Source organism: Stigmatopora argus, chromosome 6 (genome assembly GCF_051989625.1).
Source record: "Stigmatopora argus isolate UIUO_Sarg chromosome 6, RoL_Sarg_1.0, whole genome shotgun sequence".
Lineage (NCBI taxonomy): Eukaryota > Metazoa > Chordata > Actinopteri > Syngnathiformes > Syngnathidae > Stigmatopora > Stigmatopora argus.
The window spans coordinates 17,229,789-17,373,967 of record NC_135392.1 but is presented as its reverse complement, the minus strand read 5'-3'; the positions used below and the strand labels follow the sequence as shown (position 1 = coordinate 17,373,967).

The following is a 144,179-nucleotide window of genomic DNA, read 5'->3' as shown; positions in this document are numbered from 1 at the left end:
CCAGACTCTTAAGGTATGCATTTGTATGTTCTTTGATTTTTAGGCAAATTGGGACCTAATGAGTGTAAAAACAAAGAACTATCTTTTCACATGATGTCATTTCTGAGAAAAGTGATGTCCACATCGTAAGTGGACGCAGGCCCTTATATTCCAAAATTTAATATTGTAATATTTGACAACCAAAAATGTGATGTCCACTCATGTGGATGTCAGGTCATAGGAGGTTAAAGTCATTTAAAAGATTCAAGGGGTAAATTGAATGTCTTGAAGCAAGTGAGGCACAATGGCTAGTGCAATACTTTGTTGCATAAAAAAAGTGCTGTTGATTTACTTTCCAGAAGTTTGCAATCTTACATACAAAGACAATGTGACATGGGGGATCCTACATCCTTTCTGAGTTATGTGAATAAAACTTAAAAAATCAAAACCTTCAAACTTTTCTCCAAAATTGTTTTTGCGATAAATTGCTCATTTGAAAATATGAGGAAATGTCAAAAGTCTGTGTACTCCAAATTCAGAAGTGGGGAGGAGGAGGAACACAAGTCTGGTAACAATTACAGCACCTGGTAGGTGGGAGTGGTGGATCGGTGATTCTTGGGTGTGTCACTGCGCTCATCAAAGTTGGTCTTCCACACCATCACCTATAGGTAATTGTAAAAAGTTGTTTTCTGGATATTGCTTCACTATTAATTAATAAAACAGGCATTTTCACAGACTAAATCAGATTTTCACCTGCTCATCAGAACCTCCCGATGCAAAGTAATCTCCTGTTCTGCAAAAGGCCACAGAATTTACTGCACCCTGTGGAAAAAAAGATTAGATCAATTCGTCTGAGCCGTCAACACCACAACTAACCAGTGTGCCCGTGAGGGGGGACGCAGCAGCAATAAAAAAAGGCATACACACATGTGGGCAGGCAACAAACTCTGGTCAGAGCAAAAAAATATCACCTGAAAGTCACAACAAAAGAATTCAAGAGAGACAAACAAGGCGTGTGGAAATCTGCTCTACGCACAACTGGCACTCAGACAGGCCATAATTTTTTGGGGTGGGATTGCTTTCCCAGGAGCACCTGAGTGAAGCAGACAGTGTTACTATGGTAACGTGACAACCTGGAAGACGTATGTTGCTTCTGCTCACTAATTCCTACTGCCAGAATGGCACTTAGCATGACTTGACAAACACACATTACTGTACATTTTCTAGGGCAGGGGTAGGGAACCTATGGCTCGGGAGCCACATGTGGCTCTTTTGATGGGTGCATACGGCTCTAAGCCAGGGGTAGGGAACCTATGGCTCGGGAGCCATATGTGGCTCTTTTGATAGGTGCATACGGCTCTCCGCTAAAATGTGAAGTAAAATATGGTAACTGCTGTTGAGAGCTCAGTCGTGAAATCATCAGTAGGAGCGTTATGTGATCATTGTGGAAAAAGTGGTGACATTACTACAAATAGCACACATTTTAGTGTATGTTTCCTCTTAAATTTTGAGTATGGCTCTCAAGGAATAACATTTGAAAATATTAATTGTTTATGTCTCTCTCCGTCAAAAAGGTTCCCGACCCCTGTTCTACGGGGATGCCCGAGAGTAGGGCGGAGGAACAGCACCAACGGCACCACATCCCACACCTACCAACACCAGCCAACCCCCATAACCATCGAGGCAAAACATGTCTCCCTACCTTCACCAGCAGATGGAGCAAAAAAGCCACCAAAACACCACAAGTACAAGTACAGTGGTACCTCGAGATACGAGCTTAATCCGTTCCGGGACTGAGCTCGTATGACAAGTTACTCGTAACTCGAGGTAAAGTTTCCCATTGAAATGAATGGGAAACAATTTAATTCGTTCCAACTCTCTGAAAAAAACACCAGAAACAGGATATTGGATTGAAAAAAAATGTTTTATTTCTTATAATTCGCCATATATTGACAAAGTAATAAATAACGAGTGGTTTAATAGAAATAAAGTGTTTAATCTAACTAAAATTGGCCGGATTTCGCCGAGGGGAGAGGGGCTTCGTTTTTTTTTTTCCTCCACACAATGCACTCGTAAACAGAACAAACACTCCACCCTCACGTTCGCTATCGATGGGCTGTTTGCTGTCGTACTATTCCCTTCAAAATATTCCGAAAATGATGCACACAAATGTCCTCACAATCGGAGAACGCACGACCACTTGCCAACGAGCAGCAAGCAGTCTTATCAGCGATCGCCCCGCTGCTCATCTTCTTCTTCTTCTTCTTCTTCTTCTTTTTCACCTCAGGCGCCTGAGGATTACCCTCAGCAGCGCTAGGGCTGCCACTGGAACACGGATAAGTTCATCCAGGGAGTTGCCCAAGCCGCGATGGTAGCGTTCGGTCATTAAGGCCGGACAGCGGAGCCATAAGTGTTCAGACGACTCTGTTTCCTCGTCGCACAGGCGGCAGCGATCCGAGTCGGATTTCTCATGGGAGCTACAGGGGCGCTGGCTAGCGGCTCCTTTTAGCTTGTAGCATCTGTGTTCGCGTCCCATCGAACGGCGCCTATGATAGAGTTGCTACCGGGGATACTTTTGCGAGCACGAGTATACTTCATTACCCAGAAAGCCCTCTTTTCACCGCGCATGCGCGTTGTGAGTTTCCTGGTCTGAATAGCTCATCCGGTGCTCGTAAATATTGTTATACACGAAAGATATGCCAAAAAAATGCCATGGCAACCTGGCTTGGTCGCATCACGAAACTTTGACCGCATCACGGGCGAATTATTCGATCGAAATTTCCCCCGTAAGACGAGCATTCCGTATGACGAACGGTCGTATGACGAGGTACCACTGTACGTACCTAAGCTTGAAAATCAGTGGAGCAATTGCAGACCATTGTTTACCCATTTACAGTGGTACCTCGTCATACAACCGCTCTTCATACGACATTCTCGTCTTACGACGGAAATTTCGATCAAATAATTCGCCCGAGATACAATCAAAATTTCGTGATGCAACCAAGCCAGGTCTTTTTTGCATCTCTTTCATGTATAACAATATCTACGAGCACTGAACGATTAATTCAGACGAGTTTCTCCGACGCATCGACCAGAAAACGCACAACGCGCAGGCTTTCTGGGTAATGAAGTATACTCGTGCACACAACGCCAATTAGGCAATGGCACTCTTTCTCAGAATGAAACTTTATTACCCACAATCAATACGTGGGTAAGCTCAGCTGTTGCATTTCCTGTTATTATTATTATCTAATACAAGGAGTATTATATTACTTCTCGTTCGCTGCTCCTAAGAACATCAGCGGCACTGGCTCGCAATTCCCTCTTTGTAATATTTCTGGTCGCAACTCCCTCTCATAGGCGCCGTTCAAAGCGGTTGCGACCAGAGCCATTACAACGAGGGAGTTGCGAGCCGGTCTTTATGAGCAGCGGAGCGATCGCTAAAATGTACTACAAGACTATTTCTCGTTGGCAAGTGGTCGTGGGTTATCCTATTGTGAGGACATTTGTGTGAATCATTTTCGGAATATTTTGAAGGGAATACGTAGTACAACAGCAAACAACCCATCGATAGCGAACGTGAGGGTGGAGGCGTGGCAACCCGCCAACCCGGAAAACGAAGGTAACAAAGGATTACAACAAAATTAGAAATCAGTTTTGTGTAAAGTTACATTGAACATATGTTTGAGGGTCTGTATATATTAATCCAAGTTAATTAAAATTTGTTTGTTCCGTTTACGATTGCGTTGTGAAAAAAAAGGAACCCCCCCGCCCCCTCTGTGCGTCTGTCTCCCGTCGGCGAAATCCGCCCAATTTTTGTTAGATTAAACACATTTTATTACTATTAAACCACTAGTTCTGTGTTACTTTGTTAATAGATGGCGAATTAGAAGAAATAAAACATTTTTTCCATTCCAATATCCTGTTTTTGGTGTTTTTTCAGAGGGTTGGAACGAATTAATTTGTTTTCCATTCATTTCAATGGGAAACGTCCGCTCAAGTTACGAGAAGCTCGTCATACGATCTCAGTCTCGGAACGGATTACGATCGTATGTCGAGGTACCACTGTACCCTTAATTTAAACATGAATTAAAAAAAACTTAATCAACTCTGTTTGTTCATTCAAAATGAATTTATATTTTATCATCGGGTCTGCAGCCCTAAATATAGTTGGAACCTTTGCAGAGATTGCATAAATTAATGTTTTTCAAAATCATACACAAAGGTAATTCCAGCAAATGTGGTATTTCGGAGGCACTGATTTGCAGCATTATTAGCTTTTCCCCCCTCAATTCACACCTTTAACATTAGTTTAACCTAGAATTTAAAGCTTTTGGGGGTGTTTATGTGAGTGACTGCTGTACCTGGTGTCCATGCAATGTGAATAACAGTTTTCCCTCCACAAGATCAAGTATCTTGGTTGTTGAATCGTTGGACGCAGTCAGAAGAAAATGACCAGACGGATGGTAAGACAAACTGTTCACGGCGCCACTGTGAACTAAAGAGAAAACACTTAGTCAAACTTGCATATATGGTCTATGTTCATTTAAAAACACACTAAAACTTGTGATAGCCTTGAATGCCATTAAAGTGTCAACAAAAGAACAGCAGTTGTAATTAACCTTCATGCATACCTGAGAGCAAAACTGTGTGTAATTGATTTTTCAAGAATAGCTTGTTTTATACTCATCCATCATTTTGTAACAAGGTCCTTGCACTTTGACTTAGAGCTCACAACGACGTCATGTTTATATTAAAACAAACGATGACGTCAAACTCTGATCATCACATTTGCGTCACGATGGCGTGTACTGTGGTAATGGGATTCTTGACTGGGACTGAGCACAGTAAGTTTCCTCGAAGTTGACACGCCCTCTGCTGGCTAGACGGCGATAGGGGACATCTAAAGGCTGTCCTCAACTGAACTCACAGGGTACAACCATCATCGCAACCATATTGTAATGACCAAAACACGAACACTACCTAAAGTTCTTTACTACTGATTGTTAAAGTCTAAGATCTGAAATGTGAAGCATGCAAATATCAAAATATGTATAAAAAAAAACAGGTAAATGTGACTGAAACCTCAAAACATACTTTACTGGGGCACTGGATAATTTTCACAAATGATCATGGAAAGTAAATGTATTTGTACCAGGTCATCATGTATATACAATGTTTAAAATACCATTTCAGACGCCTGCCTGTCAAAAAAGCAGTGTATGTGGGTGCCGTCAGAACCTTCTGTGTGAGTATAAATATGATAGCAGTAGCATCTTTACAACTGATTACATTATATTTATTTGTAACATGAGTTAAAGGAATGTTTTGGATCAAGTGAATGCCAGCAGAAAATTTTGAATGAACAATTTGAAGAATAAAATAAACATAGCAATAGTGAAGGAAAAACATTAAAAGCCAATAATAAACAAAATATATATGAACATACATTATTTAATACCAGATTTGGAGGCCGTGGCTGGCCGGCCATTAAATGCCTAATTTTTGTCACTGCAATCATCACCAGCAAAAAAGGGAGAAAGAAAGGTGACAAGGGAGAAGGATGCCTCATTATTATATTTTTCCCCAAATGTGAAAGAGTATTGTTCAACATCCGGAATTTGGGGGATTTTTTATTACTGCAGTGTTATCGGTGTTTAGGTACGGTGTGATAACAGTGCTTATTTAAGTTGTAGCAGTACACAAACATCAGAATATTTGTCATTTATATTTCACTGTAATATAAATGCTAAATGGTTTATGTATTGAGTTTTTCCTTGCCCAGTTTGGTTGAATACTTAGTGCTATTGACGTTTTATCAAGGAAGCCTCAGTCTGCTGGGAGTTAAGAAATCGAGGTAACATTTAGGTATTTTATTTTTCCTTTTCGTCATCATTGGTGCAATCTGGTTATGAATCCATTTTTGACTGCATAAGGGCAGCTACAAATGAATGAAGAATATTTATTTTAGAGGTGCAGTTAATCAGCTGTGTTTGATAAACTAATATATTGTGACATCCCAAATTACATTCTACAGTAAATGCTTTGGATGCTGACTGAGCTAAAATTATGAATAATCATCATTTGATCTTTTCAAGATTTGACTGGAGATTGCGCTATGTGATTTCCACTAAAAAAACAACCTTAACAGTTAACAAAATCAGTAATCGTATTTTCCATTTAATGTTTTGAATAAATATTTCTGACTATAAGGTGTACGTGAAATCCTCCAGTGTGTGTTGTGTATGAATTGTGGGTGTTATTAATGACCTAATCTTTTTTTATTGGAGCATAGCTGTCTTACAATGCTCTGGGAAAGATACAAATTCATCAAACACAAAACAAACAAATGAGTTAAAAAAATGACATTGTTAACAGATTAAGAACAAATGATATAGTGTACATGAATTCACTAATATGCTTTATAATTAGATATGCTTTATGTTTGAAAGTAAACCTGTCATTGGTGGTGTACTTTATAATCTGGTGAACAACTTTGCTTTCCAAAAAATATGCTTTAATCACTTAAACCAAGTGTATCATATTTTATCAACTAACTATTATATTAGGCTAGAAACTTGATCAACTTTGGTAATTAGGCTTAGGTGGAGACTTGTGGTATATTTAAGAGACAATTGTCATTATTCTATATTTAGTCTCACAGCAGAAGGAAATTAAGATGAGCTAATTAAAAAAACTGGTTGACTCACAAAATAATCCCCCTCTACAATATGTGTAAAGAGAGTAAATGACATCATTAATTGTAGACTGATGCACACAGAGTTGCTCATTACGTTAAAGACTATGGTCATATGTAAAACTATCACTGTATTGACTCTACCTTGGTAATGTTGCAGCATCTTGCAGGATCGAATGTCCCACACTTTGACTGAATTGTCAGTACTGGCTGCAGCAATGCATGTTCCACTTGGATGAAAATCCACTTGGTTTGCATAACTAGAGGATAGTTGAAAGAAAAAAAATAACTTAAAGAATGAGATTTCTTTACTTCAGTTAGGTACTGGGTTAAAAAAAAACATCACCCTGCATGCTCGTAGAATGAGTGAATACATTCCCCGCTCTTTATGTCCCACAGCTTGATAGTTTTGTCATCACTCGAGGAAATGATCAAGTGGCTGTCTGGAGAGAACCTGTGAGAAATTTAATATTAGGTTGCAAATCCGTTGGGGTTAGCAAACATCACATACCTGGCACAACGGACCCAGTTGATGTGCTGGTTAAGAGAGAAGAGGAACTTTGGTCGGTGGGCGGTCCACACTTTGACTGTCTTGTCGTCAGACGCTGTGACCAGAGTCTGACCGTCCTCAGAAAAGTTCACGCTACGCACGGTGGCTGTGTGAGCCTTGAATACAGTTGACTGAGCCTTCCTGTAACAAAGATCTGGCTGTCTCACGCTAGTACCATAATAGCAATGCAGTTAAGAGTCAATTGTGACCAGTTCTGGATAAAAGGTCCTCTAATTGTCAGAATATATTATGCACCTTGATTACTAATTTATTGAGCCAATTTTCTACAAATTTCAGCAACAACTTCAAATTCTTTGATGTGCTGGAAACCACAAAGAGCTTAAGGTATTGTTTGGGAGAAATCAATCCAAAAGTTTCACTATCTGCTTAATTTTGTTATGCATAGTTAGCCCCTGTAACATGCCAGAAAAACTAGATATGTATACAATGAACATTTTCCTCCACACCACGTACAGCAGCTTTCTGCAAAGTTCATTTTCATTTTATTATTCATCAATGTTTTTTACACTTAAATGGAAGTAAAATGTTTTCTTTGCTAGACAAATCCAAAACACTGAAATGTTTGGAATAGATAAAACAACAAATTTTGACTGAAACATCTGTCCCGGCATAAAAAATATATGAACCTACATGTTGGGCACCCAAAGGCGTACAGTCTTGTCCTTTGAGGAAGAAGCCAACAGGTCTCCTGAGGGAGAAAACTGCACGGAGGTGATGGAGTCTTCATGTCCATCAAAACGATATGCACGCCTCTGTGGTTTCATGTTCCAGATCATCACAACTCCATCTTTGGAACTGCTACCTGAAGGATGATGCAAAGCATGATTACACATCCATGTGTTAGAAAACCAGAAAAGTCCAACTAAGACATCGATTCAAAAATGTCTGGATAAAAGAGCAGTTACCGAGCTGTTTCATGTTGCTGCTGAAGTCAACACTTGTTACAGCATCCTTGTGACCCTTGAAATTATGCTCAAGTGTCGGATCAGGCTGTAAACAGAAAGACTCATTAACATTGTCATCCATTAGATTGCATTTTTAAGCATTGTCTAAACTTGGGACTAATGGCTTTATGAACAATTGGAAAGAGGAAAAACTTCATTATCTCTTACCCAACGTTTCAGTTCATATATAAACACTGTATTTTATGGACTAGAAGTCCCACCCGAGTATAAGTCGCACCAGCCATAAAATGCATAATTAAGAAGGAAAAAACATAAGTCGCACTGGAGTATAAATTGCATTTTTGGGGGAAATTTATTTGATAAAATCAGACACCAAAAAGATACATGTCATGTTGAAAGGCAATTTAAAATTAAAATAAAATAACAGGCTTAATAAGTGTACGGTATACTAACGTTACATTACTGACATGCCTGGTAATGTCAGTAACGACTTAACATATTAAGAGTTATTCAGATAACTCTAGCATAAAGAACATGCTAACAAGTTTACCAAACTATCAGTTTCACTCCAAAAACACTAAATCCACTGAAATCCTTGGTGTCACGTTTAAATAACTCCCCCAATTTGGGAGGTAGATAATTTCACACATAAATCGCACCAAAGTATAAATTGCACCCAAACTATGAAAAAAATGCAATTTATAATCCGAAATATACGTTAGTATAGAATATATGCTAGTAATTACATATTTAATACAGTATTAGATGGAGCTCATCCAATAAGGATGTGGGCTTTGGAACCAATGGTTGACAGTAAAAAATAGCAAATTGTTGGAGATATCCTAGTTTGCTTCCTTACAACGTGTTTGGTGCAACTCGCCGATTCCTGCCACAAAAAAAAACTTTACACAAATATGTATACTCACTTTAAAATGGTGGCCACCCAATGAGCCAACATGAGACGGATTTATGGAATTAATACTATAACACTGCACATTAGAGCTCCTTTACATGAGGTGATTTTTGTTATTCTACTACCTAACTTTTAATGCGTTTTCATTCATTACATTTTGTGCACATAACATACCTACGTTATGGCCAAAGATTTCATAACAAATCATAGTGACTGTAAGCATTCTCATACCCACAAGGTGGCGTTTTTCCTCTTTGATTTGATTCCAAACGAAGAAGTAGCAGAGCCACACTTGTTTATCCCTGGCGTGGGTCTTTTGGACCCAGTTTTATGCAATCCTCGCAACATTGTGCATGCAAGCCGCTACGTTTTTAGTTTCCTACGGCTTCTTCAGACAATCTTTAACAACCAGGTCACCCGATCAAGTGCAAGGGAAGCTTCATAGACCCCCTACACGTAAAGGCAAAGGCCAGTGTTGTCAAGGAGACGCGAGCCCGTGACGCGTCCAAGCTAAGTAGCTCGCGTGAAAGGGGATAGTAAAAAAGAAAAAAAGAATACAGTCACGCCTGGGAAAATTTTCGAGGGCTTGCTTCTTTCCAGCTCTGATAAAGGTCTCAACGGGCAACACGGCATTCTTGTGTCACCCCATTTACGATGTGTTCAGGCCAGCGTCCATTCGGAAAGAGTCAAACGAGCCTCCCCGCATTTGGACCATTGTTTGAATTATCTGCATTACGGTAATGCAGCGTGCTGACTTCAGAGTGAAACGTCTCTTTGGTATTTAAAAAAATAAGATTTAACAAACGGTTCGAATTCAGAGAGACGCTGGAAGATCAAAGGGGTATTATTTTTTATTTGTATTCTTGGGGGGAAGAGTTGGAGTGGAGCATTTTTTTAGTTGTAACTTTTTAGGAGGATATCCACTTAAGTGTGCAGGTGACTATTACTATGTATAATTATTAGGCAACTTAACAAAACAAATATATACCCATTTCCATACCTGTCAACCTCTGCCGATAACTGCCCTTATAAATGATTATGATTCCCCTTACAAACCCCCCAAAAACCTTACAAACACCGTACGAGTCGTTCATCCCCAAACCAGGCAAGGCAAATTTTCTTTCTTCAGCCAGCTCATGTGATGATAAGATCGGGATTATTAACAAGAATAAGTCATGGTATTAAATGATTTTATTTTAGATGAGTCACTGGGTTTTAAGCGAGACAGTTAGTTGGATATTGTGCTTTTTTTTTTTTTTTTTTTTACGAGTCGTACGGTGTTTGTAAGGTTTTTGGGGGGTTTGTAAGGGGAATCATAATCATTTATAAGGGCAGTTATCGGCAGAGGTTGACAGGTATGGAAATGGGTATATATTTGTTTTGTTAAGTTTCCTAATAATTATACATAGTAATAGTCACCTGCACACTTAAGTGGATATCCTCCTAAAAAGCTAAAACTAAAAAAATGCTCCACTCCAACTCTTCCCCCCAAGAATACAAATAAAAAATAATACCCTTTTGATCCTCCAGCGTCTCTTTGAATTCGAACCGTTTGTTAAATCTTATTTTAGCATATTGCGCGTCAGTCACTACTTCCACCCTAGCTCGGCTAACAGACAGTTACGAAATAAACTTCCTTACCAGTGGAGCCATCTTGAGTTGTCCGGTTACGCTCGAGAGGTAACGACGAGTTTCGAATTGTTTGTCAGGAATGAGATGGGATTCCTAAATAGTATATATGGTTAACTCTAAAGGGAGTACGTACACAATTTATCTTTTGAAATTATAGCTGTGGAACGCTTGACACAAGTTTCAATTTACGCGCCGCAATTGGGCGGCCGCTGTCGGGCAAACTCTTAAAGGGGACGCTGAACTAATATCAGCTTCCCCCCCAAAATAAAATACGCACTATATCGGTATGTAAATCATTTACCAAAACAATGAAAATCGTTCATATGTTCCTGGTCAAATAATAGTTAGCAAATTATTTTAGCGTTGTTTTACATGCTATTTCAAAATACAGTACTGCATATATCCGCCAGATGTAAGTAGTGTCCAACAAGTATACAAACACTCGCTGTACCAAGGAAGTGGAATGACTTTATAATAGTAAACGTTTGTCATACATTGTTAAATAGCGTCATATACAGTACAATACACAATTCATTGTCCGTAAAAGTTTTTCTTTTTGTGTGCTGCAAATTCTATAGTGATTTGCAGTCAGTTATACGAATTTGAATACTATCACACACAAGCCCCTCTTTCCTTTTGTGGTTTCCAAATGATACGAAAAATGTTCAGAGTGTGCAAGATATGTTTACATTTATTTTCACTTTGAGATTTAAAAAAAATGTCCAATCAAGTGGAAGAGCTCTTTGTTTTGCCTGTTAAGCATCAATGACATTCCATATTTTCTCGCATATAATCCACCCCCTTGTGTAAGACACACCCTTAAAATTGCCTTAAAATCATTGAATTTTACAATTTCTCACGTATAAGCCGCCCCCTGAGTAACAATTTTCACCTCCATATTCATGGTTTTAATAGGAGTACAAATTTGAAGGGAAAATCTTAAGAAAAATCATCACAAGTGGTATTTCTCAGATACTCTATGAATCAAAAGCACATTATTAGGGTCAATATCAACATGCTGCGGTCAAATTTCAAACCATAATCCTTATAATCACATGGCAGACACATTGATAAACAATAGTGTGCCGTGCTGTCCCCTGCCTGGAGCCCATTGTTGGCTGGAATAGGCCCCAGCACCCCCCACGACGTTAGTGAAGATAAGTGGTTTGGAAAAAGAATGGATGTATTTTTTGAAATAGGGTTACAGAAAAAAAAAACTGAGTGTTTTCAGTTTTTGCTTTGGCCAATTTGTCTTTTGAAGAGTGAAATTGCTTTCTTTTGTCATTTTGGTGCATCACATATAGCTCCTACCTTGAGTATTGTTTTATTTCAAACCATCTGGATCTTTTCTGCTTAAAAAAAGACTCACTTATTGTATTCAAACGGCATGGCGGAGAGAGAACGCTTAACAATTTGGAGGCTTGCTTTAGGGAAGTTATATTTGGTAATTCATTTTTTTCTTTCTTTCTTTGTTGGCACACTTACACTCTGTCAAGTTGTATAAGCCAAGAGGAAGAACTTTTTGTTCCACAACTATAAGAACGAGTTTTAAGGCTTGCTTTGCAACATAGTGATATTTATATTTAGCAACACGACAAACCAAATATGGTATGTAGGTGATGAGGAAATGGTAGGAGTAAAGGTGTGGTGACTGATTTATTTTTAAAAGAATAATGTTATATATATATATATATATATATATATATATATATATATATATATATATATATATATATATATACACATACACACACACATATACATATACATACACATACATACATATATAAATGTTCCCGAGAGGAATTTGTACGTGTACAAAGTCTGACAGCCTTGATACTGAAGTGAACGTTGCGTGTGACAACACAAAGTAAATAACAAAGGTCACATAACAACAAGTTTGGAATATATTTATCATTGTTTTGAAATGCTCAATCTTTTGTATAACATCAAAATTGGCCCAAATAAATTAAATGATAAGGACAAATCTCTGTATGTGGTGCAAAGACAAAGACATAGAAGGCCAAAGAAGTGTGGAATGTCCAGCTGGGGAAAATGGAAACTGGCCAGTTTATGTCAATGACAGAAAATCAAGGACGTTGTGTTTCAAGCCAGGGAGTCAGAAATGTGCGGGTGGGGTGAAGGTTGATGGGTGGACAGTTTGGGCCAATTCCACTAACTTTGCTTAAACAAAAAAAAAATTTAAGCAGCTACTTTAACTACTCTTTTTTTCTCTGGGCTCTGATACCATTGTAATATCAGTAACATCTCTGTTTGCATCCTTGCTGCCTTTAAATGTGTCTTCACTAAGTGAAATGCACACTCTATTTGGTTAAGCTCTACAGTAATGCCTTGAGGTACGAGCTTAATGCGTTCCTTGACCGAGCTCGTATGTCAATTTAATCGTATCTCAAATCTATTTTTCCCATAGAAAATAACTGAATACAAATTAATCAATTCCTACCCTCCTACACACCAAAACTAGAATATTACAATGGAAAAACATTTTTTATTTGTTGTAATTCATCACCTACTCACAAAGTAACAAATACCTATCTAGTGGTTATGATCTTCAATACTAAAATGCTTAATTACACAGTACAAAGAGATGGTAGTGACTTACCGCAGCAGTGTGCGAAAGCAAGAGAGAGGGAAAGGACAGGAGAGAGACTTGATGGACAAAAAAACACCCGTAACATTACATAAACTTTAAATTTAGATTACTATATACACAATTAAAAATGCACATGTACACACTAGGGGCAATTTATAGTGTTTAACCAGCCTACCCTGCATGTTTTGGGGATGTGGGAGGAAACCGGAGTACCCAGAGAAAACCCACTCAAGCCCAGGGAGAACATGCCTATCCCAGCTGACTTCAGGCCAGAGGCAGGGGACACCCTGAATCGGTGGCCAGCCAATCGCAGGGAGCTAGGACAGTGTTTCGCAAACGTTTTTGAGCTGTGACACACTTTTGCATTGAAAAAATCTCAAGGGACACCACCATCTGAAAATATTTTCATTTAAAACTATGTCGCCTATATTGACAATAGTCATTCTCATCAAACTTATCAGCAGAAATCACATAAACCACCAAAATGATTCCAAAATCAAATTTTACACACTGACCTAATCCCACCAAAAGCTGGTATCTGCGGACCCTGAACAACTTCCGGTTCGACTGATGCAAAAATAAGTATAACGTAATGTTTTTAATTGCATAAATTTATGACTTCTTTCCAAATATTACTTAAATCTCCTAATATTAATATTACGCAAAAAAAAATGTTGTCCTCACATAGACTTTACGTCACCAAAAGTTGATGCCCTAGAAACCAAACAATTTCCGGTCCATGTTAGAGAAAAATAAGCAAGAAAGTGACTCTTTCACAATTTCTCATCTCATCTCATTTTCTGAACCGCTTTATCGTCACTAGGGTTGTGGGGGGGTGCTGGAGCCTATCCCAGCTAACTTCTGGTCGGAGGCGGGGGACACCCTGATTTTTTTGGCCAGCCAATCGCAGGGCACAAGGAGACAAACAACCATTCACGCTCACACTCACACCTAGGGGCAAATTAGAGTGTCCAATCAGCCCACCATGCATGTCTTTGGAATGTGGGAGGAAACCGGAGTACCCGGAGAAAACCCACGCAGGCCCAGCGAGAACATGCAAACGCCACACAGGTTGACTGACCTGGATTTGAACCCAGGTCTCCCACTGTGAGGCCGAAGCGCTAACCACTCGCTCCACCGGGCCGCCCTCTTTCACAATTTGAATCTTGTTATAGTATAAGCTATAATTTAACGTTCATCATATTTTGATTTTAACCTGTCATCGTTCAGTTTTAATCTCGTTATATTCATATGCATTTTCTCTCTGAATATTACATTGTATAACTTCTTGCAATTCCCCGCGGCACACCTGGTCACAGTGGCACAGTGGTTGCGAAACACTGCTCGAGGAGACAGACAACCATTCACGCTCACGCTCATAACTAGAGGCAATTTAGAGTGTATAATCAGCCTACCATGCATGTTTTTTGGAATGTGGGAGGAAACCGGAGTACCCCGAGAAAACCCATGCGGGTCCGGGGAGACCACTTGAGCCGCCGGGCTGCCCCAGAAAAGAAATGTAAAAATTATTTAACTATATAATTTTGTTTTAAGCAGATTCGCTGGGTAATGTTGGATGGATATGGAATAGTACACAATTTCCACAACTGGAAGAGACAAATTAGAGCCAATGAGAGAAATGCATGGCCGACCTGTTAGACAATGGAATTCCCCTTAAGCTGCAATCGGAAAAAAAAAATACTGCTTTCTGGTGGGAACTTTACTGCTCAGTGTTTTGTAGTTCAGTAGAACTTAAGTTAGTTTTATTGCCTTTATGTGTTTACAGATACCCGTGTCTTGAAGGCTTTTTTCCATTTCCCATAAGAAATGAAGCAGTTGCACAACCTTTGCCTCAGTTATTACAAGCAGGAATTACAGCGTAATTTCCTTCTGAGTAAACTGTGAGTGCATACAAAAGTAAGATTCCTATTTAACATGAGGGATAAGAATTGTATATTGTAAATGTCATCATGAAAACTGAGGTCATTAACACAAGCGTTATCAGGCTTAGAAGGAAAGCAAAAGATTACTGCATGGTGTCCCATTCATGCACACTTCAAAATAACATGGTTGCATTCCTGGAGGCCACAGAACTGCTGCCAGAAAGGAAGGTTGCACGCGATGTGCGATAATGAGGATGACTAATGGGATAGAAAAAGATTAAAGGATATAATAAAAAATAAATACTAAATATAATCAAAATGATATATATATGTATATATGTGTGTATATAGGGTTATATATAATATATATAATTTTGATTATATTTAGTATTTATTTTTTAGGGCGGCCCGGTGTAGCGAGTGGTTAGCGTGTCGGCCTCACAGCTCTGGGGTCTTGGGTTCAAATCCAGGTCACGTCCACCTGTGTGGAGTTTGCATGTTCTCCCCGGGCCTGCGTGGGTTTCCTCCGGGTAGACATGCATGGTTGACTGATTGGACTCTCTCAATTGCCCCTAATTATGGGTGTGAGTGTGCATGGTTGTCCGTCTCCTTGTGTCCTGCGATCAGCTGGCCACCGATTCAGGGTGTCCCCCGCCTCTGGCCCGGAGTCAGCTGGGATAGGCTCCAGCACCCCCCGCCACCCTAGTGGCGGTCCGTGCATTTTCTCGTAGCGCCTCCAACGGGTAAAATCCACTTCCTAGCAGCATTTAATGATTAAATACAAATACTGGAGCTTTTCAGACATTACAACCGGGTCAGGGGGGTAATTTCCCCGGGAAAAGACAGTGATGGACGTCAATGGCGAAACGGCAAAAATTGCACTAAAATGGGGTAAAAATCCACTTCTTAGCAGCATTTAGTGATTAAATACAAACACTGGAGCTTTTCAGATATCATAACCGGGCCCACAATTGAAATATTATTTAGGAATATAGCCATAATTTACTCACCAAAAATCCTTTTTAACTGTACACACTATCCATCCTCCTTTCTTTCTTCCTTCTTTTCTATCGCCATCGAAGCTAATGCTGAAAGTCGAGCCTGTCCTGTCCTATTTCTGGCATAGTCCGTCTTGAAAATGGCTTTAAATCAACACAACAATATATTTGCTTGTGCAGCTCGCTCCAAATACAGTTTGGTCGCTCTGGCTAATCACTAGCCAATCATAGTTGGTGAAAGCGATGACGTATCCCTAGGTCTGCGACAATACATTGTGGTGTTGCCAACTCGAAATCTGATTGGTTAAAGCAACAGTCTTATTGACGCTGTTTTAATGCAGCAGAGCCTGCAGAACTGATTGTGAAGGCCTTGAGGCAGATTTCTGACCCTGGCAACAAATAATGGCTGAAATGTGATTGGTTAAATGCTTCAATATGAAAACACACATCTGGAAGCATTGCAACCAGGGGGAAAAGCAATGAAAGGAAGCTAACAGACCATTTGGAATTATTTCATTAGTATTGATGGACAAAATAGAATATATGATTCAGATATTTCTAGGCCAGCAGAGAAGGCCTTGAAGGCCCTGACGGCCCGCCACTGATTATATATATACAGACGCTCCCCTACTTACGAACATTCAACTTACGAACAACGGTACATACGAACATTTCTGCAAATTGCGTTTAAGTCCAAAAATGTTCGCAAGTCCAATTTTGTATTTCGCCCCTTTTTCGGAGTAGTACTTCTTTCCGCCGCTAATACCGACGCCTGGCGCTGTGAGAGCTCAGCTCACCCAGCATCTACCTTCTTCTTCGTTGCAATGCGGAAGTGCGTGAATGTATCTCCAGTGTGCAAAGAACCTTTTTCATTTGTATCATTAAATATCTCATGCATCCAATATTGAATATGGTTGGTAAAAAGCTAAAGGCTTCTATTGAGGGAGTTGCAAGGAAGAAGCAAGCCATTTCATTTGAAACGAGTGGCAATAATAACGAAGCTTGATGCGCGTGAGAGTGGTGAGCGTTGCACATTCAGTACCATTTATAAACAGAAAGATCGAGCAGCAGGACCCAAATATTGAACGTTGCACAAAGTTTGCAAATCAATTGAATGATGCCATACAGTGCTACCGGATCATTTATGATGAAAAAAAGAAGAAAACTGCAATCGTCATTAGGTCGCTTCTTTTGGCCAGTTTCTAATACATAAATCTCTCTCTCTACAATACTGTACATATTCTCTCCATTTTATTAAATGTTTTTTTTCAGTACAAACCAATGCGTGTTACTTATACAAGCCTTAAACATAAAAATGCACTTGTATAAACCTTCAATATACTTATATCGGCCTTAAACATAAATTATAATACAAAATATAGCACTGAATCAACTTACAAACAAATTCAACTTATGAACAATCGCTCGGAACCAATTGCGTTCGTAAGTAGGGGAGCGTCTGTATACACATATATATATATATATATATATATATATATATATATATATATATATATATATATATATTTGAATAGCTCATGAAAATACATTCAAGAACAGTAGAAAAAGATATTGACTATGTGAAGGCAAAACACACACACACATATATATATATATATATATATATATATATATATATATATATATATATATATATATGTATGTATGTGTGTGTGTGTGTTTTGCCTTCACATAGTCAATATCTTTTTCTACTGTTCTTGAATGTATTTTCATGAGCTATTCAAAATCCAAAGGTTTAAGAGCCAGGAGGTGACTGTGTTGTTTACCAGTGGCATCTAAATGGGCTCAGCGGTCAACTTTATGAATGATCCAAAAAATCATATCATAGTGACTATCATTTATTTTCCTTCTGGGAAATGGAGGGTGTCTGATTATTTACAAGAATTCATATCTAGATAATAAAGTTCTGCATCCTGGACTACTATTTTTATGGTCACTCACAGTCACTATACAGTTCCCTACTGGCCATATATATATATATATATATATATATATATATATATATATATATATATATATATATATATATATATATATATATATATATATATATTATATATATAAACATTTTGATTTGGAATAGCACATGAAAATACATTCAGGGGGAGTAGCAAAAGATGTTGAATATACGAAGGAAACAAATATTTACCTACTTACTTTCAAGTAGACTTTGACTGTGTGGTTATTGCACGATGTAGTATAAATAAACCTTCATTATTTTCTGTCATTTATTTGGGTTCAAACAAGTCTCACATACAAAAACATAGAAACGTTTGAGCGTGTACAGGGTGCTAATGGGTGACCAATGGCAACTACTGATGTTCACACAAAAAACATGGGCACCAGGGCTATTCTCAAACTTTTTCATGTTGTTGTATTTTGTGAATAAATTGTTTCCCCATTATTATTGTTCCAATAATGCCTTACCCACCGGCAGAGGATAACATAAATGGTCATGACCATGTTGCTTCAAGCTAAATCGAACTCCTGAAAGTAAAAACATTAATATTAATCAAAAGATTGAAATTTGAATACTCAACATAAGAAAATGGCTTTTTGCTCGTGTATCGTGGTTTTGCTAATACCATGAAATTTCAACTGAGTGGCCTACCGTCTTTTCCTGAGAGCTACTGTCTGTAAATCATGACTGGCCTCACACCGCTCTGTAGACCTTTCCCTTCATTGTCTCTGACACTCTCCTATCACATAACACACCTGATACTTTTCGCCATCTGTTCCAGCCTGCATGCATATGGTTCTTTTACTTCCTTCTCACACTTTCCATCGCCCTGCTCTGTTGACCTAAGGTAGTACTTGAATTCCTCTGCCTTCTTTAAATCTACTCCTTACCCGGACACACAGAGGAAATTTCACAGTGTAATCTCCTGGCGGGATTAAAAAAATATAAACACTACTTTTGCAATTAAGGAAAAGAAAAAAAATCTGGAAACATTCTGGCAATAGAGGCAAATTGTCTTTCACTTTTTTTGGTCACAATTGCAAAAGTAGTGGTAAGCGATGCATGGGCAGCAATGAACCTTCACAGTGGTGTGAAATTCTACGGTGTGTCTTAAAAATAATGGTCAAATTTTGATGTCATACCTTGACCACAAAGTGGAGTAGGAAAAAAGGTTTGGGGTCGCCAGGCCAAACTGTAAAGTCGCTCGTTAAATTTGGCACAAGTTATACGGCAGATGCCCTTCCTAGCACAACTCACACACGTGGGAATCAAACTATACTATACCATACTATTCTATGCATGCGTCTTCGAAGGCTCTGCTTTTTTATTTTTGCGCATTCTGTTATGATTATCATGCATGTAATAATATAATCTTATAAGTATGTCTTGAATTGTTTGCAATAGAGCTGTTCTGATTATCCTTAAAGGCACTTTATCGCTCAAAGAAGGAGGATTCAGTTTATACTGCTATTTTAGGAAGGACAGCGCTAGCCTGAATTTGGTAGGGAAACACAATACTTAATGCTTCAAATTGAATGCACACCAAACGATGAATGGTATTCTTCTTCTTCAATGAAAAAAAAAGTGGTTGTTGTCATGACCAAAACCATCTCAGGTTTAACTGGATATGCAGCCTCATATAACCATTTATAGGATATAAAATTCCAGCTACTTGCACTTATATTTCTGTAACTTGTTTCTATTTTCAACTTCATTTCTTAGGACTAGCTGGTCTAACCTGGGGCTCAGGTACAACAACAACAACAAACAAAGGGAAAACAAAAAATAGAAAAAATATATCATAATAAAATACAACACCCCAAGATAAAACAAAAAAATGAAACCAAAACTAACCAAAAAACAACACAAATGAACAAACAAATAAATCCAAATCAACCCCCCCCAAAATGAAACAAAATAAAGCAAAGCAAAGCAAAACACATTTAAAAAAACCTAACAAAACTGTACAGAAGATTGAGATAATTGAATAATCAGTGTAATCTAAGAAAAAAGAAACTATTCTCCCAATTTACTCCACCCATCGCGTGTGAGAGGCAGTCATTGTTCTATTAGCTTAGTTTCCTTATGCTAGTCCTGGACATTTTTTGGAACCATTCAGGCCAGAAAGGCTACTGGTCCTGATGATCATCTCCAGACTACTGAGGGACTGTGCGGATCAGCTTGGAAGAGCGATTTTGCATATTTTCAACCTCAGCCTCAGTCTGCAGAAGCTCCCAACCTTGTGTGGGTTTCCTGTGTGTGGTTCCAGTTTTATCTAGGTCTACATTGTCTTTTCCTGTGTCTGTGCTTGCTACTGCTACAAACTGAATTTCCCGAATACGTGATGAATGAAGGTAACACCACCCAATCTAATCTAAATCACCATTCAAACTCTTCTGATCAAAGATGTCTATAAAAAAGTCAAAATGATATAACCTTCTGATGAGAATCATGTAAATATGTGAATATACAATCTAACACAACCAGAACCACCCATTGCAATCAATTTGATTAGAATGTTCTTGTGTTACATTAAAATGATGGCTGTCACCGCATCGGAAATTCTATTTATACAAAAAAAAATCAGATAACCTGACACATTGTTACTTGCCTACATGACATACATACGTGAAAACCTCTAAATAAGTAGGCTACCTTGCAAGGAGTTTGGAAGTGAGTTCGATAATTTGATACCTTGTGTATTATTTCATTAAAATGTAAATACAATCTCAAATAAAATATTTGGGGTTTTTGACTAAAGATTATTGATTAGTCAGTGAGCACGTTTTTCCACATCGTGTTTCAAAAACGTATTTAAAAAAACCAAAACAAAAAACAGCAAACTGAACCCCCTAATTAGTCTCTCCTCTAGTGGTAGAATAACCACATTCATGCAAAGATCTAGGTGGGTCCTACTGAAAGCATAATAGACGACATACGACTACATCCATTTTATGGCAATGTAACATTCCTGACTCCTACTCAAACTTGAAAAAAAACTTCTTGACTGCTATTGATATCGCAAGACGTCCAATCTATTTTGACGGGAGAGGCTGGGAACAAATGAACGCTGGCTCCTCCTAGTTTAAATGAATTGGATATTTATCGTTTTCAATGGAAGGCCCAATATTAAGACAAGTTGTTATAAAATAGACTTATAATGTAACCGCTGCATATTTATGAAGAATTTTGCTAAGTTAATGTCACTATAATTATCCAGTACACGTACAATACAATTTTTTTTTTACTGTCAGCAGAATGTACTTTTCCCCAAACTGCGAGTGTACAGTATAGAACCAGCCATGTCCTTGTCCATGTCCTAAATAACCTTGTAAATGTCATTTCATGCAAATGCCATCCCATCAGTTGATTATTGCTATGCTCCCGCACCCTTTCCTGTTTGACTTTGGAGGTTATTTGTATAATTGTTTTGGTAGGTAAAAGTTCACCCTTTGTTGTTATGAAACAGCAGACAAGTGGAAGTATTCATAGAGGTGTGTTTTAACCCGTCATAGCAATGCACAATAGGACTATAATGGAAATATGAAGCATGTCATTTAGCTTTTCAAAATTGAAATATGTCCCACATTGCATGCTCAGCTCCTGACTTCTACAGTTGCAGGTTCATCACATTAAAACTGTAGATTGCTTCTTCCTAACACTAGTTGTGGAATCTGTTGAGTTATATTTAATTTATTAAACAAAAATATACAATTTATTTGACATTTTCTGTCATCAAATTTACCTTTGCTTTGAGAAATGTAAGAAATTCACAGGACATATACACTTTTCAACTCATTTTATTTTTAAGAGCATATGTTTGACCATAGAGTATTTTAAATAGTGTTTAAGAGGACATATCAAAGATATATAATTACTATATGATAGAGAAAAGGTGGTTGAAGTAGGAGTCGCCTGTGCCATCTCTGGGGGTGATTGGTTACGCGCAGGCTGAGATTAGGTGGCTGAGGCCGTTAAAGTAAGACTTCTCTCTCTCGCTCATCAGCTCAAAGTGCAGCGGCTGCTGACAGAAGGTGCACTCAGCTGACGAGTGGTGCTTCAGCTCCAGGCCGACCTCCTTCCACGTTTGCACCAGCCTCTCTGTGTAGAAAAAAAGGTAGGATGTTACCAATCTTTGTTTCAACACACATGGCTGAAATTTACATCAGGACTATGTCTTACCAACAAAGTATTTCATCATCTCAGGGGTGTGGTGGGGTGTTGGAGCTATACGCAGAAGCTCATCCCCCTTGGCCACGGTGGGATAATTTATGGCCTGCACGTAGATATTGTGGCGGCTCATCATGATGTCACACACCTCTGTGTTTTTCTCGGCGTTTGACACCTAAGAAATGGGGAAAATGATTTAAGTCACAGTTTGAATTTTGCAATTCGGCCACTATGAAGTATATCCCTCGGATTTACCCGGACTGGGATGATGTGGCTGGGACAGTGAACCACAGGCAGCCCGGTGTCCATTAGCATTTGCCGGAGCAACTTGACGTTGCGCTGGTGCTTACGTCTCAGCACACGACCCTCTTCTCCTTTAAGCACCTGAATAGACTGCCGGGCACCAGAGAGCAGCATCGGTGGCAGCGAGGTAGTGAAGATGAAGCCGGCGGCGTACGAGCGGACTGTGTCCACCAGGGCGGCGGTGCTGGCGATGTAGCCACCGACACATCCGAAAGCTTTGCCTAGGAGAGGATGAGCCATACAGTGAACGCTGCCAGGGGACATGTTCCAGACGTCACCAGAAATGGGCAAAAATAACATACTTCAAACAATAAAAGTCACAATTAAATGTGCTTTTTTAAAGCATAAAATATAGTAAATGTTTGTAAAAAATTCTATAGGTATTCACTTTGGATGTTAATTTATTCTTACAATTTTAAAATAGTCGATTTCTTTTAAAAAGTGAATTACATAGTTACAAAGCGTATAGTCCAGGGGTGGGCAAACTGGTTCTCAGGTTTTTGTTCTAACCGATTCAGCACGAAAAATACAATAGTCCTCAATTTTCAATTGATTTCTTAAGTTATTTTTCCCAAATATTTAAAAAAATAACACCCAGCCTGAATCTGCTACAATGGAGCTGACCAGAGAAAGCTATAACAAAATGGCAGCCGATGACATTCCGTCAAGTCTGCCGTAAGAAATCTAGTCTTTCTTATAATACCTGTGAGCTTTATAATCTTCTGTACTTGCTGCGACATGTAGTGCATTTAGATGGTAGCGGAAAATTTTAGTGCTTCAGTGGTATGAAAAAAGTTGCACAATACCACACATTTATTACGTTCTATCAGGCATTTTGGGGGGGAGAATAAACTTCCATGTCTCTATGTTCAAAGATTTTACTAACTGCGAATAAAAATTTATTATTTTTAAACTAGTTTTTCTTTAATAAATAGTTAATCATAATTAAACACTTGAAAGCCTAGCACTTAATTAATCAAAACACGAGTTTGTCAGTGCAATCTGCCCCCAAGTCAGGCAATAACTGATTTAACTTGTGATAAAGGGAAAAAAGAATCTAAATCACTTTCATCTTAAACCTTTAATATTTAAATAAATCAGATTCCACGTATCTAAGTACTTTTTGTCCTTTTCTACAGTGATCACTATTTAGAATTATGGTAATTTGAGATTTCTCCTTTTTTTTGTTATCAGTCCCTGGATTGCCTGTAAGAGCACACAGATGGAATTGACAATGACAAGTAAACAATTTGAGCCGAAGGTCTCCTAGCAACAGCAGAGCATCGAGAGGCTCTTTTAAGCCCTCCAGTGTAAGGGTGACACAGAGATTACTTTCATGTGGAACAACAGAATATTGCAACCCATTTTTGATCCTTGTTTAGCCCTGCATTTTGAGAAAGAACATTAAAGGGAGAAGAATTGTTATGCTAACCTAGCGTCCCAGAGATGATGTCCATCTTGTGCATGATGCCGTCACGGTCTCCTATCCCTCCTCCTCTGGCACCATACAGACCCACTGCGTGAACCTCATCTATGAACGTGATGGCGCCAAATTCGTGGGCGACATCACACATCTCCTCCAGAGGACACACAGCACCTGTCAGGAATAGAAGAACGAACGGGCACATTTAAAAATGTTTTTTTTCTTTTTAAAAACTCAATACAATAAGGGATGATCAACAACTGACCATCCATGGAATGGACAGTCTCAAAGGCAACAATCTTAGGCTTGGTGGGGTCTCCCTTAAGAAGCATTTCCCGGAGGTGAGTGACATCGTTGTGTCGGAAGATGAACTTCTTGGCGCCACTGTTCCGGATACCCTGAATCATTGATGCATGGTTGCCCGCGTCAGAGTAGATCTCACAACCTGTGATAGTCCAAGGTATCAAGATAAAGTCACTACAAACTTTTTACAGTATGAAATAACTGTACGATTACAATTACCTGGCAGCAATTTGGCCAGGGAAAAAAGGGTGGAATCATTGGCCACAAAGCAGGAGGTAAAGAGCAGTGCTGCATCCTTGTTATGGAGGTCGGCCAGCTCTTGTTCTAGTTCCACATGGAACTTGCTGGTCCCGGAGATGTTCCGAGTGCCTCCTGCCCCAGAGCCATGCTTTCGCAGTGTTTCCCTGGAGAAAATATATCAATTGGTAAGTGTCTTAGAGGCAGTATTGCGTACGTGCTTTGTGAACATAGGACTTTTGACTGTGATAGGAATCTTTTGTTAAAAGGTATCGTGCTCTGAAATCAATCTTTTTTTTGCCGTCCAACAAGATAGACGAGGGGCTCACATTCATGTTGTTGTGAGGATCCCTCCAACTCTTGCTTAAGTTTCTTAAAACACTTATTTATGTTTGACAATTACTTTGTTAATGATTTAATGAACATTTTGATTAAAAATACATGTTAATCAATTGACAACTAAACCATCTTACATTACATCTGAAGGGCACAGTAGGAAAAGAGAATTGTGTAACCACCTGTTGCCATTAATACAACAGAATAAGTTGTTGCTTCCTGTATGTCAGGTTTGTGTCAAATTTAAACATACCCAGATATCACACTTAAAGGACTCAATTAATTAGATCATCTTTTCAGTATTATTTCTTTACATTTTTGTTGCGTCAAGATATTTTCTAAAGCTTTTCTAAACGTGTCAACATTTTCATTATATTTCTTGTTACTTGGGTGACGTTCATTAAACAGCAAAGTTGATATTAATCAACTGACGATTACAACATATTTGTTACCAACCTAAAATCTATATTTGCCCTCTGATTTTTTCCCCCTAACAAGATAAATGGTTAATAGTGAATGCTTAATTTATATTTTTATACTTTGAAAATTATCTTCAAAAGTAAATGTTTTATAAAGGTAAGGGTTTATTGACCAGTATCACTTTACAGGTGTAAAATAAAACCAGGTACCGCTTTGATTAGACAAAGAACAGATGGGGTTGCCATTAGGTGTCAAGTAGCTTTTAAACGTTAGCCTTTCCTTTCTGTTTAAAATAGGAAAAATGAGACTACATAATCCCACTCACATGATTGATTGGACGACCCGTGGATGTCGACTCATGCCCAGGTAGTCATTGCTGCACCACACTGACACATCCCTCTTCTCTTCCAGAGAGCCCGTGAAGTCGTCAGCCATGGGAAACTCATTAGCCAGGCGGTTCACCGTCTTGAACACGCGGTATGTGTGGTCACTCTTTTTCTCTTCAATTTTCTTCTCGAAAAACCCGTCGTAGTGGAAGTGGGACACTGTCGGCAAGAGGAAGACTCGAATGTAGCAATTGACCATGTGTGCTAATGGGTTATGATGAAAGTGGGAGGTAGGTTACTTCACACAATTGCCACACACTTACAGTTGGTTGGCAAATTGTCCTGCAGCAGGTGAGAAACCATCTTAGGGCGCTGTTTTAGGAGGGTCTTCATTAGACTTTCACTCCTATTAGCCGATGAAGGCTTCTGCAGCTGCTCAGAAGACACTTCTGAAAACAGTGAAGGAGCAAAATACATCACAACTGTGTTCACATTTTCCTCTTTCTATGTCATTTCAGAAGTTACTCACCTTTCTGGACTGTGCGGACTTCCTGAACATCCTCTTGGAACTCCAAGCCCACCTGGCGAACAACACTGCTGTTTTTCTGGCCCATTTCCGCAGCCAGGAAGGGGCATTTGGAGGCCACGGCCTGACCAGAGGCCAGAATTGATGAGTGGCTAGTGGGCATCTTGGGCTCAACCTCTGGTTTGGTGCCTAAATGTTGAATGACACGCTGGGCTTAATTTTGCTATTGCACCCTAAAATGATCATGTAGAATTATTGTATTGGAATTATCCAAATATTATCATACTTTCAGTTGAACTATTCATGGTATTCTGGTGATGGGAAGATGACGAACCAAGGGCCCGTGCCAGAGACGGGGCCAAAGGTTTGGAGGCCAGCTCCATCATAATAGGGCATCGTTGGGCATACATCACCAGTGAATTTCTGGGCTGCTGCATAAAAGCCTGGGGCACACGGGCCAGGAATGGACAGCGACGAATAATAACATCCATGGTGATCTGAAGAAAGAGATGGAAGATAATAATTAAATACAGTAATATCTTGACCTACGAGTGCCCCAACATACAAGCATTTTGAGATACGAGTAAAATTCCGGGCAAATATTTGTCTTGAGATATGAGACAAATTTTGAGATACGAGCATACGAGACAGCCAGGTGGCCAAGACGCGAGAGGGTGCTTATGCTGTGTTTCTCGCCGCATCTCCCTCGTGCAAAGATATCTACGAGCACTGGGTGGAGCGTTGCATTTTTCCGTGTTTTTTGTTGTTGTGTTAGTCAGTGCAGAATTAAGGGAAAAACGATGGGTCCAAAGCTAGCCGGTGCAATGAAGGGTAGTGCGAAGAAAAGGCATATGATGATAATCGATATTAAGCACGAAATAATCGAAAAACATGAGTAGTGTACGCGTGAATAAGCTGGGTCCCCAATACGTATGGAGAAGCGGGAAGTTCACCTCGAAAGCTGCGGTGGAATACATTAACCTCTTTGCCGTGGTTATTGCACAAGGTTTAAATTTAGTGTAACGCAAAATTAAAACTTTTTTTTTAAAGTTTATATTGTTACGCGCACATCCGTCAAGTCTCTCTCTCTCTCTCTCCCTCTCTCTCCCTCTCTGTGTCTCTCTCCCCTTCGTGCACTCCACGTTGTACAGAATAATGTCTCATTTTAGTATTAAACATCATAACCACTAGTTATTTGTTACTCTGTTAGTAGATGGTGAATTACAACCAATAAAAAGTTTTCCATTGTAATGTCCTGTTTTTTGGTGTGTTTTTTTTTAAGGGGGTGGGAACGAATTAATTTGCATTCACTTTTTCATTTCTATGGGAAACATTGATTTGAGATATGAGTAAATCGACACACGAGCTCGGTCCCGGAACGCATTAAGCTCAGGGCATCTCAAGGCATGACTGTAGTTTGAATGTCATGGGGTTAAACTTGAATTCTAAAATGTAATTTGGGGGAAAAATAAAATTGACAGCTGTCTCAGTCAAAATAAATAAAGTATTTCTGAAAATGACCTTACTCTAACTCGTCTTTATTCCTCGACGGTCAAGAGAGAGGCTGCAAAAAAAAAAACCAAAAGATATAGCGTTCTGTCGCCTTTTACTTCCTGGAATTACGGGGTTATAACACGGAAACTTTTACCATTTTTTTCTAACCCAGCCTATTGTTCAATACATCAGCAAATACTGATCATGTAGACACAGAGTTCAGTTTTTAAAAAATGGGCGGAAGAGCGCATTCAGTCTTGTAGTTTGACTTGCCTTAATCTTAAGTAACCATTAGCCACGACGCTATAAGAGGCGGCTCGGAATGATGGCGGCCTTAAAGAGAAGAAAAACACATTTATATCAAACCCACCGTTAAAAATCTCTCAGAAAATGTGGAAATCTTCCGGGTTTCGATGGATCAAAAGTATCAAAAGCGTAAAGTTCTCGTCAAATAAGACACCTGGAAGGTAACAGCTTCGTTATCCTACACTGAGGACGAACGAGAAGGACGCGGTTGGGAAGCTGGTTATAAACGTTATGAGACGAACAAGGTCTCGCGAGATCTTATTGTCTGCGTCATCGTCGTGAATTGTTTCCTCATTGCTAACATTTCCAGGAAGTTCATTCCAAGCTAAAACTCGTTTTTGTTGTTGTTTTTTTGGAGCCAAGTCACGCTTTAATTTTAGATCTTAGTGGCAGAAAAGACAGAAAATATGTGTCAAATATTTCCAATATTCAAAAGTAAACGTATTAACCAATATGACGATACAACATTATTAAAAATAACGAGATTTCACTTTGGAGTTTTTTGTTTTTAATTTGGATGAGGGTTTTTATTTTGTATGAATGCACATTATTTCCATTTTTTTGGGGGGGGGGAGGAGGTGAAATGGCAGTATTTGTGAAAAGTTGGTTGATTAATCCGTTCACACAATATTAATGTTAATTAATAAAAACAAGGCCACTTGTTGTTTTTATTTATGTTTTTATTATGTCCATATAACACGTGGGTCACACACGTGCGAGCCGGGGCCATTTGCAAATCATTAAAAAATACTTTAGAGAGTTTTGTGAAATGGAAAAGGTCTTGTTTTCCATTCCTTTTTAAAATATAAAAATATGTCTTTTTTTAATCATAGAAAGACTATATACCAAATCATGCTGTATTACTTTTTTGTAAATATCATAGATATCTAGCGGAAGATTTAGAACCACTAGCAGTTGAGATTTTTTTTATGTTTGTCAATCTTTTAGTATTTCTATATTCTGATACTAAAAGTAAAGGCAGTGGCTCCGTAGCCGGTAACCAGTCAAATAGTCCCAGGGGCTATTTAGCCGGTAACCGGTCAAATAGCCTATATGGCCCCATATGGCTATTTAGCCGGTAAGAATTCTGTGTGGGGTAAATAGTAAGAAACTACATTTTATAAGATTTATTTCCTTAATGTGATAATTAATAAGGACATTTATATAAAGATAACTAGGCCTACTCAACTTTTATGGCATACATTTATTAACAAAAACTCATAAACATGAATTGTAACAGTATTATGTTATCTCACAGATGTCTACATAGTCCATTGACACCAATTTTCTTTAGAATTGAAACAGTTCTAAGACAAGTGTTACATACAATTCCAATGATACTGATAGTAATAAAACACATGTTATAGGCAAAGTCAATCCATTTTGGGAATTGAAATTTGGCAATAATTTCAATAATTCTTAACACACACAATATTTGGCAGTTATTATTTATTTTATAAGTGATAAACTTCCCACCAAATTTGATAAAGACAGTTAAAAAAATTCCTGTTCACCTGTTCACCCAATTAGCATGCAATTGATAGATTTTAACATTAGGTGAATAGAGATTTAATGACTACTATTTAACATTGAGTGAATAGGGCATTTTCTAAACCATTCAACCAATCTTATTGAAATTTGATGTGTTATTGCCACTTATAAAATAAACAATAACTGCCAATTATTGTGAGTATTGCTTTAGAAATGGGAGAAATATTGCCATATTTCAATTCTCATAATCGATTGACTTTGCCTATTAGTCTACATTAAAGTAGTATCCCTGTGTTTTGATGACTCAAAGACAAATCAGAGCAATATTAATATAATGCTGAGATAGTGTACTGTTATTTGATAAAAGTTGTGAAAATATGAAAGGAGGGTAAGGGTTTACTATATAAATAAATAAGATATACTGTCACACTGGCTAAAATAGCCATATGGGGCCATATAGGCTATTTGTCCGGTTACCGGCTAAATAGCCCCTGGGACTATTTGACCGGTTACCGGCTACGGAGCCACTGCTAAAAATAAAATATCATATATTTATAGCGTTGAGAAACAAAATACAGTTTTTTTGGAGAAGGTATAATAAGTCAACAATCACCGTACCTTTTTAGATTATTAACCATAAAGTCATTATTGTCAACAATGTGTTAAAACACAAAATTTTTGGCCACCATCGCTGTTTTCATCCATCCTGAATAGAGAAGTTTTTTTTAACTTTCATGCAGTTTTGTTCCGGATTATTTTCTAGACTAGACTTTTGCTGCTCTCTGTAGATAACTTTAGGTATGACACTGGCTGATGTGTCAGATGGTGGGCAAGTAGTTAGCTATGTTTGAGGATTCTCTATGAAATCAAATTTAATCCTTACGATGAAATTGCAATATATAATGAAGATTTATTTCCCGGTATAAAGTAAGATTTCTTGGATGAACAAAGACTGGAAAACACAGAAAGTTGAAATCTCTACTCGGTATTCCGAAAATAGGGTGAATTAGAACGAAGTGCGTGACATGTCGAATCATGCATAGACGATCTTTGCTCTGTCGTCTGAGGAGTTCACTTCCTGTTGTGTCCGTGTGACCGTGTGTCTGTGTGTGTGTGAACCCATCCTGGCATTTTAGAGCAGCCATGGCGTCGGTTCAGCCCGCTGTTCTCCTTTTGGTTTTAATATGTGGCGCCCTGGTTCCCTTTGTGTCAGGTAAGTTTAAAAAAATAATATGTGTATGAAGTAACCAACAATCAGTGGTGTTTGTCGCTGTTAAGATCGAGCGCCAATTGCATGTATATGTCTCTCATGTGTAGATACGTCCAGTAAAATAGTAGTCAGACTTTAGTCCATTACGTTAGCTACCTAAATGAGACGTTGATTGTGGGTTAATAACATTGTGTCATTTTGTGAAGTTTATACGTCGTTTTAACGAGAGAGATTTTGAAACCGTTGAGTTTCCGGCAGAGTTTCGTTTCCTTCCTAAAATGAAACTGATAACTCGGAATGCACTGATTTTCATACATTAGGTTAACAACCCCGGCTCACAATACACATAAAAAGACCTTCTCCATATTTTCCGATTGATTTTCTTTAATAAAACTGAAACAATTAAAACTGAAACGATTAAATCTAATTGTGGATACAGTAATAAACCAACTGACTTCCCAATAAGAAGCCCTTGTACTTCATTCGTATCTAGTGTTCTCATCTCATTTTCTGAACCGCTTTATCGTCATTAGGGTCGCAGGGGGTGCTGGAGCCTATCGCAGCTGACTATGGGCCAGAGGCGGGCGACACCCCGAATCGGTGTTCTTTTCCATAATTGTAGCCAGGTTATTAAAGTAGCTATTTACGAGCTGTGTTGGAGTTTGTCGCTCAATAAACCAATACAGTGGTACCTCGACCTACGACCTCAGCTCTACCTACGACATGCTCGTGGTACGATGAAAATTTCGATCGAATAATTCGCCCGCGATACGATCAAAATTTCGAGATGCGACCAAGCCAGGTGGCCATGACATGAGAGGCTGTTTATCCTTGTAGCGCACTGTCTTTTTTGCCGCATCTCTTTCGTGTATAACAGATATCTACGAACACTGAACGATTTATTCAGACGAGTTTCCTCCTACGCATCGACCAGGAAACGCACAACGCGCGTGCGCGGGCAAAAAGAGGGCTTTCTGGGTAATGGAGTATACTCGTGCACACAACACCGATAGGCAATGGCACCCTTTCTCAGAATAAAACTTCATTACCCACAATCAATACGTGGGTAGGCTGTTGTATTTCCTGTTTTCCCCCTAGCCTGTTACCTCCCGTTGGCGGAGTGATCGCTAATTCAAGACTACTTGTCGTTGGCAAGTGGTCGTGTGTTATCCTATTCTGAGGAGATTTGTGTGCATCATTTTCGGAATATTTTGAGGGGAATACAACAGTAAACAGCCATCGATAGCGAACGTGAGGGTGGAGGCGTGGCAAACCTCTAACCCTGAAAACGAAGGTAACAAAAGACAAAACTAGAATTCAGTTTTGTGTAAAGTTACATTAAACGTTAATTATTAATACAATTTAATCATTATTAATAATATTTAATCAAACAGGAAGACATCTTTGACATACACTGGTTACAACTTGCAAGGAGAATCACTTCATAACTCGCCTTCGTTCAAAAGGATTCTGACCAACAGCATACTCTTCTCTCCATTTAGTCGCGCCATACTGAAAACATTTAATGTAATCTGATTCAAAACAATTGCATAGTGCACCTTTTGCACTTACAAAAGGTATCCTCTTGTTGAGTTGGAATGAAAACCTGCACCCACTGCGACCCTTTGAGGACCGGTTTGAGACCACTGATATAGAAACATCCCAGAATATATCCAACAGTATGTTTGAGTGTGTCTGTATATATTAATCCAACTTAATTTAAATTTGTTTGTTCGTTAAGAGTGCGTTGTCGTGGAAAGTCCCCCGGAAACCCCGCCCGCTCTGTGCGTCTCTCTCTCCCGTCGGCGAAATCCGCCCAATTTCAGTTATATTAAACACATTTTATTACTATTAAACCACTAGTTATGTGTTACTTTGTTAATAGATGGCGAATTAGAAAAAAATAAAACATTTTTTCCAACCCAATAGCCTGTTTTGGGTGTTTTTTCAGAGGGTTGGAACAAATTAATTTGTTTTTAATTCATTTCAATGGGAAACGTTCGCTCGAGTTACGAAAAGCTCAACATACAATCTCAGTCCCGGAATGGATTAAGATAGTATGTCGAGGTACCACTGTACATACATGGCACATTCCTTATTACTCCCAGAAATGGTGTTGTTAACAAAATTGCAAACAATTCCGTAACTCTAGACCAGCTGTTCTCCTCACTCTAAAATAGGATTACCGTATTTTCTCGAATATAACACGCAGATTTTTGCTATATAATTAATTCCAATAGATGGGGTGCGTGTTATAATCAATAACTAAAATAAATTACAAATTTTCGATCGAAAAAAGCATTGTCAAACTCACTTTGACGCACGGATTTTACGTCATCTCGTAAAGCCAATCGAAAATCGGAAAGCCGAGACCACCACTGCCCCCCTCTAGCCTTGTACTCGTCTCAGTTCACCCTCTCTCAGTTCAGTGTTATAATTAATAACTAAAATAAATTACAAATTTTCGATCGAAAAAAGCATTGTCAAACTCACTTTGACGCACGGATTTTACGTCATCTCGTAAAGCCAATCGGATGATGTGTTGTGGGAGGAAGAGGAAGTGGATGAAGGAAGCGTGGACGTTGATAGGATTCTCAACGAAGAGATGTATGAGGAGACGGATCAGAGGACAGACAAAGAGAGAGAGGAATATCTGCAGAGACTATTTAAAGATTCTGATGCGGACTCTTCATTTGAAGGATTCTAATGAATAAATTTGTACTCTTGATGAACACTTGTAGTTTAAACACATGTGATAGTCTTTTCCATTGTGCATATCTTCAAATCATTTATTTATTCAATTTGTATGTTCCTTTTCTTGTTTGAGAATGACAATAGATATTTGAATTAAAACATGGTATTGTCAATTGAAATGTAGTCAATGTTCAAGGAAGTCTAAAAGGTATTGCAACATAACATGTCTACATGATATGTTTGTCCACTCTGTGTATCATCTATTGTCCTAAAATTCAAACGCATAACTCCACCAACTGCACGACACTCGACACGCTCGTACCTGAAGATTTCTCTATCCGGTTTTGAATAAAACAATCGTGAAACGAAGAAAAAAAGGTAAGATTTCTGATTTTCGTCAGCGGGAAATTTTAGGTGCGCACTATATTCGATTACTGCGTTTTTCCAGATGTTTTTGGCCCAAAATTACCTGCGTGTTATTTTCGAGTGCGCGTTTAATTCGAGTAAATACGGTATGTATGTTAAATGGAAATGATTTATAAATCATTTTTTTAGTTTGACCTCCAGTCTTTTCAGTCCTCAAAGAATAAAAAGTGGCAACATTATTTTGAATGCCATTGTGACTTGGTCTATACTTCAGTGGTGAAAAAACTTGTTTATTTTCCCATAACATTCTGTTCGCTGTCCTTCACCTTCCTTAAATTAGCACAAGAGCGGCAAACATGTGGCTCTCGAGCCACATGCGTCTCCTGGCCAAAATAATGCAGCTCTTTGCTACTTGTCATATTTTGTATATATTGTGGCTCTTTGCCTTGTTTCATGTTTCTCTCATTTATATTTTCTCTTAACCTTCTAGGACCTGGCGTCCACATGTGTGGACATCACATTTTTGGTTGTCACAAGACTACAATGTTAAATTTTGGACTAAAAGGTTCTGGCGTTCAGTTATGATGTGGACATCATTTTTCTCAGAAACCACATCATGTAAAAAGATAATTCTTTGTTTTTACACTCATCAGGTCCCGATTAGCCTAAATATGAAAGAGAAAATAAAAATGCATGTCTTGCAAGAGTCTGGGTCTGATGTTAATGGTAATGTTAAAACACACTTCATCAAAGCTAAAGGTAAGATTGGGCCGAAAAAAATCCGGCCCGACTCGGCTAGGGGGTATTAGAGGCCGGCCCGACCCCGACCAATTAACTTGATTTGCATGACCGAGCCCGAAGCAAACCCAAAATTTCATATTTTATTTGTGAGGACTTGGGGCTCCCGACCCGAGTTGGGAGGAGGAGGGGTTATTTATGATAACAAATTAAAGCCTGTCTTTTGTAACAAAATCTAAGTTAAGCAAGACTGTATAACATCTTTTATATGATAATATAAATGTTTGACGATCATCACTTTTGCCAGTACAGCTGTTTAAATGCCTGCTCAGCGTCGAGCTGCCAGTCTTTTTGCTCCCGTATGAAAGCAAAGCGCCATATTGACTACATTCTGCGAAGCCAACGCAAGTTTCTCTACCATATTCAACACTGTCTGGAGCAAATAAGATTCCTTGTCTTGTACATTAATTTATCAATCTGAAGCGTTTCCACACCTCACTCTTGCGTGTTTTTCTTTTCAGTTCTCCTGTCTTTAGTTTATCCTTAACTTCTTGCTCCTCTATATTGGGGATGCCAGGTCTTGTGGAGGGGAAGATTATTAAGAGGGCGGCGTTCACGTGATATGCGCAGAGCATGCTGGCTCTGCGGCTCCAATTGCAATTACATTACAGCGCCTTCTCTGTTTGATCCAAATTATTTATTTTATAACAAGTATTCCTTAGTTCAGTATCCACACATCGTTTTAGTATTAAAAAAAATTCAGCGAGATAGAGGGGCCCGACCCGAACCCGAAGTAATGATTGACATTTTAGATCTGAAATTCGGGTCGGGTTCGGGCTTGGCCTTACGATCTCACCTCTAATCAGGGCCCATTAAAAACAAATAATAAGTAAGGGGAACAAAGTGTTATGGTGAATAATATGGTTTTAATTGTGTGTGTCTGTCTGTTTTGGCACATCACTACGTGGTGTGGCTCTTTGACTCTCATAGTTTAAAATTTTTGCTCTTTGTGTCTAACTTGTTTGCCACCCCTGCTTTAGCATAATGTATTTTATTATTCAGTCAGCTAATGGCCTAAAAGGATACAGGCGATGAATCACTTGCTATGCCAGAGTGTATGGAATTATTTCCACGTTCGGTGAACATAATTTCAAGTTTTATTTCATGTTTTGCAAATACCTAATGTGGCCACCATTAAATCAGTTTCTCCCAAATGCACCACAGCAAATCACGGTCCACTGTGGCAATTGCAGCTGATAAATATCCTGTCATCGATATTTGCTGAAATTGGTAGAATATCAATTTTCTTTCCCGTGCAGTCACTAGCAAATATGCATGTGACGTTAAGGATCCAACAACAGCTGCAATCATCACAGTGAACTTTGACAAGAGGAATTACCATACTGGCTGGATTTTGCCCATACTCCCTGTTGTAGCCATATTGCACACTTATAAAACATAAAATAAAACTTTACATTCTGTTGAACACTTCCAGTCGTATCTTCCTGTGTGTAGTTTGGATGTTCCACTGGGCTCGTGTGTCTTTTTTCTGGTTTCTTCTCAGATTCCAATGGTATCCTTGGTAGGCTGGTAAAACACTCTAAATTGCCCCGTGACCAGACGTTTGGTCGCCGGACGTTTGGTCGCCCGAACGTTTGGTCGCCCGGACGTTTGGTCGCCCAGACGTTTGGTCGCCCGGGTGAATATAATTTTGAGAGCTGGTTTCAACAGTAGATATTTAGATATTAAACTCTCTCTCTCTCTCATGAATATAATTTTGAGAGCTGGTTTCAACAGTAGACATTTAGATATTAAACTCTCTCTCTCTCATGAATATAATTTTGAGAGCTGGTTTCAACAGTAAACTCTCTCATGTTGTCAAACGTCCGTCGACCAAACGTCTGGGCGACAAAACGTCCGGGCGACCAAACGTCTGGGGGACCAAATGTCCGGGCGACCAAACGTCCGGGCGACCAAACGTCCGGGCGACCAAACGTCCGGCGACCAAACGTCCGACGACCAAACGTCCGAGTACCAAATTGCCCCCAGGTATGAGTGTGAGCGTGAATGGTGATTTGCCCTGTGATTGGCTGTCCACTAATTCAGGGTGTTCCCCGCATGGGGCTTGTTGTTCGGTGGGTTAGGCTCCAGCACGACCCTTGTGACCATAAGTGTGAGCGTGAATGGTGATTTGCCCTGTGATTGGCTGTCCACCAATTCAGGGTGTCCCCCGCATGGGGCTTGTTGTTCGGTGGGTTAGGCTCCAGCACGACCCTTGTGACCATAAGCGGTACGGAAAATGAATGAATGATGTTGAACAGTTGTCCAAGCAAGAGTTATATAATTTTAAAAAAAATCATGTACTCTTATGAATTTGGCATATTTTATTTTTAATCACTCTATATAACCCACTACCTGGGCAATGTGGGAAAAAAAATTCTACCACATAGTATAGCCATAGGGCTGATCAATGATGAGCCCTCCACAGTGTACTTTTATTTGTCATATTCAGTATAACTTTAGTTTTTCTGTAATATGGTTTGCTGAAATTGTGTACCCTAAAATATGATTTATAACATCCTAATCTACAAAATCTTGTGTTCTGTTACAGCTGATGATGAAGAGTGTCATCAATACACCGACTCAACTGGCCAATTTCATCCATATGAGCGATGTTACGTAGGTTTTTGCTGTGGTAACTGCTTCTCCAAACGATGCTGCAGTAATAGTTTTCTTCGTTTTACAGAGGATAGACAAGAAAAATGGTAATTAGATACACTTCCTATTTTTTAAGGGATATTAAACAAAAGTTCATAAAAATGTCTTAATCTACGTTAAAACTCGCATCCGGAAAACATGAAAAAATGGTGAAAAATGGTGGTGGTCAGGGCAGCGCTTTATCTCTCAGCGCCGAAGGTATCTCCAATGGAGGGAGAATGGGCATGCCAAATATCATATATACAGTGCCTAGATGCATTGCGTCCTGCCATTTCCGCTTTTGTTGTGAGTGAATTTTGCCTATTTTTTTAGTCGCCGTTGAAAATGCCTCCTAAATATTGACGTTCCTTGATATGCTAAATGAGTAGTACGCAATTGCGGCATAAATGAATCTACACTGCTGCGTTTTTTGTTCATAATTCAGCTGGTATGAACCATTTTAATGGTGATGTGCTCCGCAGTGTAGTTAAAATGGAGACACCTCATCTGGAGATGCAAGCTTATTATGGCAATCTGTATGCTGTAAATAAATACAGTGGTACCTCGACATACGATCGTAATCCGTTCCGAGACTGAGATCATATGACGAGATTCTCGTAACTCGAGCGGACGTTTCCCATTGAAATGAATGGAAAACAAATTAATTCGTTCCAACCCTCTGAAAAACACCAAAAACAGGATATTGGATTGGAAAAAATGTTTTATTTCTTCTAATTCGCCATCTATTAACAAAGTAACACATAACTAGTGGTTTAATAGTAATAAAATGTGTTTAATCTAACTAAAATTGGGCAGATTTCGCCGACGGGAGACAGAGACGTTTGGGGGGGGGGGGTTCGTTTTTTTTTCCCACGACAACGCACTCGTAAACGGAACAAACAAATTTAGATTAACTTGGATTAATATATACAGACACTCTATGCAAAAAAGACAGTGCCATGGCCACCTGGCTTGGTCGCATCACAAAATTTTGATCGCATGACAGGCGAATTATTCGATCGAAATTTCCGTCGTAAGACGAGAATATTGTATGACGAGCGGTCGTATGACGAGGTACCACTGTATATATACACAGTCCATTGGCAAATACAGTGGTACCTCGTGATACAACATGCTCGTGGTACGACGAAAATTTCGATCGAATAATTCGCTTGCAATACGATTAAAATTTCGAGATGCGACCAAGCCAGGCGGCCATGACATGAGAGGCTGTTTATCATCTTTTTTTGCCGCATCTCTTTCGTGTATAACTACTATATCTACGAGGGCTGAACGATTTATTTAGAGTTTCGACCAGGAAACGCACAACGCGCATGCGCGGGCAAAAAGAGGGCTTTCTGTGTAATGAAGTATACTCGTGCACACAACACCCATAGGCAATGGCACACTTTCTCAGAATAAATTTTCATTACCCACAATCAATACGTGGGTAAGCTCCGCGATCGTTCTTTAAAGACGATTTCTCGTTGGCAAGTGGTCGTGCGTTATCCTATTGTGAGGACATTTGTGTGCATCATTTTCGGAATATTTTGAAGGCAATACAACAGCAAACAGTCCATTGATAGCGAACGTGAGGGTGGAGGCGTGGCAAACCGCTAACCCGGAAAACGAAGGTAACAAAAGATTAAGACAAACCTAGAATTCAGTTTTGTCTAAAGTTACATTAAACGTATGTTTGAGTGTCTGTATATATTTATCCAAGTTAATTTAAATTTGTTTGTTCGTTTACAAGTGCCGTGGATAAAGTCCCCCCGAACAGCCCCCCCCCCCCCTCCACCGTGTGTGTCGTTGTCTCTCCCCTCCGCGAAATGCGTCTAATTTTACATCTATTAAACACATTTTATTACTATTAAACCACTCGTTATTTATTACTTTGTCAATATATGGCGAATTAGAAGAAATAAAACATCTTTTCCAATCCAATATCCTGTTTTTGGTGTTTTTTCAGAGGGTTGGAACGAATTAATTTGTTTTCAATTCATTTCAATGGGAAACGTTCCCTCGAGTTACGAAAAGCTCGACATACGATCTCAGTCTCGGAACGGATTACGATCGTATATCGAGGTACCACTGTAGTAGCTAGCGTAACTGAGTGGAAATATTTGCCTATTGGTTTGATTAAAGCCGCCAAAAAGCAAAGAAAACACAAGGGAGAATTCATTTGTATCTTTTAGTGGGTTGGCTCGGTGTTGTCCCGCATCTCATAATCACTTATTTTGGCCGTGTTTTTGTCCTTTTGCATTAATGCTCCGTGTTGGCCTCTATTGTTGACATGCTAAAAACATGTTTCCTCATCATACTCTTCTCCTGAGCGTTGATTTGGGACTAGCCTTCATCTCGCAACAGCGTCCCCATTCTCTGCGGTGGTCGGGTGGTGTAATTGCAGTTTAAAATTATTGAATTTTTATCGAATGTTTTTAATATTATTGTTGACAAAAATTATTTCACGACAATTATCATTATCCTTTTATTGCCCAGCTTTTGCTATAGGTATCACATTTGAGCTATATTTCCCTGAAAAATGCCCAAGTTATGTGGCATTATCTAACTTATTGTTTTTAATTGTGTGCTCATGTTCCTTTTTCTTTAGTGAATACAATACACTCCTAGATAGCTCCCCGGTGTTGGGGTCCGTGATTGGCGGCGTCATCTTCGTGGTGGTGGTGATCATCAGCTGCTGTGTGTGCCCCTGTTGTTGCCTGTACAAGATTTGCCGCAAGCCACGGCGTAAGTTTAGCTTTGCCAAACATCTTATGTTTTTTCTTGGTTAGCCTTATTATTAATGGGGTGTCAAGGCTTTACACAAACCTTCCTGCTGTTAACACTGCTGCAACCAACTTTTTTAGTTCTTTACATCAGCACATATTATTTGATCGCACCCTGTTTTGGGAAAGGTACAGCATGTAATTGTCTTTAAGGCAGAGACATTGACAGCGCCTATAAACAATCACCATTTGAGTCAGTAAAACCAGCTTCCTTTTTGAACAATTATTCATTATTATGATTGTTTTCATGGTTCTTTTGAACACTTAACATCGTACTCAGAGTAACCATTGTTGCTCATTTCAATATTTCCTTGATCTAATCAAAAAGTAAATGTTCTACATGGCAGGAAATGAAGGTGCAGCATTTTGTCGTCATTTCTGTCAGTTGGATTCTACAGTTTTGAACAAGTGAAAACCTGCAACAGATAGTCATAGTTTCTAGGTTTTCAAAGTGAAGCATTTTTATTTTCCCCCAATGACGCAGAGTCAAACTTGGTCTGTCCGCGTTTTGAAGAAGTGCAACTAGAGGAATTGGCCCACTCGCCGCATGACTCATTACTTGTTTCCAAAATGGGAATTTTTACTTTTCCCCTAGTCTACTCCTGTCAACATTTTTCAAGATTTAGAGTTTGGCCTACATCGACTTGGTTCAGAAAAAATATGATTACTTTTTTTGCTCAAGGATGGGGAAGTGCATTTGTATATTTAATATCCTTTAGTGTAGTATCCTCATACAAAAAGTCAAACTTGGTTTGTCCGTGTTTTGAATAAGTGCAACTAGAGGAATTGGCCCACTCGCCGCATGACTCATTATTTGTTTCCAAAATGGGAATTTTTACTTTTCTCGTAGTCTACTCCTGTCAACATTTTTCAAGAATTAGAGTTTGGCCTACATCAACTTGGTTCAGAAAAAATATGATTACTTTTTTTGCTCAAGGATGGGGAAGTGCATTTGTATATTTAATATCCTTTAGTGTAGTATCCTCATACAAATAAGCAATACATTTAAGTTTATAGTATAGTAATTGTACACAATTTTAGTGTGGGTACGTTTTTTGTATGTTGCTTAAGTGCAGCAGGAATGTCAGAGCTCCACCGAGTGTCTGAGTGTATGACTCATAGTCTCCACAGCAACCACATTAGAGGAACTCACGACCATCCCACGTCGTTACAGGAAGTGGTCTTGATGGCTTTGTGGTAAAAAAGAATTTGGGAGTGGGTGTGTGTTTTAATCTGGCTCGCCCACTTTGTCTTGTGTTTACGCAGAGTTATATTTTTAATATTATCTTGTATAGATTTATTTGAATGAAATGGTAAAAAAAATGGGTGATTTTCCTGTATATTTTTTTAAAAATTGAAATATATATTCATATTTTCATTTTTTTTCCTCACAGCGGTAATTGCAACCACCACTCACACCACCGTTGTGAACAACATTCCTCAGCATTACCCCCAGCAACCAGTGATGACACCGGGGCAACCACAGCCCTATCAAGGGGGTTCATATCCAGCCTACCAGCCTGTAGCAGTCCAAACTGGATATGGAGGCCAGCCTAGCCTTCCTCAGGGTTATCCACCTCAGCCTATGCCTGCTATGCCTCATCCAGTACAGCCTTTCACAGCTGGACCACCGCCAACATATCTGGAAGCTAGTGAGTGGGGATTTGTACACATAGTAGAAACTGGATAACTGATAATTTTATTAATTCTCCATGATGAAATTTGCCTTGAAGCTTGGCAGTGATTATTTTTTCTCCCAAGAACTAACATTTTCTGAAAAATCATCCACCAACCCATACAGATACGTATATTGTAAGTTATTGTAAAGGCGGCGAGCCAAGAGAAAAAAAAAAGAATGTCCAAAGTTTACAAAGCCTGACATGCACAAAAGTAATACAGGGCAGTGGGATAAAAAGTTGAATAAATGATATAGAATAGAAAGTCTAAAACTAAACAAACAAAGAAAACATCCGAACACTGACTTGAAATTCAAATCTCCAAATTTTAGTAATATTTGCAGTTTAACAGCAATGCTAATGAATTTTTGAACAACAAAAAACATCTATATACCGTATTTTCACACCTATAGGGCGAAGTTAAAAGCCTAAAATTTTCTCTAAAAAATGGCAGAGCGCCCAATCAGTTGGTGAGCCAAAATTTTGTATGACCCTGACCGCTTGACTGACTGGTTTCATTTCTTGCCGACACGCTACTTATTGGGATCAACGCAGTGGACGTTCATCCTAAAAATAGCCTCCCCGCGTATTCCAAGCATTACGGTAAATCCAAAACCCAATTTGTCCACATGTTAACTCCACTTGGCTGCGAGGCGCAGGCTTCCACATTATATTTAGGGTTGTGTATTGACTCGCACTTGGCGATAAAATTCGTATCATGATTTACAGGTCTCACTTTAGTATTGAACAGCATAACCACTAGATAGTTATTTGTTACTCTGTTAGTAGATGGTGAATTAGAACAATGAAAATATGTTTTTAAATTGTAATATCCTGTTTTTTGGTGTTTTTTAAGAGGGTGGGAAAAAAATATTTGTATTCAGTTCATTTCTATGGGGAAAAATTGATTTGAAATACGATTAAATCGACATACGAGTTCGGTTCTAGAACGTGTTAAGCTCGTATCTCAAGGTATTACTGTATTTACCCTGTGCCTATAACTAGCGATTGTCCATGAGATAATTTGAGGCAATTACATTTCCATTCCTCTACCCAATATGTACCGCATTTTCACAACTATTCGGCGCATCGTATTTTAAGCCGCAGTGTCAGTAACGAGTGCTATTTCTATATTTTAGACACAAAGCACGCACCGTTTCATTAGACGCATATATGTTATATATGGATGAACATCGAAACGCAATAGCGCTGGCTACCGGAAGCAGTCTATTTCCGGGTTCCAGTGCGCAGTGACTGCTGGGAAATATAGTTCTTGCACGCTACACCCACACGCTAAAAACACGTTTTAAAAAGGCAACGGAAGCAAAACTGAGTTCGGTTGTACTTTATTTAGACATTTTACAACTCACTCACGTCATCATCACCCACAAATCCCTCAAAGTCCTCATTTTCTGTGTCCGAATTAAACAATTGCCCAAATGAGCCTTCCAAAAAGCCGGGTCCCCTCTCTTTGTTCTCAGAGTCACCGTCATTTCCATGTGGCTCCTTAGAAATGATGCCGGCTTTGGCAAAAGCTCGAACAACCGTGCAAGCAGACACGTTCTCCCAGGTGGCCACAATCCATTCACAAATCGTAGCGCAAGAAGCCCGGCGCTGCCTGCCACTTTTCGTGAAGCCAGGCATGGCATATATATATTATTTATGGGTGATTATCGAACCGTAATAGCGCTGTCTACGAAAGCAGCCACAGACGCTATTTCCGGTGCGCAGTGACTGCTGGGATAAATAGTCCTTTTGTCAATACACCTAGGTTGACGGCTGTGATAACTTTGCACTGATAGTATCAATATACTACAATGGGGAACACACTAATTTGGTGCTACATGTACCAAATGCACGCTACACCCGCACGCTAAAAACACGTTTTTAAAAAGGCAACGGAAGCAAGACTGAGTTCGGTTGTACTTTATTTAGCCATTTTACAATGTACTCACGTCATCATCACCCACAAAACCATCAAAGTCCTCATTTTCTGTGTCCGAATTGAACAATTCTCCATCGAAAACGCTGAGTTTAATACGTTCGTCCAGGCGGCCACAATTCATTCGCAAATGGTAGCTAGCTAGTAGCTAGCGTAACTATTCCAAGGCTGTCTTCCATGGTTCGCAACTGTGTTGATGCCGATCGCCAGACCACAAGCCGTTCACAAATAGTAGCTAGCGTAACTAGTATTCCAAGGCTGTCTTCCATGCTTCGCAACTGTGTTGATGCCGATCGCCAGACCACAATCCATTCGCAAATAGTAGCTAGCTAGTGTTGATGCCGATCGGCAGGCCACAATCCATTGGGTGTATTGACAAAAAAAAACTACATATCCCAGCAGTCACTGCGCAGTACTTTATCTACGGGAAAATAGTAGAGTCGGGGGCTGCTTGCCATAGTTGTCCTATCGACGGATTTATTTTATTTTATCGTGATAACAATTTTAGTATTGGTCCATCTATAAAGCGCACTGGATTATAAGGCGCCGTGTCTATTTTGGAGAAAATTTCAGACTTTTATGTGCGCCTTATAGTCGTGAAAATACGGTATGTTGCAGGTGGTGGTGGGGATTTATCCCTTCAAACAAACATGCTCACTCACTCACTCACTCACTCACATAGCTACTCTGAACAAACCATTTGCTAGGTTGAGTTATGTCCTATTGGAAGATTGTGTGTCATATGTTTATGTATATTTGCGTGTGCTTAGATTGACTATGCTAATAATTTGAAAGGCTCTTTAGGTCAAAATGAGATCCCTATTGGTTTCACCTTAAGTATGGGTGTCCAAACCGGTCCTCAAGGGCCACAGTGGGTGCAGTTTTTCTTTTTAATCGATGAAGAGGATACATTTTGACCAATCTCGTGGCTTAAAATTATAATCAGTTCATTGCAGTCAGGTGCCACCTGTTTGAAAAGAAATCTAATTGGTTATAAACTGTCCGTGGAGGATAAGTTGGAACAAAAACATGCACCCACTGCAGCCCTTTGTGGAATAGTTTGGACAACCCTGACCTAAAATGTAAGGCTTGGTGCAATCTGATATTAATGTGTTTTTTTACTCTCCCTGTGCCCAGCCGTCCCCGCTTACCCTCCCAACCCTATGCCTTACAGCCAGGCTGCATTCACCCCCGGACAGCCATCCTATCCCATGCAGCCTCCTGTCCAGCCACAGGCCAACGCACCAGCAGCACAAATAAACTACTTGGCTCAGCCGGCGTATAACCCTGATTTTGTCTCCCAGCCACCCAAGATGGGATAACCTTTCCTTCAAATTGTGTTACAGCATCTTGAAAAGGCTTTACATGTTTCCAATTTTGTCGTGCTTCATTCATATGGGTCATTTCTATAAACACACATGCACAATTACTGTGCATCCAATTTTGGTGAGTGGTGATTGCCTTGCAGATCTCAGGAAGCAAGTCCCATTTTCTTGTTCTTTTTTTTTTATCTCCCACCACAAATCCTTACCAACTGGGTTATTGCATTTCAAAATATCTTTACCAACTTTATCCACGTTTGAATATTATCAGTGTTAAAATTGGTTATATGTTCTTAAAGTGCCATCCTGTTCTGTCCTTGTTACCACCATTTAGCCTTGTTTCTGCCACCTGCTCCTGCTTGCCAGTACTATTACATTGTGTAACCGGTGATAAAAATGTCCCTTTCTATCTGTTATTATTCTATATTATGTTTCTGTGGCAGTCATCATTTGGATTTGGTACTCTGGGATTTTCAAACTGTTTGGAGCGTGAGACTCCCTTGATAAGAAATAAATCGGCTGAGGCCCCCCCTTTATTTTATTTTTTAAATTTTTATTTCACCCTCTTAAAATAATTACCTATGTCATTTTTGACAAAAATGATTTAAATTGTAACTGCCAAAAATTCACCAAATATCTCAGTTATTTTTTCCTGTAAAATCTGGGTAAAAATGACTTGATTGATAATTATTTTAATGAGTTATTAATAGGGGTGGAAATCACCATTTCATTCATGAGAATACAATCTAGCTTCTTTGGAAAATAACGAAAATTTTCAACATTTCACCTCAATCTGAAATTTCAAGCATTTTTTACATTTCTGACAACTTAGTTGGGGTGGTTGGTTTCATTTTCTACAGTGATGATGGGAAATATTTGTTGAGGAGTGAAGAGCTCCATGGGAAAAAAAGGGAATGGTCATTATGTTAATGTCTTCATCGTTTGAGATCTGTGAACATTTTTGTTCTCAATACTGAATGCAAAATTATCTGCAATGCAATTTTGGTAGCAAAATAACCAAACTTACCTTTTCTTCTTTTACTGATGCTTGCAACTGCTGTGCCTTCTTTATAACCACATACGCGTAAAAACAACATTGAGACAATATGGTATTTGGACTATTTAGTTATATTGACATGGCCAAAATTAAATGCCCAACCATCTGTTACTAAAAGTCCATATTAACTGCATCTTTCCTGTACACTGCACCGAATTGCCTCATTAATTTACTTGAAATGTCTTTTGCTCAAGTGACCTTCTCTCGCAAACCTAGCAGAGCCTTTGTTAGATTCCGGCATAATGCAAACACTGCACAACTTACAACAGATTTGTATTCATGGTTCCTCTTCAATCATTGTATGATTTGTATCATGTATACAGATAGCTGGAGTTTTTTCCTGTCAAATGTGACCACATGTCATTAAGTTGGAAATCTGCTTTGTATGCATGCATGTATGTAATACGTCAAGCTGTTTTATGTGAGTAACCAGCAATTTGCCTTTATTAATACAGTATCTCTCCGACCTCTCATGTTAGTGTGGTTTGTACTGATTCAGATTTGCAGTGTTTAGGGGTCTTTTTCCACCCATTTATTCAAGAATCAACACTTAAGACCTTTACCCCTTTATAGAGCAAGTGGCCTTTTTTAATTTTAAAAATTCAAATTTTTGTGACAATTCAAACTTGCAATATAGGGTAACCAGTGGTTAGTGCATGTGTATATGTCTTGTCTGTATATTTATATATATATATATATATATATATATATGTATATATATATGTATATGTATATGTATATGTATATGTATATATATATGTATATGTATATATATGTATATGTATATGTATATATATATGTATATATATGTATATATATATGTATATATATGTGTATATATATGTATGTATGTGTATATATGTATCTGTATATGTGTATATATGTGTGTGTATATATGTATGTGTGTATATTTATGTATGTATGTATATTTATCTATGTATATGTGTATATATATATATGTATGTATGTGTATATATGCATGTGTGTATGTATGTATGTGTGTGTATATATGTATGTGTGTGTATATATGTATGTATGTGTATGTGTGTATATATATGTATGTGTATATGTATATATATGTGTATATATGTATGTATGTGTGTATATATGAATGTATGTGTGTATGTATGTGTGTTTGTGTATATATGTATGTATGTGTGTATATAGGTATGTATGTGTGTATATAGGTAGGTATGTATGTGTGTATATAGGTAGGTATGTATGTGTGTATCAGTGGCGGGCCTTCAAGGCCTTCTCTGCTGGCCTAAGAAATATCTGAATCATATTATATTTTGTCCATCAATACTTATTATTCCAAATGGTCTGTTAGCTTCCTTTCATTGCCTTTCCCCTGGTTGCACTGTTTCCAGATGTGTTTTCATATTGAAGCATTTAACCAATCACATTTCAGCCATTATTTGTTGCCAGATCAGATCTGCCTCAAAGCCTTCACAATCAGTTCTTGCGGGCCCTGCTGCATTAAACTAGACTGTTGCTTTTAACCAATCAGATTTCGAGTTGGCAACCCCACAATGATTTTTCATAGGCGTTAGCATTTTGCTGGCTGGGACATGTCATTGCTTTCACAAACTATGAGTGGCTAGTAGGCGGGCCAAAGCAGTACCGAGGCAGCCGAGATCGCAAACTCCACCCACTATGGCCAACAGAAGCAAAAACAAATAGATTCTGTTTGCTCACAAAGCTATTTTCCAGACGGAAACCAGGAAAAAAATGGACATAATTAAGAAAGGGCGGTCAACTCCGAAGCTAGCAAGCCTGTTACAGCCGGGAAAATGGTGTGTGGGGCACTTTCAGCGCGCTAACTTAGCTCCACAAGCAAATAGTATATTGTTGTTTTGATTTAAAGCCATTTTCAAAACGGACTATGCCATAAATATGACAGGAAAGGCTCGACTTTCATCCTTAGCTTCGATGGCGATAGGAAAGAAGGAAGAAAGAAAGGAGGATGGATATTGTGTAAAAAGGATTTTGGGTGAGTAAAATATGGCTATATTCCTAAATAATATTTCAATTGTAGGCCAAGTTCTGATATCTGAAAAGCTCCAGTGTTTGTATTTAAGCTCCAGTGTTTGTATTTAATCACAAAATGCTGCTAGGAAGTGGCAGAAGTTTAATTTTTGGCGTTTCACCATTGACGTCCATCGCTGTCTCTTCCCGGGAAAAATCACCCCCCTGGCCTGGTTTAATGTCTCAAAAGCTCCAGTATTTGTATTCAATCAATAAATGATGCTAGGAAGTGGATTTTACCTAATTTTAGTGCATTTTTTGTCATTTCACGTATGGACGTATCGACGTTCATCGCTGTCTTTTTACCGGGGAAATGATACTCCGGGCCCGGTTCTGATGTCTAAAAAGCTCCAGTATTTGTATTTAATCAATAAATGCTGTTTTTGGCTGGATTTTACCCCATTTTCGGGCAATGTTTGCTCGTACGACATTGACGTTCATCGCTGTCTTTTCCCGGGAAAATCACCCCCTGGCCTGGTTTTAATGTCTGAAAAGCTCCAGTATTTGTATTTAATCATGAAATGCTGCTAGGAAGTGGATTTTACCCCATTTTTGTGCATTAATTTATTGATATTTTTTTATGTGTCGCAGCTATAGCTGCAGTAGAGGTTTTTTAGCCATAAAATAGTTTTTGAGGGTTGGATTGATACGTTGAAGGCGCTACCAGAAAATGCACCGCCCGCCACTGGTATATATATATATATATATATACATACATACATACACTATATGTATATAAACCAGTGGCGGGCCGTGCATTTCACACCTAGCCCTTCAGTAGTGCTGTGTGAATCAATCCAACCCTCAATAAGTATTTTATGGCTATAAAACCTTTAATTAGCTACAGCTGCGACACATATAAAAATGAATCAATAATAGCCTAAAAAATGGAAATATTATTTAGGAAAATAGACATTTTCCTCACCAAAAATTCTTTTTATTTATACACAAAATCCATCCTCCCTTCCTCAAGAAGATTTCAATTACTCTGTCGTACAGGTAACACGTGCGTTTCAGGTCCATCAAGAAGTTATTTTCTATTGTCATCAAAGCTAATGCTGACAGTCGAGTCTGTCCTGTTGTATTTCTGGCATAAGTTTTGATTCTTTTTCGGGCCTAAAATGTCCGTTTGACAGAAGCAGTGGACACAGGGATGGTCACTGTCAAACCCACTAATGTGTACAGCCGCCCCATGCTCTCACTCAGATTTTTCTGCTGAAGGAAGTCAAGGTGATCAGTGGGAGATTTTCCTGTAAAATCATCCGTGACATACATTAGAATCAGTTCTGTTCTTAGCCGAGGCAGATCGAAAAGTGTACCGTGGCTATGCGTTAAGATGGAGAAGGCTGCACGTAGGAAAGTTTTCTGGTATTCCCGAAACTTCTGCGGGTCGAGGAGGGAGAGAACATCAGTCTTTCGTGTTTTTGAAATCTGGTCCGCGTCTGGCAAATACTATTGTCCAGAATCCTGTTGTGGAGTTGGTGGTAGTGCGCGTGAGAATCTTGCGCTTGACCTCTTCGTGCACTTGGAGCACCCGCACTGCGTTCAGTGGCCTCGTAGATTTCCTCATATCGTATATAGGTATGTATGTGTATATAGGTATGTGTATATAGGTATGTGTATATAGGTATGTGTATATAGGTATGTGTATATAGGTATGTATGTGTATATATGTATATGTAACATCCAGTTTGTTGTTCTGTAGTATTGAAAAAAGCACGTCTGAATGCTCAAAAATGCCATTAAATGTGTAAAGCAAAAAAACAAAATTCAAAATCATCCAGATGTGCTTTAAATCCATCAGCACACCGCACAGACTCATTCACCATTATAGAGACAAACAGTACTTTTATTTCCCTTCTGATCTCTTCCTCCATCACTTCAGCAATAGCAGTGATCAGGTTGTTTTGTATTTTGCCCGACGTGCCACTAAACACTTTATTAGTGGACAGGTGGTAATGTAAATCCGTGTTTCTGTCACCATTGAGAGAAAGAAGTTCCACATAATTTCCTTTGTTTGGGGATTCAGCGCTTTCATCGTGTCCCCGAAATGAAAGTTTACACAGTCTATCAAACCTTTTAAGATTTCCCTATTTTTCGTTACCTTTTCGTTGTGGCGCTCCGTTTCCCTGCGCACTTGCTCGCTGAACTGTAACCACTCCCGTGTGCGGTCGATTGGTCGCCGGTCTTTTGGTCGCGGTCTTTAGGTCGCCCGGAAGTTTGGGCGTCGGTCTTTTGGGTCGCCGGTCTTTTTTGTCGCCGGTCTTTTGGTCGCCTGATCGGCTGCTGCCATCTACTGTCAATTTATTAAAAAGCAAATTCACAGATGGTGTTTTTATTGAAGCACTCCAATGAACTTGCAATGTTGAAATACTTTGGAGAGGACCGTTGCTTGCAAGTGTCCAGCAGTGGTTTGGTGTCTCGTTGCTGCTTTAGTTAAACAAGTCAAATTTGCAAATCCAGTGTTGCTCCAAACACCATGTCAATCGGTGGCAAATAACAAGAACTCCCAGCAATACAATTTGCAGTGTTCCTCGGAGCCCGTGAGCCAGGGGTAGCGCTCGTAGTTAGCGAACTGAAAGTGGCGGACAAACCCTTTCCCGGTTGTAACAGGCTTGCTAGCTTCGGAGTTGACCACCCTTTCTTAATGATGTCCATTTTTTGCTGGAAAAGTCCGTCTGGAAAATGGCTTTGTCAGCAAATCTATTTGTTTTCCTCTGTCGGCCATTGTGGGTGGAGTCTGCGATCTCTGGCTGGCTCACTCAGGCTTTGGCCCGCCTACTCTATCACTAGCCAATCATAGTTGGTGAAAGCGAGAGGTATCCCTACGCCTGCGGGAAGGCCTCGGTGTCGCCAAATCGAATTCTGATTGGTTAAAGCAACAGTTTTATCAACGCTTATTTTATGCAGCAGAGCCTGCAGAACTGATTGTGAATGCCTTGAGGCAGATTTCTGACCCTGGCAACAAATAATGGCTGAAATGTGATTGGTTAAAAGCTACAATATGAAAACACACATCTGGAAGCAGTGCAACCGGGTGGAAAGCAATGAAAGGAAGCTGACAGACAATTTTGAATTATTTATTAAGTATTCATGGGCAAAATATAATTAACATCAGTCTGTGATTCAGGTATTTCTTAGGCCAGCAGAGAAGGCCTTGAAGGCCCTGATGGCACACCACTGATATAAACATACATACATGATTTCCTTTGTCTGATTCCAGCAATTTTTCACAAGTGGTAAACTTGACACGTTTTTGTATTTGTGATGCAGATGCAAAGGAGCTGCTTCTGATGTATCAGGGTCAGATTGCTGTTTGGTCCAAACCAGTGTTCCCTGGTTTGTAATTATACCAGCCTACCCTACCAATGTCTGGGCCAGACTATAATGTAACCAGTAAATGATTAATCAAATTGTTCATCTTCCATACCGGCCATCCTCAAAAGAACTGCAGGGGTTGCTGGAGCCTAACCCAACTGTCTTCGGGCGAACGGCAGACTACACCTTGGAGCGGTCGCCAGTCAGTTGTTGGGCACTCAGAGACAGACAACCACTCACACTTCCACCGAGTCGGAATCGAACCCAGACTACCCACATCAGAATCAGGCGGAAGAACCACTGCATCATTGGGTGGCTGAATTAAGTTGTGTGTATCAAAATAAAGAAATGGTCTGTTTACAAATATTACATGGTGCTCAGTTATGATCATTAGTTTCAAAAGAGAAGTGGACATGTATATATAGTATTTGTCTCTTGATTTGCAGCAGCCAAAAAGAAAAATGGTACTAAAAACACGCAACTACTTGATTGGATCTGATCTTTTTACCGAATCTGATACTTTTTTTTTTTACTAGTATTGGGCACTGATGCTGGGTACTCGGACGATTCGCCGAACATCCCTAATTAAGGATGAAACAAATGTGATTGATTTTCACTTCATATAAAGCCATATTACCGGTTTTTCTCACATACGCCGTATTTGTCGCTCAAAAAAAGGATGACGGAATCGAGCGTATGGCTTATATGCGCACAAATTAGACTTGACATGCATGAAACGCCATAAAGCAAGACAATGTGGCCGATACGGTGATTTATTTCAAAATAGAGAAAAGATAAACAGATAAAACGCTTAACATTTGTTTTGATGTCCATGAATGAAATTCAAGAACAAAATAAACCATATCTTGCATAAAATGTGAAAAAACTCACTTATTTGTGCCTGCCATTGCTCGCTCAGGGCGCTGCCATCTTACCTAGGGATGACAAACTAGACCGCTACAGACGCTGGTTCCCGGTTGTACTGCCCACGTGACTTCCTTTTTAAATTTGTATACCTGCAGGCAACACCCTTTAGGAATGTGCAATCCAGCAGACGATCCTTTTGATTCTTAAAGTATCTCAGAATTACCACGTGCGATGATTTTTTTAAAAGATTTTCCCTTCAAAGTAACACAACTGCACTCCCTATTAAAACCATGAATATGGAGGTGAAAATTATGAATCAGGGAGCGTCTTATACGAGAGAAATTGTAAAATTCAACGATTTTAAGGCAATTTTAAGCTTGGGGTTACACGCAAAGGTGACTTATATGCGGGAAAATACGGTAAAGATTTTACTCAAGCAAATATATTACACTGATTAGTTAATGCTGGATTTCTCGTCTTTTGTATACATTCGAACAGCTGTTTTGCAGAGGGTGATTATTTATCCAAGCGGGAGAGAGATGGCGGGACCTAACAGACTCCAAACATTATTTTCCATTTATACAGTGTGAAAGGAGCATGGTGCTAACTTTTAAAGTTTTTTGGCATCCAGTGCATTTTGGCTATTTCAGGCCTGTCATGAGACTTATAATTTTCACAGAAATGTGATTTAGGCAGCCAAAGGGTAAATGATGTATCCAGTTTCTTTCATTAAAGGTCAGCTGGATAGAAAAATAAGGGCAATAAAATGCAGGAAACTATCATTAATCACCTTATTTTTTTATATAAATGAAGTGTAGCAACCTTTTCTTAACCACACCAAGCTGGTTTTAAGCAGGAATGCTGTTGGGTGACTTGGCTGTTGGGTGAAACACATGCGCACAGTACACACATACATAGAAACGGAAAGTTCTTGTGTTAGTTTTAGTGTGCGCATCTTCGCAGTAATGAGATCGACATTTGTGCCGATTCTCATATTCCTTACCTGTGGTGTGCTTATAACGACTACGTGGGGTGAGTTACTGCTTCTATATGTTTTTATGGGCCCTTTACCCTTGGTGTCATTTAGGGAAATTAAAGCTAAACTATACATGTATACCTTTATATTTTTCCGTTCAAAATATGTTGGCTTGCCTTCCAGCTGACGATTGTTCCAGTTACTGGGACGACAGCAGCATCCATCACGATGGTCGCCAGTGTGGTAGCATGCACTGCTGTGGAACTTGCAGCAATAGATACTGCTGCCTTCAAAAGACCAGGCAGCTCACTGAAGAGCAGCAGGAGCTCTGCGATGATATGTAGTGAAAATTGTATCATAATGTCCTCTGTGCAGTTGAACCTCTGACGTTTCCACAAACCGGTAACATGCAAGGTTTCGGGAAAACTTAAAAGGCATGTGTGTCAAGTAAAATAAAGGTCCTGTAAAGTCAAATTAAAATGAATACATTGTTTGACTGGGTTAGTGTTAAGACTTGTTAACAACCCAGGCAAATTTGTAAGAATAACAAAATAAGGCTTGTCCTTTCAGTGTTAGGTTTCTATAGGCGTGTCTTAGCCAACTGTAAACTGTCAACTGTCAGTCACACTCTAGGCACATGACAGCATTAATGCTAATGTCTTTAGCATGTTTGAACCAACTGAGCCAGTATACATACATTTCTGAAGAAAACAGTCTCTGTCTGAGTGTTACTCTTAGTTTGCAACAGAACAGTACAGTAGTAGTATTATTTTTTTAATGATCAAACATGGCGGCCCAGCCACTAAGCAATTAGCATGTCAGCCTCACAGTTTTGGGGTCCTGGGTTCGAATTTAGGTCAGTCCACCTGTGTGGAGTTTGCATGTGATGGGTTTTCTTCGGTTACTCTGGTTTTCTCCCACATTCCAAAAACATGCATGGTAGGCTGGTTGGACACTCTAAATTGCTCCTAGGTATGAAAAGTGAGCAGGAATGGTTGTCTGTCTCCCCGTGGCCTGCGATTGGCTGGCCACCAGGTCAGGGTGTCTCCCACCTCATGCACGAAGTCAGTTGGGATAGGCTCCAGCACCCCTTGCAATCCTTGTAATGATGAAGCGGTTCAGAAAATGAATCAATGAATGAATGATCAAATATGTCGAAATATCAATTTAATTTTTAGTGTAATATATAAAACATTGATTTCATTTTCTGACATTTCCGTCTTCATCCCACTTCTGAAATTATATAGTTGATTTTTTCGTGGGTCGTACAGGATTATGGCAGAGTCCCTCAAAGTCTCAATTTGTGTGGATCCTAATGAACTCTGTTTCATCTCCTCATTTTTGACAGTTTATATAATGTCACCGTGTTGTTTAGGGCATTGCAGGAAATGTGCATATTACTGGTAATGTGGTATTGGTCCTTGCTAAAATGGAAAACCAATAGATTTATATAGTGGTTGAGGCGGGCCAGAAAGCAGTGACAACAACCGCTAGCTTTTAAAGATCACCTTAAACAAAATGTCAAAGACCAAAAGATTTTCTGCATCTATGACTCAACTAACTTGTTTTGAGCACTTATTTTCAAACAGAAGTGTTTTATATTCAATTGAATTATTTAGGGCGGCCCGGTGGATGAGTGTTAGTCTCACAGTGGAGGTCCTGGGTTCAAATCCAGGTCAGTCCACCTGTGTGGCGTTTGCATGTTCTCCCCAGGCCTGTTTGGGTTTTCTCCAGGAACTCCGGTTTCCTCTCGCATTCGAAAAACACGCATACTAGTCTGATTGGACACTCTAAAAATTGTGAGTGTGAATGGTTGTCCGTCTCCTTGTGCCCTGTTATTGGCTGGCAACCAATTCAGGGGGTCCCCCGCCTCTGGCCCCAAGTCTGCTAGGATAGGCTCCAGCACCCTCCGCGACCCTAGTGAAGATAAATCGGTTCAGAAAGAGAGATGAGATGAATTATTTAGAAGAAAATCATCAAAACGAAGTTGACTCGTGGTTCACTCGCCTGACTTTGGTGCGGGCAGGTGGGGGGATTGATTCCCGCTGGTGGCGGCATGATTGGGAGTGCGGATGGTCGTTTGTCTCTCTGTGTGCTCTACGACTGACTGGCGACCAGTCTAGGGTATAGTCTGCCTTTCGCCCGACGACAGCTGGGTTAAGCTCCAGCAACCTCTGCAACCTTTTCGAGGATGGGCGGTATGGAAGATGAACGAACAAACCAACAAAATGACCTGACAGCATCTTTATCTTCATAACTATGCACACGTTTGACTTTTACCTTTACTCTATGTAAGGCTAATTGAAAAGTTCAAACTTGTCGATCTGAATGGGTGTCTGCAGACAAGCCCAGAGTGTACTTTGCCGGTCTCACCAAAATTAAGAGGCTCTACCTGTAACGGAATAATCAAAACAATCTTTATACACCATTTTACAGGGTGTCCAATAATTGCATTTTCAAAATGAAAGCATTAAGAGTGCAACAAAGTGGTACCCATTCATGTTTTTAAATGCCTCTTGTCATTATTGTCATCATAACTGAGCAAATGTCTACTTACTATACTTTATGTTGCATATTAGAATGAGCACTAGCTAAACAAGAACACATTTGCATACTAGGATATGAACCCATGCTGCCTGCTCAAAAGTCAACCGGGTTTCAGCAATAAACAGCTTACTGTATTTTGTATATGATATGACAACAAACTGACATGGGATTTTTTTTTAAATAGGGAACATTAAACATCAGAGGTTCAACTTTTAAAACCATTTGACTGAAAACACTTTTCTTGATGATTGCTACTGTTTATCTGTGCAGGCCTCACTTTGAAAAGTACACACGCCCTGCGATAATTATAGGCAGCATTGTCGGTGTAGTCGTTCCCATCATCTTCTGCGTGGGTCTTATCACCTGCTTTGTGGCTCCTTGCTGCTTCCTGTACAAAAAGTGCAGAAAACGACGCGACTCAAATCGACATCAAAGTGAGAAACTTTGTTCATGTCAGTTTTTTTCTGCCTTTGTTGAGGCTAGAGGGAGCTTACGTACCACTGGTGGTACTCTTACCAACCCTGGGAAACACTGTTGTCGGGGTATATCCTATCATTCGTCTGCTTGACTTACTGACATTTTTGATTGGAAATAACGATTCTGGTCAAGAGTTGTCTTGTATATTTTCTCACTGACACTCTTCATTTGTGTAGATGTAACATCCACCTTTGTTGCTGTGCCTGCTCAGCCAGTCTCCCCACCTCAGCAGCCGCCATCCCAACCTGGCTACCAGCCTGTGCCTGTTCCGCCTTATTTTGGAGGCCCCACTATGCCGTCAGCACCCGTGGGGCCACCGCCATACATGGGAGCAGGTGAGTTCTTACCCAGACATAATATTGAGATAGGCGAGTACACGATTTTCTCGCATATAAGCCATATTTGTAACTCAAAAAAATGATGACTCAATCAAGGGTACGACTTAAATGCGCACAAGACTTACAGCGTTGCTATACTAACTTCCTTATGATATTGACCCTAATAATGTGCTTTTGATTCATACACGTGCAATGATTTTTCTTAAGATTTTCCCTTCAAAGTAACACATTTGTACTCCCTATGAAAACCACGAATATGGAAGTGAAAATTGTGAATCAGGGGGCGGCTTATACTTGAGAAATTGTAAAATTCAACGATTTTAAGGCAATGGTGTGGCTTATATGCTGGGGCAGCTTATATGCATCCATCAAGTCATCAAATAATTACTAAATATTGAAAATTGTGAACATTTTCTATTTGCCTGCATTTTCATCATAATGTAAAACATTTATTTGTTTGTTTCATTTCACCAGTCTATCCTCCAGGTGTTTTACCTCCAGATCAAGATTCTCAACCTCCCTACAACCCTTCCTATGGGTTCAAAAGCTAAATCATATAAACAAGGAAAAGCCATCATCTATCATCAGCATGTATAATCAACAACATCCATAACTACAATTTTGGATAAATATACAGTTTTGAATGAGGTTGATTTTTTTTTCCACACTCACCAAGTACACACAGTTATATCTGTCCTAACGTCCTTCTTCCTCTCTTTTTCCTACTAGGGATTCCCTCCCCAAATGCTGTCCCCTCAATAAGAGTAGACAGCAATGCTACTTGTATTAGTTTATGTATGCATTTAATGTTTTTTTTGTTTTGTTTCACTATTCTTTGTTCATCCTTTCTCTGTGTCCTTCTAAACAATGTCTGTGTGGCTGCTTTCTATGAAAACAACTACAACAAACTATAACAACCCCAATGGGAGTATATCAAACCCCCATATTCCACATTAAAACACCACAGCCTATAAAGGTATTCTATTCCCATTCTCGGTGTCCAAAGCAGCTGTACAGCACAGGTTAAAAAAGTGGTCCCTGTATTTGATGCCGTTGTCTAATGTCAGAATTTACAACAGGTTTTATATGTAGAAATGTCTTGAAAATGGCACATTAGTATTTATTTCAGTCAACAAATTGCTGAATATGGCCAGCCCGGTGGAGCGAGTGGTTAGCACGTCAGCCTCGCAGCTCTGGGGTTCAAATCCAGGTCACGTCCACCTGTGTGAAGTTTGTGTGTTCTCCTCAGGCCTGCGTGGGTTTCTTCCGGGTACTTTGGTTTCCTCCCACATTCCAAAAACATGCATGGTAGGCTGATTGGACACTCTAAATTGCCCCTGGGTATGGGTGTGTGTGTGGATGGTTGTCTGTCTCCTTGTGCCCTGCGATCGGCTGGTCGCCGATTCAGGGTGGCCCCCGCCTCTGGCCCAGAGTCAGCTGGGATAGGCTCCAGCACCCTCCGCGATCCTAATGAGGATGAAGCGGTTCAGAAAATGAGATGAGAGGAAATTGCTGAATATACCCCACTGCAATAAAACCAGTCCACCACCAGAGCTCAATGTTGCTACACTTAGAGGACTCAGAGACTACTCGCACATACTTGTATGCCAAACACAGTCCTTTAGTATTCATGTCACATTTCTTCTTGTCACCTAAAGTATAAATCACAAAGTCATCAAGCCACCAACACTGTACCACTGTTTTATTTTATTTTGACCACATCCATTTTGTCAACAGCTTCTCTGACAAGCCTGCTCTGCAGTATAAGGGTCATTTTCACATAATTCAGCAAATAACGGTAAAGATATGGCCCTGGACTTTCCCTTTATGTGTTACAAAGTTATAAAAATTAATTACTACTGCTTTGTTTGCCACATATTATACTACATTTGGCACCAATTTTAAGAGAAATCTATTTGAGACACAAATACATTGAGAGCCAGTTTATGTTGAATTTGTCCACTCCGTTAGATGTCCAGAATCTAGTGTCACAGTTTATAGGAATGAAAAGTCGGGTTATGATTTATTTGTTTGTCTCTATTTAGAATGTGTTGTTTAGATTTGTTTCAATAGTATTTTCACTCAAGTTGTCTTTGAGAAAAATGCAAAAGAATTGCAACTGCAAACAGTTTTACTGATGTACCTTTCATATCAGTTAGTGTGTCTTTACCGTTATCACATGAGAAATACACCAAAAAATTCACAGTAAATACACCAGGTGGCTGGTGTGGGAGAAGTACCAGGATGTTGTCAGCCATATTGTCAACGCCAGCTAAGCAGAAGCCATGAGAATGAAACTAAAACCAAGGTAAGGACCATACCTGTGAAATGTCGTAACAATTCCATGTCTTTACCGATGTCCTAAAAACTTGGTGAACATAATTACTTTGCTTTTTAATGAACTGGGCATGGTGTATGCATGCAGAACACTATCATTTACTGAGTGCCAAGAAATACCATCTACCAATGTCAAAGGCTGAGGTGGAATGTTGTGTCTTTACCGTTAATAAATTTTGTCTTTACCGTTATAACGGGAAAGACGTATCATATAACGGGAAAGACTAAGTAGAAAAGGTGTATACAATAGATATGTAGAGATGAAATACATATTTTTAAATATACAACAGATATGTAGAGATGACGCTAACATGTTATGCTATGTTTATGTGTATACTAATTCCTGCTTTGATTTGTAAAATTTCCAGAACATGAATCCATTTAAGAAAAAAGGCGGTAAGCCACCTGCGAAAAAATCTAATGCTGCAGCGATGCGCAAATGCAGGGAGAAGATTAAAAATGACCCTGGAGCCTATCACAAATATTTAGAGAAAGAAAGGGAACGATATCAGAAAAGAAAGGCACAAGGAAAGATTCCAAATATTCACAAGCTTTCAGAGAGGGAGCAAAGGCAACTGAGAAGAAAATGGAAGCTCAACCAACGAAAGCAAAGGAGCAAGAAATTCCAACAACTGGAAGAGGATCTGCCAAGCACTCCCCCACCTAGCCCAGATGCTGATGAATTTGGTGAACCACAACCAGGACCATCGCAACCATCAACACAAAAGAAAGCTGGCAGGAGAAAGACGCAAGCCCGGGACCGCAAAGCATACAGAACAATTACCAAGAATAATGCTCAGATCAAGCAATATCAAACTGAAATACGGAAATTGAAAAGAAAGATCAGCAGAATGCAGAATGCTCAGCAGTTGAGTGTTAACGTGATCAGCGATTCTCCAGCATCGAAGGCATATTCCCTCCTTTCCAGCGGGAATAACAACAGGATAAGGAAGGAGCTAACATTCTGCTATGCTATCAAAGATGATCTCAAAGCAAAGGTACTAGCCAGCAAAAAGCGACAAAATGAAAGAAAGGCTATACACGCTGCAGTTGTTGGTCCCATTCTACAAAAGTACAGATTGATCAACAAGGCGAAAGATGATTTGCAGCTGACCAGGCATGGTATAACTAGAAATGTCAACTGTAAATCCCTCTTGCAGCACTCCCGTCAGACACGAAATTATGACTACAGTAAAACTGTGTCTGGGCATGTCAAGAAATTTTTCCTCGAGGACATCAATAGTACCCCTGCAGCTGGCAAAAAAGACACCAAGACAGTGCATAAAGACAAAAGGCAGAAGAGATATCTCAATGACACTTTGCAAAATTTGTATGTCAAGTTCAAGGCTCAAAACCCAGATTTGAAGCTTAGTTATGTGGGGTTCACCAGACGGAAACCGTTTTATTGTGTGCACCCAGATGTGACCGGAAGAGACACAGTCAAGTGCAAGCAGCATGCAAATTTTGAGTTGAAAGCATTAAAATTGCACAACATTGGACTACTTACGTCCCGTAACCCCAGTGACTTACTCTCAGCTGCAACCTGCTCTGTAGAGAGGCATGATTGTATGTTTAGAAACTGTGCTGTCTGCAAGAAATACATCAAAAAGATCTACAGGGATGGAACTGATGACATAAGGCAATCAAAGGAGCAAGTGTTATACCACGAATGGGAGAAGGGAGTAGAGACCAGAATGACAAATAATGGGCCAATTGATGTTGTTGTCATCCAGAAGAAAGAAAAATCTGTCACCATTGCGAAACTCTGTGATGACCTTGAGAAAGACCTTGTGGCTCTTATGGGGCACCAATATCGTATCATTCACCAGTACAAGGAGCTCAGACTAGTAAAATCCAGGTTGTCTGCAGATGCATGTGTCCTCCAGATTGATTTTTCAGAAAATTATGGGTGTAAAGCAACTACAGAAATCCAGGCCATGCATTTTGGGGGAAGCAGGAGACAAATAACTTTGCACACCGCTCATGCCACGTTGGCCAAGGAGGATGGTACAAAATATATCCAATGTTATTGTACTATCAGTCACGATTGTAGACATAATGCCTCTTCTGTGTGGGCCCATCTTGACCCGGTCCTCAGTGATCTCAGAAGTAAGGGGGTCAAGGTGCTTCATGTAGTTTCTGATGGGCCAACTAGCCAGTACAAAAACAAAACGAACTTGCAGCTGATGTGTCTCCTCCCCTTCAGTAAGTACCACTTTGAAAGGGTAACTTGGAACTTCCTGGAGACATCCCATGGGAAGGGCCCAGCTGATGGAATTGGTGCGGCAATAAAGAGAGTTGCAGATAGGCTAGTTGCCAGCGGGACTGACATCCTCAGTTGCACTGACCTCCTGAACAACATGAAGAGATCTGAAGTGAAAATCATTGAAGTCAACACAAAAGACATTAATGACGTAGATAACATAGTACAAAATTTACAGGGCGAAACCATACAAGGCACAATGTTGATCCACCAAGTGATTGTACCTCGAAAAGGTGTGCTGCTGCATAGAAAGCTGTCTTGCTTCTGCAAGACAGACTGTGAATGTCACCCTCCACTACGAAGGCTCCAAGTGAAAGAACCAGACACAGAAACCAAGAAAATTTACAAACCTGCAGTAACCAATGCAGAGAAAACCAAAATGAACAAGAGAGTTGGCACAACACAGAGAAAAAAAGAAAACTTGGCATTGGAAGCACTAGAAGCCAAACTGACAGAGAAGCAATTACAATTATTTCAAAGGAGATTGGAAAATGGATATGACGTTGTACATATGGATCTATCAATTCTGAGTGTTACTGAAAGACAAGAATATGCATATTGGAAATCTTGGAATGCTTTGATGACAAAGGCCTGTCAACAAGGACGTGGGAGCAATGGAAAAGAACCTCTGACGGAGTCAAGTGAGGAAAGTGACAGCGACGACGGAGTTGAGCGAAGTGATGATGAGCAAAGTGAATGGAATGGCAGTGATGACGAGACAAGCATAGCTTGCTACCCAGACTCGCCACCTCATGATGTTGTTCAGGACCAGCCGGCCACCTCCCAGAGCTTACCACCAAGGACTCTTGATGACAGACCAAAGGTACTGCTTTTCACATGAACAATGTTAAAATTGTTACATTTAATGATAACAATATACTTTATTAACCACAAGTGGGACTTTGTTCACAAGCTTTAACAGTAGAAGAGAAATTACAGTACAGTACCATAAACATTATTAAACTGTCTGTTAGATACAGAAACAATTTGGATTATGCCTACAGTAGTACCATTTGTTTGCCAAGAACATGTCATTGCTATGAGAATCAATCTGTTTTTCAGGACCTGACCTACCAAGTTGCTGCCCTTACAGATACCCAGGACCGACAAGACATCCTTGAGGACCAGCCAGCTCGCCAAAAGGATCAGCCAGCTAATGAGGTTGGCTCTGGTTTTTAAATTGTGCATGCATTTTGCTGAATGTTTGAGGTTCTTACCCTTCTGCTCTTGCACAGTTAAAGTCAGGGTGGTAAAATTGCTGAAAATGTTGACTTTATCAAACAGAGATGGTGCTGTGACATTGATTTAACATTATAGACCATTACGTGAAGATGGACAAAATTGAATGTTATAAAAGAGTTGTTTGGAACAACAGTCTTACATGACGAAGAAAAGATGTCAGTGCTATTATTCATCAAGCAGCCATTTACTTTAATTTAATCTCACTCCCTATTTATATATGTAACAGCTTAATTCAATCACCTTGTCTCTTGTCAATACTGTACCAATTTGACGTGAATATAATAATATATAATGATTTGTGCTTTCTTTCAGCATGGAGCATCAGTATCTTGTGACAGAGAACATTTGTCACCTGTCCAGATCAGGCCCTTCGCTAATAAGGCAGCACTCTCTGATTATGACAGCCTGGAAGAATCTACTGAAATCTTTCCTATCGAAGATGAAGTCAGTACCACAAATCTGAAGTTAGGTGATTTTGTTCTTGTGAAGTATTGCGGGAAAAAGTCCGTTCAACATTTTGTGGGAAAGATCATTCAAAACTTTGATGAAGATGATGAAGCTCTGGTGCAATTTATGCGTCGCAAGTCCAGTGTTATGAAAAAACCTTTGTTTGTGTATCCTGAAATGGATGACTTGGATGACATACACATAGACAATATTGTTATGAGATTGCCACCTCCTACAACAACAGGAGGAACCTCACGCACTGGAAAGCAGCATGTTTTTGATGTAGACCTAGGGAACTACAACTGTTAAGATTGTGCACTCAAGTATCCTATCATTTGATCATTGCTAACTTTGATTATATTGGCAACTTCTTTATCATTTGTCAGTATTAGCTTAAGATGTTTAGGCTTTAAGACAATTTCATGTTGTTGACAGTAAATCTGTATTTACAATTTCTTCCGTAAGACCGTATATATGTGTTCGAGTTGTATTACAATAAAGTTTACAGATATTAATCAATGTGTATATTTTATTTTTGCAGGGCTTTAAGAAAAAAGAAAAAAAAAAACAAATTTTTTTTATTGAATTTGACTTCAAAGTTTCCCCGGCAGATATCCCAATATAAGGGCTGGGGTACACTGTTACCATCATTTTACTGAAATTGCAACTAAGAGTACTTTATATAATTGCCACTAGTTCTTAATGGCCTTTTCCACACTACTGATACCCACAACAAAACACATAAAGGTCTTAGTTTTTCCCTGACATAGACTGAAGTTTCACCATACTGTCTTTTCCGTTATGCTTGGTCTTTACCGTTTTTGGAATAACGGGAAAGACCAATCCATATTTTTTAAATTTTAATTAATTATGTTTTCATTAAAGTTCCAGCTAAGATATTTCCAGGCAGTGCTAGTGTTGCTAATTAGAGATAATCAGAATGCTTGAATTGCATTTTGTAAATTATTCATTTTCTGAAAGTGTCTTTACCGTTATTTGCTGAATTATGTGAAAATGACCCATAACAACTAATGATGTATTACTGAATATTAGTAGTCTATTTCCTGCTTCTCCGATGTCCCCAAGTGTGCATCCAGTGTGGGAAAACAGCTGCATTCCATTCAAAAGTCTTGAGGGAAGTTTAGTTAAATAGATAGCGTGGATGTTCTTGGATTTAATCCCATAAGAAGTACCACACCCTTTTATAGCATCCCCCTTTCTTCTGCCTTAGTGTCCATGAATCAATACAGTAAAAGTGCTGACTATGCCAGGCACCGACCGTGGAGCTAAAACAGGAAAAATGACCCTGCCCGTATATGCTGCCAGCTTGACATCTAAAATAAGATCCCTCCTTGAAGTGCTGCTCTGACTGTTAATGAGGATTTGCATCAGGAATCTGCTATCAGTATGGCTCATCATTATAAGGGTATTTTAGTTGTGTAAGTAAATTATAAGCTATCTCTTAAGGCCTTCTTAGTATATGGCATTTTTCAACAGAAGCCATCATATCCTTCAAGCTGAATAAAACCCAATTACAGTGGTACCTCGTCATACGACCGTTCGTCATTCGGAATGCTCGTCTTACGGGGGAAATTTCGATCGAATAATTCGCCCGTGATGCGGTCAAAATTTCGTTATGCGACCAAGCCAGGTGGCCATGGCATTTTTTTTTTGCATATCTTTCGTGTACGTATAACAATATTTACGAGCACCGGATGAGCTATTCAGACCAGGAAACGCACAACGCCCATGCGCGGGGAAAAGAGGGCTTTCTGGGTAATGAAGTATACTCGTGCTCGCAACAGCATCCCCGGGGATGCGAACACAGATGCTACAAGCTAAAAGGAGCCGCTAGCCAGCGCCCCCGAAGCTACCATGAGCAGCGGGGCGATCGCTGATAAAAGACTCTGCTCGTTGGCTGCTCATAAGAACATCGGGGGCACTGGCTCGCAACAGCATCCCCGGTAGAAACTCTATCATAGTCGCCGTTCGAGGGGATGCAAACACAGATGCTACAAGCTAAAAGGAGCCGCTAGCCAGCGCCCCTGTAGCTCGCATGAGCAGCGGGGCGATCGCTGATAAGACTGCTTGCTGCTCGTTGGCAAGTGGTCGTGCGTTCTCCGATTGTGAGGACATTTGTGTGCATCATTTTCGGAATATTTTGAAGGGAATAGTACGACAGCAAACAGCCCATGGATAGCGAACGTGAGGGTGGAGTGTTTGTTCTGTTTACGAGTGCGTCGTGTTGAAAACAAACCGAAGCCCCCCGCCCCTTTTGTGCGTCTCTCTCTCCCCTCGGCGAAATCCGCCCAATTTTAGTTAGATTAAACACTTTATTTCTATTAAACCACTCGTTATTTATTACTTTGTCAATATATGGCGAATTATAAGAAATAAAACATTTTTTTCAATCCAATATCCTGTTTTTGGTGTTTTTTTCAGAGAGTTGGAACGAATTAATTTGTTTCCCATTCATTTCAATGGGAAACTTTACCTCGAGTTACGAGAAACTTGTCATACGAGCTCAGTCCCGGAACGGATTAAGATCGTATGTCGAGGTACCACTGTATACTTATTTTAAGCAAAAATATACAATTTGTAGCTCATTTTGCCATAATTCTCCTAATAATACATCTCATCTCATCTCATTTTCTGAACCACTTTATCCTCATTAGGGTCACAGGGGTGCTGGAGTCCATCCCAGCTGACTTTGGGCCAGAGGTGGGGGACACCATGAATTGTTGGCCAGCCAATCGCAGGGCACAAGAACGTAAACAACATTTCACGCTCACCCCCATACCTAGGGGCAATTTAGAGTGTCCAATCAGCCTACCATGCATGTCTTTGGAATGTGGGAGTAAACCGGAGATCCCGGAGAAAACCCACGCAGGCCTGGGGCGAACATGCAAATTCCACACAGGTGGACCGACCTGGATTTGAACCTAGGTCCCCCATTGTGAGGTCAACGCAATAACCACTCATCTGCCGGGCCGCCCTCAAGGAAAATATTTGCTCGGAATTTTCCTCATATCTCAATTTTTTTGTATGTTGGGGCACTCGTATGTCAAGGTATTACTGTCTGTGAATATTGTCTAAAAAGGCTTTGCTAATTATTGGACTCTGATTTTATTTATTGATTGCGGCCCAGTGAGGGAGTGGTTAGCATGTCGGCCTTTTAGTTCTGGGATTGAGGGTTCGACCCTGGGTGGTTCCTCCCTGCGTGGAGTTTACATGTTCTCCCTGGGCTTGTGTGGGTTTTCTCTGGGTACTCCGGTTTCCTCCCACGTCCCAAAAGTATGCAGGGTAGGCTGGCTGAACACTCTAAATTGCCCCTAGGTATTAGTGTGTGTGTTGCTTGTCATTGGCTGGCCACCGATTCAAGGTGTCCACTGCCTGGTGCCCATATTTTGCTGGGATAGGATCCAGCCCCCCCTGCGAACCTTGTGAGGATGTATAATTTGAAAATTAAAAAATATTAAATAAAGAAAATATCTGGTTGAATCTTTTTTTCATTTATTGATATTCAATTGAATTAAATAAAAAGAATATGGTAAGAATCTTAAATTTAAATAGGTGTTTAATATAAAATAAAAAATGATGGTGAAATGTTCAATTAATATTTATACCAAATATACCTTTTTAAGTAAACAAAATATATATTTTTAAATTATTATTGCTATTCTTAAATTACTCAAAAATGTCCATGGCACAAGCTCGATTCCCGCTGGTGGCGATATAGTTGAGTGCGAATGGTCGTCGGTCTCTCTATGTGCCGTATGGCTGACTGGTGACCAGTCTAGGGTGTAGTCTGCCTTTTGCCCGAAGTCAGCTGGTATAGGCTCTGGCAACCCCCGTAACCATTACGAGGATGCGGTGAATGAATTAAATGAATTGTACTGTATGTTACAAATGTCACCCGTGATAGTTTATTGCATGCAACAGTTGATGTGACAGCTGCAAACACTACTACCACTTCTCAGGTGGTCCAAGCAGAGCAACTGCAGCTGACAACACACAACTGGGACGTAAAGTCATTGTAACAGTCAACCATGCGTGGACAGACCTTTCCCACCATGTTCTCCTCTCACAGGAACTGCACAAGTCCAAATTTTTGGGGCTTTACGTAGACGCTTGATCTAGACCAGATTGTCTCAATAGTGTATGTGAATGTTTTTGTTTATGCGCTTCCTGTTCAACATTTTTTTTATATGCTGCATTATTTTCTGTGTGAATTCACGTACATCATGAGAGATGGTTCACATTATAACACAACCAACATCCTGTTCATTGTGGGGATAGAACAGTGGCAATGGAACAACAACATGTGCTTATATGTGAATTTGAGTGTGGCTATTTTTTATATTTAACCTTTGATTAGTGGGTGATAAATTTAGGGGGTTTTCTTGCTTCTTACACAAAGTCAGCCGGTATAGATATGAACCTAATGTGAATAAGCCATATAGAAAATAGATACATATGGAACCATTAAATTCTTTTGCTGCCAATAATATTTTTGTTGAACGTTGAAGTTGCCATGTTGTAAAATAAACTGTAAGTTGAAATCTGCCACAAACTTTTCTCTTGTGCATTTGAGTCCGGCAAGGTGTGCCCCCTGACAATATTTAATTATTAAGTATTGCTATTCCCCATTCTGTCTGTATCCTCAAATGACATCGTTTTCAATAAACATCAACAAAAGAACAACAGTGGCAATTTTTCAAAAGCTAAAACTAGACTACACCAGCTGAGCCTTTAAATCTACAATTCTGTGAGAAACCAGCTGAAATGTAATACTTTAGAAAGTTGAAAAATATTTTTAAAAACATCCAAGGAAAGAAAAAAATGAATTATACACTAAAAGGCTTTAGAAAATGTCTCATACTCTGAAATAAATTTGTAATAAACAGTTCACACTGAAAGAAATCATGGATGCAATAAAAAAAAAGTAGTATTCCAAACTTTGACTCATTCCAGTTCTCACTTGTGATATTCTCTCTACAAAAATTGGATGACAGAAATTTCTCACCTTCTTTATATCAGAATTTTACATAAATGTGTGGTACAAATAGAGATAATGACTGTATTTTTTCAGAAATTTAAGTTTGGGGTAACTTTATTCATATAGGATTTAAAAAATATTTTTTAACCTGTTTCACTTCACGTAATACTTATTCTTAGTGACTATGATTTCAACCCATTATTTGGATGTGAACAGTTTGAAAGTGTGTGTCAACTTATTATTGTAGTACTTTAAGCATTTGTTTATTTAGAATGACTATAAAATTCTTACAGTAAGTATTTAACAGAAAATGACACATTAAATTGATATGGAATACATTAAATCAAATACTGTATAATCCTACTCACTACACATGAAATGCTGGACAAAACTTTTTTGTAGACACTACTACAAATTGTGCTGCCCTTTTTAAAACAAGGACTATACTAAAAAAAGATCATATGGGGAAAAAATAACAAACAAGTAAAACCAACATGATCAAAAAAAAAAACGTATAAACATTAGGTTCAAAGTGACAGAAGTTTTCCAGTAGTCTTATTTTTTACCATCCAAGGGGTGTGAACTGTGAAGTTTTTTGGACCGTGTGAAGATATTAGATACAGAAATCTGTCTGGTGTATTTTTATTTATATATATTTATTTTTTCTTCAGCCACTCAGTCTCTGTTCAATTGGCTCCAAGTACCTTGACAACCTTTCCTGGTATTTTGGCAGCAGTCCCTTGAGTGTTGCTGTCAGCTGAGAGCGTGTGTGTGTGTGTGTGTGTGTGTGTGTGTGTGTGTGTGTGTGTGTGTGTGTGTAAAGGGATGGAAGGGGGAGGAGTGGATGGCGCTATTCAAGGCACTTGTCCTCCCTCATCTCCCCGGGGTGCACAGAGGAGTAGGAGAGGGGGTGTGTGCAGTGCACACTTGCACTCTGGTAGCTGACGAGAGCACATTGAGCCCAGGCTGCACCCCCTTTCACATTGACTGCATCAAAAGCCGCAACCAAGAGGATTTCCCGCCGGAGGAGGAGGACTTACTCTTAGGAATCACTGGTGGAGCTGATTCTGGTCTTGAAGCTGCAGCATGGCACAGTTGGCCTTGGGTGTATACCCTGGGATCATAATGAGTCTACTCTGGGTTCTGCTGACTCTCCTCAACCACGTGTGGGCTTTCAACCTGGATACTACTCACGCACTGCACAAGCTGGGAGACCGTGGCACCTTTTTTGGCTTCTCGCTCGATCTACACCAGCAGCTTACACCAGAACCCCAGAGCTGGTGAGTTTCCTAACTTCCATGTGCACCTGTTCCAAACATGTAGGGAATCCTTTTTCTTCAGGCCCTCTGAATTTTGATGTCTGATTTTTTCCCCTTATAAAGCACCAATTATAAAAACAACTTGCAAATTGCTGGTAGAAAAACAGTCACAAACATTATATGTACAATAAATACATACTTTACAAGGGTGCCCTGAGATTAGAGTGATCTAATTTTAGGGACTCCCGCCATCACCAACTATATGTCCTTAAGCATATTTGTGCTTTAATCTATATGGAAAAAAATGTTGATACATGCACCGTATAGATATATTTAACTGAACTGAAGTTTGGCATAGTCAACAATGCTTCGAGCAAGACTTTTTAATGCTAAAATTCAATGAGAAATACTACAGAGAGGCTAGCGAAAAGTATGATTTGTGTCTATGTTTTTTTTGTATTATGACAGTTTAATCAACGGAATTTTGAACACAAATGTTACCTCAACATATGTAGACAGACAATCTAATAATAATCAAAGGCAAAAATTCTTTATCTTTTTAAAGAGGATAATTCATCTACGCAGCTTCACAATGGGGAAAAATCCATAATTTATTTTTAGTATAAAACGGCCTTAAAGGTACTTTCATGTGCCCTAAAAACTCTCACAAGTCAGATTTTAGCAGTTTTACTTTATATACAGTACATTTTACACTTAAATAACATGACCAAGACTGGGTAAAAAAATAATAAGTAGGTAGGTAGATAGATAGATAGATAGATCAATAGAATAGTGTATCCAGGACGAGACAGAGAAGCAGGTGAAGAATGACATGATTTAGACCTCAGTACAGGGAAGTAGATAAACAAGGCAGGCCAAGAACCAGCTAACTGCTAAAAATTTTTCATTTTCAAAAAGTCCACAACAAAGTCGAAGGACAAGACTCGGTACCACAAAATGACAAAGTGCTAACGAAAGAATAAACTTAGAAGAAACCGGCAGAACAAGGGCACAGGTAGTGGTCCTGCCTCTAACTCTGTAGTGCCGAAGCAAACTTTGGGGTGGTACTGCGAGGAGACAAGTCACCCTGGGAGAAGATACATGGATGGAGTGAGGGAAGACATGTGAGTGGCTGGTATAGGGGAGGATGATGCAAAGGAGAGGGCGAAGTAAAAAAAGTTGATTTGTTGTGGCAACTCCTTATAGGTCTAGCCTAAAATGTAGTAATGGTATAGTACCCAATCAGAAAGCCTAATTTTGCCATCATTAGCCAAGGGAAACAAACAAAGTCAACAATGATAGAACAAAACTGAACAAAACTGGGGAGCTAGAATACACCAACATGGGGTAATGATATGACATACAGTTGATTAGCATAAAAGGTAGAGGAAAAGCTGATTGACTGGACATAAGGAACTACCAACAACAGTAGACATGAATTGATCACAAGTACAAGAAATACTGAGGCTCAAACCAGAATGAACCAAACACAAAACAATACGGGCAATAGCAAGATCGAACTAAAACAAAACAAAACACGACACCATGAAAAAAGTTTTAGTAACCAATACACTAAAATATATCATGTTGCATGTCCAAAGGTAATGGTTTGGGTAGGTCAGGGGTCGGAAACCTTTTTGACGAAGGGAGCCATACACAATTCATATTTTCAAACATTATTCTTTGAGAGCCATACTCAGAATTTAAAAGTAAAATGTGTGCATTTATTAATAATTTCACCACTTTGAAAGTAAAAAAGTCTGAATTCTTTGGATATTTTTTTTCCACTGTTGCTAACCAATGAGTATCAATGAGAGTATGCATGCAGAAGAGTCTAATGAAGAAAATTTATGATTAAAAAGGCGCTAGAAATAGTGTCGGCGCCACAGTGTCGGAGTGACGCTCCCATTGGTGCGTTCGGGACTTAGGTCTCTCACCAGTGGTTCCCATATTTTACCACACAGGTTAGTGGAGAGCCATATACACCCATCAAAAGAGTATGGCTCCCAATCCATAGGTTGGATCTTGGCAGCAAGGTTTGATGACGCTCCATGTGACGCAAAAATCTCTAGAGTCAGCAAAACAAGATTGCCTTCAAACGAATATGCTCTTTATGACATATGTATATCATATTTGATACTTTGTCATTGGGGTTTCATGTGTGGGATAAAGTGTATCTGTTCTGTCACATTTTTGTACCAAATCATTGTTAGGACATCTGTTATTTAACTATGTGGAGGGGTTGCATGTGCACTGTGCATTTAGCTGATCGATTGAATGGGTAGGGTTGGGTATATGCCTAGTAGGTACTCGGACGTTTGGTCGCCGGCCGTTTGGTCGCCGGACGTTTGGTCGCCGGACGTTTGGTCGCCGGACGTTTGGTCGCCCGGACGTTTGACAACATGAGAGAGAGTTTACTGTTGAAACCAGCTCTCAAAATTATATTCATGAGAGAGAGTTTAATATCTAAATATCTACTGTTGAAATCAGCTTTCAAAATTATATTCACTCGGGCGACCAAACGTCCGGCGACCAAACTTCCGGTCACGTGCCTAGTATATGAGATGAATCAGGAGATGGAAGGTTATTTTCTTGAAAGTGTCATAATATAAACATAAGTTCACATATACTTAGACTGAAATCAGGTTCGCAATTAGATCCCCATTTCAGACATATAATTATGAAAAATGAAAAATTGTCATCTGCTAATCCTGGCAGAACACATTTTTTGTCATGACGTCACACGTGATCACTGTTCAGCCCCAAAGTTCCCTTTCTACATTTTCTAATTAAAATTATAATTACAGGCAAGTCTACTCTATCTTTGTAATATAAATAAATCTTACGCTGTATGAATAACAACTGGTGGATACCCTGGTTAATTGGACCATCATCCATGTAGGAGGAGACCATTCACTATACATATCCCGAGCAAAAGTAGAGGCATTCATTCATTTTCTGCACCACTTATCCTCACAGTGGTCGCATGGGGTGCTGGAGCCTATCCCAACTGAGTTGGGGCACCAAGTGGGGGACACCCTGAATAATTGGTGGCCAGCCAATCGCAGGGTGCAAGGAGACGGACAATCATTCACGCTCACACTCATACCTAAGGGCAATTTACAGTGTTCAACTAGCCTACCATGCATGTTTTGGGGATGTTGGAGAAAACTGGAGGACCCGGAGATAACCCACGCGAGCCCGGGGATCTGGGTACGAATCCAAGACCCCAGAACTGTGAGGCCATGGCAAAAGTAGATGAAAAAGTTAATTTTTTTCCACTATAATGTATTTTCTAGACCAATTAGGTGAACACGTAATATTTTTCCACAACATCAATTCAGTCTGCCTCAATTTCAATAAAATCTCTACAAAAATTGATTTTTGGTTGTCAAACTGAGTTGAGAAAAATCTCAACACAGCAGTAAATTGTATTTAGTTTATAAATCAATGCATGTAAACACATTAATTATATATATACCTCCATTATTAACTACTGACTGCTCACTTTAGCCATGCCACAGTCATGATGTCGCCTGCTCAGACCATTACTGAAATCACTATCTAATGACTATGAAAAAAAATACGCTATAAATTCCATGAGTATGCCTGTACCTTATTTTTAAGATGTGACTCTCAGCCAAAAGTGTCCTATTGCTTCCCTGCAGGAGGACCTGAGGAGACAGGAAAGTGGTGGCATGGATGATGTGTAACGTAGCTGGTCGTAACATCACTCCTAGGCTATGTATGGATGACTCACTGATATTTTTAGCAAAAATATTGTTGGGAATGCTTGACTGCTTGTATTTCCTGGTTGACCACAAGGCACACAATGGAATGAAGACTTCAAAATATCAGAACAATTAAAATGATTTATTTGTTCACTAAAACAAATGGAATGCATAGTTTTAACACAACAACAACACAGCATTGCTGAAATCTTTTTTCAATCATCGGTCTAAAACTGGCCCCCAGGGGTGGGCAGTAATATATTGTGCTACACTGACAGGATGTTCAAAATAGGCCTTCATTGGGATTTCAACATTGAAGTGTTGTGCACAGCTTAAATAGTTTGGCAAAGGCTGCTTTAAGACAGTTAAGGTACAATATCTAAGAGAAAAAATAATAGCAATTTCAATGCAAACATATCAAAGGTATACATGGGACATAATGGGCCCATTTACCAGAAATCAGGAAATCAGTATAACAACCTCAGCAGTAGCTCGATGGGCTTCATCTTGAAAGCGCACTTTATTATTCACAAAACAAATATAGGGAAACTGACTCTCCTGTATGAATAATACATTTCCATTAAGCAGTTCAGATGACAGGTTCTAAAAAGAACAATGATGAGGCATCCTGCCCCAATGTGTTGTAATCAGATGCTGGAGTGACTCACTGACTGTTGAATGTGGTCAGGCTTTGTTGGGAATCTTGCCTGAGGTCACACTGGACTCAACTTAGTGATAGTCATATATGATAAAAAATGCTTTGAAGTTCTCTATTCATATCTGTATAACAGAAACTGATAGGTTTATTATTAATACACTTTAATCAAAACAGGGAGACATCATTAACATACTCTGGTAACAACTTGCAAGGAAAATCACTCCCGACTCGCCTTCGTCCAAGATGATTCTAAAGAAACGGCATCTTCCTCTGTCAATTTAGTCGGCGCATAATCAAAACATTTGAGGTAATCTGATTCAAACAATTGCATAAGCTAACTGAATAACACCATTAAGGTAAAAAAAACCTGCCACATCAATCTCATATTAGATCGGAACCAAAAACAACTGCGTAAGAATTTGCACAAGTAAGCATACAAAGTGACCCGAGCGGATCGGAAACCAAAACAACTGCGTAAGAATTTGCACAAATAAGCATAATAATTTCTTTATAAGGTAAACAGAGCGACAGTATTTTTTAAACAATAATGTGAGTATTTTCGGAAGTTGATTCGATTATCGCCATCTGCCGGAATCCAAGTCCAAGCAATTTAAGAGTCCCTCGTAGATCTTCATTGCCAACTCAGATCAACAGTCTCGGCCTGGAACATGGTGTCCTGTTCGGTCAATAGTCCTGAAAACAATTAACTGGCCTCGAAAGCAGCTGTGGGGGGAAGTGTCCTCGAGCTTACTCGTTCCCAACATAAAGTATAGCACAAATTAAATTATGACTTCATTACCTATTAAATGCTTAATGAACATATATAGTAACATCCCAGAATAAACCCAACAGAAACTAACACTGTTGTATAATGTTTGGGTGAAAACAGGGAACCCAAATCTTTTCATACCAGAGTTTTTGTGTTCCTGAGTACGGCCAAACTTTTTCTACTGCTGTTATTATGATGAAATGCATTTTCACACCACAGCAAACCAATTTTATATGGCCTGATTTGGTGGTGCTTCTCAAGAAGACAGTACTACGTACTAAGAAGTTGCTTGGCTAAAACTTTAGTTTATGTTGCATATTTATTTAAGTTGTAATTTTTTTATTGACTACATACAAGCATTCACACATGGACAATGAAGATGTATCCACAGAATCAATTCCTACTACAAACCAAAACAGTAGCAAAGAATATTAGCAATCACCAAAATCCCAAGAGAAATAACATAAAATCCACCAATCCTTTAAAGAGCATGTAATAGTGGCGGCCCTCAAATACAGCTGCATTTCATACAATTATCACACCATGAAAAAGTGAAATATTTTTTGTTTGTAACTTCAAATATGCGCTCTAAATATCTTTGATCGCCGTCCCATTCAAAAGTTAAGTGTGTTCCTGCCCTAAGTATGGTAAATATAGTTAAACATGTACTTTGTAGTTATATATTTTTGGTGACTAGTAGTCAAATTTAGTCTTATAGTGAAAAAAAGACGAAATGTAGTGTACTCACATGATTGGTACTTTGTCAACCTCCGTTCTCTGAAGTATAAAATTACCTGCCGTATTCAGACACAGCGCAAGCTAATACTATACAAAACTTGTGATGAGGTTGGATGCCAGTAAAGCTATGTCTACTGCCCGAGTCAATTGAACCGTCACATTGTATTCAAACATGAACGTGTATGTATCAGGTTACACTTAGTCTTCAAAGAAGTACGTATTACAAGCTGTTTATTCGTGGGAAATTATGCTATCTCGTCCACATGCACATACACTATTGAGCCATTTTTTATTTTTTGGGATGGTTCCTTCCATGGAAAAAGGTCTCAATTGGATCTTGCCCAGATTGAGCTGTCTTACATATATTCATAGTGGATATATCAATCTGGTGTGGCAGGTCAGTGCATACCAGAGCATTACCAGACTTTAGCACATGTCTAAAAGGGGTTACGGTATAGATTGAATTATTCTCAAAAGTTTGCCAAAACTGTGCTAGGGAGCAATTTTGTACCAATGCTTCATTTGTGGAGCCAAAGCAAGGGGATGTTTTGATTGCAAAAAATGTGACGCATTACGGTGTCAAATACTAGTGATCTCACATTTGTCAGAATAAGATCTCATCTCATCTGATTTGCATTTTAATCTCTCTCATCTCATTTTCTGAACCACTTTATCCTCACTAGGGTCGCGGGGGGTGCTGGAGCCTATCTCAGTTGACTTCAGGCCAGAGGCGGCAGACACCCTGAATTGGTGGCCAGCCAATTGCAGGGCACAAGGAGACAAACAACCATTCACACTCACACTCATACCTAGGGGCAATTTAGAGTGTCCAATCAGCCCACTATGCATGTCTTTGGAATGTGGGAGGAGACCGGAGTACCCAGAGAAAACTCACGCAGGCCCGGGGAGAACATGCAAACTCCACACAGGTGGACCGACCTTGATTTGAACCCAGGTCTCTCATTGTGAGGCCGACGCGATAACCACTCAGCCGCCCGGCTGCCCCGTCAGAATAAGATTTCAACAAAAATAGACAAATGTACAGCGGCCTTTAGGACACCTTGTACATAGTCCATTGGGATACAGTAGATATATATTTTCAAGACAGCAGTGCTTACTGAAGCTCTGTCTGACACTTCAACAGCCACCCCAAAAACCTTGTAGCAATGTAAAAAAAGAGTAAATTGGTGAGCGGCCTGGTGGAGCGAGTGGTTAGCGCGTCGGCCTCACATCTCTGGGGTGCTGGGTTAAGATCCAGGTCACGTCCACCTGTGTGGAGTTTGCATGTTCTCCCCTGGCCTGCGTGGGCTTCCTCTGGGCACTCCGGTTTCCTCCCACATTCCAAAAACATGCATGTTAGGCTGATTGGACACTCTAAATTGCCCCTAGGTATGGGTGTGAGTGTGCATGGTTGTCTGTCTCCTTGTGCCCTGCTATCGGCTGGCCACCGATTCAGGGTGTCCCCCGCCTCTGGCCCGGAGTCAGCTGGGATAGGCTCCAGCACCCCCCGTGACCCTAATGAGGATAAAGCGGTTCAGAAAATGAGATGAGAAATTGGTCGAGCAGTTAGTACAGCCCTCTAGTTCAAAGACTAGGGTTCAAACCTGGACTCCAGCCTTCATGTGTGCGCATTTTTCGGGTTTTCCTGCCACATCCCAAACATACAACAATTGAATTAATTCAATACTCCAACTGTACTCATACCTAGATATGAGCGTGTGATTGAATGCATGTTTGTTTCCTTGTTTAATGTAAAACAATGTTGTGTTTTCCCCGTACTACCCAAAGTTAGTAGAAATAGGGTTTAGCACCCTCAGAAGCCTTGTGAGCATAAGCGGCTTGGAAGATGAATTAATTAATGAAATAGTTGTGCACTCTCTACAAGTGAAACCTATCAAATCACTTGCATTGTTTTTCAGTGCTGCGTGCATCTGGCTAATTACGGTTCGATCTGTTGTGGCATTATTTGCACAAAGAGAGGTTGTAAAAATCAAAGCAGCTTTGTGAGAGACGGACATCAGCAGAATGGATCTTGAAGCCCACGCTAATGCCCAACTGTTGCCGCAATCAACCATTGCACTGTCTTTGTGCAGCGTCGCACACAATCTTCTCATAGTGTGAGCACAAGTGCTGGCTTCTTTTACTTGGCCTTGGTGAAGGTCTGTTGGGGTCTTGGAGTAATTTAACAATCTTGGCTGCTGGTGCCAGACAGACGACAGGGACATTTCAGTTAGAGTTATGTGTGCATCTGCTATTTATACTGAGATGACAAGTGCTTCTACTTATAACTGAGCACATGGCAAAGACAGGAAACTCCCTGAGTTCAAGCCCCCGGCTGCCAATCTGAACAGCAAATTTGGCATTGTACTTCATCAGGTATTCAACCCAGAGAAGCACTCCAAGAAAACAAGAAAACAAAAAAAACAAAACAATTTAGCATGTTGTTTCCCATCATTAACTACCATAATTATTTGAACTTGGCTTGTCCATTGGTTGGTTGTACATAGTACGTACACTGCCAGAAAAAAAGGTCAGACTAATATTTTGTTGGATTGCTTTTAGCTTTAATACCAGCACACAGTCACTGTGGCATTCTTCAATAAGCTATTGCAGTGTCACAAGATTTATTTTCATATATTCTTGAATTTATTTTTTACCAATCACCAATCACCACTAAGTCGGCCCGGCGGATGAGTGGTTAGCATGTCGGTCTCACAGTGGGAGACCTGGGTTCAAATCCAGGATATTCTGCATATTCTCCCCGGGCCTGCGTGGGTTTTCTCCAGGTACTCCAGTTTCCTCCCACATTCCAAAGACATGCACGGTTGGTTGATTGGACACTCTAAATTGCCCCTATGTATGAGTTTGAGCGTGAATGGTTATTTGTCTCCTTGTGCCCTGTGATTGGCTGGCCCGAAGTCAGCTGGGATGGGTTCCAGCACCCCCTGTGACCCTAGTGAGGATAAAGCGGTTCAGAAAATGAGATGAGATGAGACGAGTCATCTTGCATTGATGATTCTTGATTCAGACCGCTGCGCAAGGACTTCTCCAGCACATTCCAAATATTTTCAAGGGCTCAACGGTGGCCAATCTAGGTGCTGTTTCTGACCTGACCAACTGCAGCAACCTCAGATCATAACACCACTCCCATAGGTCTGTTCAAGAGGCATCATTCCTGGGTGGGCGCATCACTTCATCTCCATCTGCCCATCACTTTGGAATAGGGTAAATCTGGACTCATTAAACCACACAACATTCTTCTATTGCTTCAAAAATCTTTGATTTGCTAGGGAGTATTAGGATTGTACTTTAGATAAACATAAAATAAATGTAGTACATGGAAAATAAATATAGAACGAACAATTTCACTTTTTCCAGTTTAGGGTGCAATTTGCCTTTTGCACGAGGTCAACTGGGATAGCTGATCAGGATAAGGTGTGTTGAAAATGAAAAAACGAAGGAATTTCACTTTGAAATAGAAAATTAGGATGTAAATCAGTCTATTTCATTTGAAGTTGCAAAAAAAATTGCTATTGCAAATATCAGATTATTTGTTTTGTGTGTAAAAGAGGGTGGACCCAATCGCAGGTAAAAAGGCAGGTGGTCTACTCAAAAGGGTTTAATAAAGAGACCAAAAACAAGGTGCAAACAATATTAGGGAATTCAAAAATACAAATATGAACCAATAGCTGGAGCATCAAACATGCTTGGAAACACCTAACACTGATGTGACAAGGAAGCCACAAGAAATGAACAAACAAAGTGGACCAAAATACACAGACATGGAGAACAGGTGAATGACACTCAAGACAGCAGATACGCTGAGACACATAGGTGAGGCGACAATACGTGAAAGCAATGGACAATCACAACGACAAGTTACACAGCGGGAAAAAGCCGACTAAATCAACCCCAACTCCAAAATACCACAAACTTAACATCTTTAAGGTCATGATTTTGACCAAGGAGTAATATACACCCTGAACTATTTAGCCGCCAATTGGAGAGTGCTCGTAGACAATCAACAACTCACAGTGAATTTACAAATAACATGCATTACACGCGTTGGCCACCAAAATGCTTTGCTTCTGTATACATTTCTGAAAGTCTTGCAACTGAAATATTAAATAAGTGTTGCATGCATTTTCCTGCCTCAGTTTTGAGTGCAAAGTGTCAAATGGCTGTTTTGTCTCTGTGGGTGTCAAAGAAGTCTATTGTGCTTCACATTCATCCTCTAAGCCCTTCCGGTCAGCTTTTGTATGCGAGAAGTGATTTCAGCTTGGTAACATCTCAGCACCATGAATTATTGTGTAGGTGACAGCTGGTTATAAATTGTTGTTGACGTGTTAGAGAAATGTGACTGGTACGTGGGGATACAGAATACTCAGAAAGGTACAGCTGCCATGCTCTAAAAACACATTTTACCTGTACTAGTTTTGTGTTTATTAAATACATAAATGGCATTGCTTTTTCTGGAATGTAATTTTGGGGCTCGTTTTTTGGTCATATTTATTAAATATTCTAGCCATGGTTAATACTTAGATGTGAGACTGCCTGGGAATACCAGGTGTTCTAAGATTTGGGCGCCCCGGCGGCTTGACTGGTTATCATGTCAGCGTCACAGCTCTGGCGTTCAGATCCGGGTCAGTCCACCTGTGTGGAGTTTGCATGTTCTCCCAGGGCCTGCGTGTTTTTTTTCCGGGTACTCCGTTTTCCTCCCACATTCCAAAAACATGCATGCTAGGCTGATTGCCCCTAGGTTTGAGAGTGGGAGTGAATGGTTGTCTGTCTCCTCATGCCCTGCGATCGGTTGGCCACCGGTTCAGGGCGTGTGCGGTCAATTGGTTGCCGGTCTTTTGGTTGCCGTCTTTTGGTCGCCCGGACCGCGACAATGGGCAACCAAAAGACCGGCGACCAAAAGACCGACGACCAAAAGACCGGCGACAAAACAAGGTAAAACAACACGGTCTACGCATCAATAAAAGCTGAGCCGACGTGTGAGTGTATAAGAGTTTGCATGTACATGCGTTGTCCCTTTAAGAAGCTACGTCAGTCAGGGTCTTAACAAGTTCTCCAACAAAAAACAATAAAAGTCCGTGAAATTTGGAGCTTTTCTTTAGCCTAATAACTATTAGGGCATTAAGTATGACTAAATAGTAATTCGCAGTTTGTATTTAGGGAATTTGAGCAACAATTTAAATGGTAATTATCAATAACCTTCCGGGCGACCAAAAGACCGGCGACCAAAAGACCGGCGACCAAAAGATCGGCGACCAAAAGACCGGCGACCAATTGACCGTGTACCGGTTCAGGGTGTCCCCCGCCTCTGGCCCAAAGTCAGCTGGGATAGGCTGGAGTACTGGACGTAAACAAGCATGACAGAAACCGAGATAAACAGGACTGGACATACCAGAACCGGACACGGCTGACAAGGACACAGGGTCGAAATAGACAGATATAGTGTGCCGAGACAAATAGAAACACCCAGGTCACACGAGGTAACCAAACAGGAAAGACAGCAGGCGAAACGAATGGACATCAGAACAGAACAGAACATGACATCTTCTTACAGTTACAACCAGCCCTCTAAAATAAAAGAAAATACTAATGCTACAAATGCTTTCACAAGTGGCATTTCCATTCATTTCAATAGAAAATATGTTTTGAAATGAGGTTTTGAGTTTTAAGCACTGTTATGGATCATAGCAAACATTTTTCATAAAAATCTGATCAGAGAATTGTACATCCTGTCTGTGTTCACAGTGAAGGTCAATTTTGATACTGTATTTTTTTCCCATATTTTCATGCAGTGTGAAAAGATCAATTCTGTTCTTTTTTTAATCCATCATGTGCTTGAGAAAATAACTTTACCTTCTCAATACTACATGCGAAGCTATCAGGTTAAGAAACTGTGTACTCGGGTAGTAGATAAGTACAAAAGTGTGCCGAAGACACGCGCGTCACTTCATCAATGTTTTTGCAATATGAAAGTTTAAAATAAATTGAATTTGACCAAAAAAATCCAAATTAGCCACCACACACTGCAATTTGAAGGTAGCCTCATATCGTTTTACAGTTCATATTTGCCTTTTAAAGGAAACCATAACTACAATGTAGCTGGTGATAAGAATGAGTTTGACATCCCTGCCTACGACCTTTAAATCTGAGTCATTATGTCCTTGCACCATTTCTTCACACACAAAATGGACCAGTTGCTTTGCATCACAAAAGCACAATAAAAGACCCCCGCGGCCCCTATACACACAAATTTTCCCTTCCTCCATCTTGGTGTTTGACAACAGCTCCCCCGACTCCCAAACTCAATTCATGTTCTGTCTACTTTTATTGTTAAATCTACTGCAGGCCATTCATGTGAAAATCTTGGCAGCACATTCAGATCCCCAATTTTTCCCCACTCCTTGCCTAAGGATTTATGGGACTTGTGGCATTATTACAGCACGTGTTACTGCTGTCTATTTAGTGCTTTCGCATTTCTCCGCCGGTTTACCCTGAACCTGACGCTTGACGAGAAACATTGGTGCCAGGCAGGCCTAAAAGCTTTCAGGAATATTAGTGAAGTGCGAGAGGGACAATATGCATCGTCAGCTGAAAAACCAGTAGTACTTTAATTGTACTGAGTGCAGGAAAGCATGGAATTCTTTCGATGTGGATATAATCAGGCACATGATAGTTTGGTCTTGTTATGTCATCAAGGTTGCTTCAGGAGAAAAGATGTTGATCTGGGCAGCCACATCCCCAAAAGGGAACTCTGGGGTTAAAAATCATGTCCGGAGTTACCTATCTGTTTGCAGTTATCGATCAGATGATAGCATCGCCATATACCACTTATCCTCACAAGGTCACAGGGTTCAGTCAACTACGGGTACCAGGCAGGGAACACCCTGAATTGGTGGCCAATCATTCATGCTCACACTCATACCTAGGGGCAAGTGTACAACCAGCCAACCATGCAGGTTTTTTGGACGTGGGACGAAACCGGAGTACCCGTAGAAAACCCATGCAAGCCCGGGGAGAACATGGAGCGACCTGGATTTGAACCCATACCTAGGGGCAATTCAGAGTGTCCAATCCGCCTACTATGCATGTCTTTGGAATGTGGGAGGATACCGGGGTACCCAGAGAATAGCCACGCAGGCTCAGGGAGAACATGCAAACTCCACACTGGTGGACCGACCTGGATTTGAACCTAGGACCCCAGAGCTGTGAGGCCAACATGCTAACCACTCAAGCCGCCGGAACGCCATATATAGCAGCAACTAAGAATAGTATATATATTTTAATGTCATGACAATGTAATCTTTTTTTTACTTATTCACTTAGTTTACAAAAACTGATTTACCAATGACTGAATTGTTTGTGCTATCTTAATTGTTGGGCATCATTTGATTTTTGTTTTGTTTTGTCTAATATCATAGAAAATAACCATTGGAAAATATGTTCAAATCGTTTTGCCTTCACAAGTTACAAAATTGTTGCCAATGTGGAGGATTTGTTAAATATCAACCATCATTTTCAGGTTCTTCTTCCGGAACCAATTAATTTCATAAGTAGAAGTACCACTGTACTTTGGGGATTTTATTTTACAAGTCCAAACATTGGGCTTTAATTGTGGCAAACTTTGCTTAAGAATATTTTGCTCCTTTACGGCCAAAAACTTAACAATGTTTCGGTGTCAATAATTATATCATCAGTGTCCTGAGAATGGTCATTTGCGTATTGATCAAAAGAGGGGCTATTTTGTAAATTGAGGGGGTATATGGCTTGAGGATTGGGTCATTTGCATCATATGCGGCCCAAAAAATAAAGGCACACTTTACAGCATTGTACAACATAGAGTAAGGGCTTGGAGCCAACTGCCATTATGTTAATAATAAGAACAAGAACATATTGATGGGTTTTAAATCAGCCAAAGGAAAAAAAATGGTCTCATTTTGAACATATACTATTTTTCTTCTACTTTTAATGTTCCTGAAAGGTACTTGGCAGTTTTTCACAATGCAATGATCCCCACTTGTTTACAGTTCATTGTAGAAGTTTACCAATTTGTATTTTACATTACCGTCCGGATGTTCAATAATTGAAAAAAAAGAAAGAATCACCAATTTGGGCTTAATTTTCCTAAAGTAAAAAAAAGCCCCCTGAAATGATCCGCTTCAAATGTCAATTATGCTGCAACTACAGCGTTCAGTCTACATCCGGACCATTAAACACTGAGGGAATTCACAGTTTGTCAAATGTTTTTTAATCATCTACCGAAACTAATTATTGCATTGAGTCAGCTCCCATGACAGTGAATCGCAGAATCCCAGAGGGGCTTTTTCATGGTCTGCCAGCTGTCTCTGTCTTTCTCTTTCCCATTTTATTATGCATTAGCCATGCCCTATGTCTTTGGCTCATTGTTAAACACATACTGATTCATAACACTTAATTCTCAGCTGTTACTTTCTGTAGCAAAATTTTACCGAAAATAACTATTTGAAAGATGATGGGGGTTGTATGGAGCCTTTTTTCTTTTCCTGTCATCTCTGTATATGTGTCTGGGTAAAGATTCAGGTATCTAACTGCATCCCTCCATATGCTTTTCTTTGCAAGTGTGTTAGCACATCTGACCTGGATGAACAGTATTTAACATTTTAAACCTCTTAAGAAAACAATTGTAAAATATGGATTAGTTTATTGTTGACTTTTTATCAAGTGGAATATGAATTAATCTATCACTTTGTCATTGGCCTTCTAATAGTATAGTGGTTCACTCACCTGACTTTGGGGCGGGCTCGATTCCCTGGTGGTGGTATGATTGTGAATTTGAATGGTCGTCTGTCTCTATTTGTGCCCCATGGCTGACTGGCGACCAGTCGAGGATGTAGTCCAGGGGTGGCCAGGTTCGGTCCTCGAGAACCCCTATTCGGTCTGTTTTCCATATCTCTCCCTCCACCAACACACCTGAATCAAATAATCTGGATCAGTATCAAGCTTCTGGACAGCTTGCTGATGAGTTTCTTACGTATTTGATTCAGGTGTGGTAGAGGAGGGAGATATGGAAAACAGACTGGAAAGGGACACTCGAGGACCGGACTTGGCCACCCCTGATGTAGTCCTCCTTTTGCCCCAAGTTTTCTGGGATAGGCCCCAGCAACCCCCGCAACCCTTCCGAGAATAGGCGATATGGCTGAAGAATATATGCATGAACAATATAATTGGCAAAAAATGAACAAACATGTTGTGTTGTAGGTGGCCCGGTGGAATGGTAGACTGATTGGACACTCTAAATTGCCCCTAGGTATGTGTGTTTCTGTGAATGGTTGTCCATCTCATTGCCTGGTATGTGGCAGGGATAGGCTCCAGCACCCCCCACCCCCATCCCATTCCATAAGCGTTATGAAAAATGACAATGTTTTGTTGTTCTAAATATTTTTAATATAAATACAAAACATTGGATAACTTACTACACCAAACCTACTGCTCTCTCTCACTAAAGTGTATGGATACTGGTTTATTAATGTGAAACGCTCCTTGAAATGTTGAGGGTGCAACTAGTGTTTTCATCTCTCATTTCATTTTCTGAACCGCTTTATCCTTATTAGGGTTGCGGTGGGTGCTAGAGCTAATCCCAGCTGTCTGTCTCCAGGTCAGAGGCGGGGGACACCCTGAATTGGTAGCCGGCCGATCGCAGGGCAACTAGTGTTAATAACCATTATTGGTGACTTTCAGATTTTTAAAGGGAAGACTTTGAAAACCACGTTGGTGGTTGTACAATTAAATCAATTTCTTTTAATCTAGTGGATGGTTATCTATCTATTTCTGTCATATATCGAAATCCTTAATAGACTTTTAGGAACAGAAAAAGTGTACGGCCTAAAAAATGGACTGGTTACCACTTAAAACAGGGCTCACACACTGTATAAACAATTACTCACACTCAACTTCACACTAATGAGGTGCTAAACATAGACATCGCTCTATCTCCATCATTAGTATTAGACCTCTTGACAAATGGGACAAATTCCGGTGGTCAGGTTCAGGTATTATCCTAAGCCATTACAGTCAAAGGCAGAGGGTAAAAAACAAAACAAACACACAAAAATAGAATCTTTTGATGTATCATGATGTTTTTCCCCCCAAATTATTCATCATTCTGTCCATCAGACACAACTGATTAACATGCACAGTGATGTTTGTCAGTCCGTCATTGGCAGTCGACCATACACAACTCTCTTGGGTACAACCATATAACTGGATGTCCATGTCATGAGGAGGGATGGACCCAATTGCAGGGAAACAAGGGCCAGGCCGAGTGACGGTAATTCAAAAAGGTTTAATTAACTTGACCAAAAACAAAGTGCAAATGAAAAACTAGAGAAGACAAAATGTAAAATTCAAAGACATGGCTTGGAAGGGACATGGCAGTACTCACATATTAAATTGACAGCAATTTGACGCAACCTGACAGCAACTAGACATAACCTGACAATAATGCAACAAGAACTGAACTAACCAAGGGAACTTAAATACACTTAACTGGGTTATCTAGACATAGGGAACAGACATACCTGCATGTCTGTCTCTTTTTAACAAAAAACTGTAGCATATTAAAAAAGTCTTTACAGCCTTTTAAAACTGAGATATGACTAAATGTTATCCACTGGGTCATTAAATTTGAAATGTTTAAAATATGTACAGTAATATAAGGACAGGTCTTCTTTTATTCATTAATTTTCTAAACTGCTTATTCTAACAAGGGTCGAGGGTGGCACTGGAGCCTGTCCCAGCCAAGTATGGGCACCAGGTGAGGGACACCCTGAATTGGTGGCTCACTCCTAGGGCCAATTCAGAGAGTTCATCCAGTCTACGGCCCGGCGGCTTGAGGGATTAGCACGTCGGCTTCACAGCTCTGGGATCCTGGGTTCAAATCCAGGTCAGTCCACCTGTGGGGAGTTTGCAAGTTCTCCCTGGGTTCTCTGGTTTCCTCCCACATTCCAAAAAAACATGCATGGTAGGCAGATTGGACACTGTAAATTGCCCCTAGGTGTGAGTGTGAGCATGAATGGTTGTCCGCCACCTCGTGCCCTGCGATCGGGTGGCCACCGATCCAGGGTGTCCCCTGCCTCTGGCCTGGAATCAGATGGGATAGGCTCCAGCACCACCCATAACCCTAGTGAGGATAAAGCTGTTCAGAAAATGAATGAAAATAACTCATTTTAATCTTCCTTGATATACTGTGTAACTGTCTGTGAGAAGCAACACACTTGTACTATAAAACTTGTAGTCCATCCAGCTGTCTCATGGTCAGATGTAACTCACTTTCCAAAGTAACACAAACACACTGATAAATCACTTAATAGCTGCCTCCCTCTCCATTGAAAAAACAAATCACCGATATACAGCTCAAAATTCAGTCCTTTCATCATAATCTATTCTCTGACATAGTAACTTGATGTCCATCCATCAGAAGTAGCTTACTGATCATTTCTATAGTAGCTATAAATTACTTTCATTTAGTACCTAGAATCCTGCTTAAATTTTTGTATGTCCATCAAAAACAAACAAAAAAATACCCTTATGTGTATTGTTTTTGCATTGAATTTGAGGAGAATATCATCAAGGGCCATGCAAAAAAAACATGAAAATAACATTGATTAGCAGATTTGTGTATACAAGTGCATGAGATATTGAAATTTGTAATCTGTAGAATGCAGAGATGTGACCCCCTGAATTTTATGGGGGCAGGGTGGGATTGTACAAATGAATGGGGGAGGGGTGGGGTCAGATGGTGGTGAGGTGGCCGAGGGTTGGGGTCAATGAACATTGTGGGAATGAGGGAAGTGCATCAAGTTGCTGTTGCGTTAGCAGTGTTCAACCACAAGTACTTTGTAAATGAAATTCTTCAAAGGAAAAAAACACCTTTTTACAACTACAGTAATACCTTGACATGCGAGTGTCCCAAAATACGAGAAATTTGAAAAACGAGGAACATTCCGAGCAAATTTTTGCCTTGAGAGTTTGAGATACGATCATACCAGATGGTTCCCGATGCGGCCGTCCGGGTGGCGAGAGGCTGCTTATGAGAGCAGCATCGCTCTGTCTTTCTCGCCGCATCTCCCTCGCGTCAAGATATGTATGAGCACCGGGCCGAACTGGTTGCATTTTTTTTACTAGAGATAGCGTTTTTTAAAATTTTAAAACAACAAACACTCGGTTCTGACGCATGGAGAAGCAAGGAAGTTCCAATTCAAAAGCAGCTGATGTTTTTCCATTGTAATATCCTGTTTTTGGTGTTTTTTGGAGGGTGGGAACGGACTAATTTGTATTTAGTTCATTTCTATGGGAAAAATGTATTTGAAATACGGGTAAATTGACATACGAGCTCGATCCTGGAACGGATTAAGGTTGTATCTCAAGGTATTACTGTAAATGCTTTCATGGCCAGTTATTGACCTGTGATTGAGAGCTTATCGGTGTCAAATGATTTGTGATGGTCTGGTTTTTATCAAGTTAAGGCCAATTGTATTTGGATAGCAGTGCACTGTCACAATAAAGCCTCCCTGACAAGGCACAGAGTTCTCTCAGTATATATTGTCTCCCAGTGATATAGTGGATATTAACTTTCTAAAGCAGGATGTGTGATACATAGCTAAAAAAGAAACTGTGATTCTCCAAGTGCCCTTGGTCAATTCTGCCAGTGATGAGCAAGTTGTGATGAAAATAAACTAGGTGTGATTAGTAACCGTCAAACAAAATCTGTGTTCCTTTTGTTCTTCTAATAAAAATATATAAAGTATTGGTTTGGGTGAAAATAAATACTTTGTTAACAACCCTGGCTCATTTGAATGAATAACACAAATAATGATTACATGCACTACATTTACTGTAATACGGCTTTAAAAAGGGAGAACATCTTCAAAAATTGAATTGAATTGAGTGCCTATATTGTCATTATACAGTGGTACCTCAACATACGAGTGCCCCGACTTACGAGCAATTTGAGATACGAGTAAAATTTCAGGCAAATATTTATCTTGAGATACGAGACAAATTTTGATATACGAGCATACAGCGGAAGTGAGAGGCTGCTCATAAGAACATCATGGGCACTGTCTCTCTCCCCGCAACTCCCTCCTGTAATGTCTCTACAAGCACTGGGTGGAGCGTTGCATTTTTTTCAGTGTTTTTTTTTCGTTAGACAGTGCGAATGGCGCATCGATCGCTAATACGAGGAGTATATACTACTTCTCGTTGGCAAGTGGCCGTGCGTTATCCTGTTGTGTGGACATTTGTGTGCATCGTTTTCGGAATATTTTGAAGGGAATAAAGCAAACAACCCTCGATAGGTTGCATCTGAAAGTCAGGGTGGAGGTGGGACAAATAGAGCCAACCCGGGAGAAGAAAGGTATCAAAACCAACATTAGAATTAAGTTTAGTGCAAGGTTAGATTAAATTTATTTTTGAGTGTGTCTGCATCGTAATCCAAGTTCATTTAAATTTATTTATGTTATGTTACGAGCGCGTTGCCGTGCAAAAAGCCCCCCCTCCCTCTCTGTCTGTCTCTCTCCCCGCCGCGAAATCCGTCTAATTTTAGAACTATTAAACACACTTTAGTACTATTAAACCACTAGTTAATTGTTACTTTGTTAATAGATGGCGAACTAGAACAAATAAAAATGTTTTTCCAATCCAATATCGACATACGAGCTCAGTCCCGGAACAAATTAAGCTTGTATCTCGAGGTACCACTGTACAAGTATAATGAGATTTATAGCTTCACCATGAAGACCAAATGAGTTTCTGCATATACGTGACTTGGGGATTCAGAACTCACTTGTTCTCACCTTTGTGCTCATGCTTTCAGCACTTATAATTTCAAAGAGATTTCATGCATTTAGAGGGAAATTATCAGGATTATAAGAAGTAGCTTGAGTTGAGAGCCTGATATATAACCGCATCGCTTGTTATATGTGTGGTGTTATTGAGAGTTTTGTTCTGAACAGTAGAGTTTGTTTTGTTTTTTAACAAACCGAAACAAAACCTCACACAAAGTGTCCGAAATGATATTATAGTATCGTATGGCAATTTAGAGTACATTGGGGCATTGGCAAGGCTGTGTTTTTGTGTGTGCACTCGAGTGTGTAATTCTATTCCTTACATCTTGGGTGCACAAAGACACATACTAAGCCACAAATTGTAGTAAGGCATGTCATGTTGTCATGTGGGTTTACGGAAAGATGAGCTGACAGTTGAAAATTACAATACGACTTTCTGAGTCACAGTTGAACAATGAAGAGCAATGCTGTGCAAAAAGCAGCAGTGCACAAACTGAACAGGATTGTGAATCATTTTAGCGATAGAATCAGACAAATATCCCATCACAAACATATGTATCTTGTAACTTCTAAATTAATTGTTCCTAACTAAGCAGAAAATAAACTGATACTAGCATGGTAACAACGAGCTGGTGAAGCCCCACAAACCTTAGTCTCATAAAGGTATCAGATTAAAAACAATAAAGAAAATTTCCATTATATTTTGTCATATAACATTGAACAAAAGTCTGGTTGGATTGTCAATAAAACTGGCTTGTCTAAAATGGAGACAAAAGCTGATCCTTTAGCCTAACTATTTTTACTTGTCCCATTAACTCTCCCTAGTTACTTTCCGTACTTCTTATCTTACACCCTCTGTGTCTTCATGACTCGCTTCCATGCATCAGCTATGGCTGACAGAAATAGCTGGAATGTAGCCCAACATTCAGTTTTTAAAATAGCCTGCTAGCCAAAGAATCCACACTCCTAATAAGGTAGAGGGTAGTGACTCTCACCCCCTCAAAATATCAGCAACTACTTCAAGGTGAGTAAAAGCTTTTATACTTGCCTTTACGTAGCGACAGGCGAGTCGTGAGAGCTAAGGCAAGTTTGTGAAAATAAGAGAGCCTATACAGAGTTGTACGACAATAAATGCTGTCATTTGAGCTATGTTTTATGTCTAATATGGACTTTGTTGTGTTGTTTACATGATCAGTTTTGACATATCCAGTATCAAGTGTCATGATTTTTGTTAAGGATCTTAAGAATTGACTATCCGGAGTAAAATTTGAATTGAATTCAATTCACTGTTGCGCTGAATTAGTGACAGTTACCAATGATTACTTAAAAACATGCTGACCCTACTACCAATGAGATGTGCTGCACCGAATGAGTAAAAAATAGGCTCACCAATGTTTTAACGAAGTCCTGCTGATGTCACAACCAATCAGTGTTTCTGTATACTACAATGATTGGCAATGATGCCTCTGACAAATTTTAAATGACAGGTCAACAACCTTTCAAACGAAACAGCCATTTGGACTGGTTTCTCACAGAGAAGAAACATGAGCCCAGGTCAGTCCATCTGGTGGAGTTTACATGTTTTCCGTTTCCTTGATTGGCACCAGCACCCCCTGCAACCCTAGTGAGGATAAAGCACTTCAGAAAATGAGATGAGATGAAATAACATTTCATTTATTATTTTGGGTTAGTTTCTTTGTCTGCCAAAGTTTATTGTTGAACAGGCAAGCAAACAAAAGCCTTTTTATTTTTTTTGTAAATCCATGAACTCCTCCATAGAAAACAAAAGTACACTCATTGCAACAAAAACATACAGGAACAGGCAAGTCTCCTGAAAGAATTAGACAATACAGGAAAATGGCATCCCCTGTCTTAGACCACTCAGCAGTGCTACATCCAATTACTGACCCATGTTTAACTAAGAGGTTCTACATCTGATAATGGACTTTAAGATTAACCAGGTTTACATGCATGAGAGGACACAAAAACGATGCCTTGTCCAGTGACTAAGATGTAAAATGTCTTCCAAACAATGTGATTGTGACGATCATGGCAGGACCACACATGATTGAGGCCTTGTTGGCTTCAATTGTCTACCAGACAATCCTACAGTGACAATTGTTACATTTACAGGATGTCATACTGAGGAATGAAGACACATGACAGACAAAGTTATCTAGCAATTATTTTAGGGTTAGCATAGCAACAAATTAACATAACTCAATACATACTACTATTTCCTTACTGCCTTTTGACTGTGTGCACCAGTAAAAGAATCCTGGGGAGAACACAGGTATTTTATTTGTTCCAAAGGGAATTGGGGAGTCCATTTCACTAATTGGAGTAGGAGGAATGGCCCTGATCAAGCCATTCCTTCTCCATCTTTTAGTGTAGGGGATGAGTTCTGTTAGGTATTTCTTAACGGGTGCTTTATCTTCAAAGTCTGTCTCATGATGTTTCTTTAATTCATTGTTTGGTGACCTCTTTGTGTTTCAATGGTGCTGGCCACCTGCTATATGTATCCCTGTGTTTTATGCATGAGTTTGTCTACATTGTCGGCCCAATAAAGCTATCTATGCTATTTTACAAACCTGCCTCAGTTTTTTTTTGTTGGCCACACCCACAATTTTTTGTGAAACCTGTTCGGAGGTCTATCACAGTGATTTACCATATTTATTCGAGTATAACGCGCAATTTTGTACCCAAAAACTGAAGCAAAGTGGTGCGCGTTATACACAAATCCCGGTGAAACACTGCCCTCACCCGGTGAAAAAGTATAACGTAGAATCTGTCTTTTTCCGCCAGGTGGCGACAATCTACCTTCTTTTATAAAAGCCAGCCCTCTCCAAATAGCCTTGGCAAATTTATAGGATGATGATAGGGTTGGATTTAAAAAAAAAAAAAAGTTGCTCCAGGGAAATGAGTCTGCCGAGGGAGCGCTATCCTTGCTTAAGAAGAATGGAATCAATTGTTTGATGAATCTGATGAAGACCAATCAGACTTTGAACATTTTTTTAAATATAATGATGATGGATTAGACTTTATGGATTTAAAATTGTAAATTCCATTTGATAAATGTGCTCATATTGGTAGTACTTTGTTTTACCACGTTTCCATACCATATGCTGTCAATAAATGTTTTGTTATGGTGACACGTGTTCAGCATTTGCCAGTTACCAGTACTGGTGCAATCCTTGGTGCGAGCTGAGAAAAACTACAAAAATGTTTATACCAATTTGTAGTCACAAATTATGGGTGCGCGTTATACACGGGTGCGTGTTATACACTAATAAATACAGTATCTTTGTATCTGTTGGAATAATGATTCAAACCTTTTAAATCATTATTAGTAATATTTAATTAAAAAAGGAAAAACATCTTTCAACAAACTCTGCCTACAACTTGCAAGGAAAATGCGCTGTGACGTCGTCTTAGTCCCCAGTGCATTCTGAATTGCAGTAACTGAATCATTGTATTTAATCGCGACACTCGAAAAACATGGTTATGTAATCAGTACAATAACACCCTCGCTGGTTAGAAAAACAACAGTGTGAGGAATGCTTTCAAGGTAAACAAAGCAAAGCCGTATTTTCAAACAATAATGCGATTATCGCCATCTTCTGCTGGAGTCCCGTCAAAACAGTCCCGTTGTGTTCTGCCGAAAAGCGTGTGTGAAAACAATGTGTCCTCGAGCTGTGGGGCCTTGAGAAGACGATGTGGAGGAAAAGTGTCCATGGTTCCATGAATTGGTTTATAGCCTTATTACTTATTGAAAAATGCTTACAACACATATAGAATATTCATAATAATTCTAACATTCCCTCCTTTTACTATATGTTTGTTATTCATTTTATGACAAATTCAAAATAGAGGGATATCACCGTTGGCTGTTTTAATTTTACCCGCTTAGGCTCTACTCGTTCGGCAGAAAATAAGATCATTTTCGTCCAATCCATCCTCGTAATTACCATGCTCTTGGAATTCACTGTTAGTGTCAGCACTTCAGTAGGAGATATAATTCATGCAATTTGGAATTTGTAGGGGCAATCGCAGTGGTTATAAGTCGGCTCATCAAAGATCTTAAGCAGGGAATAATACAACACCCACATAATGTCAAAATCGTAGCAAAAAGGGCTACCACAAATTAGGCCAAATCATTATTAGTGAGGCCACAAATCTGTCAGCGGACATTATTCTACTCCAGGATGCTTTTTCATCTTGCGGTTTAGGGTCTGCAGGCCATCGTTGGCCCTGGTGTGGGACCCAGTGGGGGGCGTGTTGTTGAGTGCAACATTTTCAAACGTTGCATACGCCCCCTGCTCCTTCAAGAAGCATTTCAACCGCTGCACGATCCTGGAACGCCGTCAGACTAGTGGCTGCCAGTTGTTCCTTTATCGCCACAAATCCCTGTTCAGTATAATTTCCAAGGTTTTGGACATTGTGATGCAGGTAATTTATCCAATCAACATTTTTGTTTGGAGTAATTAAAAGAAAAATATACTCCCAACCTGCTGCGATCTGATTAGCCAACTTATACTCATCCTCGTGGATGCCAATCGCATCAATGTATGTCGGATCACCCTCTCTCCATGCGACGCCGTCGCGAGGGGCCCGCCATCATACCTGATTTCTGTGCGGCCAATTGTATCTCCTCTACTGTAGATGGAAAAACAGACACTGGTAATAGCAGTGAGACCAAGGCCCAAAGTCCTGCTGTCATTTTGGCAGGAGTCGTATAATTTGTTTTGACCCCACCACCACCATAGGTCAGAACGTGGAATCAGGGGTGTAGTCTGTTTTAGGACGTGGGCACACCACGTCACATTTATCGCTCCCAGTGCCGGTCCGTGCCCTGTGAGGACTAAGCAGGTAAAATGATTAAACGCGACATGTGTTGAAAAGTTAGGCTTGTCCTTTGCTGCCGTTGTAACTGGGTAGACATTATTCCATTTCATACATTTTGGGCTTACATCTTTTGTCAATATCAATTCTTTGAAAAACGATACAGTATGTACAGATATTACAGTCTGGCAAAATTCGATTCAATCCAAGATCAATATATGAGTACAGTTCAATGAGCCTTTATGCCACAATAATTGGTATAAATTATTGTAATAAATATTGGTATAATTCTAATTATAAATTATTTCCTCTTTTGTGTAACACTTCTAAACAGAACTTGTAGTATGAGACCTTTATATAACACTAAAAATTTTGCATTATCTCCTTTACACAATCAGGGGTGATTTGCGCGGGTACTACTCTTAAGAGAGGTCGGCCCCCCATACATGTTATACAGGTTTGATACAGGTTTGATACAGGTTTGATTTATAATAGCTGCATTTTCCATCAACAATAACCAATTATTTCTTACCGCCTCCCGTTTGGGAACTCCCCGTTGCAGAAATGAATTCTCTGGTCATCTCAGATTTTAATTTTACTATGGCGGATCCGGGTGTTTCCATCTCCGACGACCTTCTTACCCATGGACTTAGGAAAAACGTCAGACAAAGATTCACAAGTTAATTTGTCAGTCTGAATTATGATTTGTAATGCCCCACCGTATGGGTTAATTTTATCGAAGGCCTGATGGTTTTTTGCACACGTGTGTCATCCAAGCTTGCCAATCTAGACCAGTTTCTGCAACAAGGTTTCCCCAATCTGTTTTAGGATTATGTACCACACATATTCCATGTGTATCCCTTGAAATGGATACGTAGCTTTTGTAGCTTGACATAAGGGGGAATCGCCCGTGTTTTTGCCATATATCTGCATATAGATTGAATATATAACCTCCCCCTTTTTTGAGGCATGAAATTTACCATGACTCAAAATGGCAGCCCTCCCAGATAAGTCTTTTGTTTTTGTTTAGTCCCCCAGGTTCCCAAAATTCCCCATTGCAGAAATCAAAAAATTTCATTTGGCGAAATTCTTTTCTTTTTGTTTCTGTCCTACTCTGCCATCGCCGTCCTTGAAAGGCTTATCAGCGATTTCAGAAATATTCCACCTTGATATTAGAATATTGATATATCTTGGTGGCCAGCCAATTAAAACACAAAAGACAGACACTCATCCACGCTCGCACTCATAATCAAGGAATTTGCCTTGAGTGCTCCCCCAATCATCCACAATTTTGGTTTGTTGGAGTAAAACTGGAGTACCCAGAGAAAACCTACGAATTCTTGAGGACACCAGGAATACTCCACACTCCGGAAGGTCTGGATCCACTCCGCATTAGTAGATCCTCGAACCGCAAGATTGATGCCTGAAGAAACTAGATAATTAATGTATTAGATTCACATGCCACATATCTAAAAATAGAAATTTGTTCAATTGCCACCGCCCCTTACCCCATTCAGTCAGCATGTAGATTGCCATGCGAGTGGCTGTGATTAACTATCTATTCGCCAATAAGGCAATAACGGAAAAGTTGTGACACATTGAAACACACACACACCCCCTTTTTGTATTTTAACCGTTTGTAAAAACTTTATCTCACCCCCTTTCAATGTTATCGAATTTTGCCCATTCTAATCAACCCATCTACTTAAAGCATTTCCCCAAGGTTGATATTTTATAATTTGGAGATGTTATTTTTAAAACATAGACATTATTTCATCACTTGTTTCACACCATGGAAGGCCCTACCTGAATTTAGATTTTTTTGTTTGTTTGTAGATATTCCCCTTTATCTAAGCTTGTTATTGCCCATCGTTATCACCGTAACATTCAGTTGTATTAACCCCATAATTGCAATGCAGTAAGTTTTGGCTAAATTCTTAATTTGTATGCCCCTAAAGCAATAGACAGTAATAACGTCCCAATAGTCATCAATATGACCTACCAAAGCATACGCCCCCTTCAGGTCAAACAAGGAAAGTCTTTTGTGCACCTAAAGACGCTCCATGTTTCTTCTAGGGAAACTATGCCTATCCTTAACCAATTATCTTATCTACCCCAGCCAGGTTCAATTTACCTAACAATTTGGACGAATGCCATGAAATTTCTCATTTCCGCATTGTTAATTTCATGTCTGATTTCTTTAACAACCAAATAACCCTTAATACCTAAGACATAAATTGCACCCCATATTATGTTTACTTAAGATAAGAGCCATTTCTTATAGCTCCCTGTTACCACAAGAAAAATCTACAATAATTAAATTAGTGAAATCCACCTTTTACTAGGCATTTCCTAATTACAATTTTCAATGCTTAATAAAGGACCCACAAATTGTAACCAATATGCCATAATATTGTAAAAAAATCCATTCATTTTTCTTTAACCAGCCAATCTCCTATATTAAAGTAAAAAGAAACCAATAATAACAGTATTATTCCCAATTCCAAAGCCAAACAGATCTTCTATCACCTTGAAAGACATTTCTGATTAAATCCCAAAAATAAATGCGAAGATAATCGCGGAACTCTGCATCCCTTGCAGACCATGTTTTGTTCTTATTCTGAAATGTTTAAACGGAAGCGCGCCCTTACCCGCTGACTGTGACCTTCACGCTCGCTGCAGAAGCAGCTTATCAATGTTGACATTCCTAAGTGCTCTCTTTTCTTTGTGCCCAATCCTTCCCCTCTTGTGCCTCCTGTGAGCAATTATTTTTTAGAGAAGACTAAATTAATAAACTAAATTAATTACTCTCCCGATAACCAACTATATCATCATATCATCATAGTTTGCCAAGACCCCATAATTATAATATGCTGCAAGCACAACTATAACATAGCAAAACCCATTTCTGCCCTCAAGTTTGCTTCAGCACCCCCAAGGCCAATTATTTTAATATTCAGCCGCACCAAAACAGAGCGCTCCCCCCGCAATCAAAGCATTATTCGGCAAGTTTAGAGTCTGACCAAAACGCAGTTTTGGCAACCCCGCTAAACATTTAATTTGCCATTTCTCGTTTTGAGCAGGCCCCCCGACTAGTCATGCCGATTTGCCTTCACTTTTAGAGGCCCTGTTATTTGGGCAATCGCGGGATATATGACCTATTTTCCCACAGATCCAACAGATTTTCTCTCTGTTACCTCGATTTCTGTTGAACTTCCCTGCGTATTTTTTTTTCATTATCCCTGTTAAAAGGTTTACGTTCACATCCCTTATTTTGGTCAAAAATCCCGTCCTCGTTAGAGGGTGCCCCCCCCTTTCTTTTCTTTTTTAACACCTCTTCTGCATGGATCGCCTGATTTACGTATTGTTCAAGCGTGCCCGTAGCCCTGTCTCCCCAATGTTTTTCAACCCATTCCCTAAGCGTATAATTTGAATGAGCATGCAACACATTTTTTAGCTGCTCCTGATAAATGCTGCCCACCGCGTGGTCTTCAGCGAGGCCGCTGTTGGCCTTAAAACAAGCCGTCATCCTTATTTGATATTCTGCAAAAGGCTCACCATCCCTCTGTTTAGCTCTGCTGATCACGGTATAATTAACTTTTGTTTTAAACTTCCCCGTAACCCGATCAATCAGTTCATGCACTCTCAAATTCAAATTACGCCCGTCATGACACAACGGGCCACCATCAGCTTTTGGATTCGAACATCCAAATTTAGTAGGAGCCTGCTCCTTGCCCACATTAGTATCAGCAACTTCGATCATGGGATATTGTTCAATAACACATCACTCATTGGCGGCGCCCCGGCCTGGGGAGATAGTGTTTTCTCCCCATGTCCCCCACGGGCCCTCCCGACCTGGTCATATTTGTCGGAGGGGGCCCTCCTTTTTACCAACAACATATTTCTTCCCCACCGGGCAAGTCTCCCCGTCCTCTTTTCTGTGGAATAACACAGCCTCTGTGTTTCCAGTCCCAACGTTATCAACTGATTTAACCCATGTATCATAAACCAATAATAGGTATCATTATATCCCTCCTGCTCCATTTTGTTAAGATTTCCCCCATGCTTAGCACGTATTTTATCCTGCAGTATCAATATCTTATGCATATTAAGCTGGCCAGCAAATCCATATTTATTTATCCATAAGTTTAGGTGTTTAACCCTTGTAGCGCTTTGATTTTCAACAATCCAATCTGTACACGGCAGACGCATCTTTGGATCGTCAATAGCCGTTTTACTGTCTCCACTACCCATTTTTGGAGTGGATTTGTGTGCCCCCGTAGTACCTTTTTTTTTTTTGTACACGGCAGACGTTTATAGACCACACCGTGTCTACCTGCTAGTGACTAGTATCCGCAGGGTTTTTTAAAATCGCCATCCCCAGGATGCGAGCCTTACTTCTCAAAATAAGGCCTTCGCGTGTGATGCCCTTCACGCACTCGGAACCCGTCAACAATATGCAGCCATCACACGCGGACTCGGCAGAAATGTCGAAAGATGCTTACCAAGAGGATAGTCGTCAACCGATTAGAAAACAGGCGCTGCTGAGAAATAGTCCGGCCTGGAAAAGGGATTCTCGCCGTGCACGGTCACTCCAGATATTAAACCGCAGCGTCTGGATTCCCTATCGGTTTGTTGACCCCGGCTACTCGAAGGACCAAATGTTGGAATAATGATTCAAACCTTTTAAATCATTATTAGTAATATTTAATTAAAAAAGGAAAAACATCTTTCAACAAACTCTGCCTACAACTTGCAAGGAAAATGCGCTGTGACGTCGTCTTAGTCCCCAGTGCATTCTGAATTGCAGTAACTGAATCATTGTATTTAATCGCGACACTCGAAAAACATGGTTATGTAATCAGTACAATAACACCCTCGCTGGTTAGAAAAACAACAGTGTGAGGAATGCTTTCAAGGTAAACAAAGCAAAGCCGTATTTTCAAACAATAATGCGATTATCGCCATCTTCTGCTGGAGTCCCGTCAAAACAGTCCCGTTGTGTTCTGCCGAAAAGCGTGTGTGAAAACAATGTGTCCTCGAGCTGTGGGGCCTTGAGAAGACGATGTGGAGGAAAAGTGTCCATGGTTCCATGAATTGGTTTATAGCCTTATTACTTATTGAAAAATGCTTACAACACATATAGAATATTCATAATAATTCTAACAGTATCCTTCATTGTATCTCTCACATTTTTCTTCCTTCAGGATCCTGGTGGGAGCACCACAGGCTGCAGGCCAGGGTGTCTTGCGCAATAGTCGACCAGGGGCCTTGTTCAAGTGCCCTATCACACCAGAAGAGTACGACTGTGAGAGGGTTGATATTGATGGGGAAGGTAAATTTTGTTTCATAGTTTATTTTACACATAATTACAATTGTTTCATCTCTGGTACAATGAAACAGTATCCTAGTGGCCTAGAAGAAGTATTACTACTTCCAAAATCTGAAGTGCTGACTTTGAATTTTTATATACCAATATGTGAAACTTGCAAAAGGGAGATTTTATGTTTTTGTTCTGTATGTCTATCGGTTATTGTGTATGTTTGGGTTCAAGAAAACCCACGAATAAATAAAAGGGATTATTATTAAACTGAAGGCCCGGCGGCCGAGTGGTTAGTGCTCACAGTTCTGGGGTCAAGGGTTCGATCCCAGGTCGATCGTCACTGTGTGGAGTTTGCATGTTCTTCCCGGGCTTGCGTGGGTTTTCTCCAGGTTGTATTCTCCGGTTCCTTTCGACATCCCAAAACCATGCAGGGTAGGCTGGTTGAACACTTTAAATTGCCCCTAGGTATGTGTATGAGCGTGAATGGTTGTCTCCTTGTGCCCTGTAATTGGTTGGACACCAATTCGGGGTGTCCGCTGCCTGGTGCCAATAGTTAGCTGGGATATGCTCCAGCACCCCCGGCAATCCTTGTCAGCGATAAGTGGCTCAGAAAATGAATGAATGAATTATCAAACTTCCAGTATACGAATGAGGTGATTACATTTTGAGGTAATGGGCTAATGGATTGTATCATATACTTTAGCATTTTACTATATTTAAAAAATCATCTACCATACTAGTCAGACTTTGTGAACATGGGTAGAAGCATTTTTCGCATCTACAAGGCTTTGCTAGAGTGAAGCAACAGGCCACTGACGAGCAGTGTTGCGGAAAGCCTGCAAGAAAGTAGCGGTTCAATATTGACTTCTGTTACCAAACTACATCTTCAGTCAGGTCCATATGTGTTTCTGGGAAAATAAATTTTCGTGATAGAGGTCATTTTTACGCTGCTGTCATTCCACTCCCTTGTTAGGAAACATTCCTGGTGGCTCGGACAAAGAAAAAGTGTTTCTTGATATAACTCAGGGATTTAGCACTCAATTGTTCTTAGACTGTGTATGTTTTCACCACTCACTTTCAATTACATGTATATTTTGAAACCAATCCACATGAGTGGACAGTCCCTGTAACTCAAATTCAGAAGCTAGCTGATATGAGGGGAAGGGAAAGGGTAAAAAAAACATTCCAGAGGTCAGAAATATGGCATTGCTTTGAATTTGACTGATAAGAACATCTCATCTCATTTTCTGAACCACTTTATCCTCATTAGGGTCACGGGGGGTGCTGAAGGCTCTCCCAGCTGACTCCGGTCCAGAGGCGGGGGACACCCTGAATCGGTGGCCAGCCGATCGCAGGGCACAAGGAGACGGACAACCATGCACACTCACACCCATACCTAGGCGCAATTTAGCGTGTCCAATCAGCCTACCATGCACACTCACACCCATACCTAGGCGCAATTTAGCGTGTCCAATCAGCCTACCATGCATGTTTTTGGAATGTTGGAGGAAACCGGAGTACCTGGAGGAAACACACGCAGGAGAACATGCAAACTCCACAGAGATGGACATGACCTGCATTTGAACCCAGAAGCCCAGAGCTGGGCCGACGCGCTTGATAAGAACATTTCAGACTGAAATACACAGCCTTTTTCACTAATGTCAGACTCTTCCATTAACCTGTGGTTCATTTTACTGCAATGGACAAAGATTTGGGGACAGACATTTGGACCTCAGCTGAGGAAGATATTCTAGCCACTGCACCACATAGCCACCAAGATAAAGATCCAAAAGCTTTTTTCTTCTTCAACACATTGTTTTCTCTTTTCCAGTGAGTCTAAATAGGGAGAGCAAAGACAACCAGTGGTTAGGAGTTACTGTCAAGAGCCAAGGCATTGGTGGGAAGGTGGTGGTAAGTCAGGGCCTAATCAGAAAGCTGATTAAACATAATTTTTTAAACCAGCACAATGGTTGGTTACTTCACAACACCCCGCTATTCCTCCCCAGACATGCGCTCACCTGTATGAGCTCCGGCAGCGTGTACACCAATCCTCTGAGACGCGTGATCCCATTGGACGCTGCTATGTCTTGAGTGAGGATCTGACAGAGCGAGATGACCTGGACGGAGGCGAGTGGAAGTTCTGCGAGGGTCGGCCGCAGGGTCATGAGCAGTTTGGCTTCTGCCAGCAGGGTCTTTCTGTCAGTTTCACACCAGACAACAACTACATACTGTTTGGTGCCCCTGGGACTTACAACTGGAAAGGTATGAATGTAGAATCGATAGATCGATAGAAACTGTGTAATTTAATTGTTTAATCAGAATTGCTTTTAATATGCTGCAGCTCTGCACAAACAGCAAGGATGAGAAGGCATCAAATAGTGTTTTCTTTCTGTTAGTTTAGTCTCAAGAAAAACAAACAGGAAATGATCAAGCTACGAGACCATTGAGTTGATTATAATTTTCAGCGTTGTTGATATAATTATGATAAATCGCATTACTGATTAAAAACAGAGCCATTATATATAACTGTCTTGATTGATAATATCATATCCTAATTACACTAAGAGCAACAGTGCAGAGGATCAATAATGTGTTTCATTGGAGAAATGTACATGTGAATGTATTCTACATTTTGAGGTTGTCTCATTTTCTAGAGTGCAGTCACCAAGAGATGATCTCCACCAGTGTGTTGGGAGCAAGTAACTGTTTCATAAGGCTGTGTTTTGGCCTCACCCATTTCCATTTCAGGTGAAATGCGCGCGCAGCTGCTAAACCAGACGCTGCTTGACCTTGGTTTCTATGACGATGGACCCTACGAGGTGGCGGATCAGAAACAGCTTAATGCTCGGCTCATACCTGTGCCCTACCACAGTTACCTGGGTAGGAGTCGCCCTCCCTGCTCACTGCTGGAGAGGAAGCGAGGATCTGGTGGAGGATAGCAACCAGTTCTCAGTGTACCCAGATATTTCACCTATATGGCCCAAGTCCATACTTCGGCCTCCATTAATTCCTGGAAGGATATTAATAGCCAAAACCCCTTAAGATTTTCAAATGATTTCTGCCTGGGATTTAGATTCTGGAAGTTTTCCAGGAAATTAAATATTGATTTACAAATGATCCTATGACGTCATGAGACTTCAGGGTACATTCTGAACACTGGGGCTGTCGCTCCACAAGAGAGCCGGGAGGTTTCCACAGGAAAACTGCTGCCACCCACCCGCCAAAACACATCACCAATCAATCACAGCTTGTCTCACCCGCACCTTTCTTTTTTCTTTTCTGTTTTACTCTCCCTCCCTCACATTTCACCACCCTGGCACCCTCCCTGCACTCAACCCTCTTCCTCTCTACTCCTTTCCTTTTCTGTTTTGGGCCATAGGGCTCTTGTTCATGGCTAGCCCAGTTGAAGACGCACTGCTGTACAAAACTCTGGAACCCTCCAGGAAGCCCACAGCCTTTGAGGATGTAGCCCATAATAGCTACTTAGGTTTGTAGGAGTGGTGTACTGTACTTTGAATTGGATTGGTCTTCTGAAATAGTAGTAGCTTTAAACTTCTTGGTTTTAATCCTTTCTGCCTATTCTTTGTTTCTGTGTCTTCGTCACTGTTAAGAGACAACCACCAAAACAGGGCAATTTAATCATCTATCCATTTTCTGTGTCTGTTTTGCTGTCAGTTGAAATCTTTAGTAGTTTTGCCAAAAACAGTGTACATATTTGATTGGTAACAGAACAGTCAGAGGGTGTTAGACGTAGGGTTGGACAATGGTTCACATTCACAATATCGGTGAATAGGTTCTGAATCCACATTGACTCCACAGAACCTATGCACAAAAAATAACTACATTATCTGCCAGGTGATTGTCTCTTGGAGCAACAGTGAGTTTGTCCTTTGTGTCTATAGGTTTTTGTCGTCCTTGTCATACAAAGTTTGCATGTAGTGTCTAAATAAGAGCTTTTTCTGGGGTATTTTGGTCTTGGTTTTCTTGCTATCACTCCAAGTGTGTCTAATATAACTGGTGTAGATGTTTGAGTATTTTTATTTTTAGTGTGTTCACTAACAAGGGCTGATGAATTTCTTGAAGAGCATCACCTTTTTTTAAGGTATTTTTCTGCCTGTGTCCTTCTTAATGTTAACATACCACCGTCAACATATAGTTAATGTTGGATTGTGGTGTTCTTACGTCTCGTTGACTCTGAGGATCTCCCCCAAATCTCCTAATTCACATACCTACAGCCCTTCTCACCCTCTGCCCCACTCCTTATTTAGCCGTCTCCATGACAACACTAATTCCCATGTGACATTGTAGCTTTATTTTTACCCCCAATATAACTCATATTATCCCCTCTACCCTCACAAGAAGATATGCTACACCTTCATGTCTGATGGAAAAATGTTTTAAATGTTTTTGTCGTTGCAATTTTGATGCTAATATCTCATCACCTGAAACAAAGTATTTTTGGAACCAAAAATAGCATATTGGTCAAACTATAGTAATAAATAATGAATATACAAATTCACACTATATGCTCCTTAAGATCAAATAATTCAAGTCAACTTAATACTACTGCTACACTTTCGGCTTGTCCCATGAGGGTAGCCATAGTGAATCAACCTTTTCCATTTCACCCTGTCCTTTGCATCCTCCTATCCTACAGCTGGCACTTTCAAGTCCTCCTTTACACAATCCATGTATCTTCTTCTAAGTTGACTTTTAGCCCTGTTCACTGGCAGTTCCACCCTCAACATCCTTTTATCAACTTAGTCCTTATCTGACCTCTAAGCATGTCGAAACCATCCAAGTCATGTCTCTCTGACCTTGCCTCCAAAATATCTTACCTCCACTGTCCCTCTTATGTCTCATGTAAAATACTATCCAGCCTGGTTAGGCCGAAGGAGAACCTCAGCTACTCCTACCTCTGCCTCCTGTCTTTTCCTCAGAGCTACTGTCTCTAAGCATCATGGCTAACCTCACCACTGTCTCGTAGACCGTTCCTTTCATCGTCGCTCACATTCTCCAATTAAATAACACACCTGGCACTTTCCTCCACTTGCTCTAGCCTGGCCTGACTACACACAGTTCTGTTACTTCCTTTCCACCTGCTCCATCAGCCTGGACTAAGTATTTGAAATCCTCAACGTTCTTTACGTCTACTCTTTGTACCTTTACTGTTCGCCCTGGGTTTTTCTTAGTATTTCCACACATGTATTCTGCATACTCCTGGTCGCCTTCATTACTCTCTTTTCTAGAAAATATGTCCATTGCTCTTAGTTCTCCTCTGCCTGTTCTCTGGTTTCACTGCAGATCACCTGCAAACATCATATTTCAAGGAACTTCGTGTTTTAGTAATCTCTCAGTGCATAAATCACCATGGGAAACAAAAAGGGGCTCAGAGCTGACCCCTGGTGCAATTCAACCTTAACACCAAACTCTTCTGTCACTCCTACTGCACAGCAAAGGAATCAAGTTCATATAATATATAAAATGTATGCCAGTGCAATTTTATTCCTCTTATTAATAAGAATATGTTCCTCGAGAGAGAGAGGGAGTAAGGAGGGCGCAAGAGAGAGACGGAGAGAGAGAGAGAGAGAGAGAGAGAGAGAGAGAGAGAGAGAGACAGAGAGAGAGAGAGACAGAGAGAGAGAGAGAGAGAGAGAAAGAGAGAGAGAATGAGAGAGAGAGAGAGAAAGAGAGAGAGAGAGAGAGAGAAGAGAGAGAGAGACTGCAAATTACAATATTGTAACAATAAATAAATATATATAATCATGGAGCTAATCAAAATAAAATACAGTTATTTAAATACATTAATGGTCAATATAAAATGACTAGGACGCTACAATTGAATTAGTGAAAAGAAACAGATAAATATGGAACTAGAGATGCAGGATAAAAATTATAACAGCAATAGCACTTTTTATTGCCCGATTTGTTTTTACTGTTTTAAAATGCCACTGTCATGTTATACAGCCATTGTATACATTCCACTCCTGTTGTCCTGTTGCTGTTCATCTTTTGTCTCATCCTCGTCTCCCTTTTCTTCTTTTTGTCTCTATTTTTTGGATGCATGTTTGGTGGTTAGACACAACATTGCCCCTTTTATCCTTCACGCCTAGAGCATGCTGTAGCAAATCCCTGTGCTTGCTTCTATTTAGACTGTTTAAAAATGTATTTTTGTTATTTTAATTCAAACACACTTGTACGCTATACTCTCGACACACCTCAGCCTGACTTCGGTGCGGGCAGGCGCAGGCTCGATTCTCGCTGGTAATGGTATGATTGAGTACGAATGGTCATTTGTCTCTCTGTGTACTTTTGGCCGACTGACAATCAGTCTAGGGCAGGGGTCTTTAACTGATTTCACAAAGGGCCGCAGTGTGTCCTGGTCTTTGTTTCAACCGATCCAGTATCGACAGTTTAACCAATGAGGGGTCTTAAGTAGCAACTGGCTGCAATCAACTTATTAAACTTGCAAAAGGTGTCCGCTTGTTCGGTTTGAATGAAAACCTGCACCCCCTGCAGCCCTTTGAGGATGGGTTTGAGACCGCTGGTCTAGGGTGTAATCTGCCTTTCGGCTGAAGTCAGAGCGATAGTCTACCCCGCAAGCCTTATGAGGATGCGCGGTACGGAAAATGAATGAATGTATATATATATATATATATAACGTCAGAATCTTAGCCACATTTTTTTCCTTCTTCTGTGGCCCCTATTGTATCTGTAAAAAAATGATTTGGGACCAGGGGGTAAAAAGTATTGTAATAGTGTTATCATATTGTTTGCACAATACTGTAGATCACAAAATTTGTCCCAACTAGCATTTTCAAGACAAAACAAAGGCCATTAGGAGCGATTGATTTTTTTGGTGGGGTTTTGTTTAAACGATTTAAATGAGTCATTATTATACTATTAATATAACAATCCCCTGAGAGTGCTCGCCACAGTTTAGGAGTACTCTGAACTCAAGGCGATAAATCCAATTAATGTCTAGTCAGTATGTTTACATGCCTTAACCAAAAGTAAGCGATGAAACCTCGTGAGACATAAGATAAAACTTAATAGATCACCCCAAATACCAGCCAAGCGACAAGCATTTTCCGGCCCCTAGAAGAGTCGGACATAAAATCAATAGTCACTTTAGGCACATATTTCATTAGTAAGAAGAAGAATACGTATATCGAATAGCCTCTGGACGATCAATAACATTAAATCCTGATCCTAACTACTGCCTTCTGCTACGTTGGCCAGGCTTCTCTGTGGATTCGGCGATGGGAATACTGAGCCTGGGGGAGCTGACCTTTGTGGCGGGTGCACCACGGGCTAATCACACAGGGGCTGTGGTACTTCTACGCAAGGACAACGTTTACCGTCTGGTGCCTGAGCACATTTTCTGGGGAGAGGAGCTTGCATCTTCCTTTGGGTACTCAGTTGCTACCACCGATTTCAACAACGATGGGTGAGGAGTCCAAAAGAAAAAGTCCTTTTTGGAAAGAATAGCAAAGTGTGACACAAATTGTCCTTTTTTAAAAGGCTGTAAAAGAATACTAGAGTAAGAGCGTTCAGTATTCTACCTAATTAGACTAACTTGGGTGAAATGGGGTTATAGATTGAAATCCATAATGTCTTGAGAGGGTTTTAATATTCTTGTCCTTAGCTGGACCGACCTGATCGTGGGAGCACCCAATTTCTTTGACCGTAAAGCAGAAATCGGCGGTGCAGTTTACATCTACCTGAACCCCTTCGGTCACTGGGACGATCAAGCTCGGCCTATCCGTCTCAATGGGACGTATGACTCCATGTTTGGCATGACAGTGAGCAGCATTGGTGATCTGGACCAGGATGGTTATGGAGGTGAGATCATTTTGTTAGGATATTCAGACATTCTTTTCCAGAGTCAACTGCCGGACTGGATTTTTAAACATGATATATTGGGCACGCCTACACTGGCAACTATGTTCAGGTTAAAAAAAACGTTATTACTTAAATTCAATTTTATCATAATATCCATTTTTAAACATATTAGCATTCATTCTGGAAAGTGCCGAGATGTGATTGAAAACACACCAACATAATCCTGGCACACGCTGTTTTTAAAGCCATATTACATGTATACACATTTTTTCTTTAGTCATTAAAATTTGTCAGGGTTGTTAACACAAGTCTTTACTTTTGCCCCTTTCAACAATTCGTTATTTTTTCTTAAAATCCTTACAATAATACATATTCGAAGTGTATGTATAAATGAAACGCAATGTCCTTTGTGTGCAGACATCGCTGTTGGTGCTCCCTTCGACGGAGATGGGAAGGTATTCATCTACAGAGGTTCGGATGCAGGCATTGAAACAAAACCTGCTCAGGTGAGTCCCTAATAGAATCCTTTAAAAAAGCAAAAAGATGTGGAGGAAAGGGAAAAGTTGATTTGGGAATCTTTATACTGACATAGGTGCTGGATGGTCAAGACTTTGAAGTGAGACGTTTTGGGTACTCCATCTCAGGAGGCCTGGACATTGATGAAAATCACTATCCAGACATTGCTGTGGGCTCGCTCAATAATTCAGTGGTGCTCTTCAGGTATGCAAAACCAGTGCCAAACCACCATCCCTATCATCATTTATTTTATTGTTCCTTTCTGTTCACATAGGTCTCAGCCAGTCATCCATGTGATTCGGGAAATATCCATAGACCCCCCGGACTACATTGATTTGGCTCACCATAACTGCAAAGGCCGAGACGGGGTTTGGTAAAAGCAAATCTGAGATGCATCATACCGTTATCTCCTCATATTTTCCTGATCTTTGTGGACTCCCTGTCCTTCTCCCTTTTTAGCGTCGAGGTCAAGGCCTGCTTTGTCTACGCGGCGCACCCGGTGCATTATTCACCACACATAAGTGAGTCTATATGCAGGCTGGAAGCCTGTTAAGTCAGCTCTGCTCATGCTGTATTTGTTGTTGGTCTGTATACTATGAGTTCTGGGTTTGAGTTTATTTAATAAGAGACAGCACATATTAATGACCCGCGACCCTAATGAGGATAAACCCGTTCAGAAAATGAGATGAGATGAGAGACATATTAATATACATGTCTATGTTCATGTTAATGAAAATATATAGGTAAATATGTAAGATTGTAGCTGAGGGCTAATTTCCATCTTTAGTCTTATCATTTTGATTTATTCCGCCTGTATTTGTGGATTGAAGACAATTAAATTGGGTAGCTATATTCTAGGTACTGTAAATATATATACATTCATTTTTTGTGAACCTCTTATCCTCACATGGGTTGTGGGGGGTGCTAGAGCCTAACCCAGCTAACTACACGCACCAGGCGGGGACACGATGAATTGGTGGCCAACCTATCGCTAGGCAAAAGGAGATGGACAACCATTTACACTCACACTCATAGCTAGGGACAATTTATAGTGATCAACCAGCCTATCAGTTTTCTTGCTGCTGTGACAGTGAAATTTCCCGAATATGGGATGAATAAAGTTATCTAATCTAATCCATCCTGCATGTTTTTAGGATGTTGGTAGAAACTGGAGTAGTATTTTATCAATATGCGTTTTGATATTATTAGCCATTAGCTATGTACTTTAACTTACTACTTAACGTTTAGCAGATGCACTAAAGAGGGACAATGAGACAAACTCCATTATAGCCCATAAAACAAAGGGTGACAAAATTGTCGCGTCCATAACGTTTTCAAATGTCTATAATGGAACTAATGAAGCCTGTTGTCTAAAAGCAAACAAACATTTTTTTCCCAGAAATTTTCAGTTGATGTTTTAGAGAGCATCTATGGCTAATATGTGAATTAGGAAATTTTGGGAAATTCTGCATTTCCATTTTACCAAAGCAACTAAATATAACAGAGATTCTGTGGGAGGTGTTGGAATAATGATTCAAACCTTTTAAATCATTATTAGTAATATTTAATTAAAAAAGGAAAAACATCTTTCAACAAACTCTGCTTACAACTTGCAAGGAAAATGCCATGTGACGCCGTCTTAGTCCCCAGTGCATTCTGACGAGCGGAATACTCTTCGTTCCATTTAGCGGCACATAACCAAAACATTCAAAGGTAATCTGATTTAAACAATTGCCATTGAAAGAAAAACACCTGCGTAAGAATTTGCAGTATAAGCATAATACTTTCTTTATAAGGTAAACTGCCGGTGTCCCAGACAAAACACTTTATGAGTCCTTCGTAGATCATTGCGAACTTGCATCCGGGTGGCTGGGTTGCGAGGTCATCTCCCAGTAAACAGTCAAGAATATAAGCCTTGGAGGGTGAGGTGTTATGTCAACAAGCTGGAGCCAGCAGGGTGACCTCGAGTTTGTCCCAGTCTCAAACTAAAGACACTCTTATACAAAAGTAATTAAAATGCCTTATTACTTATTAAAAATGCTTACAAAACATATAGAAACACCCCATAATAATTCTAACAGAGGGATGCTAGAAATCTTCAGATTATTTTTTTTGTCAGTTAATGCAGCAATTTTGGGTCAATATTGTGACTTCAAAAGTTTAGTTTTTCCCTTTTTTCCCTGTAGACAGTCACTAAGGGAAAACACTTTCTTATCATCAGTAATGAATCAGTTATTGTGACTTGCTCCAAAAGCTTAATTTTTAGGCATCCTATTGATAATGCTAATTCTCTTTATTTCACCCTGACTTTGCTTGTCTACCTTTAAGCCCTGGTGGTGCTTTTTGAAGCTGACTCAGAGCGCAGGAAGTTGGGCTTGCCGCACCGTGTCAACTTTCTGGGCCGCAGTTCTTTGGACCCAGAGTACATGCAGACCGAGGAGGTGGAGCTGCATCGCCAGAAGCACCCGGCATGCGCCACTGCTACTTTCCAGCTCCAAGTTAGTAACATTTACTTGATAGTTGTCAGGGCCATTAGGTCAACAATGTTCAACAATGCCTATATGTTCTTGGGTATAAAAAAGATATGGATCACAAGAGAACAATCAAATTGAGCCTTTGTGACGTTCCCATATTGTCATTTTTTTCCTGTTGGTTCTATTCCCAAATCATAGAGGTTGAGCACTTAAAAACTGAAACTCATTTAACGATGAGCAAACAGGGGCATAGCTAGTACTACATTTTTTATCCATTCATTTTCTGCACCGCTTATGCTCGTGCTGAAGCCAATCCCAGCCAACTATGGGCACCAGGCAGGGGACACACCAAATTGCTGGCCAGCCAAATGCAGGGCACAAGGAGACAGACAATCATTTCACACTCATACCTAGGGGCAATTTTGAGTGTTCAACCAGCCTACCCTCCAGGTTTTTTGGGCTATGGGAGGAAACAGGAGTGGATTAGTACATTCATTCTTCTTCCACACCACACATCCTTGTAAGGGTTGCTGGAGCAGCTGACTTCAGGCGAAAGGCAGATTACACCCTACACTGGCTGCAAGGTTGAAAGCTTTCTTTTCTTGAGAAACTCTGCTTACTAGCAAATCCCAAGAAAACCAAATCATGTAAATTATAGGTAAAACACATTAAAACAAAAATCATTGTTACAAAACTTTTCAAATGAATAGTCTCTGATGAAATAAGATATTAAAGAGCACAACCAGCCCCGGGCTCTATTACTTGGGGGAAGCCAATTATTATATCCTCTCCATTAACTCCATGTAGGACAACATCCGGGACAAACTGCGGCCAATCTCATTGGCCATCACCCACACCATCAAACCTGTGGCGCCGCGCAGACACTCTGGAGCTAAGCGCCTGGACAAACTGGCTCCTGTTCTCAACGTGTCGCCCTCCAACACGCTGCATTCAGAGGTCAAGCTAATGATTATTTCTACTACTGCTACTTGTGTCGATAAATTCAACATTAAAAAGTCTGACTTGGGACAGTCAGTTTTATTTAATTTCCATTTTTCTTTCCTTAAGGTGAACTTCCTGCGCGAGGGTTGTGGATCAGACAAAATCTGCCAGAGCAACCTGAAGATGAGCTACCGCTTTGGAACGCGCCCCCTCACCTCTGATCTTTTCACCCCACTACCAAAGTTAGTAGATAAAGAACATGAACTCAGTGTAGATATGTTTGAATTGCATACATGCTTGTTTGGCTCGGTATACGTTTTAGAGTAGCAGTAATACTAACTTCTCCTAATTAATTAATTTCATTCTTTTTTCGTACTGCTTATATACAAGGGCCACGGGGGTGCTGGAGTCAATCCCAGCCAACAACAGACACCAGGCAGGGAACACCCTGAATTGGTGATCAGCTGGTCACAGGGCACAAGGAGACAAATTCACACTCATTTGTACGGGCAATTTAGTGTTCAACCAGCCTACCATTCTTGGTTTTGGGATGTGGGCAAAATCTAGAGTAGCTGGATAAACCCACGTAACCCCGGGGACGAACATGAAAATTCCACAAGTTCGAACCTGGCCTTAAACTCTCGTTCTCAGAACTGTGAGCCCGATGCACTAACCACTCCCCCCCGGCCGTATACCCACTTATAATTCATGATAATTTTATAGTATGCCCTGTGATTGGCTCGCCACCAATTCATTGTTTCCCCCGTCTGGTGCCTGTTGTTGGCTAGGTTAGGCTCCAGCACCACCTGTGACCCTTGTGAGGATAAGCAGCATAGAAAATGAATGAATGAATCATTTATTAACAGGATGAGTTGTCTTATATATCATTCAGTCTAAAACTGTAATTCTTTACTGCTTAAAAAAGATGAACATTTAGAGTATAGTTATACCCACGTCTCAAGAGATCACTACACAACTACCGTTTAACAGCCATCTCCTCGAAAATCCACAAGAACCTGTCAGTTGGATGCAAAGGATTAAAGACATTATTGTCACTGGAAAGGGTAATGTGAAATTGTTTTCCAGCTAAGGAGGTACAAGCGATTCAAAGACTTTTTATTGTCATTGGATAGGGTACCCCGTGATCTTTTAGTTTTTGTCTGTTTGTGTTTTGGGGGAAGGTATTTAAACAATGGGTTAGGTTGATTAGTTGCTTTATAACTGATGTACGGCTTGTGTTACAGTCTCATCTCATTTTCTGAACCCCTTTATCCTCATTAGGGTTGCGGGGGGTGCTGGAGCCAATCCCAGCTGTCTCCGGGCCAGAGGCGGGGGACACCCTGAATCGGTGGCCAGCCAATCACAGGGCACAAGGGAACGGACAACCTAACACACTCACACCCATACCTAGGGACAATTTAGAGTGTCCAATCAGCCTGCCATGCATGTTTTTGGAATGTGGGAGGAAACCGGAGTACCCGGAGGAAACCCACGCAGGCCTAGATTTGAACCCAGGACCCCATAGCTGTGAGGCCGACACGCTAACCACTTGCTCCACCGTGCCGCCCTTGTGTTACAGTATGGGGTGAATTCCATTTTTACCCGGTAATTATACTAAATGAGTATTAATGTTGGTCTTCACTGTGTGCCTCAGGGATGAGGACAATGTACAGGTGTTCTCCTTGTCTGACCAACGCGTAGTGGTGTTGGAGATTACCATCACCAACATGCCCTCTGACTCACTGCGCCCAGAGGAGGACGGTGACGACGCCCACGCCGCTCAGCTAATCGTCTCCCTTCCGAAAACACTCTCTTACGCCGGTTCTAGGGTGCCTGCTCAGGTGCTTTGGGGTGACCACGTAATACACTTTGTTGATATTTAGGGCTAATTTTGATTTCTTGCTTCCAGATGAGGTGTCAGGCTAACCAAAATGGCTCTGAGGTTGAATGTGACCTAGGGAATCCAGTCAAAAGAAACACCAAGGTGACACATTGGATTAAATATTTATTTTAGTATTTCTTAGTTAACGAGTTAATTAAATGCATTATATTTCTTTTATGATTGTTCCCTTGGATTCTTAAAATTCTAGAAAATGCTTGAAAATAAGTGGTTGATTTTATTTAGTGCTTGTTATTTGAACTTGTACAAACAGTAACTGAATACTGCACATGTAAGAAACTAATGCAACAAACATGCCTTATCAATATGTCTTCTGTTATTATATTAGAATAATATAGTAGGTTTAATGTATGTTTATGCCACAATACCTGCATCTTTTTAGTTGAAATTCACCATCAACTTGAGCACGGCCAACATCACCATTGAAACCACTGAGTTGTCCGCAGTCCTCCAAATGACAACGCAAGTACCTTTTAGTGTCATTGAGAGGATATCTTTTAAATGACTACACATAGTTTTGTCACTTATATTGATTTTATATTTTATTTGTATTCATATCTCCACAGCATCAGTGAGCAGCCTGACCTGACACCAATAACAGCGATGGCTAAGGTTGTGATAGAGCTCCCTCTTTCTGTCAGTGGGTCAGTTACATTAAATTTCCGTTCACACCCATTATGGTAATTCTTTTAGAGTAACCACTTAAATATTGTTCTAAATAGAAAAAAAAACCCTCAATTTACATTTTCAGACTTTAAATTAAAGGAAAAAACAATGCAGTAAAAGTGGGAATATTTTTGAGTAAATTTCACAAATGGCTGACAAACAATGAAAAATAATATATATATATATATATATATATATATATATATATATATATATATATATATATATGTAGTCGTGTTCTAAATATTAGCAATGTCTTTAAAAAGTTAGGAATAAATGTCAAAATGATTCATATATACTGTACACAAATGTGTTGGGGACCCTTCTATACCTTAACAAGAAGATCAGGAAAAAAAGTGATTACATTTCTTGTGTCAGGGCTGCGCACCGAGATTGAACCCAGGATGCGGGAAGCAGGAAAAGGAGAGGGAAGAGCTGGTGCACAATTTAGGCTTTTTTAAAATGAAAAATAGTCATCAATACAAAAAACTGGGACAACGTTAACAAAATAAAAACTGAACGGGGAAAACGCACACCGACGAAGAGGCAAAGCATTAATCACAAAATATCAACCAGGGAAACATGAAACAGTTGACAATACTCCCAAAACCAGATATGCCACAACACAGGGTTTATGTACACAGACAGTGGTTGATTACAAAATACACTTGGTCCCACAAGGGAAGGGAAGCCAGGAGGGACATAACAGGCGAAACGCATACAATAATCACATGGACAGCACACACAAGGAAAACACACACACACACACACATATCCCACACATCCACTGAAAACCCTAACAAAACGTGACATCTTAATGTTCTACCGAAAGCCAAGAAACATAATATTCAAGTTAGCACTGTTTACATAGTTGCTGGTGTGTTTGAGGGTCTTGTCTTCTCGATACAGACATCTCAAAGTAATTTCTCTTTAATGCACAGCAATATGACTTCTTCCAGTATCTTGACCGATTCAAACTATTCCATCCTTGGTATCCAGGAAATAGGACAAACACCGTAGTATATCATGCTTCACTTTGTACTGTGGGTGGCTTGAATTCTGTCTTTGCAGGATATCTGACAAATTGACCGTGACCAATAAATGCCCCAAAAGAACTATCTTACTTACATTAATAAACAAAATATCAGCCTTTTTTTAGGGCAGTCAGTGGTTTCTTAGGCAGTTAGTAAGCGCATCAGCACGTCTTGGATGTGAATGATGTGGGGGCCTTTTTGCCTGAAGCTCAGGTCATTTTTTATTCTTTTTATTCCCTGTCTTCCTGGTTTTGGCTGAAATTTTAAAGTGTTTGATATAATTTTAGTTTATGGTTGTGGGTAGGGTTGGATTATTGAGTGAGGCCTCATGGGGCGCACTTTGCGAAGGTATAGGGTATGTGGTTGGGTGTAGTGTTTCACTGTTCAAATATCTCTCGGCCAGTCGTATGGAAAAGCCAATGGATACTCTTCGCACACGGGCCTCGTACACATTTGTTCTGCAGTGGTCATCACTGATGTGATTGCGTGTTACTGCAGGCTGGCTCGTCCTCACCAGCTGTTCTTCAGTGGTGCTGTTAAAGGGGAGAGTGCAATGAGCAGTTTGGAGGACGTAGGAAGCCCAGTGGACTTTGAGTTTGTGGTGAGTATAACTAACCATTTCTGTTTTTCCAGCTCAAATCTTTTATTCATTCATTCATTTTCTGAACAGCTTATGGGTTGCGGGGGATTCTTGAGCCTATATCAGCTAACCATTGGCACCATGCGGGGGACACCCCGAATTGGTGGCAAGCCAATCGCAGGGCATAGGGAGACAGGAAACCATTCGTGCATGTTTTTGGCATATGGGAGGCGAAAACTCACACAAGCCCGGGGATTTCATGCAAACCCCACACTGAGAGGACCGACCTGAACTTTAACTGTCATTCATTGAAGCTTATCCTCGCGGTAGTTGCTTGGTGGCAAGCCAAGCGCAGGCTACAATGAAATGGACAACCATTCATGCTCACACTTATACCTAGGGGCAAGTGTTCCACTGGGCTACCATACATGTTTTTGGGATGGGGGAGGAAACTGGAGGACTCGGAGAGAGCATCCATACTCCACACAGTGGGGACCCATCTGGAATTGAACATCATTGAATTTCAGTGGTAGTAGTATGTTGACATTAGTTCTACAAAGGCTGATCTTGGTAACTTAAATAGATGGCGGGGATTGTACATGTAGGCTATGCGGAAGAGGGTCGCCAGGTTTCAGGACGCAAGAAATCCTTTAAAGGTTTGGACAGAGTACTCGGAAGGAGTGTAATGGCCAAGCCATCCTGTCTGTCATTAGTAAAAAAAGTCATTGAGATTCCTATGACTGGCCCATTTTGTGTAGTTAAAGCATGATTCTTTCCTTTTAGGTGGCCAACCCTGGACAAGCACTTCAAACGCTTGGCTCCGCCTTCCTCAACATCATGTGGCCTTACGAGCTGGCCAATGGCAAGTGGCTCTTGTATCCAGCAAGCCTGAACTTTAATGGAAATTTGGCATCTCATTGTACTCCAGTGGGGGCTATCAACCCTTTGGGTCTGCATGATCCCTTACCAACATTGCTTGCCAATCAAACGGTGAGTACAGAAAGATATGAACAAAACCGTCACAATTTGTAAGTTAACTAATTATATTGGGAAAACAAATTATTTGTTGGAGACCCCAAATTGTCCATTGGTGCGGATGTGAGTATGAATATCTGTCTTATACCCAAAGTCAGGTAGGATAGGCTTTATCTCACTCATGAACCAAATATGAACAAAGTGTAAAAGATAATGGATGAATTAATGGAGATTGTTTAAGTACGAACCCTGAAATTCAGTAGAGAAATTTGACTTCATGTGCTGTAATTAAATGCATTCTTCAAGGAACAATATAAACTTTTTAAAATTAAATTTAGGTTGGACGAGCACGCCGCTCCCACCCGGATCTTGAAGGCCAACATACAGTCAGCGGTAACGTGAGACGAACCTCTCCAGCTGTGGCTGCTTCTGAGAGGCGCAAGTCGCTCAAGCTAGTGAGATAAGAAGAGGAGGAATATAAATCCTTAATTTTTGGGAATACTCATTGTTGTTTCGGTGTGACAGAATTGTCTCCTGGGGTCCGCACGCTGCGTACTCTTGCAGTGCCCTCTCGATACCTTCTCCGGACAGGCGGTCCTTAGGATTAATGGCAGACTGTGGAACAGCACTTTCATTGAGGTAGCATTTGCATTGGTACATACATTTTTATTCTATTTTCCTCATATACGTATCCTCTTCTACTCAGGAATTCCCAACAGTTAGTGCTCTGGAGCTGCTGGTCAGAGCCGAAATTACAGTTAAGTCCACAATCAAACATCTGCTCCTGAGGGATGCTGCAGCACAGGTGACTTTACAATAGTCTGTTGCTTTATATTGCCACATCAAGATGTTTAATGTTTTTTTTTTGATAATATACCGTATGTGTGGGCGGGTGGTTACTGCGTCGGCCTCACAGCTCTGGGGACCTGGGTTCAAATCTAGGTCATGTCCATCTGTGTGGAGTTTGCATGTTATCTCCGGGCCTGTGTGGGGTTCATCCGGGTTCTCTGGTTTCCTCCCACATTCCAAAAAAAAACATGCATTGTAGGCTGATTGGACACTCTAAATTGCCCTTAGGTGTTTGGGTGTGAGTGTGCATGGTTGTCCGTCTCCTTGTGCCCTGCAATCGGCTGGCCACCGATTCAGGGTGTCCCCCGCCTGTGGTCCGGAGTCAGCTGGGATGGGCTCCAGCATCCCCCACGACCGTAATGAGGATAAAGCGGTTCAGAAAATGAGATGAGATTAGATGAGATACCATATGTGTGATAGCTCTGGAGGAGATCTGTACTTTACATGAGATGTCGATCTTCATGTGCTAAATCGTTTAATGTCCAATAAATACTTGGTTATGCTGATGGGCAAACAATGAGCAAGCCTGGGAAAACCTAAATGTAATGATTCAAAGTTCATTAATAGAGAGTCTTGCTTTTTGGATCAGGTACTTTTTCACCCCAACAGCCTGATACAAAGTCTGCATCACTGCGGACATTGAACCGATTGGCCTGTGGATCTCCAACTCTAATCTTCCCTCACTTGTGACTACCCCTAGTCTATTTAACTTCTCTACATGAGGTAGAATGATTTTGAAAAAGCACTTCTCCCGTTTTACGACTGTGGACCACTGTCATCGTTTTGGAGGTGCCGAATTTCATCGTAAAGCCTTCCCACTAGGATGCAAACCACTCTAGCGACAGTGGGAGATTGACCAGGAAAACTAGTACTATAAGGATTTCCTGAACATCATAGTTTTAGAGCATGCCCCTCCGAACTCCCCACGGTACACAGTTGTCCAATAGCACAAAATATTTGGAATGGTTAGCTTAACTCCGCTGCCCGCTCGTCAGCCTCACGGTGGGGTACCTGGGTTCAAATCCAGGTCGGTCCACCTGTGTGGTGTTTGCATGTTCTCCCCAGGCCTGCGTGAGTTTTTTTCTCTGGGTACTCCGGTTTTCTCCCACATTCCAAAGACATGCATGGTAGGCTGATTGGACACTCTAAATTGCCCCTAGGTGTGAGTGTGAGCGTGAATGGTCGTTTGTCTCCTTGTGCCCTGTGATTGGCTGGCCACCAATTCAGGGTTTCCCCCGCCTCTGGCCCGAAGTCAGCTGGGATAGGCTCCAGCAGCCCTACGACCCTAGTGAGGATAGAGCGGTTCAGAAAATGAGATTAGCTTAACTCGCATTCACCGCCGAGAACCCTGGTAAGGGTGTGGAGCTGAACGAAAATGACACAGCTGTTCCAGATGTTGAAATTTCAAATCTTATCCTGGACCCTTGCCTCCACGATCCTTAAATAGACATTACCAGAAACAACCCGAGTGAGTAGGAACAAACCGAACTCTCTGGTCCTCATTCTTAAAACATGAGGCCACCACCTTGTTCTGACAATGCAGAGGCATTGTCCCCGATGTCCATGCGATGTTACAGAGGAATGTCAACCAGGAGACCTCAGACTAGGGGGTTGTGCAACAGGACACTGTCTGGACAAGGTAGACGTCCAGACATGCCATCATTTTATGCGTCATGGCTATTGTTAAGGGGCACCTGATGGTGTAGGGCAGAGGTCTCCAAACCGGTCCTAGAGGACCGCTGTGGGTGCAGGTTTTTTTCCAACCCATCCAACACAAACAGTTTAACCAATGAGGTTTCTGCTGAAAAAAAGAAGCATCTAACTGCAATCCACTGATTGCACTTCTACGATACCAGATTGGTGGAAAGGTTTCCTATTACAGATTGGAACAAAAACCAGCACCCACTGCAGCTATTCTGGAATAGTTTGGGGACCACTGGTGTAGAGGTTCAGTCGCCTGACTTTGGTGGCGGTATTTTTGTGAGAGCAAATGCTCATCTGATTCTCTGTGTACCCTACGGCTGACTGGGGACCAGTCTAAGGTGTAGTCTCCAACAACCCCTGAAACCCTTACGAGGTTGCACGGTATGGAAGACGAATGAATGGATGTCTGTTGTTAACCCATGTGAAGCGTGTGTGGAAACAAGCATTTTATCTAAACCCCATTTGAATTCCAATATTTATTGAATCCCCTGATTATCTAACTCCATCAGTCTCTATGTATTGACAGGTTTCAGTGATGATTTATCCCGAGCCTGGTCTAGTGGATCAGTATTCAATCCCTTGGTGGATCATCCTCATTGCAATCCTGGCAGGCATCCTTTTGCTAACACTGCTGGTCTGCATACTCTGGAAGGTATGAACATAATATAAAACGTTTATTTACATCTCCTCTATGGTCATTGGAAAAATGTCCCTGCATCATTCTGCTTCATGACGTTTGTAGCTGAAGAATGCACATAAGTGACCGAGATCTTTGGATGATATTTGTAGTCTTACAAAATGTAAAGATTCCACATATTTGGTCAAAACAACTGCAATTTTATTCTTTTTCACGTCTTTGATTCTTCCTTGATCCTTTTCACCTCCGTCCAATGCTCCATCTTTCACACGGCAGTGGGGCTTCTTCAAGCGCAGTGAGAGGCGCCAACACTATGACACCGAGTACTACCGTGCCCATTTGGGCATCCAGCCTTCGGAGGTGGAGAAGCAGGCCTCGGAACTGTAATGAGAATGCATTTCAGTCAGGCCCACTCTCCCCTCCTTATCCCTCGCTCCTAGCGGTAAAGATGGCCGCCAGACAGTTGATGTTACCTGCTTTTTCCTGCTTTTACAGAGGCCTGGTGTTCACAAGGACAATGTAAATAAAAATGAAAAGGGATCTTACAGGAACGAAAAAAAAATTGTTAACATATTCATGTCCGTCAGCTCTTTACTATCCAAATGGTGAAGGGTGGTAGTTAGATATTCCAATTAATTAATTCAATTTTAATTTCCTCTATTGTACTTTTACTGCAATTTTTGGACGGACCTGTCTATTAGCTGTAAACACCAAATGTGAGCAGCAAACTGTATTTGATCGTATCTAAACCACATTAAACTATAAGGCGTAGTACAGAGGTGGGCAAACTTGTCCTCGAGGGCCGCTGTGGGTGCAGGTTTTTGTTCTAACCGAGCCAACACAAACAGATCAACCAATGAGGTTTCTGCTGGAACAAGAAGCACTTGACTGCAATCCACTGATTGCACTTCTAAGATACCAGATTGGTGGAAAGGTTTCCTCTTATAGGTTGGAACAAAAACCCGCACCCACTGCAGCCCTTTCTGGAATAGTTTGCCCACCCCTGCCGTAGTAGGTGTCAATACTTTAATATGGCATTTTTTATATCAACACTTGGTAGAAATCCATTTTTTTTAAAAGCCAAAATGCACTACACATATCCACATATCTATTGTTATGTAAATTTTAACAAATAATTACTTTGCCATTTCAGTAAGCTAGAATTTAGAAAGCCTTTTAAAAAGACAAATATGACAACTCTGATTACAAGTCCTACAATTAAACTTGTTAGAGGAGGAATCAGCAGTACATGTAGTGCAGGGTTGGCCAAGTCCAGTTCTCGAGAGCCCCTATCCAGTCTGTTTTCCATATCTCCGTCCTCTACCACACTTGAATCAAATGATCAACTCATCAGCAAGCTGTCCAGCAGCTGCATACCGATCCCGATTATTTGATTCACGTGTGTTGGTGGAGGGAGACATGGAAAACAGACTGGATAGGGGCTCTCGTAGACTGGACTTGGCCACCCCTGATATAGTGTATCAGTTCATCCTGTGAACACCACGTAGCCGTTTTCAGCTGTGGGTTTTTCAGATGCCTGCTATGCTGTGGTGCTGTGAACTTTCAATACTTGTTACACATTTGCTTGGCCTGTCACGCTTCACAACCTAATGACTGTTTTATCTCGTTGTGTCTTTGTGTGGGTGCCGCAATCACCAAGTCCTCTGTGTGTTTCTTGCGAGCACATCGGCAGTTTGTGAATTAACAACACTGATTAAAAAAAAGGCTGACAATGTTTTTGGATTGAGCACTCAGCAAAATGTGTTTACAATTCTTGTTTGTAATCAACCAACAAGTGTAGGAATAACAAATATAAAAACACAAAAATATTAGCTTGCACAAGTATGACTATATTTTTATTACAAAGTCTTTATTTGAAAGAGTGAATTGTTTTACTGCCCACAGTCGCCGCTAATGTTATCTGTTGACACATTGTGCATTTATTGTGGTGTTCAAAACTGACCTTTCCAATGTTGGTATCTGCGGTCCTACAAGCCTGAAGTGTTCAAGGGTCCACATTCTGAAATTGTTTTGTTTTGTTAAAAAAAATCTTATCTTTGAAGACTACAGTATTTTTGACAGACACATTATCCACAATACTGCAACAGTGCTCTCCTCTTTTTTTGCCATTTCCTCATTTTGATCGATGATACCAATGTACACATGCTAACGGGCCAATAAAACTCAATTGATGGTCAAGGAGGCTCGCTAAGAATGATAGCATGGAACCGTGCACTCTGAAAAATAACATATATGTGAGTTAATTATGTTAATTGTGTGCATTATTTCCTTCCTCCTCCCTCCCTCTCTGTCTCTGTGCCCAGTGTGGTTTCTTCCAACGAGCCCATGTTAAAGACAAACTGCCTCAGTATCACGCAGTGAAGATCCCTCGCCAGGAGCGCCCCCAGTTCCAGACAGAGAAATCAGGTGTTCATAAAAAGGAATGGGCCACACACTGGAGCGACGGGACTTCATAAAAAAAAAAAAAAAAAAAACACTCCCCCAACCCCAAAACACAACACCACTCATCCTTTTGAGCCAGTTACTCATTTGGTGCTCAAACTATGTTGACGCATGCACGTTGCAGAAGACTGGATCTCGAGCACGTAAGAGACACAGCGACTGCACATCCATTGTGGAGTATCCGAACCTTATATCTAGCGGATGTAATACGTATGGAACTTGAGTGATGTAGCCTGTGACAAGGATTGCTATTTTTATAAATGCTCTAGCACTGACTTGCCACATTAATGGAAGTGTCTGCAAGACAGACCTGTTGAAATGGCCAGAGATCAAACCCTCAGAAATGTGCCGGTAATTTTGTTATTTTTGGGAGGACCCTGTAGTGCATGGAAAAGGTTTAGCAACATTCATGAAACATCAACATCAACCCTTATCATTTCAAGACACATTAGAACTAGGGTTTGTATGAAAATAATACAAATGTACTGTAAAATCAAATTAACTTCAATATGGAAAATACTGATAGCCAAATAATCTTTATTCTATTTTTCAATTTGTGTTAAGAAGGGATTCATTCATTCATTCATTCATTTTCTGAACTGCTTTATCCTCAGGGTTGTGGGGGGTGCCGGAGCCAATCCCAGCTGGCTCCGGGCCAGAGGCGGGGGACACCCTGAATCGGTGCCCAGCCAATCGCAGGGCACAAGGACACGGACAGCCATGCACACTCACACCCAAACACCTAAGGGCAATTTAGAGGGTCCAATCAGCCTACTGTGCATCTCTTTGGAATGTGGGAGGAAACCAGAGTACCCGGAGGAAACCCACACAGGCCCGGGGAGAACATGCAAAATCCACAAAGGTGGACCGACCTGGATTTGAACCCAGAGCCCCAGAGCTGGGAGGCCGACACGCAAACCACTCATCTGCCGGGCCGCAACTCTAATCAACTGTCAACTACTAGTCAATTGAACTGGGATAAACTTCAGTTACCTCCAACCCTAATAAGAAGTGCTACAAAAAATTAGTTTATATGGGAGAGTATACCTAGAATATAAAACACAATTCTCAATAAGTCCAACCTGTGTGATTGACAAATCGAAGATCTACTTCAGAAATCGGCAGCATTTACCCCCAATGTAGTGGACTACATCCTCTGTTCACGACCGCTTAGACACAGTCTCGGTCAAGTATTTAAACAGGTTTGTAAGAAGGCATTCTCACTGCTTTTCATTTGAATTATATTCATGGTGTTTCTTTCCATATAGGTACTCACATGGACTGATTGCCATTTTTGGAAAACAAAATACCTGATGCCGGCATTTTACTCTTTGCATGGGGGTTTTAATTGCATAAACCTATTTTTGTGTTATACCCAATATAATCTACAACAGAGCATCAGGGCCAATCAAAGAAAGCAAGAAAAATGGGTACTATCAGTATAAATTCAAATTATTACAAGATTAAAGTTGAAATATTACGAGAATAAAAACATGTTGTAATACTGCAAGAAAAAGTCCTAACACTTATGCAAAATGCCGCAATGTTATAAGAATACAAGGAAAAATTTGTGATCTGATTTTGTGTCTCTCATCTCATTTTCCTCTGCTTATGCGAGGTCGGGTTGCGGGGGTAGCAGCTTCAGCAGGGATGCCTAGATTTCCCTCTCCCCAGCCACTTCATCCAGCTCTTCCGGGAGATTCCCACGGTGTTCCCGGGGCAGTCGGGAGACATAGTCTCCCCAGCGCATCCTGGGTCAGTTCTGTGGCCTCCCCTCAGTGGAACATGCCCGGAACACCTCATCCAGGGGGCATTCCAATCATATGCACGGGCCAACACATCTGGCTTCTCTCGATCAGGAGGAGCAGTGGCTCTACTCCAAACATTTCCCGGATGACCGCACTTCTCAATTTATGTTTAAGGGAGAGTCCAGACATCTTGCGGAGGAAACTCATTTCAGCCGGTGATATCCAGGATCTCTTTCGCCCGGTCCCGACCCACAGCACGTGAACATAGATGAGTGTAGGTGTGCAGATCAACCGGTAAATAGAGAGCTTTGTCTTTCGGCTCATCTCCTTCATGATGCTTCGATAAAGAGTCCGCATCACTGCAGATGACTCACCGAACCGCCTGTTGGTCTCACGCTCCATTCTTCTCCAGCACCCCTTCCAAACTCCAAAAGGGTGGGTACTCTGAGATGCCATTTGGTGCATACACACAAACAACAGTCAGGTCCTCGTCCCTCCACCCAAAGGCGTAGGGATGCTACCCTCTTGCCTACTGTGGTGAACATCAATATACAGGCACTTAGCTGGGGGGCAATAAGTACGCCCACACCTCTCACCGTGAGCGACTCTAGTGAAGAAAAGGTTCCAACCCCCCTCGAGAGGAGTGGTACCAGAACCCCAGCGGTACGTAGAGGTGAGCCTGACTACATCGAGTCAGAACTTCTCAACTTCGTGTACAGGCGAGGGAAAACGCCATTCAGAAGTGTCATTCATTTTAAGAGGTCTTGTGAGTCATTCTTTTGTCTGTCCACTCACCTTGAACCAGTTTGCCATGGGTGACTCGACAATGGGCGCAAGGGACGAGACAATTTAGCTACTACGATTATCATCACAATAAGGTCTTGACTCATCAGGGAGATATTGCGTCTCTTTTATTTTCATAATATGATATCGTCTGACCATATTTTCTTAATAATACCATGATTTTCTAGGAAAGTGGCAACTTTGTTTCTTGTTGTATGACACTGATGACTTTATTCTTATAATACTATGACTTTAATCACGTAATGTTTAGCCCTGGTGGCCCAGTGGCGCGAGTGATGAGCACGTCGACCTCACAGCACTGGAGTCCTGGGCTCAAGTCCAAGTTGGTCCACCTGTGTGGAGTTTGCATGTTCTCCCCGGGCCTGCGTGGGTTTCCTCCAAGTACTCTGGTTTCCTCCCATATTCCAAAGACACGCATGGTAGGCTGATCGGACACTCTAAATCAGGGGTGTCAAACATACGGCCCGCGGGCCGGAACCGGCCCCCAAGGAGGTTCGATCAGGCCCGCAGGATAATTTGAAAGTGGAAAAAATGCATAAAAGACATGGAATTAATATTTTTAATTCGCTGAAATTCATGGATTATCCGCTAAGGGGCGCACTCTTTCCATCAGAGTAGAAGACAAGCCGCATCTCCAACTCCAGCACCCCCCACCCCTAATGAGGATAAAGCGGTTCAGAAAATGAATGAAGGAATGATGAATTATACTTTTGAATATTGCAGATATGATCTCAGGATGTATCATGGATAATTTAATCCCTAAATATTTGGATGTGAAAAAAATGGGTTGCTGGAGTTCTTGTCCAACCGTCAAGTGTGAAATTAAACTGGGGTCAATTCTTTGTGATTTGATGTCTTGTTTTGTAACGGGTCAATCAGTCACTTGTGGCTAAGATCAAAAGCCATTGATTTTTGCTGTGTATGCACGTGAGGAGAAACACTGCATCAATGCCAAAAAGTGAGAAAACGAGTATTGTCCAGTTATTTTTGCTGAGAGGTTCTATTTGTGTTTTTCATTCACAAGCATGCTTCTGCACAGGAGGAGCCTAATTGACAGTGTAATTTGAAGGCTCCGTGTGGGGGCCAAGAGGGACATTAAAATCCATTATCACAGTCTTTTAACCAGTTTCGCAGTTGCTTGTTTGGATTTTTATTTAGTCTTTGTGCAAATATCCATTCTTACCGTTTGGCCAGCAGTCATTGGCTGTCTAACATAAAACAGTGTTATTATATTTTAGGGGAAAATTGTATCGGATGTGGTGGCCCGGCGAGGGAGTGGTTAGCGCATGGGCCTCACAGATCTGGGGTCGAGGGTTTGGTCCCAGGTCGGTCCTCACCGTGTAGAGTTTGCATGTTCTCCCTGGGCTTGCGTGGTTTTTCTCCAGGTTTCCTCCCACATTCCAAAAACTAGCAAGGCTGGTCAAAACTCTCTCCATTGCCCCTAGGTATGAGTGTGACTATGAATTGTGTCCGTCTCCTCGCGCCCTGCAATTGGCTAGCCACCAATTCAGGGTGTCTCTTGTCTGGTAGTTTTGTGAGGATAGATGTTCAGGAAATGAATGAAGTGTATGAGATGTCATCGTTCATTCCAGCATCTACTTTATTCCATGCCACAAAATCTGTGTCACACAAAAAAAGTCCACCAGAGAGCGGCCTACACCAGGCTCAGTTGTATTTTTTGTTCTTCTGCTGCTCTTGCTCTCAGGCCACATGCAGGAAATGGCTGTGATACAAGCGGCATTTCCTGCGCTGCTCACAAGAAAATTTCTTAATGTGTGGTTTATTTATTTGTGTGAACTGAATTAGGACAAAAGGCTCAAAATAGGAACGCAGAGAAACGGCTGAATCAACAATTTGCTCAAAATGTCTTCACAATTACATTACTAGCAGCAAGTTTTTAAAGTGAAGACGTTTCAGGATGAGTGGTCGGGCCTGGGGCTGGGACCCATCTTTAGCTGGGATAGGCTCCAGCACCCCCCACAACCCTTGTGAGGAGAAGCCATTCGGAAAATAAATGAATGCATTTACATCAAATGGTTCGCGCGACGGCCTCAGAGTTCTGAGATCGAGGGTTCAATCCCAGGTAAGTTCTGACATTCCTCTGTGGAGTTTCCATGTTCTCCCTGGCCTTGTGTGGGTTTTCTTCGGGTAATCCATTTTCTCGCTAATCCCAAAAATATGCATGGTAGGATGGTTGAACACTCTAAATTGCTCTCACTCTAAAAGCGGTATGGAAAATTAATGAACTAATCATTTACATCCCGTTTAAAATTGAAAGTTTTCCTGATATTATGTAATCCAATCTGCTGTGAAATTGTCCTAAATTACCACCACTAAAAGTAAGTTGCTTAGTAGGTTTCTTTCCTTCTTTTTAATTTGTATATATTAAGTAAGTCATTTATGGTTTTATTAAATGGGGACACATTTAACTTTTAGCCATAAAATGCAGAAACTAATTTTCTCAAGGCTCAGAAATGTGTCCTGGCCAGCTACTATACTATAGAATAAATTAATGTTCCAAATTTATTGGCACTATTTGCAAATCTATGAAAACTATTCCTGTGTATTTAATTAAGTCTTTTATGATCTTACCCTGAAGGAGACATCCCAAGTTCCAAAACCTGAGATGTTTACCAATTCAGGAACATACACACACTTAAGGCCATGTAATTTCCCTAACTTTTTATTATTAATAATTTGAGAATAATAATTTGCAACCTGGTGACCTGGATCTGCCTCATAGTTCTAGGGTCGAGGGTTCCATCTCAGGTCGGTCCTCACTGTGTGGAGTTTGCATGCTCTCCCCGGGCTTGTTGGGGTTTTCTCCAGGTACTCTGGATTCCTCCCACATTCCAAAAACATGCATGGTAGGCTGGTTGAACATTCTATAAGTTGCCCCTAGGTTTGAGGGTGAGCGTGAATGGTTGTCCTTGTGAGGATAAGCGATTCGGAAAATGAATGAATGAATGGTCTCCACTCGAGCTCAAAATGAATGCCCCCAGCCACTGTTTGCCTTACCTAGGAAAGGGATTTTTCAAAAAAATATTCACACCAATGCATCCCTGATTCATGTGTGTTTTCAAGATCCACAAATATATAAGGGGTTCTCTGCTCCAACTGCCCATCGAATGCTCATCGTGTCAGTGGCAGGGGGCCCCGTGTTTGCAGGCCAAATCCAGCGTGTCGCCTCGGGCAAACATGAGCGTGTGCACCTGTGCAATGAGGACTGGTTTGGAGACTCCTGGCCTAAAGGGTATACTACATGTAAAGTCACGGGAATATAAACTATAAAAATCAAAAGTGGGTTTGAACTGGTTGCATTGGAGCCCACTTAATCTAGCTCAAAGCGCTCAAACTCGGGTTGGTTCGCGGGCCGCATTAACGTCAACTCGATTTCATGTGGGCTGGAACATTTTATATTTAATATTCAGATATATTTTTTTAAAAAATCGGATTAAAATAAATAAATCAAAATAAATGGATCAAAAGCCCTAAATATTCAGTTTTTATAGATCTAAAAAAATGCTTGAGTTTTTTTTTCTTAGTGAGGGAAAACATCTTTTAATCATTTGTTTTTCATTTCAAAAGGAAACAAAATATATATTTTTAATTATATTCAATATTAAAGTGGAAAACAGAAAATATTTTTAGAGATTTAGATTTTACAAAATGCTTTTTCAACTAAAAACACAAAAAGAAAAAAATGTATTAAAAATTGCAATTATTGATTTAAAAAAGGGAAATCAGGAAATAGAATCTATAATCTTCATTTGAATTTGATCCTAAAACAGAAAGTTGGCACTCATGATTTACTTTCTCGCGCTGCACAAAATGATGCGGCGGGCCAGATTTTGCCCCCGGGCTACCACTTTGACACCTGTGATCTAGCAGCTGAGCAAAAGTTACACATATTCCCCTCACCAAAGAAAGAATTGCTGCTTTAGGGATCTACAATGTACTTCTCTGTGGTACCATGGAAATTATTATGGCTGTAAGTCCTAATGGGCATTTGGAAAGTTGCTCACATTTTGTTTGTTTTTCTCCTACTCACATGCAACCTAAACCATTACTGTAGAGTTCTTGCCCAGGCTTGTATGAAAGTGGTGACATTTCCTGTACTGCACTATGTTTGGTGAGTCTGTACTGCATCACAACTGAGTGAAGCAAATGGGTGTAACCGAACATTGGAGACACTCCATTATTTTCTTCCAATGAGTCCACACATAGTCAGACTTAAAGATGACATGTTTTGCAAAGACGTCAATAGATATTAAGTAAACCATGTCTCATGAAAGTCTGGAGTTCCCGAGAAGAGCACAAACACATCCAATTATTCATTTTCAACACCTCTCATCTTGGTCAAAATGGCAGAATGCTGCATAGGACATCTGACACTCTGAAGTGGTCGTCAGTTAGTCAGAGGCTACACACAAAAAACAACAGTTATCTTTACTGACATACACACCGTCACTGCATAGGGATTAATTCTCCTAGTGGGGAGGTTTTGGAACAAAGTCAAAATATGTTCTCCTGTAAATGAGTATATTCTTTATGAAATGAACGCTACAGACAGCTTCCTGGGAGCGGTTTTGAGCAGCCTATCGGTCATGAAATGCAAGAGCGAAGGAATGCAGGGATCTTCAACTTGAAAACGCTTTGAGGTAATAATTTGACTTTAAAACCGATATATTTTCTATTCACATCAGTGGTGGACCGCCAGGGCCTGCAAGGCCTTCTCTGCTGGCCTAAAAATATATCTGAATCACAGACCGATGTTAATTATGTTTTGTCCATGAATACTTATTAAATAATTCCAAATTGTCTGTCAGCTTCTTTTCATTGATTTTCCCCTCGTTGCGGTGCTTCCAGATGTGTGTTTTCATATTGAAGCATCTAACCAATCACATTTCAGCCATTATTTGTTGCCAGGGTCAGAAATCTGCCTTGAGGCCTTCACAATCAGTTCTGCAGGCTCTGCTGCATAAAACAAGCGTCGATAAAACTGTTGCTTTAACAAATCAGATTTTGAGTTGGCGACACCAATGCCTTCTCGCAGGCGTAGGAATGTGTCGTCGCTTTCACCAACTATGATTGGCTAGTGATTGAGTGTACTAGCCAGAGCTACCAAACTGTATCTGGAGCGAGCTGCACAAACAAATATATTGTTGTGTTGATTTAATAGTGGGTTTGTCAACCCGCAATAGCTGAAGGAGGAGAAGAAATGGATTTGTTTGCAGATTTACTGTCAAAGCCATTTTCAAGACGGACTTTTTAAGAAAAGCTGGACATCATTAAGAAAGGTCGGACAACTCCGAAGCAAGCAAGCCTGTCACAACCGGTAACGAACATTTTCTGTACAATGTAAAAGCATTGTGTTAGAACAGAGGAATATTCTCTAACACATTTATGCTCCTGCCAATGTTTCATGTTAGAACAAAGGAAGAGACTAGAACTAATTGCTGCCCCCCCCCCCCCCCCCCATTTCAAACCCTTAAATTTTGGAGCCCATTTTCGACTTTTTACATTTCAGATGATGCGGCACAGCCACACTCAGTCACATCTGAAACTTGAAGCTCTGAAAGCCATGGCTGATAAACATCTCTTAGCACCTCTTGTAATCTGGTCAAGCATGCAGACGGAGTGATGTCACATGCTGTGGTTAAACCTGGAGGCGCATGGATCAGTATCAACCCAAATAGACCCGTTAACCCTCTCCCTATCTCTAATGTCTTATTCATTTCTGATTTATGCATTCAGGCCAGATGTACCATTAAAACTGCAATGTGACATATGTATATATCCCAGCTCGGTTTTGAAATTGCAAGTGAAACTGAAAATGGGGAAATTGTTGAAAAATTTCTGCTTATCTATTTTCAGATCTTCTATGATACTATTGTTTTTTTAGTACGTCACTCATAACCACAGACATTGAGAGGAACTGTGATAAAGACAGACAGTCATATGCTAGTGAAAGGTCGTAACCTGGTTGGTACACAAACATAAATGCAACAGTCCATTAAAAAAAGATGAAACAGAAGGGACGGTATCGCAGGATGACCAAGTATTTTGGGGAACAAGGTGTCATGAAAGTTTCAGGGAAAGCTTGTAAAGAAATGAGGCCTACCTCTGGTTTCAATATTGTTCAATAATTGGCTGCCAGTTTTTGCTGAAACTACATGTGGTTGGCTATCCAGATCCATATATATTAAAATCTCATCTCATCTCATCTCATTTTCTGAACCACTTTATCCTCATTAGGATCACGGGGGGTGCTGGAGCCTATCCCAGCTGACTTCGGGCAAGAGGCGGGGGACACCCTGGATTGGTGGCCAGCCAATCGCACAAGGAGAAAAACAACCATTCACGCTCACACCCATACCTAGGGGCAATTCAGCGTGTCCAATAAGCCTACCATGCATGTCTTTGGAATGTGGGAAGAAACTGGACTACCCGGAGAAAACCCACGCAGGCCCAGGGAGAACATGCAAACTCCACACAGGTGGACCGACCTGGATTTGAACCCAGGTTCCCCACTGTAAGGCTGATGCGCCCTGAATTGGTGGCCAGCTAATTGCAGTGCACAAGGAAATATTTAGTGTTCAAACAGCCTACCTTGCATGATTTTGAAATGAAGGGGGAAACCAGGGTACCTGGAGAAAACCCACGCAAGCCCGGGAATAACATGCAAACTCCACATAGGAGGACCGACCTGGGATCAAACCAGGACCCCAGAACTGTGAGGCTAACGCGCTAACCACCCCGAAAGGCATTTTTCAAGTCTTCAGGCAAGGTCTTTGTACTACATGCCGAAAATGTTTTATTATCAGCCCATTGAGCGACACTATAGTTGGCCACCAGAGTAGAATATGAATGTGAATGAGGTAAGTCAGTTAGTTGAACGTATATCAAATTTCATCTTAAATCAGAACCACTGCACTCTATCTTCTCCTCATTTGTAACCCTGTGGTGCTGTGGATGGCTGGAATGTGCGTAGGAGGTTTTCAGAGGCATCATATTGCCACCTTGGAGTTTGCGAACAAGGCCTGCGGTGTCGCCGGGTGTCAGTCGCATGGTTCGCCTTTGTTGAGCCGCCAAGCATGAAGAGTGACCTCAGACTATACAGGCTCAACAACAAAGCATTTAGACTAGTATTATCAAATGATGAGGCATCTGGGTTAAGTAGTATTTAGCTATCCACTAGTGACAAATAATGATTTAAAAAGCTTTTGACAAGTGGAATTAAAGTTATTTTAAAATTAATTGCTTCATCCAAGATGCAAATATGTAAAATATATCATAATAAATGTTTCTTTTTTAAACTACATTATTCTTAAATCAAGTCATATTTGTTTTGACAACTAAAATATTAATACAAAATACCAAAAGACTCAACATATAAATAAAATTTAAAAAAACATGATGAAACATGTACTTAATGATGTGCAGATGATGTGATGAATTTAATTTACTTATGGTCCCATATGTACATCATATACTTCCGTAATTAAATTAAATAAGAGGATATTTGGAATGAAAATCATTAACTCGTCATGTAAACTAAGAAGAGGGCAATGAAGGCTCATGCTATGAGTTCCAATGTCTTTTGTATGAAGGTTGGCAGTGATCATTCTCAACCTCTCAAGGTCAAAATGGATTGTAAGTGTAGTGTTGTCACACAATGTTCAGTAATTGACGCCTGATTACCTGATCTAAACTATCTGATATACGCTGCTTGTAATTTCATTTCATAAATAGTGGATTCATTACTTCCGTATAATTTGATCAATTGAGAATTTGCATAGATTTAATTTGCTATCATGGAATCATGTTCAAAACCACTCTATTTGAACCAAGAGTTCGAGGTGACCAGAACTGAGGCAAAGACAGGACCAGGACTTTGGGCAGCCAACCTGAGGGAAGCATGTCAAGAATGAGATGAGACCATATTCTGTATGTACAGTATGACTGTGTTTGTTGTTATACCAAGTGTTTTACTTAATATATCGTTAATCAGTCAGAATCATCTTTAGTAGTCGAGTAGTATATGCTAGATATTTATATGGTATTTGTCTCTATGTAGAGCCACATCAAACAAGCCACTAGCAAGAGTAGATTCAGGATAGTACACAAGTGCAAAAAAAATGACGTTGCAATTATAGAATAGCTGATTATTGCTTGTCTTAACCAGTTTTGGCAGAAAATCCCAAGACTGCCAACTGATCAGTCTAAGAGCGTGACAAGATAATTAAGACCTTGAGAGGCATTCGTAAGTAGAGGTATGACTGTATAAGAATAAAAGAAATGGGTGATTAAAAACGTTTTCATTCATTCATTCATTTTCTGAACCACTTTATCCTCACTAGGGTTGCGGGGGGTGTTGGAGCCTATCCCAGCTAACTTCAGGACAGAGGCGGGGGACACCTGTATCGGTTGCCAGCCGATCGCAGGGCACAAGCAGACGGACAAACATTCGCACTCACACCCACACCTAGGGGCAATTTAGAGTGTCCAATCAGCCTACCATGCATGTTTTTAGAATGTGGGAGGAAACCAGAGTACCCAGAGAAAACCCACACGGCTCAGGGGAACCTGAAAACTCCGCACAGGTGGACCGGCCTGGATTTCAAGCCAGTACCCCATAGTTGTGAGACCGACGTGCTAACCACTCACTCCACCGGGCCGCCTTGATAAAAACTTGCCTTTTCAAAATTCAACTTATATGCTAGTACAACTTTTTTTCCTGTTCAGTGTGTATTCTTTGGGTGCTTATGTTGGCAAATTATATTAAAAAAAATACAGTAATAATATTGCATTATTATACGTAAATGAATGAACTACCATTTGTCAGGTCTGCATTCAGACCATAATTGTGATTATTGCTGACACAGGGTGGAAAATTTGAAAACCACTGTTCATCTCTCCACTTTTTGTGTGTTTTTAGTCAGCAGGCATACACACACAGTCAAACAAAGCTCCTGCTCTGCTTTGTCCCCCGAAGCAGAACTAATCACAACACTTTACCTGTCGCCTGAGAGGTTGTTACCTGAGCCAGGCCACTGACAGTTTGGGGGGGGTTGGTCAGTAAAGAATCTCAAACTTGAATATCCCTCAATCTATGCAATCATCTTTGTCTGTAAATTTTATGTAATCTTGCCTGTTTGTTGTTTTGTTACTTATCATACTCATAAATGATGTTATAATATATGTACTTTCAAGCCGTTACATAAGTTGGATCATTATAAACAAAGGAGACAAAACAAACAATGCCTTTATGAGGAACATACGACTGTATTTCCTCAAAAAATGTTAGACAAGAATTGACATGTCCGTGTGAAATTTATTTTTAAAATATCCATATTCAGGAGGATTGCAAAACCAAGTTCAAGATATGAACACCTCAACAATCAGAAGTTTAATAATAAAACATTATTGGAAAAAGAGCCTTCAATCTGTTCAGTGCCATGCTCAGTTGAAATTTATTGTCAAATTGAATATGAAAGAAAGAAACTAAAATATTAAAAACAACAACAACTTTCCATGACCTGAACACTACCAAACAATGCAAAATGCATGAAAAGCTTCAGTAGTGATGATATCATACCTCTTAAAACAATCGATTTGAACTCATAGGAAGAGATCAATATTATTCTACTTTAATGAATCGCTCACAGTAGTTTTGATAGTCTTCTTTAATTGTAATTTCCTGACCGCTAACAGCGCCCCTGGGACAAAAGGTATCCACACAAGAAAGAGATAAAACTGTTTAACTGAATTATTTAAATAATTATTTCATTACATAAATATTATAGCTTAATCTACCTTTGTAAAATACACTACACTTTGCTTTTAAGTGGTTTGTGATTGAACAGATTCATGACATTTTGATTCACCTAAATTGGGAAAAGTAATTGTCAATGTTTTATTATCATGAGCATAGCATGTTCACGGAACTAAACTCAGATCTGCAGGCATCAGTGTAAATTGTTGTGTCTAGTGCATGGAGAAGATAAAATATGCCATATATCAATTGACAGATAAAATGACACAACACCATAATTTCTATGATTGAGCGAAGCAAGTCTTTCATTGGAACTGGCGGTGAAATGTAAGTGCATCTGTACTCCACTGGGACAACCACCCCTCATTTTTTGGGGGTGAGTACAGTTTTATACGCTCACACCCATCTTCAGTTACACTAAGTGATTGCGGGGGGTTTAGAGAAAAAGATTCACAAAGCTTTTATCCACATACAACAGGTCCTGAGAGGTGCACTTAATTCCGCTTGAGGGAATTTATTATTTAAACCTGTCAACTTTGGGAATAAATCTGTGGTTTTACATCCTCCCTCTCTGGCTGGGGAGCATGAATGAGCCGTCTCACTGGATTGCCAGCCTCTGTTTGGTAAATTGCTTTAAAAAAAAAAGCTTCTCCTAGGTGTGTGTTTGCAGAAATGGGGTCAGTTTAGGGGCCATGTTGAAAGCAGAAAGAACTTTATTCTTTTGATAACTAATATCCAGCTGTATGGGTGCTCTTATTTCAGATTGTGGCAATATTATGCCATATTCTCAGCTCAAATATAGGCAGATTAGAAAGCAAAACAACATTTATTGGTTCAATTTGAAAGGATATCCAAGAAAAACTGTTTTTAAAGGAGTGCCTGTTCTTTTACGATTAAACTCAGTGGGGAATGAGACATTGAAGCTGCCTTTAGCTGCATGCTTCACTCAGGGCATTGAATTGATGCAGAGATGCGCTAGTGTCATCAACCTGGCTTTGGTTAGGGGGATTGTTTGTCTGGAGGGACGTGAGGCAGCTGTGATAGCCAAATCGGAGACAGTGGAGATCCGATTTCAACTTTGGTTGAAAAATGTTGCCACGATGACAGAATCATTTGTGATGGGGAGTGTTCCCTTTACGCCTGATCACAAAAGCCTTTTTCAAATCACATTCATTCATTTTTTGAACCGCTTATCTTCACAAGGGTTGTGGGGAGTGCTGGAGCCTATTCCAGCTAACTACGAGCACCAGGTGGGGTCACGCTTACACTCATCCTGATACCTAGGAGCAATTTAGAGTGTTCAATCATCCCACCGTGGCCGGATGATTCGCTGATAGACGTTTCGCCGACGGACGTTTGACAGAGGGACAGGTCGCCGAATGGACGTTCCACCGAACGGTCAATCGCCGAACGGCCGATCGGCGACCTGTCCCTCTGTCAAACGTCCGTCGGCGAAACGTCCGTCGGCGAAACGTCTTTCAGCGAATCATCCGAGCACCCATTCCACAATACATGTTTTTCGATGTGGGAGAAAGCCTGCGCAAGCCCTGGGAGAATTTGCAAACTCCACACAGTGAGGACCGACCTGAGATCGAACCCTTGACCCCAGAACTGTGAGGCCAACATGCTAACATTTCAGAAAAATAAAAATATTGACCAAAATATATAATTATAGATCACAACAGGCATGAATAGTTTAATATACAGAAAGCAAAGATGACATCCAATTGATGAATGAATAGTAAACAATAATAATATTTAAAGATAAGGGGGTGAGGTGTTGAAAATGACAACTTATTGTTCAACATGGTATTTTGCCATTTTTTTCACATCTTTTCATTCTTTATCCGGAACCCGTTGTGGCGTACTGAGTTTTAACACTAAAAATAAAGCAGTTTTTCAATTACTAGAAAATACAAGCCACTCTAGCTCAAAGGTTTGTCTTTTCTCTTTTGCACATATATGTATGTACGTATTGTATATACAGCATAATTCACATGGAACATGAGCCAGTGTTCGTCTCGTTAAGAGTACTTGGCAGTTTCATGGTTGGTGAACTTTGGAAATCTGCCACATAGCACATATCTCCTCCAAAGCTCTGGTGGGCTTGTGTCTGACGAGTGGTCTAGACATGATCTCACCTGATAAAGTGGCAACACGGCCTCAGCTAAGCGAATGTGGGATTGACACTATTATTTTGACAGTTTGTGTTTTTCAACCAACATGAGCTTATGTTAGTTATTAATGGTTCCTGCAGAAATTAAACCAACAACCTTCTCCTCACGTTTAGATGTTATCTCGCTCATATCTCCGCAGTTTATGGACCATATTACCCGATCCTGTTTGAAGCAGCTTCAGATGTGCAGCTGTTAATTATCAGTGATCAGACATGCAGTATCAAGCGATCAATTTACCACCACTCAGACGGCTGTCCTCACCAGTCTCGGTTCATTGCTATCAAGTAACAGCTTTCATAGCCGTCGTGGTGCAATGTTAACTGGCCCAGCGTGGCCAGATGTTAGGCAGCCATCGCAGACCATCATAAACCTACAACCCCCATAATACAGTGGTAAAATAAATGAGTTTGGAAAACTGGTACATATATTCTGTCTCTTTGCACTTGTATTGCCCTAAAGCAGATGTTTCCCCTCCCCATTCACCTTTGACTTTCTTTCACTGCTCCTACCCTTTGTATTCAGGCAGAAATATGTCAACAAATGAGGCAGACACTGCCATTATCAGCTCAACAGCTTAATTTTTAGAAATAATATGTTTCTATGCGGAGTTTGGAGAATAACGTCCCACTTCACGTGCAATAACTAGATAGGTCAAGGAAGCAGAAGAATAACAAAACATTCCAAAAAAATACAGTGTGATTGTATATAGCAGATAGGCAAACTGTCAATGGCAACAAACAATGTGTCACTGAGTTTCCACTGATTGTAATTGGAAAATTCTTAAAGCAGTAAGTATTCTATACATTGATAGTCTGAAATAAAGGTAATTGATGCGACCCTTTAAGTAACCTATTTTTACAAAACACAAAGGTTTTAATTTTTGACTGATACATATTATTATTATCCTTATTTTAAATGTGGTGGGGGTTGGGTGGGTTTTCTCCAGGTCCTCTGGTTTTCCACAATATGCCAAAAACATGCTTGGTAGACAGGCTGGTTAACACTCTAAATTGCCCATAAGTAACAGTGTGAGGGGTTGTTTGTGTCCTTGTGCCCTGCAATTGGCAGGCCACCCATTCAGGGTGTCTTAGGCCAGGTGGCCATATGTCTGGTTTTCACCAAGTCTCTGGATGCAATAATAGCATGAGATACAGATTACGCAGACATCAAGACTGATATTTTAATGATCGACCGCAAGACGTTCGATGAGCCTTAATAACTACAGTAATATCTTGAGAGACAAGTTTAATGCATTCCGTATGTCCGTATGTCAATTTACTCGTATGTCAAATCAACGTTTCCCCTAGAAATGAACTAAATACAAATTAATTTGTTCCGACCCTCAGAAAAAAAACACCCAAAAACAGGATATTACAATGGAAAATCATAATTGTATTGGTTCTAATTCACCTTCTACTAACAGAGTAACAAATAACTAGTGGTTATGATGTTTAATACTAAAATGACACATTATATTCTGTACAACGCGGGGTGCCCGCAGCAGAGAGAGAGAGAGAGAGAGAGAGAGAGAGAGAAAGAGAAAGAGAGTGAGAGAGAGAGAGAGTGAAAGAGAGAAAGAAAGAAACACTTGTTGGATGGCAATGCGCTCATAAAAATTGAAAAGTCGTAAAAAGTGAAAATTTTAATTCATGTAAATTCTGCTGACTTTTTCGAATATTATCAATTCGGTCACACTATCTCCCTCTAACTGTTTATCTTTTATCCATATTAAAAGAAGGCTCTCCATCTCGTTATGAATGTCACTGCGCAGCTTGGAAATTATGGTTAGTCTTTGGAAGCCTTGATATCCTTAATAGTGTCCTTCTGCTTCAGGGTAGTGCATATTGTTGAAAAACTCCTCTCGTATTGGCGAGCCATTTTCGTCACGTGTACACCGCTCCGTGTGCGGTCGATTGGTCGCCGGTCTTTTGTTCGCCGTCTTTTGGTCGCCGGTCTTTTGGTCGCCGGTCTTTTGGTCGCAGTCTTTTGGTCGCCCGGACCGCGACAACGGGCGACCAAAAGACCAGCGACTAAAAGATTGGCGACCAAAAGACCGGCGACCAATCAACCGTGTACCCTCCGCTCATGGAAAAAAATGCAACGCTCCGCCCAGTGCTAAAGCATAAGCAGCCTCTCGCGTCTCGTATGCTCGTATCTCAAAATTTGTCTCGTATCTCAAGGTAAATATTTGCTTGGAATTTTACTCATATCTCAAATTCCTCGAATGTCGGGGAACTCGTATGTCAAGGTATTACTGTACTGGGATATGGTGACATGGTAAAAACTACAAACACATGTATCATGGCTACTGGCGTCTGGCATGTTTAACTACCGGTTAAAGGTAAGATGGCGGCGCCGTGAGCGAGCAATGGCAAGCACAAGTGATTTTTTCACGTTTCTAGAATCTCATTCGTAGATGTCAAAATACATTTTGTTTAGCATTTTATCTGTATATCTTTTTTCTATTTTGAAATAAATGACCGTATCGGCCGCGTTGTCTTGCTTTATGGCGTTTCGTCTTTGTCACCTTGCAGAATGCATATTAAGTCTAATTTGTGCATATATTGATTCGGTCATTATTTTTTTTGTTACAAATATGGTTTACATGCGAGAAAATATGGTATTTTAAATTGCATACATTATTGAATGAAGTCAAATAAACTTTTTTACTGTAGTTTGTGTTATTACTATTCTTAATGAAGCCACGATTCTGTAGGGTTTTCTCACAAATTGGTCTTTTTGTTTTTCCTGAATCATTTTTTTCTGCAAAAAATACAAAACTGTGTTTGTTACGATATGTGATTTTCTTTTGATGGTGAGTTAAATATTTTGGGCAGGTTCTTTAATGTGTTTTAAAATTAATTTTATTGCACATTGTGACAAGATTCCCAGTGAAAACCATACTATGGTGTCAATACCCATGAATTAGTAAAACTAGCCCACATACCCCCAACTGTGCTTTGAGTCTTGACCCCTCAACCACAGCATTATGGCTGCACACATAATTTTTACAACCCAGATGCCTGTGAGTCAGATAGCATGACCAGTGCTCATATCTGAAAAGCACTGACACAATTAGCAGTGGAAGGTTCACTTAGTTGCTGCAAAATTTCTCAAACATGTTTAGCAATTTTAGTTAGAGGACATACATAAAATACCTAAACTCTTCTCCCCCTGCCGAAAATGACAGCATAAAATTAAATTATAGTATAAAATAGTATTTTTTTCCAAACTTTGTGCGACCAATGCTGCCCACCTCAACTTCTCATTCAAACATTTCATTTTCTCCACCACTTATCCTGACAAGGGTCACGTAGGGTGGGTGCTGCAGCATATCCTGCCAACTATGGGCACCAGGTGGGGGACACCTTAAATTGATTGCAAACCAATCACAGGGTACAAGGAGACAGACATTCACAGTCAAACCTGGTATTCAACCAGCCTACCGTGCATGTTTTTGAGATGTAGGAGGAAACCGAAGTAGTGGGAGAAAACCCACACAGGCCTGAGGAGAACATGCAAACTCCACATTGGTAGGTCAGCACTGGGGATTGAACCCTCGATTTCAAAATTGTAAGATGGACGTGCTACTCGCTCTCCTTGCAGGCCTCTGTTCAAAGAAATTTAAAAAAAAATGCTTTGAAAATTGTATAATAGCCTATTCTCAACTGAATTTTGTAGGAATTCATATGAAATGTTTAGCAGTGCGGCCCGGCGGATTGAGAGGTTAGCACGTCAGGCTCGCAACTCTGGAGTACTGGGTTAAAATCCAGGTGAGTCCACCCGTGTGGAGTTTGCATGATCTCCCGGGGCGTGTGTGGGTTTTCTCTGGGTACTCCGGTTTCCTCCCACATTCCAAAAACATGTATGTTAGTCTGATTGGACACTCTAAATTGCCCCTAGGTATGAGTGTGAGAGTAAATGGTTGCCCGTCTTCTCGTGTCCTATGATTGGCTGGCCACCGATTCAGGGTGTCCCCCGCTTCTGGCCCGAAGTTAGGTGGGATGGGCTCCAGCACCCCCGTAACCCTAGTGAGGATAAAGCAGTTCAGAAAAATGAATGAATGTTAAGCAGTACTTTCATTATATTCTTGGGCCTTTTATTAAAATGAATAGGGATTTTTCAAGACTAACCCCAAAATAGGTGAAGTAAATAATAGTGCCTTGCTTTTTTGTCTAAAATCCCTAAAGGTGAATCATATCTAGGACCATAGCTCCATTAAGTGTACTTCAAAATTCTACAAAGGACATATGTGAACCACTACAATACTAATTATCAGAAGTGGTTATTTTTTTATTTACTTATGAAGGTTAGAACTATTTTATTGCAATGTCTGTATATACATGGCAAATAGTTTACTTAGAATGTAGAAGAGCTCAAGCAGATGTCTTGGCAGATCTGACTAAGCACAGAAACATCACCCAAGGGCAAAATGAAGGTGGGTCTGTGGCTTGATTAACACTCTGCAGCTCGATCTCGACACCTTTCACAACAACATTTGATCACACTTATACAGCCATACCTCGACTTACAAATGCCTCTAAGTATGGAATTTTCAGGTTATGAAAGCTTTTATATGCAAATGAGTGCCTTGAGATATGAAAAAGATCCAAGTTACGAAATCCCCCAAAAAGTAAATGCATTGCATATCCGTTATTTTATTTTGAAAATATTGTCGCGGATGCATTGATTCTCACTTTAGAACATTGCTACACTCTACTGGGCTCATATTGGTTGTTTCACAACCCTTTCTTTGACCTGTTGTCTGCTTAAACCTATGCTTGGAAGATGCTGTAGACGGACTCGCAGTCGACAACAACTCTTCATGTTTCAAGATTCTCTTATGTTTTTTCACCGCCATTCGTCGTTCGTCGTCTTGAAGATGAGTGCATTCGAGCCTCAACCTGAACCGCAGCCTGCGGTCGGCGGAATTGTGTTGCAGGGGCAGGCGATGGGCCTTGTGGTTAGTAATGAGAATGTTGACCAAAACAAACTCTCAATGGAGCAGGAATAAATGCAACGCTCGACAATACATGAGGAATTCAACGAGAAGGTGGCTGAGGAGGAAGCAGCCACCATTCCAACAGCACAAATCAGAAAATAAAATGAACTTTCCGACTTCGTGGAAAAAACATCCTGAAAAAGTGTTCACGAGGCGTCCGATCGCCCATATTGGCGAAGTTTGTCTTGTGCATTTTAGAAACATTATTAAAAGTCGTCAAAAGCAATTGTCTTTAGATCGATTTTACTCAAAACATCTATCAACAAGCACTGCCGAAGGGGAACTTAAATCCAAACAGATAAGACGCAGTGGCGATAAATAAAATGGGTGAAAAATTAGATGCCAAAGAAATCATGAAATGTTAATGAAAAAACTTTGACAAATTTTAAAGGGTTTAGTTGGTAGTTGTGTGAGGACCGTGGAACGAATTAGAGCATTTACATATTAAGTACTGCTCTATTTATGAAAATTTTAAGTCACGAAAAAAGTTTTGGAGCCAAATAACTTCATAAGTAGAGGTATAACTGTACTGTACTATACGACCACAGGTATCCTCACATATCTTTCACAAACTGACTTGAACTGTTTGCCCTTTCACACCTCCCTGATGCTTTATTTTTCTCCAAGATTGTCCTTGCACTCTCCTATTAAATCAGCGCTGATAGAGGGAGGGGCCAAGGTCGGCGCTTACACTGGTTTCTTTGTTCGACCGTTGCAGAAATTCTGGCTATTTCCTGTCTTGCCAGGATGCTATGTAAAGTAAGTCAGAGAGCACTGACAATATTTTTTTTTTCCTTGCTCACTTTGTCAGAAAATATTTTTTCATTTGGATCGTCGAATGAGCCACATTTGCAGATTCTCAAACGGTAGTTAATAATTCAATATACACTTAGCCAGTGAAAACATGCAGCTAAACAATGCAGAAAATAATAAAGGTCACAGTATTTATAGTTCACTTCCCCCTATTGATTTAAATGAGTGTCACTTCCACATTGCCACTGTCAAAAAATGTTTATTGATGGACGGAGTGGAACATTTTTCTATATTTAGAGGTGTTTAAAAGTAGGTATTCTAAAAAAAAAGGTAAATTTAAGAAAAAAATCCAATATGGCTATTGTGATATTATGTGAGTTTACTAAGCGAGGGCACACTAATAGGAAGCACCCTCCAACAGTTTTTCCAACCTGTTGCCATTCGATTAACTATGATGAAATATCCACCTCCAGTGAAAAAAATAATAAAGATAACATTTGTATTTTTTAAAAATGTAATAAAGCTTAGAATTATCTTGACAGGTATGTTCATTTTTAATATAGCAGGCTATATCAAAACTTAAGGCGGCCCGGCGGGTGAGTGGTTCGCACGTCGCCCTCACAGCTCTGGGGTCCTGGATTCAAATTCAGTTTGGTCCACATGTGTGGGCGTACGTGGGTTTCCTCCGGGTACTCTGGTTTCCTCCCACTTTCCAAAGACATGCATGGTAGGCTGATTGGACACTCTACATTGCCCCTAGGTATGGGTGTGAGCGTGCATGGTTATCCGTCTCCTTCTGCCCTGCGATCGGCTGGCCACCAATTCAGTGTCCCCCACCTCTGGCCCAGAGTCAGCTGCGATTGGCTCCAGCACCCCCTGCGACCCTAATGAGGATAAAGCGGTTCAGAAAATGAATGAATGAATGAAAACAAAACTTCAAACCAATAACCTAATGATGAAGAATGGAAAAAACACCTTTCAAATATGTCATGTTAACAAAATTGCAGCTAACATTGGCTTCTTTCACTGGCACTGAAATGTTCCTGTAGCTCTATCGCATTCTTTGGAGTTTTTGCACCAAAAGCCCCATTATAATCCCATCCATTTATGCCTGATCAAGAATTGAGTTGAGGAATAACAAAAAAAAACAATTGATCAGAGATAGGGGCTGCAAGTTTGTGAAGTGAGGATACACAAATTAAAAATCATGCTTTCAATATGAACTTGCAAACTACCCCAGTAATAGTCAATTCAGTTTAAATGTACTATTTTGGGTTTATTTGTGCCGTTTGTGCAGAGGTGGCTGCGCACAGTTATTTTAAAGACATCAAAGTAGCATTGTATGTCAATTTTCTTTTTTTTTAATTCTTTGAAATTCGAATTGTATCACCTGAACCAAGTAGTCTAAATCCAACTTCAGTGAAAGGGGAATTCTTTAAAACATGTTTAGATTCAACCAAGTAAATTAACTTTCCTTGTGATATGAGCCATGTTCAAAAGGTCCCACATCTGCGCCGCAAATAATAACAGGCTTAGGAAAAGAAAAAGAGGGATTTGACAAAGGAGCATGTGGTTGAATCTGTGTTCCTCCTGCACTGTGCCAGCAGGGGGACGGCAGGAACATGATCCAACACCTTGAGTGCTCCACTGGGATCTCTGGCATGAACCATTGTTCGCTTTGTAACTCAAGACAGAGACATCACTCATGAATAATGCTCAGGAGTTGGTGAATAATTAGCCATCAGCATCGTTGGCCTTCAACTCCCTGTTGTTTTCCACCTTCTGTTTATTGATTGCACTGTTATTGTCCGCTTATTGTTGTTTTATCTGTGTTTTCTTTTTGGCCTTGTTTTCTTTACTTTCCGTTAATCGTTATCTTTCAGTATCAGTATTTCTACACGTCTGTTTGCTGCAGACATGAGTGAGTCAAGTTAAGATTTGCTGTGAAAATAGTCTCTTCGATTTCAATTTTGGTCAGAATTATAAAAGAAGCGCAGACCAAATGTTTGCACACATCTCGTTCAATGTTTTTTCTTCATTTGAGATTGTAGATTCTTACCAAAGGCACCAAAACTATGAATGAACACATGGTGAAATAAATGGAGACATGTTTTATATTCTAGTTTCTTCCAAATAGACATACTTTGCTCTAATTACTGCATTGCACACTTTTGGTATCACCTTGATGAACTTCAAAAGGTATTCATCTGAAATTCTTCTCAGAGGTGTTCAGTACTTGTTGCCCCCCTTCGCCTACACTCTGCAGTCCAGCTCTTCTCAAGCCCTCTCGATTGGATTCAGGGCCAGTGATTGTGAAGGTCCGGTCACCTGCTGCCGTA

The 144,179-nt window shown here is 40.4% G+C and overlaps 6 protein-coding genes across 9 annotated transcripts in view; 4 read left to right on the top strand and 2 right to left on the bottom strand.

The window, feature by feature from the left end:
* The window catches only part of poc1a (POC1 centriolar protein A), a 13,220-nt gene extending 2,309 nt beyond the window's left edge, over positions 1–10,911 (bottom strand). The window contains exons 1-9 of one of the 2 annotated variants that reach the window (XM_077603678.1): positions 10,707–10,911; positions 8,153–8,237; positions 7,878–8,049; positions 7,188–7,367; positions 7,023–7,130; positions 6,821–6,936; positions 4,344–4,477; positions 733–801; positions 564–641 (exon numbers count right to left, since the gene is read on the bottom strand). In XM_077603678.1, the coding sequence (XP_077459804.1) occupies positions 564–641; positions 733–801; positions 4,344–4,477; positions 6,821–6,936; positions 7,023–7,130; positions 7,188–7,367; positions 7,878–8,049; positions 8,153–8,237; positions 10,707–10,718 (954 nt within the window). In that variant the 5' untranslated portion in view covers positions 10,719–10,911. Of the gene's footprint in view, positions 1–563; positions 642–732; positions 802–4,343; positions 4,478–6,820; positions 6,937–7,022; positions 7,131–7,187; positions 7,368–7,877; positions 8,050–8,152; positions 8,238–9,296; positions 9,790–10,706 lie in introns of those variants that run through there. The other variant, XM_077603676.1, reaches the window with a different exon arrangement.
* Positions 10,912–21,955: 11,044 nt separating this feature from the next.
* On the bottom strand, positions 21,956–28,250 carry alas1 (aminolevulinate, delta-, synthase 1). The gene is made up of 11 exons (XM_077603447.1): positions 28,082–28,250; positions 26,504–26,714; positions 26,221–26,406; positions 26,015–26,140; positions 25,691–25,910; positions 24,592–24,776; positions 24,335–24,514; positions 24,079–24,243; positions 22,599–22,867; positions 22,356–22,518; positions 21,956–22,274 (listed from the first exon to the last, which is right to left on the bottom strand). The coding sequence occupies exons 2-11, from the start codon at positions 26,706–26,708 to the stop codon at positions 22,114–22,116; spliced, it is 1,860 nt and encodes a 619-aa protein (XP_077459573.1). The 5' UTR covers positions 26,709–26,714; positions 28,082–28,250; the 3' UTR covers positions 21,956–22,113.
* A 2,104-nt stretch (positions 28,251–30,354) lies between these two features.
* On the top strand, positions 30,355–46,469 carry LOC144076071 (uncharacterized). The gene is made up of 5 exons (XM_077603631.1): positions 30,355–30,721; positions 37,128–37,281; positions 39,825–39,961; positions 41,394–41,651; positions 44,755–46,469. The coding sequence occupies exons 1-5, from the start codon at positions 30,652–30,654 to the stop codon at positions 44,937–44,939; spliced, it is 804 nt and encodes a 267-aa protein (XP_077459757.1). The 5' UTR covers positions 30,355–30,651; the 3' UTR covers positions 44,940–46,469.
* A 6,630-nt stretch (positions 46,470–53,099) lies between these two features.
* On the top strand, positions 53,100–58,241 carry LOC144075577 (protein shisa-4-like). The gene is made up of 5 exons (XM_077602773.1): positions 53,100–53,241; positions 53,369–53,525; positions 56,003–56,166; positions 56,386–56,544; positions 57,022–58,241. Exons 1-5 carry the CDS (start codon positions 53,103–53,105, stop codon positions 57,096–57,098), a joined length of 696 nt encoding a protein of 231 aa, XP_077458899.1. The 5' UTR covers positions 53,100–53,102; the 3' UTR covers positions 57,099–58,241.
* Positions 58,242–58,315: 74 nt separating this feature from the next.
* LOC144075576 (uncharacterized) lies at positions 58,316–63,351 on the top strand. The gene is made up of 4 exons (XM_077602771.1): positions 58,316–58,855; positions 59,253–61,970; positions 62,210–62,308; positions 62,702–63,351. Exons 2-4 carry the CDS (start codon positions 59,256–59,258, stop codon positions 63,143–63,145), a joined length of 3,258 nt encoding a protein of 1,085 aa, XP_077458897.1. The 5' UTR covers positions 58,316–58,855; positions 59,253–59,255; the 3' UTR covers positions 63,146–63,351.
* A 5,318-nt stretch (positions 63,352–68,669) lies between these two features.
* itga7 (integrin, alpha 7) lies at positions 68,670–122,094 on the top strand. Of its 3 annotated transcripts, XR_013300733.1 has the most exons (26): positions 68,670–69,115; positions 98,878–99,005; positions 100,825–100,904; positions 101,000–101,255; positions 101,742–101,873; positions 106,236–106,443; positions 106,642–106,838; positions 107,256–107,344; positions 107,431–107,558; positions 107,629–107,727; positions 107,814–107,875; positions 109,683–109,852; positions 110,636–110,785; positions 110,897–111,012; positions 112,425–112,611; positions 112,680–112,754; positions 113,053–113,132; positions 113,237–113,314; positions 114,869–114,971; positions 115,734–115,940; positions 116,264–116,380; positions 116,451–116,564; positions 116,632–116,730; positions 119,005–119,130; positions 119,392–119,557; positions 121,440–121,584. XR_013300733.1 is itself a non-coding variant. In XM_077603661.1 (25 exons), the coding sequence occupies exons 1-25, from the start codon at positions 68,922–68,924 to the stop codon at positions 121,590–121,592; spliced, it is 3,324 nt and encodes a 1,107-aa protein (XP_077459787.1). In that variant the 5' UTR covers positions 68,671–68,921; the 3' UTR covers positions 121,593–122,094. The 3 variants fall into 3 exon arrangements, 2 of the variants coding, with proteins under 2 accessions (XP_077459787.1, XP_077459786.1); XM_077603661.1 differs by lacking the exons at positions 101,742–101,873; positions 119,392–119,557 and adding an exon at positions 102,373–102,480 and having other exon boundaries at positions 68,671–69,115; positions 121,440–122,094; XM_077603660.1 differs by lacking the exon at positions 119,392–119,557 and having other exon boundaries at positions 68,671–69,115; positions 121,440–122,094.
* The last annotated feature ends 22,085 nt before the right edge of the window (positions 122,095–144,179 follow it).

Coding starts and splice junctions, on each gene's coding strand:
- alas1 (XM_077603447.1), bottom strand. CDS start 26,708: ATGGATGTTATTATTCGTCGCTGTCCATTCCTGGCCCGTGTGCCCCAG. Junction 26,407..26,503: donor CATGAATAGTTCAACTGAAA/GTATGATAATAT, acceptor TTCAACATTTAG/GCACCAAACCAGAGGTTGAG. Junction 24,515..24,591: donor CCTGGCCAAATTGCTGCCAG/GTAATTGTAATC, acceptor GGACTATCACAG/GTTGTGAGATCTACTCTGAC.
- LOC144076071 (XM_077603631.1), top strand. CDS start 30,652: ATGGCGTCGGTTCAGCCCGCTGTTCTCCTTTTGGTTTTAATATGTGGC. Junction 30,722..37,127: donor CCTGGTTCCCTTTGTGTCAG/GTAAGTTTAAAA, acceptor GTTCTGTTACAG/CTGATGATGAAGAGTGTCAT. Junction 37,282..39,824: donor GAGGATAGACAAGAAAAATG/GTAATTAGATAC, acceptor CTTTTTCTTTAG/TGAATACAATACACTCCTAG.
- LOC144075577 (XM_077602773.1), top strand. CDS start 53,103: ATGCGCACAGTACACACATACATAGAAACGGAAAGTTCTTGTGTTAGT. Junction 56,167..56,385: donor CGACTCAAATCGACATCAAA/GTGAGAAACTTT, acceptor TCATTTGTGTAG/ATGTAACATCCACCTTTGTT. Junction 56,545..57,021: donor ACCGCCATACATGGGAGCAG/GTGAGTTCTTAC, acceptor TCATTTCACCAG/TCTATCCTCCAGGTGTTTTA.
- LOC144075576 (XM_077602771.1), top strand. CDS start 59,256: ATGAATCCATTTAAGAAAAAAGGCGGTAAGCCACCTGCGAAAAAATCT. Junction 61,971..62,209: donor CTCTTGATGACAGACCAAAG/GTACTGCTTTTC, acceptor TCTGTTTTTCAG/GACCTGACCTACCAAGTTGC. Junction 62,309..62,701: donor AGGATCAGCCAGCTAATGAG/GTTGGCTCTGGT, acceptor GCTTTCTTTCAG/CATGGAGCATCAGTATCTTG.
- itga7 (XM_077603660.1), top strand. CDS start 68,922: ATGGCACAGTTGGCCTTGGGTGTATACCCTGGGATCATAATGAGTCTA. Junction 109,853..110,635: donor CTGCTACTTTCCAGCTCCAA/GTTAGTAACATT, acceptor AACTCCATGTAG/GACAACATCCGGGACAAACT. Junction 116,731..119,004: donor TGAGGGATGCTGCAGCACAG/GTGACTTTACAA, acceptor ATGTATTGACAG/GTTTCAGTGATGATTTATCC.